The sequence below is a fragment of the Saccopteryx leptura genome, chromosome 3 (assembly GCF_036850995.1).
Source record: "Saccopteryx leptura isolate mSacLep1 chromosome 3, mSacLep1_pri_phased_curated, whole genome shotgun sequence".
Classification (NCBI taxonomy): Eukaryota; Metazoa; Chordata; class Mammalia; order Chiroptera; family Emballonuridae; genus Saccopteryx; species Saccopteryx leptura.
The window spans coordinates 225341954-225463849 of NC_089505.1; the positions used below are offsets into that span (position 1 = coordinate 225341954).

Below are 121896 nucleotides of genomic sequence, written 5' to 3' on the forward strand. Positions count from 1 at the left end.
GGACGATGGAGTGCAAAAGTACTCACAAAATAGTTCGCTACAATGAACAGGGTAGGGACCCTTTTCATTACTCAAAGGTAACCACCATTGAAAAAACCACCACAGAAGCACATGAGATAAAAAAGATAGCAACAGAGGAAAGATGTATGGAATACAACCAAATAAAAACAAAAGATAGAAAAACGAAAGAGAAGGATCAAACAAGACACAAAACTAACAGAAAGCAAGATATAAAATGGCAATAGGGAACTCACAAGTATCAATAATTACACTAAATGTAAACGGATTAAACTCACCAGTAAAAAGGCACAGAGTAGCAGAATGGATTAAAAAAGAAAATCCAACTGTATGCTGCCTACAGGAAACTCATCTAAGTAACAAGGATAAAAACAAATTCAAAGTGAAAGGCTGGAAAACAATACTCCAAGCAAATAACATCCAAAAAAAAGCAGGTGTAGCAATTCTCATATCTGACATTGCTGACTACAAGACAGCAAAAGTACTCAGAGACAAAAATGGCCATTTCATAATGGCTAAGGGGACACTGAATCAAGAAGATATAACAATTCTTAATATATATGCACCAAACCAAGGAGCACCAAAATATATAAGACAGCTACTTATTGATCTTAAAACAAAAACTGACAAAAACACAATCATACTTGGAGACCTCAATACACCGCTGACAGCTCTAGATTGGTCATCCAAACAGAGAATCAACAAAGACATAGTGGCCTTAAACAAAACACTAGAGCACCTGGATATGATAGACATCTACAGGACATTTCATCCCAAAGTGACTGAGTATACATTTTTCTTCAGTGTACATGGATCATTCTCAAGAATTGACCATATGTTGGGCCACAAAAACAACATCAGCAAATTCAGAAAAATTGAAGTTGTACCAAGCATATTTTCTGATCATAAAGCCTTGAAACTAGAATTCAACTGCAAAAAAGAGGAAAAAAATCCCACAAAAATGTGGAAACTAAACAACATACTTTTAAAAAATGAATGGGTCAAAGAAGAAATAAGTGCAGAGATCAAAAGATATATACAGACTAATGAAAATGACAATACGACATATCAGAATCTATGGGATGCAGCAAAAGCAGTGATAAGAGGGAAGTTCATATCACTTAAGGCATATATGAACAAACAAGAGAGAGCCCAAGTGAACCACTTAACTTCCCACCTTAAGGAACTAGAAAGAGAAGAACAAAGACAACCCAAAACCAGCCAAAGAAAGGAGATAATAAAAATCAGAGCAGAAATAAATGAATTAGAGAACAAAAAACTATAGAAAAAATTAATAGAACAAGGAGCTGGTTCTTTGAAAAGATCAACAAAATTGACAAACCCTTGGCAAGACTTACCAAGGAAAAAAGAGAAAAACTCATATAAACAAAATCCAAAATGAAAGAGGAGAAATCACCACGGACACCGTAGATATACAAAGAATTATTGTAGAATACTATGAAAAACTTTATGCCACTAAATTCAACAACCTAGAAGAAATGGATAAATTCCTAGAAAAATACAACCTTCCTAGACTGAGTCAAGAAGAAGCAGAAAGCCTAAACAGACCTATCAGTAGAGAAGAAATAGAAAAAAACATTAAAAACCTCCCCAAAAATAAAAGTCCAGGCCCTGACGGCTATACCAGCGAATTTTATCAAACATTCAAAGAAGACTTGGTTCCTATTCTACTCAAAGTCTTCCAAAAAAATTGAAGAAGAAGCAATACTTCCAAACACATTTTATGAGGCCAACATAACCCTCATACCAAAACCAGGCAAGGATGGCACAAAAAAAGAAAACTACAGACCAATATCTCTAATGAATACAGATGCTAAAATACTAAACAAAATACTAGCAAATCGAATACAACAACATATTAAAAAAATAATACATCATGATCAAGTGGGATTCATCCCAGAATCTCAAGGATGGTTCAACATACGTAAAACGGTTAACGTAATACACCATATTAACAAAACAAAGAACAAAAACCACATGATCTTATCAATAGACGCAGAAAAGGCTTTCGATAAAATACAACACAGTTTTACGTTTAAGACTCTCAACAAAATGGGTATAGAAGGAAAATATCTCAACATGATAAAGGCCATATATGATAAACCATCAGCTAACATCATATTAAATGGCACTAAACTGAAGGCTTTCCCCCTTAAATCAGGAACAAGACAGGGTTGTCCACTCTCTCCACTCTTATTTAATGTGTTACTAGAGGTTCTAGCCAGAGCAATCAGACAAGACAAAGAAATAAAAGGCATCCATATCGGAAAAGAAGAAGTAAAGGTATCACTTTTTGCAGATGATATGATCCTATACATCGAAAACCCCAAAGAATCCACAAAAAGACTACTAGAAACAATAAGCCAATACAGTAAGGTCGCAGGATACAAAATTAACATACAGAAGTCAATAGCCTTTCTATATGCCAACAATGAAACAATTGAGAATGAACTCAAAAGAATAATCCCCTTCACGATTGCAACAAAAAAAATAAAATACTTAGGAATAAACATAACAAAGAATGTAAAGGACTTATAAAATGAAAACTATAAACCATTGTTAAGGGAAATCGAAAAAGATATAATAAGATGGAAGAATATACCTTGTTCTTGGCTAGGAAGAATAAATATAATCAAGATGGCTCTATTACCCAAAGCAATATACAAATGCAATTCCCATCAAAATTCCAATGACATTTTTTAAAGAAATAGAGCAAAAAATCATCAGATTTATATGGAACTATAAAAAACCCCGAATAGCCAAAGCAATCCTAAAGAAAAAGAATGAAGCTGGGGGCATTACAATACCTGACTTCAAACTATATTATAGGGCCACGACAATCAAAACAGCATGGTATTGGCAGAAAAATAGACACTCAGACCAATGGAACAGAATAGAAAGACCAGAAATAAAACCACATATATATAGTCCAATAATATTTGATAAAGGGGCCAACAACACACAATGGAGAAAAGAAATCCTCTTCAATAAATGGTGCTGGGAAAACTGGAAAGCCACATGCAAAAGAATGAAACTGGACTACAGTCTCTCCCCCTGTACAAAAATTAACTCAAAATGGATCAAAGATCTAAACATAAGACCTGAAACAATTAAGTACATAGAAGAAGACATAGGTACTCAACTCATGGACCTGGGTTTTAAAGAGCATTTTATGAATTTGACTCCACAGGCAAGAGAAGTGAAGGCAAAAATTAATGAATGGGACTACATCAGACTAAGAAGTTTTTGCTCAGCAAGAGAAACTGATAACAAAATAAACAGAAAGCCAACTAAATGGGAAATGATATTTTCAAACAACAGCTCAGATAAGGGCCTAATATCCAAAATATACAAAGAACTCATAAAACTCAACAACAAACAAACAAACAATCCAATAAAAAAATGGGAAGAGGATATGAATAGACACTTCTCCCAGGAAGAAATACAAATGGCCAACAGATATATGAAAAGATGCTCATCTTCTTTAGCTATTAGAGAAATGCAAATCAAAACGGCAATGAGATACCACCTCACACCTGTTCGATTAGCTGTCATTAGCAAGACAGGTAATAGCAAATGTTGGAGAGGCTGTGGAGAAAAAGGAACCCTCATACACTGTTGGTGGGAATGTAAAGTAGTACAACCATTATGGAAGAAAGTATGGTGGTTCCTCAAAAAACTGAAAATAGAACTACCTTATGACCCAGCAATCCCTCTACTGGGTATATACCCACAAAACTCAGAAACATTGATACGTAAAGACACATGCAGCCCCATGTTTATTGCAGCATTGTTCACAGTGGCCAGGACATGGAAACAACCAAAAAGCCCATCAATAGATGACTGGGTAAAGAAGATGTGGCACATATACACTATGGAATACTACTCAGCCATAAGAAATGATGACATCGGAACATTTACAGCAAAATGGTGGGATCTTGATAACATGATACGAAGCGAAATAAGTAAATCAGAAAAAACCAGGAACTGTATTATTCCATATGTAGGTGGGACATAATAGTGAAACTAAGAGACATTGATAAGAGTTTGGTGGTTACGGGGGGAGGGGGGAATGGGAGAGGGAAAGGGGGTGGGGAGGGGCACAAAGAAAACAAGATAGAAGGTGACAGAGGACAATCTGACTTTGGGTGGTGGGTATGCAACATAATTGAACGACAAGATAACCTGGACTTGTTATCTTTGAATATATGTATCCTGATTTATTGATGTCACTCCATTAAAAAAATAAAATTATTAAAAAAAAAAAAAAGAAGAGGAAGGTATAGCTCAGGTCTCCCCGAAACTTGAGTTACTGCTCCTCCCCTTTACTTCCTCCTTTCTGAATAGCCTTTCATGCTGATTGGAGCTGGGAGCTTCATGGAGGTGGGTCAACTAACTCCACGCTAGGCTTATGCTGGACAGATGAAGGGAGTGACCCCCTAGCTATGGCCACATCAGTACTGGAGAATGACTCAGCTCAGGGATTCTTCTCCCTGTCTCCATTTGTGTCCCCATGCCTCGATCTCCCCACTTTCTTCATGTAAGACCAGTCCTCTCAGCCCTCCACACCACTGGAGCCCCAGGCAAGTGGCTGTGAGTGATATTTTCTGCACTGGCCCTTAAAGGCTGCAACTTTTTCACCAGCCATTTTCCACAGACAGAAATCCCACTCTTCTCCCCACTCAATGCTGTCAGGCTGTCTCCTCTAGTCTCTTGGTTTCTAGGCTGGGGCTCCAGTCCTGGGAATGAGGACCCCTGCCTCTCAGGGTCTCTCTCCTCACTATGAGAAACCTTCTGGACCCTCATCCTCCCCTCGCTCCTGGGATTGGGGGAGTCCCCACCACATCCCCGCACTTCCTACCAGGCTTGATGTGGTTTCTTCTGTGCTCCTTGGTTTTTGAGCCCTGTTCTTTTAGTCCAAGTTGGTTTTTCAAAATGATTGTTCTTAAATTAATTTGTAATCCAGTTTGGTCCTGAGAAGTGACAGTCTGTGTGTCTGCCTACTCTGCTGTCATCTTTGAATCTCAGGGCTTAAGTTTTTATTAACATTCCTGCGCCACTTTCAGCTCGAGGCTTGCCTAGTACATGTACACCTCCATGTTGTTCTTCTCCAGGTTCTTGCCTCTCCCATAGCTTGTCACTTTTGACTCAGTATCTGGAGAGGAGAAGGTGGTGGCATTCATTGTCTCCCTCATTCAGCCTCAATTATAAGCAGGCCCACTGTCCTGGGTCTAGAGGCTGGGCCTTTCTCAGTGATCCTGCTCATGAATTCAGAATGATTTTATATATTTTTTTCAGGGTAGAGGCCTGTATTATGGCCCTTTCTCTACTTGCAGTGGTCTTGAACAATGCCCGAGGAGTGACAGGGTTGCTTTCCTTCTCTCAGTGACTTTGGGCTTCTGTTCCATAACGAGACAATGTAGGCAGGGCTTCATGCCTTTGTCACAGTGGTGGCTGCCTTCCTCCCCACTATAAGGGAGTCATCCCAATCTCCTGTCCTGTCCCAGATCCTTCTCATGACCCAGGGGAGGCCCTAGAGAAAGTCCGAGAACAGGCATGGATTATTCTTGGTTCATGGGTCTCATGGGTCCTATATACTCATGCTAGTGTATACTTGGCCATTAGCAATTTGTTAAGAATTTTAGCTAAAGTTTTCTTATCAGATTTTCTGGTAGCCCATCTTTCTCCTATGCTCTGTCCTAAACAATCCAGTGCTGTGTCCCTGACTCTACTTGGAAGTGGCCATCTTTTCTTAGATTTCAGGCTAGTTAAATGCCCTCCAACCTCCACTCTCTAATGAATTCAAAAAAAGTTACGATTTTGTGAATTATCTGACTTTCTTGTTGTTATAGTGGGAGCAAAACTCTTTCCAGCCTTCTATGTCCTAAGTGGAGGCTGGAAATAGGAAGTATTTGAATGCCTAAAAGAACACCTGTCCTGGGCCTTGACCCAGGCTTACATGGGTGTTATTCTACCTGTGAGAAGCATTCCTACTCCTTAACTTCTGCCAGATTTTCCCATGTCTGGCTTCTACTATCTGTTAGACCCAAACTTAAATTTCACCTCCTCAGAAGAAAGAAACACCCTCTATATCTAAACTAAATCACACTCAGTTTTCTCTGGTCTAATGCCTTGCATTTATCACAATTTGTAGTTACATATTTGTCTGTTTTTTCCCTTGCATTTCATATTTGTCTGGCTCTTTCATTAGAATGTAATCTCCATGAAGTCACAGACAGACTGGTGGGCTAGTGCATGGAGGTGCTGAGGGCATAAAGGGAGAATTTTCATTGCACAACACAACTAGTGAAAAGCATTGGAAAAATGTGCATATTTTAGCTATAAGTTCTAGAGTTTCTTGAATATAAAGAAGGTTGAGAGAAAAGCTTAGGCCTGGCCACTACAGAGCAGTGTCCCTCCCTCAAGCAGCCACAACCTACAGCCTCCTGCTGATCCTGCAGTGCCAGCTGAGGCTGAGCCAGTTCCCATGTCCCAGTCTCCAGGCCATCTAAGTGCAAGTAAATCTGACAGTGAAGCCAAGTGTACACCTTTGTTCGGCCTCTGCTCAGGCTGCTGGTCAGACCCATGGACAGTTTTCATAAAGCAAAATGAATAAGACACAATTGAAAAAGAAGCAGAATTTGAGGTAAAGAGAGAGTTTTTAAAAATTAATTGCAGCCCTGACTGGATAGCTCAGTTGGTTAGAGCATTGTCCTGATGCACCAAGGTTGTGGGTTTGATCCCCAGTCAAGGCACATGCAAGAATGAATCAGTGAATGCTTAAATAGATGGAACAGCTAATCAATGTTCCTCTCTCTCCCCTTCCTCTCTCTTTGAAAATCAATCAATAAAATTGACTACATTCTTAAAACATTTTATTGTGCTTCTCCTTTAAAAATGAGTGGGTACTGCCTGACCAGGTGGTGGCACAGTGGATAGAGCATTGGACTCGGATGCAGAGGACCCAGGTTCGAGACCCCACGGTCACCAGATTGAGTGCAGGCTCATCTGGTTTGAGCAAGGCTCACCAGCTTGAGCCCAAAGTCACTGGCATGAGCAAGAGGTCACTCGGTCTGCTGTAGCCCCCCAGTCAAGGCACATATGAGAAATCAATCAATGAACAACTAAGGAGCCACAACAAAGAATTGATGTTTCTTATCTCTCTCCCTTCCTGTCTGTCTGTCCCTATCTGTCCCTCTCTCTGACTCTGTCTCTGTCACACAAAAAAATAAATAAAAAATAAGTAAAAATGAGTGGGTACCAACCCAGAGGACCTCTCCAAACACTATTCCTTGAGCTCCCTGAAATTAGGGCCAGAACATCAGAATACCAGCCCAGCCATTCAGAGGAATCCCCCGAGAGCTCGGGTCAGCAGACATTGGGAAAGCATGCATGGTATCACCCATGACTTAACTAGCTCTCTCTTCCCCAGGGTTTGAGGCAGCTGTCCTCAGATCCGGAGGAACTGGAAGTTGCTGCCTTCTGCACACAGTGGAGAAGGGATCTGCTCCAGCACCGACTTCAGGTAGCCATGAACCTGGACTGCGATGAGCTGGGCCTGCGGAAAACAAGCACGAAAATGCCTCCGACACTTGCGGCCCTGGTTCAGGAAGCATTATAAAAGTTGAGAAAGTCTCCAAGTCAAGCTGTCTGTTGATGTGGGCGCTGGCCTTGAGACTCTGGTCACCCATAGGGATCAGCTTGTGGAGACACAAGGTGACAGGTGTGTTAGGTGGGTGCTCGTTGCAGTTAATTTTCTATCTAATCTATCTGCATCCATGTTGGCTCAGTTTTGTTCATGTCACTCTTTTCCTTTCACTCTGGGGCGATGCGTTGCCACATGTCCAGTGTCTGCCTTCCTAGAAGAGGATGACTGACACCAGCTTCTAGAATATCTAACGAGATAGCTCCTCAATAAATCCTGAGATGTGTATGAGAAGTGCACACCCTTTGGGACATCTGGTGGATAGGAGCCAAGGCCTCAGAGTAAACACTGACAGGTCTGCCGTGGTGAGCTCTGGGCACCACAAACCCCAGATGCTTAATGGAATGTAGGCCACTCCTTACAAGGGTCTATGGGGCTGCGGAGTTAGCTCACATTTCAGATGTAGAAAGGAGTGGTTTTTATACCTTGATGGCATTGCAGAAGGGGTAGGGAACACTGTAGCTTTTTTGCTGGTCCTGGGCTGACCGCTTGTTGATACCCATTATTCCAATCATTGACGACAACACCTGCTGGCCTCTCGTGTTATGTCTATACGTGGGTACACTGTAGCCCATTTGTGGTTGTACTCCCTGGGAACACCTACCAAGAAACCTCCCTCACTGACTTTGTTTCTCCTTAATTCTTAATGGCTCAGGACCACTGAGGGTCCTTCCCTGATTTCTGCTGCATGGTCACTTCATTTTGCCAGAAGGCACCCATGCCATGGAGGAACTGAGAATGCCCTGGAGAATCAGGATGTTGAAAAAATACACTCATGTGAGCTCAGCTGCTGCACAGCAGTGATGGGGCCTCTGTACTAGTCTCTACCCTGAATCTGAGATGGGGAACAAGAGCTTGCACTACCCATGACTCCAAGAAGACAATCTGGTCACACAGCTGATTGATTCACTATCAGGATTCTCAGGGATGACAGGAAAGAGTCCTTTACCTTACTCCATCCGTCAGCCCTGTCCTCTTCTGCTTGGCTGTCCTTTACGTAAAACTCCAGTAATGATATATTGAAGGGAGGATAAGGAAATTTAGACAATCATTTCAAATGAGATTATGGTAGGTCCACACTGGATTCAGGCAGATGGCAGAGGAACTGTGGAACCGGAAAGCACTGGGCCATTCCCATTTATTAGATTCTCTCAACGACGGGGCAAGCAAACAGGCAGGAGGAAAAGCACTTCTTATGGCAGTGGCCAAGCCATCCGCCAAAGGGCCCCTTGCAGTGACAGGCAAGCAATCTGAGCTGAGGGAAAGCACCTGTAGCCTTACATAGACTATACACATGTGGCTCTGCCATGTGCTCATGCACTAATCATGCAAAGTGTAAGCAAGCAAGCCTAATGCAGCTGTTTTTACACTATCCCTTGTAACAAACTCTAATATCTCTTTCTCTTCTACTGTCCCCATTGGATGGATGTTGCCAGCAGTTAAGGCAATAGTTTGTAAACTCAGAAAGAAAAAAGAGAAAGTCCATTATAATCTTTAAAATAACACACCTTCTAATGACTATATCTGATGCTACTTTGGGGCCAGAGATGTAGAGAGGCCTCACTCACTTTTGGGAAAGTGCTCCTAAGACTAGGTAAGGACACTTAGGGACTCTTGCAAGACCTGCTGGGTTGCATGCCTGTAAGACCAATGGAAACACTTGCTCGTCTTCAGGCATAGCTGATACATCCTCTACTGGAACTGCACTTTGCTCTATAAGAACATGTTAGTCTTGTCACTTCCTTGGGTGCCATCCCCAGGACAGCAGTGCCCAGATCTCACTACTCTGACTCCAACTTCAGCAGCTGACTTACTGTTTTGAAAATCCCAGGAAAAGAACTATCAGCATTTTTTTTCTTACTCATTAGGTGTTCTGCGCACTCAATGTCATTAGAAGATAACTGCATGTTTGTGAGCTTTTCCAAGTTGAAAGTAATTTATTCAGTCAAATATTTATTGAGCATTTTATTGATTGAGTTTCCAAGGATTTATTGTAGTGAAAAAAAGTAGCCTGCATGGAAATGTCACTGTGTTTAATGATGTCTGGTGCTGGGCTGTATTTATTTGATAGAATTAATCTGGCTAGCCGGTCCCTTACCTTAGCTTAAAGTAAAATGGTAAGTTCTTGTGTAAACTTTGAGTTCTCTATCTTTTCTAACCTTGATTACCAAACAGGTGTGTTTAAGATGTCTTGTCTGAAGTCCCTTTCAACAGTACAAAAAACAAAACAAAAACCATGATTTTAATTCTTATTCACATAAAATTAAAGTTTGTTTTTTTTTTTCTGCTTGGAAATAACGTCTTGAGTGACCAGAAAGTTTGCTGTAGGTAACACTCTTTGGAAAGCCTGTGAACCTGTGCACTCACCTGAAATGGATCCTAATTGGCCTCCTAGGAAAGGTAGTGTGTCCCCTTCTCAAGTAGTAAGTTGGCCAAGGAGCTACTTACCATCCACTCCACTAAACACAGAATGTGATTCTGAAGCCCAGGAAAGGAGCCTGGTCATTCCCAGTTCTCATTTTGTGAAACACGAGAACACCATTGCTTGGGAAGTTGTTTGGCAAAATGAAACCAAGTCTGAACTAAGTAACAATCAATATAAACACCTACCAAAAGGCATCTGCAGACAATGGAATAAGGTCTTGAGAATTGGAACCCAAGTAGGGGGTCACCAATTTAAGTGGCTGTGGCATTCCTTAGCTGAGTACTGGAAAGCAGGGCATTGTTGTGAAGACCATGAGTTTCAGCCCAGGCAGCTGTGTGATCCTAGCACTGACAGCTGGGTGACCTCAGACAAGCAATACTCTCTACACTGTTTGCTCATCTTTGCGAAGGGGATGAGGGCCTGCTTTCTTGGAGGATAGGTGCGCCCTGAATGCATACTTGCTGATGAATTGTGAAATGATACATGCCAGTCCTCAGCACACTTCCACCACCCAACTAGCATGTGTGGAGGATGAAGTCAAGGGGCAGAACCACCTCCAGTGGTTCTGAATAGCAGAGGGTTAGAGAATAGCATGGTTAGATTTGAATGATTAAGTAACACTATGTTCACCATACTTTTCTTTTGTTCCTTAGAATTTCTAAAATGTGTCCTGTGTACTTGGGTCATGTGATATTCACCACAAAGCAGTGTGATCTCATTCACTTTGCAGTAAGTCACTGAAAAAACAGTCCATCTTATTCATCTGTATAACTCAACACCTGTAGCGTATGCTCCATGCTCAAAAGCCATATTTGAAATAAATGATAAGGCCCTAGCCGGTTGGCTCAGTGGATTGAGCATCAGCGCAGCATGCAAAGTCCTGGGTTGGATCCCTGGTTAGGACACACATGAACAACCATCTGCTTCTCTGCTTCTCTCCTCCCCTTTCCCTCTTTTCTCTCTTTTCCCCTCCCGCAGCCAGTGGCTCACTTGGTTCAAGCGCAGGCCCTGGGTTCTGATGATAGCTGTTGGTCCAGTGCATCAGACTCAGGCACTAAAAATAGCTTGGTACTCCAGCCTCCGCCTCAGACAGGGGTTGTTGGGTGGATCCCAGTTGGGGCTCATGCAGAAGTCTATCTCACTATCTCCCCTCCTCTCATTTAAAAAATAAAAATAAAATAAAAAAGAAGTTATGAGTCCTTGTGCTGGGATGAAGCAATGCTCAGCAATGTCCTGCCAGGTCCACTGCCACACTGCACAGGGGAGACTGTGCTGGCTCTCAGGGATGAAGTGTCCACACTCAGAGCTGCTGGACAATTAAATCAAGTCACTGACTAGACTCCCTCATTCAAGACTAAACATCCAAGAAGAGAAGCCAGAAAACATTTTCTAATGAGGCCTCCTGACCTTTGAGGGAAGCATGAGTCACCTCATTGTTGCTCCTGATCCCGGGGGAAGAATGGCTGGGCTCTCTTATAGCCTTTCCTACGATGAGATCCTAGTTTATTTTGGAGTTCCAGCTCTGCTCTAAAAGCAGCACATTTGCCAGCAACCTCTCAGGTTCAGATCCTCTAATCAAAAATTAATTAAGGCTCATGTGAGAGCTGCTCTCCAGAACAAAGGCAGTGTCGGGAAGTGGGGCTTTAAATGCTATTAGTCTGTCTGTGGGGTACGCACGGCACAGCTCTGGGGGTACGCGTGGCACAGCTCTGGGGGTACAAGGCATAGCTCTGGGGAGTATGTGCGGCACAGCTCTGGGGGGTATGAGGCACAGCTCTGGGGGGGTACGCACGGCACAGCTCTGGGGGGTAAGGGTGCACTGAAGGACAGGGTCATGCCACCTTCTTCTTTCAGGAAGGCCAAGAGGGGCTTCCATTTAAAAGCTTGTATATGAGTACATGACTCTTCTACATTCTGTCTTTAAATAATGAATATTTATTAAGGCAAATCAATGCACTGCCAGACAGATATTATTAGAAACATTTTATTTAAAGTCAGGCAATAGAAAGGTGTCACAGAAAAAAAATTACAGAAACTTGCAACAACAGAACATAACCTGGGAAAAGTTATTAGTAAAGGAGAAGAAAGAATAGATTTTCCTGATGTTACCATGTGATTTGTTCCTCCTTAAGCAGAATAATTTATCAATTCAGCAAAATAGACCCATTGCTGGTATTTTTTGAACAGAGAGAAGATTAAAAAATTAATCTAATAAATTGGTATTTACTAAAACCTGCCAAAGAGAAAGAATCAGGGTGACATTTCCCCAACATCTGACACACAACTCAGGGAACTGAAATAACAACACGAGGAAATTTTTAAAAATCCAACTTCATTCTGACTAGGTTTAACTTGGATTTCAGCCCATAATGGTGCTTGTAGATCTGACAGAAAACAGGCCATCATAAGTCTGGACACAGCTCCCGCCTACACACACACACACACACACACTGCATCTAGGGACACAAGTGCCACCAGTACCCTTGTCACATGCAGGCATAGAAACCCTAGACCTAAAACAAAGTGACCTGGGCCCTGGCACCATGGCTTGATGCTGAGCCCTTTCTAATCATGGTGGGGAGCAGTGGGTTTAGGGCAAAGAGTGAAGGTATTTTAAAACTTTGGCAAGTTAAGTATACAAACAACTATTTCTTGATTGTCAGTTTTATAAGGAAATAGCATTCTACCTCTTGAAAAGATATTCTCCTATCTTATTTGACTTCCCTCTCAAACATCTAGAGACAAACTCCTGTAATACAGAGGGACTAAAACCTCTTACCTGTAATAATGGCTAGGTTATTATTTCTCTATTTAAAAAGCATATACAATGTACAGCCTATCACTGACAACTAACCCTCAGCTATTGCTTGTAATGGAGGCTTGGGAAACAGCATGACTAATCTTTTTAAAAAGTTGGGTCTTTATTTATTTAATTCCTTTATAATAAACGATGTATCAGAGCCCTGACAAAATACTGGCTGATACACTCAGTCATCAAGTCCAATGGAGACTGTAGCCAAGAAATCAAGAGAAGGCTGAGACTAGGAAGGGCAGCAATGGAAGAAAGGAAAGCTCAGCAAGAGCAAAGATGTGTCATTAGAGACCAAGGCTGAGACCATCCACTCCCTTGTATTCCCAATCATTATGTACAGATACCAAAGCTGGACAGGGAAGAAGGATGATAGAAAACAATTGATTCATCTGAACCACAGTGTTGGAGAACTGCTTCACAGATATCCGACCACCAGAAAGACGAACAAGTGGGTCATAGAGCAAATCAAGCCTGAAACATCGCTGGAGGCAAAAATGAGAAAATTGAAACTGTCCTACTTCAGGCACATTGTGAGAAGGCAGGGTTCTTTGGAAAAGACAATAATTCTGGGGAAAACATAAAGCAGCAGGAAAAGAAGAAGACCAAATATGAGATGGATTGGCTCCATAAAAAAAGCCACAGGTGTGAGTCTACAGGAGCTGAGTGGGGCTACTGAGGACGCAACACTATGGACATCACTTGTTCATGATGTCACCAGGAGTTGGAGACAACTCAATACTCACAGAGTAGTGAGCCCAGAAGTATGGGGCCCGATAATTCACAGAGCTGACTTTTTTCTAATATGCTAATTAGCTGTATATTAACAAAATAAATTCTAAATAAAACAACAGGTTCAAGGATGAACAAAAGTATGATATAAAATACTATTCCAAGCACTCACAATCATATTTGAAGAAACTGAGTTCCATTGTGCCCACAATGATTTTGCCAGCTGTAGCAAGTGATTTTTCTGTTCCCAAGGAATTAGGGGTGTTTAGGGACCAGACATGAGACCCATGACTTGAAAGGGTAAATTCCTGTTCATGGTGTTAGAAGAAAAAAAATGTCTTAGTTCTTGGAAACCCACTAGATTAGGCATATCTTCATAATTTTGGTTGATATTTTGAGGAGAAACAAAAGGGAAAATTAGGAAATATATTTAAAATAAAAACATTAAGATTCTGGTTATGCAATCCCTTCTGGTTACAGAAGGGATTCCTTCGTACCTCTATAGGAATAAATTATTGATATGATCAAACCTCCACCATTAAGTAGTCAAGTTATCTTGTAGGTCTGGAGGACTCTTAAGAGTTGTGAATTACTGTAGAAACATTTAACTCCTAAGTAAAGCTGCCACAGCCTTACCTTCACATTGTTCAGTAGACAGAGAAGAAGGGAGAAGGCAGGTGCCCTGTGTCTCCTGGAAGAGGTATAAGTTATGAACTGCACTTTCTAATGCAATCACAGAATGGCTTTGCCATGTCTGCACGAATAGTTGACAGCACCTGTGAAACCTAAGCCTGGGTGGATGCTGGGAAGCCATGAGGAAGCAGTTAACAAAGCCCCCACTGTGTGCCCAGAACTAGGCTTGCTGCTGCAGTGAAACAGAAAAGTAAGGAGACACATATGGGTCCTGCCTTCAAAAGCGAAAGACACAGTTTAAAATGTGCTTTTTCTTTAAAAATTAGAGTCTAAATATTATGATGATGTTAACTTAATGTCCTTTCTTAGGCCCATATCCTTACCAAAAAAGGCAGTAATTTGGGCTTTGTTACTCTAATGGGAGGGGAGTGATTATGTGTATGAAAGTTACAAAACAGTTTTATATTTACAAATACTTTAAAATAATTCATTCATTCCTTAAATCTAATCTGTGAGCAGTCAAAATTATCCCCATTTCATTGAAAAGGAACTAGATATGAGATAAAATGCCTATAAATCATATCAGAACAAAAATATGAATTCATGGACTTTAAACTTCCAGCCCTCATAAGTTCTCCTATCCTCCCTCTTTCCCTTCTAATTAAATCAGCAAAGTGGCTAATATGAATGCTCACAGAGGATTTATTTACTAACCAATCATTCTCCCAGTCTTAAAATAAGTAGAACTAAGGAAACAACTACCATTTGAAGTCCTATGAAAGTCAAAAGACAAACAGAAACCTAACCCAACATCATTTCAAATGTAGGCTGCTTTGGTTGCAGCCTAACTCTGGGGTTTTGCATGTACGGCTGGTCACAGAGTGGTCCTACAGAAACAGAGTTTGCAATCACTCTAACATTTGGTTCACTGTCAAGGTTCAGAATGAGGTCCTAACTGGGAAAGCTCCAGAGACAGGAGTTTGGAGCAAAAACTAAAAAAGACGTGAGAAAACATTTGTTCTATCTAAATTATGATCATCTAGGTATTGGAAATCTACATCCTCACATATCCTCCTCTATTCCACATCAAAGTGAACAGGGATAAAACTTCTGTCACAAACCAGTATGAATGGTTATGTCACATCTCAACCAATAAATCTATACAGACTCTTTTAAAACATAAGTTACTTTTGTAATGTATAAATGTTTGGCTTCTAAGAACAGGGACATAGCATACTTTTTGGTGTAGTATAGTGTAAATCAAATTACATGGATTCTAAAAACACCAATTCACCTTAAAGAGGAAATTATTCATTGGGGAAAATAATTCTTATTAAATTCTGGTGAGAAAACAGGAAAAAAAGGATATGAAAATAATCCAGGTTGACAGAATATAACAGAATATCCCCTAAGCTAATGTTATCACAATTAAAAAAGCATCACAAATTGAAATCATTAAACATAAATAAGACATTTTCATATAAAATACATTGTTAAATTTGAAAGTAAGTCCAAATTTTCTTATTAAAATAGCTTTAAGGACCCTAGCTGATGTAATAGGGACTCAAGGATACTGAGTGAATGAACACTATAATTTGCATTAATGAATTATAATATATATTTAGGTTCCCACAGAAATATCTACCATCACTTCTCAGGGGTAGCTGTTTTCACCCAAAGACTGATTTCTTATACTTTCATTATCTTTTATGATGAAATGCTCTTTTTCAAGTTACTTCCTGGAACTGTTACCAGCAAACTGTCATAATCCTACAGTTCAAGACATGAACATTAGTGTAATACTTGTTTTCCATTATAAATAATAAATGTATAAAACAAATAAGGCTGCCTCATTTTATACTGCAATAAATACACAAGAACAAATATAAATTATTTTTCATAATGCAATTTCTAATCAATTTAGGATATTTCCAAACTATGAGGACATGGAATATTTCCTCAGTTACAGAACACTAGTCATGTGAGATCTGAAAAATCCTTTATTGGTAGCCACACAGCTGACCACAGCATCTCTGTGTTTTCTTGCTATTGAAAAAAAAAAAAGGAACCTGGACATTATCAATGCAATAACTACTACAGACTCTCACTAGATCTTTTAGAATTTTGTAAAAATTGCCAAGGTCATGATGAACACAAGTACTGTGGCTACATCATTTTAAAAAGTAATATAAATTATGCTGCTAAAGACAAAAACCATTGAAACACATAAACATTACAATGTGACAAAGTAACTGATAATTATTTAATATGAAAAATTAAATTTAAAAAGTTATATTAGAGAACTTGGGAATTTTTCACTTTAGCAAAACAATCTATTTATATATCTCTAACTTCTATGATACAGTAAAATACTTTTAAAAGATATGACATTCAAATGCTTCATTTACACAATATTGCCCACACTAACAAGTGATACCCTTAAACATAAACTGCCTTACTAATTGTGATTAAAAAATGTTTTACTTCATTTTACATTTTTGTTTGCAGTCAGCATTACATATTAATCAGTTATGTGTTGACAAATAGAGAGAATCCTAGTCAAAATACTGTTTCCCAAAAGTAATGTACATCATATTGCTTGAAACGAACAACCATATAAAAGTGTAATCATTTATCCAAACATTGATTATGAAAGACAACTGGCATATATTCAGGCAGAGTGTTGAATTCATGATGGTTTATTTACAATAAAAGTATTTTTACTGAAGCTAACATGATATATATGTTTCTATGTCAATTGCTACAGTCTCTTAAATTTATAAAAAATATTATATAAAATACCACAGGCTTTAGAGGATATAACTTCATGTGGTTCTGACACTAGCAGCTGAAAAGTGTTTATAATTTAAAAATAAATAAACTATAGAGGTAAACCAGGTACAAAACAGCAGAGTACTGCAATGGTCACAAGACTGAAAAGAACTGCTTAATTATACAGCGGCTAGCAAAATGGTGAAGCAGTTGGATCAAAAGTTTTAAAAACATCTTTCAGAGATTTGTCATCTGTTTCTCCACTGGGGTCATCATCTGGGGTGGGGCTCAGCTGTCCCAGCTGCCTTGACTGTCGTGGATCACTGTACTGGGGTCTAATTAAGCCCGTTAACGCCTGAACAGGAAGGCTGTGCACTGCAGGGCCCTGCGCTGCACAGGAGCTCCTGAGAACATCTGCCTGTGGGTCGGCTGGCCCGTCAACAGTGACTTCCACATCTGGAGTGGTTTTCTGTGGCAGGATTGCTTCTCCAGGGGAAGGCTCATTTTTGTCACTACTTTTTAAACCACCACCTTTTTTCTGGTTCTCTGACTTATCTGTTGCTAGCTCTGGTGTAGATGATGAACCATGCTCTCTAGGGTCATACAAACTGATACCACTGAGGACTGAACTGGGAGTCCCCAGTGAAACACTGGCTGAAGATGAGAGTTTCGGGGCATATGGAGGCAAAGCCCCAGGCCCAGAGTTGCTGGTTACTGCTACCGAGGGCTGCGGTGCTCCAGGGCTTGACCTGGCTAAGTGAGGGGGTCCCTTTGATGCACGTGACTCCTTTGTACCTGCTTGCTGAGGCGCTGTACTGTGCAGTCTGTGAAGTCTAGGATCACTTTTTTTTTGCAGCCTGGGGTCCCCTAATTTACTTGCTGAACTGTGCAAGTCCCCAAATTGTTCCAGATTGCCTTCTCTGTTTGTTGTGTTAATTTTCACTTTGGCTGCTAATTTTGAATCGATGGGCACTGTGCTTTGATGGAGATCACTCTTCTCATTCCACAACCTGCTGAGCCTCTGGTCAGCTATGAGGGGCGGCAGAGGTAAGCTGATTGAAGATACAGGGTCGGGTTTCGGTAAAGGGACTGGAAGTAAGTCTTCCGGAGCCCACACAATGTGTTTTGCAAAGTTGGGCTTGGTGAGTATAATATCCATTTTAATATGACTGAACTGTCTCAACTGCGACCTCGGGTCCTGGAGCACTGCCCCAGGGGGCGAGTCCAGAGGGATTAAGGAAGCCTTCTCTCTCAATTCTCTTTCCGTGTCCTCCTCCTCCTCTTCTCCTCTCTTGTGTCTGACATTAGCACTGGCATGTGCATGTAAATCACACTTGGCTGCACCAGCAGAGCCCATGTGCCCACTTCCATGCCCCCTTAGTTTCCTGGGGTCCCACACAAGTCTGAGACCCTGCGCAGTTGCCTCACAAGATTTTCTAATGTCTTGCCTTGGGATGATCCGAAGTCGAGGGTCAACAACCTGGGTTCCTTTACTCTTTTCTTTAGCAAGTCTTGGATCAGTAGTAGTGCCCAGTTCCAAGGAACATTGTTGCTGATTCCTTAAAGTTTCAGTCTGTTTCTGTAATGTTTTCAGTATTGACTTGACACTGCTCCCTTCTTCCTCTTCACTACTGGAATACCAGTTAACAGTATCATCTAAATACAGACAAAAAATTATAAAAAATGAAACATTCAGATTTGGCCTTAATTAAGATAAAAAAAGCACATGTTATTTCTAAAATAAGTGTAGTCTAACTTCAAGACAATGTATCATAGAAATGCAGGGTTTCAACACTGGAACAAGATAGGATGTAGTATGACAATGATCAAATCAGTTACTCTAACTCGTCCAGGAGACAGAGCTGTGACATTAGAACATGCTCTATGTCCTTCCAGCCAGAGAAAGTCAGGGCCTTTCATTCCAATTGGCCAGAGGGAACTCAGAGTGTATGTGGTATAGCAGAGTTTGGAGAGAAGGGAAAATACCCTGGGAAAGGAATACAGTGGTCCCTCGTCTACTGCGGGGGTTAGGTTTTGCGATAGGCGAAAATCCATGAAGTAGTGACTTTATATTTATTTTATTATTTATATATATTTTAAGGCTTTATAAACCCTCCCCACACTCTTATAAACCTTTCCCACACTATTATTAACCTTTACCACACTTATTTTGCTTATTTTACCACAAAAATAATTAAAATAATAAATATTATATAAAAATATGTAATATATCACAAAATCCCGCAATATAGCAAAAAATCCACGATACAAAATTAGATACATACTAACAGTTTGTATCTCTTTAATTCAATCAATCCTTAAGCTCTAAATTTATCAAGACAGCAAGAGATAGATATAAATTATATATTTGGAAAGAAAAAACCCATTAATAATAACAATTAAGAAAGCAATGGGAACTGAGGGGTGAGGTGGAGACATTTAACTTATATTTTACTAGATTTTAGATGTTTGACCCATATGTTACTATATTAGTTATTCAAGCATTAAATTAAAAATAACAAACAAAATGAACACCCGAAAGTTTATATACTTGACTTTTATGAGACCATTCTGGGCCTAACTCCTAAAGTCTGTTTATCCCTCAGGTGTCAGACACAACATTAAGAAGCTCAACTCCCGGCCCTGGCCGGTTGGCTCAGCGGTAGAGCATCGGCCTAGCGTGTGGAGGACCTGGGTTCGATTCCCGGCCAGGGCACACAGGAGAAGCGCCCATTTGCTTCTCCACACCTCCGCCGCGCTTTCCTCTCTGTCTCTCTCTTCCCCTCCCGCAGCCAAGGCTCCATTGGAGCAAAGATGGCCCGGGTGCTGGGGATGGCTCTGTGGCCTCTGCCTCAGGCACTAGAGTGGCTCTGGTCGCAACATGGCAACGCCCAGGATGGGCAGAGCATCGCCCCCTGGTGGGCAGAGCGTCGCCCCATGGTGGGCGTGCTGGGTGGATCCCGGTCGGGCGCATGCGGGAGTCTGTCTGACTGTCTCTCCCTATTTCCAGCTTCAGAAAAATGAAAAAAAAAAAAAAAAGAAGCTCAACTCCCAGAGGCCCACTGTCTAGTTAAATAGAAGGTATGATAGGGTGACTTCCTTCCTCTCCATTAAAATACACACAGGCTGACTCTGAGTTGGTCACACACACACACACACTCTCTCTAGAATATCCCAGATCAATAAACCATTATAATAAATATTCTCATTTTACCCCCTTGTACTGCTTTACTAATGTGATTCTATTACATGGAACACTAGTGTTATACAAGCAGTGCCCATAAAACAAGCTTTGGTATTTAGGGTAGAGATGTAGTTGAATAGAGAACACACAATGGTAAAGATTTTACTGATATCTCAGGATCTGGGAAAATGACTTCTAAACACTATCTCTCTTTCTTTCTTCAAGCTGACCTCTAGGAAGCCTAGAGTGGGGCTTGCAATTCACTTTAAGTATTTCTGTAAAGTAACTTCACTCCTCATAGAATTTGTTACCTGACCCAAATAGGTAACAATTTCATATCAATATATTTTATAGACAGTCAAATCCCTTTTGGAATGAGAATGAATATAGAACAGAAGGAAAGTGGAACAGCAAAGGCCAACAGAAAGCAGATATTAGATAGGAAATTATAGTTAACAGCGTTTTATCAAAGGAAAGATAAGATTTACAAAAGCATTAACATTTATAAAAATAAACACACAAGAAACCCCCAAGCTGGCCAAGACTTCTCCTGTATACAAAAAACAAAAACAACCCTCATAAAACATCACCAATTATATAATATTATAGTATAAAATTTTATATCACATAGAAAAGTCTTGATTTTATTTTTACGAAAACATAAAGCTCTGTAAGATTTTATAGAAAGCTTACCATTAAATAGTTGTTTCTTAAAAATAAGTTTTGGCATTTAAAGGAATAAACATAAATTGTATAGGAAATTAAGTTATCAGGAAGCCCTTATTTCCCTGTGATGTTAAATAAGTGAAGAGTTAATGCTACCTTATTTGAAAAGATAACAAATAATGTTTATATAATAGCTTATAGCCACCTAGTAGTATACAGTTTTACATAGTTAGTCATAAGTTTTATGTTTAAGAATGGCCAAATATCAATTTTGTAATTCATAAGAACAGTATATAGTCTATGCCCATAAAAATTTCTCTAGTAACTGAATCATTTTAAACTTGGTCTGGAAGTTAAAATTCCTGAACTGGAAGGTGTCCCATTCCTTTTCTATTTCTTTTCTTCCAAAGCAGAAAGTCTTAATAGCAAATATGTTCATTTAGGCCTCACATTTAATTTCAGATCTAATCATTGATTCAAGTCAAACCCTCTGAATTAATTGCTAATACACCCATGGCACCAGAAACCTGACAATCCCCAAGAGAGGAGCTACAAAGTAAACTGGAAATAGGACAGACAGTTCAGAGGAATTCATTTTTCAAACTTGAACCTATTCAAGATTGTTTCAGGAACTGAGTGATCCAAATAGGTGAGATGCTAGTGAAACACCTGACGTACCTTCTTCCTTGCTGGGTGCCCTGTGAGGATGGGTGCTGCTTGGTTCTTCATCTTCATGGTATTTCTGAGTAAGTCTGACAAAAAGAGCTCTCTGCACCGCAGGGAGGAGTCCTGGTGCGGGCAGGGGGTCTTGGCCCTTCACATTGCTGTTGCCATCACCCCCACTCCCACAGTTAGGTGAGTCCTGAACAATGGGAGGCTGATGCTGAGCAAAGTCACTAGGCCACATCCCATCTACACACATAGAAAGAGACAGACATTGATTCAGCCCAAAACTCCACTACAGAGTGCCACTGAGTTATAAGACATTGACACTCTAATAGTAATCACATTTGATTAGTAAATTATGTGGTTGTAAATATTTTAAAAAGTTATCTAAAGTTCTATTGTTAAAAATGTTTGGTTAAATTTAAAACATATTATAAGGTCTCAATTTCATTACATTTTATTTAGCTTTATTTAAAACATACTTTCTTATGCTTCAATAAAAAATAAGACTTTAAATATTTAAAATTAGAAATGAGTTATTCTGAAAGGTATACTTACCACTAGAGTTATTGGATGGCTGAAAATTAGGTACAGCATGCTGTGAATAGTAATTATCATAAAACTCAGCTGGGTTTTGTAGGGACTCATAACTGGTGCTGAGCTGCATTTCTCCAGAACCTTGCAGGTGTGATGATCCTGGAGAACAATGATTCTCTCTGGATCCTTTCATCATGTGTTCTGGAAATCCTGGGCAATGGTAGGTACCACTCATACCTTGTGCTGACAAAGGTGCATCTGGTTGAACAAGTACTCCAGCTTGGCTGTGAGAACCTACAACTCCATGTGGACCAGGTGGCAAAGGTGGGCTCTGTGGCACTGGTACACCAGGAGGTCCTGCACATGGATGATGTCCAGGGGAGCCTGGGTGCATCACAGGACTACTATGTCCCTGAGACATATTAGGTCCAGAACCTGGACTGGACCCAGAACTATAGATATGCTGAGGATGCGGGCTGCCTTCCTGAAATTGTGGTCCTGGTGGTGAGGTACTGCTATAAAATGCTGGTGGCCTATAGACAGAAAGAATAATATTTACTAGTTCAAAGAAAAGAGGCGAACAAGAATGCACATTTCTAAATGGATATTAGTTACATGGAATACTCTTGTTTCTAAGAAGCCATTTATTCCATATTATCTATTAACTAAAAGCACCAACATGTGCACTTGCCTTCATTTTAGCCCAGTTTTCTTAATTGCTGTTTATTAATGGCTGTTCTAAAAATTACCCATAATTGATATTTTGAAAAATACAGAAAGTACAAGGATAAATAAGAACCACCCCAATCCCACCACCCAGAGATAAATGTTTTGACAGGTTCTCTTCTAGTCCTCATTACTGTGGGGAGAAGGTTTCGAAGCTGAGTAAGGGTTCTGTGAAAAAGCCAATGGGAGGCAGTAGAGGGCAGGGACATGAGGAGGAGGTGCACACCAGACAACTGCCATCTCTGCCTGAGCTTACTTGCATGACTAACACAGATACAAGTTAGTCTCTTAATAAGAATTTCTAAGGGGAAAATGCTGCCATTTTTGAAAATTTTAACTTACTTCTTCCCAATCTTATGTGCTAAATCCACAGTAGGTTTTACAACTATTTCAAAAAGAGATGGAATTTTCTTGAAGTCATCAGAAAGATCTGTCTGAAAATCATCTTCAGGATCAGAAAAGGGAAAGTGCTCTGGTGGGGTTGGCAGGAGCCCCACCCCAGGAGGTGGTTTGGGAAGAGGGGTTATGCCACGCTTCCTAAGTTCTTCTAACTCTCTTTCATCCTCATTTGTGGATTCCTCTTCAGCATTCAACACCTATAATAATTGGCAAAGATTATCACATTAAAACAAACTTTCTTCCTCACATTTAAAACTGTGAAGACTTTAGTAGATTAGTTCTATTAATAGAAAAATATTAAGTTGCAATGGGTCATAGCTAACTCATTAAAAAATTTTTTAAAACTATTGATTGATTTTAAAGGAACAGGAAGGGAAGGGGTGGGGGGAGAGAGAGAGAGAGATATCAAGTTGTTGTTCAACTTATTTATGAATTCATTGATTTATTCTTGTTATGTGCCCTGACCGGGGATCAAATATGCAAGCCTGGCTTATTGGAACCATGCTCTAATTAGAACATTGAGCTACCAGGCCAGGGCCAGCTAACTCATTTTTGATAAAGAGAATGAGGTTCAAACAGGTAAAGGATATTTCTCGAAGTATATTAGCTTTTTTTTTTTTAATACAGGGACAAAGATAGAGTCAGAGAGAGGGATAGATAGGGACAGACAGACAGGAACAGAGAGAGATGAGAAGCATCAATCATCAGTTTTTTGTTTTGACACCTTAGTTGTTCATTGATTGCTTTCTCATATGTGCTTTGACCGCGGGTCTTCAGCAGATCGAGTAACCCCTTGCTCGAGCCAGCGACCTTGGGTCCAAGCTGGTGAGCATTTTGCTCAAGCCAGATGAGCCCACGCTCAAGCTGGCGACCTCAGGGTCTCGAACCTGGGTCCTCTGCATCCCAGTCCAATGCTCTATCCACTGCGCCACCACCTGGTCAGGCTCAAACTATATTAGCTTTTTAGTGACAGAACAAGGATAAGAATAAAAGAGTCCTAATTCCTAGTCTAATACTTCTGTTTTTATAACACACTGAATTAATGAAACATGAAATAACAAATCCTTGACTTCTCAACAGTTTTTTTATAAAATATGATTCAAGTCAAATGAATTTGTAAAGAGACCTTACAAATAACCAAGATACAAAAATATTACTCACTTTGTCCAAAAGTTTCTTCGTTTCTTTAGTCAAATCATCATGTGAAAATTTACACTTGTCTCCTTGGTAACATTTTGCTCCACTATGATAGAACTTGCATGGAAATTCATGTAAATAAAAATGTTAAGGAATAGACCAAATAAAATCAAACTCTAATATTTTAAACCAAAAAATGTAACTGCTGAATCAATAAGACTCTCTAATTATATATTAAATTTTCTATAATCACATCAGATAATTTATTCTGATATTAAATGTTAGTTATGCAGCAAAACATTAAAAAAATTTAAATCTCTTACTCTATTAAAACTATAAAACAATTTTGTTTTTTGGTGACAGAGAGAGAGAGAGGGACAGATAGGGACAGAGAGACAGGAAGGAGAAGAGAAGCATCAATTCTTCGTTGTGGCTCCTTAGTCTCCCTTAGTTGTTCATTGATTGCTTTCTCATATGTGCCTTGATGGGGGGGGGGGCTCCAGCAGAGCGAGTGACCCCTTGCTCAAGCCAGTGACCTTGGACTTCAAGTGACCTTTAGGCTCAAGCCAGCGACCATGGGGTCATGTCTATGATCCCACACTCAAGCCAGCAACCACACACTCAAGCTGGTGGGTCTTCCACATCCCAGTGCAATGCTCTATTCACTGTGCTACCGCCTGGTCAGGCTACAAAACATTTTTTTTCTTTTTTTTTAAATTATTTATTATTATTTTTTTTTTGCATTTTTCCAAAGCGGGAAACGGGAAGGCAGTCAGACAGACTCCCGCATGCGCCCGACCGGGATCCACCCGGCACACCCACCGGGGGCGATGCTCTGCCCCTCTGGGGTGTCGCTCTGTTGCATCCAGAGCCATCCTAGCACCTGAGGCAGAGGCCACAGAGCCATCCTCAATGCCTGGGCCAACTTTGCTCCAATGGAGCCTTGGCTGTGGGAGGGGAAGAGAGACAGAGAGGAAGGAGAGGGGGAGGGGTGGAGAAGCAGATGGGCGCCTCTCCTGTGTGCCCTGGCCAGGAATCAAACCTGGGACTCCTTCACGCCAGGCTGATGCTCTACTACTGAGCCAACCGGCCAGGGCAAAACATTTTTTTAAGAAAAATATTTAACAGTTATGTTTAATGGTTATGTAAGCCCTGTTACTTTCCACAAAAAATAAAATTTTAGATCAACAATTTTTTGTAGCAAGAACTTATATCTCTGAAGAATAGGGGCTTGATATGTCATGTTAAAGTCAAACAACCCAACAACGAGAGCTACAGGCTAGTGTGACCTAAAAGCTAGTCTCATTTAAGGTTTGGAGACAAATTTTTAAAAAAATATGTTAAACCTACAAGTATGGTGAAAAATACACCATTTTTAGATGGTGTATGTTCAGAGAGAATTCCTGGATGGTTTCAGGAAAATTATTACTGCAGTCATCACACTGAAAAGGTCAAAAGAGGAAAATTACACAGCTATCCTAGCAAGTACAAATGGCAACTGGTAAAATTCAAAATCCTCTTTTGATTTAAAAAACTCATAGTTAAATAAGAATATACTTAACTTGATTTAAAAAAAACTGTTAAAATTATAGCCACAAACTAAAGCAAAAGGACATCATTAAAATGTGTACTATGTCTGCTACAATATTTACTATTTAACATTATTCTGAACATGTAGCCAATACAATTAAAAAAGGAGGTAAAATTATTATTCACAGATGGCACGACTGTGGGAAAAAATGTAAAGATAAACTGAAAGCTTTCAGAAACAGTTTAATAAGGTATCTGGTTTCTACAGAAATATGTCAAATCTGAAGAAATTGTTCTTATTTCTTGAAAAAGACAAATTTACTATAACATTTTCGTCAAGAAAGGAGGATTGTTCTGCAGCCAAGTCAAATTCAGCCCCTGCTCCCCCCATAGCAGGGGCTGGCCCAGATGGCTGCTACAGCAAGCTCCACCACTCATGGGCTCTGGGTTCCTGCCCTGGGACCCGGGGATAAGTTTAGCTGTGGACATGGGAAAAGAAAAAAAAATAGAAAGGAGGATTGTTTGCCCTACTAAATATTAAATATACTTTTAAAGAGGGGAATGGTCAACTAGCACCGTGTAGCATAGTTGTATAGAAGCTGAACTGTGCACATAGGAAAATGTAGGAACTGGTAGAGGTGCCATTTTAAATCACTGAATATGACACAATGAGTTAACCAATTCGGAAATAATTAGGTCCTTACTGAACATCATATATTAAAATAGAATCTATATGAAGTAAAGATATAAATGTTAAGTAAAAATACAACCTTCACAATCATAGCTCAATCACATTTTTATAAAAATTAGTGTAAATGTATGCATCCACTTACAAACGTTAGCATAGAAAATAATCTGAAAGACTTTATTCCACATTGTTAGCATAATTATTCCTAAAGAGTGAGACTACTTAGAGTTTTTTAAGTTAGCTTGAAAATGATCAAACATATACCAAAGTAGAGAGAATAATACAAGCAGCACTCCCATGCTGGCCATGTAACTTCAACAATTTCATCATCTGGCAATTTTGTGAGATCTATACTCTCCTCACAACTCTCCCTCAAAAACCACTGGTGTGAATACATTACACTGGTGTGAAAAGCATATTCCAAATACATTTAATCTGTGAATATCACTATGTTTATTTCAAACACATAAGGAATACTTTCCTTATCATTGATATGAAAAATTAATGCATTAATTTCATCTGCTAACCTGTAAATACATAAATTATTCACTGTTACAACAAAAGGTCTTTTTATAATTGCTTTGTTGAGATCAGGATCTACAAATTGCATCTAGTTAACATACATCTCAAATCCCTCTATTGATCTCTAGAGGTTCCCCTCTCCTTTGATTTTTATATCATGTTAATTTTAATATTTGTCATAGGTGTTTGAAGAAATACTCCCTACTCTATCACATCAAGAGACATCTAGCCTGACCAGGTGGTGGCGCAGTGGATAGAGCATCAGACTAGAATGCAGAGGACCTGGGTTCGAGACCCCAGGTCGCCAGCTTGAGTGCGGGCTCATCTGGATTGAGGAAAAGCCCACCATCTTGAACCCAAGGTCACTGGCTCCAGCAAGGGGTTACTCAGTCTGCTGAAGGCCCGCGGTCAAGGCACATATGAGAAAGCAATCAATGAACAACTAAGGTGTTGCAATGAGCAATGAAAAACTAATGATTGATGCTTCTCATCTCTCTCCATTCCTGTCTGTCTGTCCCTGTCTATCCCTCTCTCTGACTCACTCTCTGTCTCTGTAAAAAATAAATAATAATAAAAAAGAGACATCTAATGTCTAGTTGTTTCTGCTAAGACTAATCAGTTGGTGCAGCTGTTGTCAGCCCAATTCATCAATTATAAAGTTTCTCATCAACTTTTCACCTAATAATTTTAACAGCCATAAGTAATTATTGCTGAAATCCATTAATTCATCAGAATTTGCAAAATGGTAGGACTGCTACTTCAGAGAGTGAACTCGTGTGTAATTTTGCCAATACTACCCAACTCCCCTCTGCAAGGGTGCATCACTCTTCATTCCCACCAGCAAGGTCTGAGTGTGGCCATTTTTTTCACAGCCTTCTTTGCTAACAAACTTTACTGTCTTTTTTTTTTTTTTTTTTGCAAATCTGATGGCTGTACAGTATGGTATCTTGGGCATAAATTAAGTTACATTTCTCTTATTAGAAGCAGGATTAAGCATCTTTTCATATGTTTCGGGCCGTGGCATTTCTATGAATTATCTTTATCTCTTGCCCTATTTTTCTTCTCAATTTTTAGAAAGTTTTATGTCAAGCTGTTACCTTTTTGTAAGTGATATAAGTTGCAAACAACTTTTCCCATTTTGTTATTTGCCTTTTACTTTGTGTAGGTCATATTTTTGTTATGCAAATTTACAAATTTTTATACAGTCAAATTTTCAGTCTTTTTCTTTATTGCTTCTGGATTTTAAGTCATATCTCTCTTCTAGATTATAAAGGAATCCATTCAAAAAGCCCTCTGGTATTTGTATGATTTTATCTTTACATTTAGATCTGTAAAAACAGAGATTTTTTACTTTCTTGTTTTACATTAATTTTGAACTACACAAGACTATTTTAAAATTTATCTGGAAAAATAAAAGTGAGATTTTACCAAATATCAAGTGTGCAGGCGAGATGGCAACAATCACAGCAAAGCAGCACAGGTATGAAGACAAACAGACCATGGTGCCAAACAGAAACTCTAGAACAAAAACATATATATAATATTTCATCATGATAAAGATGGAGTTTCATATCAGGGTCAGGGGAAGGCTCCATTAGTCATCAGTGGTAGTGAAAAACCAGCTAGATATTTTTTGGGGTGGTTAACATAGAAGAATAGACTATATCTATTTTAGAATTGTGTGTGTGTGTGTGTGTGTGTGTGTGTGTGTGTGTGTGTGTGTATTTTAGGACTATAAACATATAGTGAAATACCAATTTGGGTGGCGGCAGGAGTACAATTTAGATATACAGATTTCCAAAGGAAGAAGTGGGGAAGAATATACAGTGATAATTGGGGGTAAGATTTTTATTATTTTTTTATTTTTTAGTGAGAGGAGGAAAGGCAGAGACAAACTCCTGCATTCTCCCTAACTGGGTTTCACCCAGCAAGCCTACCAGGGGGTAATGCTCTGCCCATCAGGGGCCCTTGCTCCTTTGCAACTGGGGCCATGTTTTAGCGCCTGAGGCAAAGGCCTAGGAGCCATCCTCAGCGGTGGGGCCAACTTGCTCTAATCGAGCCATGGCTGCAGGAGGGGAGGAAAAGAGAGAGAGAGAGAGAGAGAAGGGAGAGGGGAGAGATGTGGAGAAGCAGATGGGTACTTCTCCTGTGTCCCCTGACCAGGAATCGAACTCAGGACATTCACATGCCGGGCCGACCTTCTACCACTGAGCCAACTAGACAGGGCCTGAGGGTAAGATTTGATGAGACTTTTGATTTTATAATATTCAACAATAATCTATTACTTATGAACCTAAGTGAAAAATAATTATCATAAAACAAATTATTTTTCCAACTACTCTTTCAGGAAGCACATGCTATTGAAATATCTCTAAACTGAGCATGTTAAACACAAAGTACATTTACTTCACAGATTTTCCCCAAAAGAATGTTATTTATTTCATTTTCCTAAAGAATAAAACTCTGTGCCCTCTTAAAGTACAAAGGCTGCCAAGCCTTATTCTGTCATGTGCTGTTTTTTAAATTTAGACCAAACTAGGCTTTGTAGGTTGTACTTGTGATCTTTAAAACCCTCAATTATGCTTTCAAACCTTAGTATTTTGGTTAATGTATTTTCAGTAAAGGATATTATGCATGTAAATGCAGTTCTCCCCTTTAGTACAATATCCTTGTAAATAAAACTTGCATATCTCTTTCCTCTTCTCCAACTCTGCATCATGATCAAATTTACATTGATCTCCCTGTTCACAAAAGAAAAGAAAGGAGAAAACAAAGAGGGAAAAAAGAAACATTGAAATGAATTTCTTCATGGCATTTATTTCATTGTAGAATTATGGATATATCTTCAGTCTTTAAATAATGAGCTAATAATAAGTCAAGAACAATTCCTTAGTGTTTTGCTCAAGATGGTAGGTGTGGCTATGTGGAAAGGCAGCACAGTGCCTGGCCTCACAGGCCTCTTCCCACTTACCACATCTAGTTGAGTTACTGCAGGGACTTATTTAACTCTCTGGAATAGCCATGTTTACAGTGAGTCAGTAATGGTAACTACTTCCTGGGATTGCTGTGAAGTTTAATACATGTAATATAAGTAATCCATTTTGAACAGTACTTGAAACAGAGTCAGCATAGTGTTTATTAAATAAAATCTAATTTCAACAAATTATAGTATTGTCCTAAAATATAATTAAATGAATTCTGATATATTTCCATCAAGATACATTTTGAAGAATCAGTTCTATTACAACTAAATGACAAATGAAAAAACTAACTACTTCCCAAGAAGGCTTAATTTGAAAGCGTATTTTGGAAGTAAAATGACTTATCACCCTCATGAACTTACCTTAATACATCTCCCTTCCAGAAAGTATTTACAGATTTGTTTTCCTTTGTGTTCCACTGTGTGCTGATTAATAAATTCCTGAGTCATTATCTTCCATTTTTTCCCTGGTTTATTATACTGCAAGAAAAAAAAATTATTTAAGGCAACATATAAAATATTAACTAGGTATTAAAATGTCCAGCAATTGGATCTGGAAAGCCATACAAACTATTAAAAGTGGTCAAGAAGAGACATTCTGAGGCTATTAGTTTGCAAAGAATCCTATTTTATTTTAATGAGGATGTATAAATACATTTTTTTAAAAAAATTATGAAAAGCTTAAAAATGAACAATAATTCCCAGTTTAGGCAAAGGAACAATAAAATATGCACTCTCACAGTGTCAATAGGTATGTTATAAAAGACTTAAAATATCCATATGGTTTGACACAGAATTTGTACTTTATAGAATTATTCCAAAGGACTTATTGGGGAGACTCGCAAATATTTATTCATAACAATAACTACTATGGAATTACTTAAATAGTAAAAAACAAAAAGCTACAAACATCCTATACATACAAAACCGATCCCAATTTTATAATAATAAAGATAAAAGAACAAAGAATATACCTCCTTTTTTAACAGTATGTGTCTTTAGATGAATCTCTAAAAACGTATGGACTTTCTGGATGTGTGGGTATTTTGTACTTTCTTTAGAAAAATAAAACTCAGTAAGGATATATTACCTTTAATTTATAAATTTTTTAAAAATGAAGGGAAAAATGTATATGATGGAAAATCTCGCAGCCTTTCTTGTTTTCCTTGGTTCTCAGCCCCTCAGCCTGAGATGACTGAGACAACTGAGGCACAATGGCATGGTGCTTGGCCATGCTAAGGACTGTCCTTCGTGAGGCCACAAAATAGCACTGTTCTCCAGCACCCAGCATGCAGTGCCTGGAGCACTATAGAAGCACAGTGACTATTTGCTCTTCTGATTTGATTCCAGTTTTCCCTTCTCTCTCAATTTACTAGAAGACAGAGAACAATGTTGCACAACCTACTGAACATAGAAATTGCCTTACAGCAAACACTTGGGATAACAGATGGCTAGACTTAGATCTGATCCTCAGTGCTCACAACTTAAGTAGGTATTTTACAATAAGAATTCCTTTTAAAAGCACAGTTAATCCTAGAGAATCTTTTAAAAAATATAAGTATACCTAAATTGCCCCAGGAAAGCACAACAAAATCGCTTATACATACTCTTATAGGATTGTTTTAAATATCTTAAATCTATGTAAATCTGACTTACAAGCATTTTCTCTATCTAGGCTCACATAGAAAAGCAGATATAAATGACCAGCTCACATACACTGTCTGTACCAAGAATTGTGGCCGTAATAAAATAGCCAAAGAGAGTTCACTATGCAAAGTCAGTGAGCCAACTTGAGCTGTGTAACTCTGAAATGAAACAGTAAAAATATCTGGTGATTATCACCAAAAAATCCCCTGAAAAATGCACCAAGTACACCTACGTTTTATTAATAACTTACTCTTTGTTGGTCTATATTACTTTCTAATGATATGTCTCAGTGTTTTGTTTTTTGTGTGTGTGACAGAGATAGAGAGACAGACGGAGAGAGGGATAGATAGGGACAGACAGACAGGAAGGGAGAGAGATGAGAAGCATCAATTCTTCGTTGCGGCACCTTAGTTGTTCATTGGCTGCTTTCTCATATGTGCCTTGACTAGGGAGGCTACAGAAGAGCAAGTGACCCCTTGCTCAAGCCAGCAACCTTGGGCTCAAGCTAGGGACCTTTGGGCTCAAGCCAGTGACCATGGGGTCATGTCTATGATCCCACACTCACGCCAGCAACCCTGCAATCAAGCTGGTAAGCGCATGCTCAAGCCAGCAACCTTGGCATTTCGAACCTGGGTCCTCTGCATCCCAGTTCAATGCTCTATCCACTGCGCCACCACCTGGTCAGGCTTCAGTGTTTTAATATAGGATTATGGTTTGTTGGTTTTTTTCACAGCTTAGTTCTACTTAAATGAGTAGAAAGTATCTCAGTATCCATAACTATGAAACCTAACTATAATAAAGGCATTCTAGAAAATATAAGCAACTTTAACAAAATTTTAGGACAAAATTGAGTGCCTAGAAGATGTGATCTTTGAAGTTTGAGCCTACAGAAGAACGACAAATGTCCTCTTATTATGTAAGAGCTGGAAGAACCACAGAAGTAATCTGGTTCGTCACCCTCATTGGACAAACATGAAAACTGCAGATTAAAGAAGTTACTGAGAGAACTTAGCAGAGTCAGGATAGAACTCTGTACTCTCACACACATCTTAAGAAAACACATATCAAGAAAGAAAGAGAGAAGTGGAAGGTGGAGGGAAAGAGGAAAACCCAAACCACTACTGGGTCATTTTGCTTTATTTACTCTAGAGGATGTATTATGTTGGCACAAGAAACAAGAACATAAACGATTTAAAATATGTACGTAAGGAGAAATGGAAGGATCTGCCAAGAAAAGAACACATATTTAAGAAAATTTAATGCCTACTCTAAAGACTAAAAAAACTTTAAGAATTTTATAGCCAACAAAATTAATTTCTTTAAAATCTGTTAAAAGTTTGCTTGTTCTGTGACTACCCTTGAATTTTCAGAGAAATTAGTGTAGATGTGCAGGTATCCCTGAATTTATCTGGCCTCTGGGGCTCTTCTGTTCCCTGAAGGCCAGGATGAAATGGATCTGTGCTGGCCACTCAGCATGCCCACTTGACCCTGGAAGGGCCTGAACATGAGCACTCTCCGCCAAGGTCACAAGAACTCTCTCATGACAACACATAATCTGACATAGTTGATGACCTGTTTTAATCTTGATAAATAAAAGATAGTCTAAATCAAATTAATGCAAAAGAAATAATTTTTTCTGATTTCCTATTACACAATAAAGAATCTTTTAGTTGCAGCCCAGACTTGTAAAAATGTTAGTGCTTGAAGGGGCCCTTAAGAGTTAATTGAATACCGAATGTGCTCTCGTTTTACTGATTAAGCAAACTGAAGTTCACAGACAGGAAGCAACTTGCCTGAAGTCATGCTTTCCTGGAAGTTTCAATGCATGTAAAAGAAAGTATTCATACTAATTTGGTCTAGGGAGAGCAAGACATTCTAGAAGTCTACTGGTATAGGAAGATGGGCAGGCAGGTTAGAATCACCCTGAAATCCTAGACTTATTTCAAGCTGCTATTCCATGGAATGTGAAACAGGCTTTTTTGTGCCTAACCTGCCCAGAGCTTTTAACATGTTAATGCTGACTGAGAAACCCTATGAGAAGAGTGTCGTGCTATGTTTCACAAATTCATCTGAGCCCGCAGTTCCTTTTTCAGGCCAAACCTAGTAACATTTTCCTGAACAGTATATTAAGGAGTACATATAAAGAAACCTTCACCCATTACCTTTAAGCCCAGAGATCAGCAAACCAAGCATTTATAAGTACAATATATTGCTATGCCCTTAATCTCAAACAAGCTTGCAGCTTTATAACCCATATTTGTTCTGTAAATTCAATCAGACTTCCCTGGAACTGTGGCAGAATACAGAATTGCTACACAATTAAAATGTATATGTTAGATTTCAATTCAATATATATTTATTTGATATCTACCATACACATGGTTCATAAATTCATATTTCCAACTATTTGTATCTCCTTTTGTTTTCTTTCAATGCTTTCAACTCTAGTAAATTAATCTACCACTCTCTCCTTTCTTGGCCCTGCCACATACTGAGCTATTACCATTCTATTGCCATTGCATCTGGGGAAGATGACTCCTAGGAAAGGAAAGAGAGAACACATTTCTGCTTTCAAACATACCTATATTATTCTGAAGTCACCTAAATTTATATCTCTATGTTAGAATCATGACTAAAAAGTAATTCTTTTTTTTTTAATTTATTTATATTCATTTGATCCTGAACTGGGAATGTTTCATTTACTAGAAGAGTAGCATTAAAATTATCATACTTTCTTTGTAGCCCAATAGGTTAAAAGATGGAGAGGCTACTCTCCTCATTATGTATAAACTCTCAGTACCTCTTGAAAGTCATCCATTCCTGAAAACATACTGGACCCTTTACTGACTCTTCCGCCACGGTCTTTGCATTTGATTTTCTTCGGCAAAACTCGTCCACGACATACATTAAAACTTTTAACTCTCTGTTCAATACCTATAGAAGTTAAAATGTACTTCAAATATTACAGAAAAACAGCATACTTTTCAATATATTAGTTTATAGAAAACAGCTTATTTTAATAGTCTACAATGTACAGTGCATCCTTCCCTCTAAAGTCAATTAAAAAAATTAATTCAATCTTTATATTTTACTTCATGGGTACGTCTTATTCTTTTATTTCCTTAAATATTTTTATTTATTGATTTTAGAGAGAGAAGAGGGAAACATCGATTTGTCATACTACTTATTTATGCATTCACTTGGTGATGCTTATATGTGCCCTGACCAGGTACTGAACCTACAACTTTGGCTTATGGAGATGATGCTCTAACCAACTACCTTCATAAAGGATGTTAACAACATAAGGAAGGCAAGAAACAAGGATGTACATGGCTAGAGAACTCAATTCAGTTTCACACTTTTCAAATTTTCTTAGAACAAGCAATTAATAAGGCTTTCTCTTTTTTAGAGATTTAAATATTATATTCATCTCTATGAAAGATTTTGTAGGTATCAGTGGTTAATTTATAGTGAATTGAGTTTCTATTGATAATTTTGAGTATATAACACATATATCTCCAAGTAAAATTTATACTGTACTTGTCTTTTACTTTTGAACCCCTTGTTATTTAAAAGTATCTAAAAAGATACTCAAATAGCAAAAATTATATAATAGGGTAGGAAGTTAAATGACAACATGACTTCTTATTTACTAATGACTTCTAATTTAAAAAATGACTTCTAATTGAACTAATACATCTTCTAACCATCTTAAATCTACAAGAAAAACTTAAATCAATAAATACATGGAAAAATGTTTTACCTCATTAAAATAAATTAAAATTTAAAAATAACATACCAGCCCTGACCAGGTGGTGGCACAGTGGATAGAGCATCAGCTTGGGACACTGAGGATCCAGGTTCAAAACCCTGAGGTTGCTGGCTTAAATGCAGGCTCATCCAGCTTGAGCATGAACTCACCAGCTTGAGCACAGGGTTGCTTGCTTTGAGTATGGGATCATAGACATGATTCCATGGTCACTGGCTTGAACCCAAAGGTCACTGGCTTAAAGCCCAAGGTTACTGGCTTGAGCCAGGTTTGCTGGCTTGAGCAAGGGGTCACTGCCTTGGCTGGAGCCCTCTGGTCAAGGCACATATGAGAAGCAAGCAATGAACAACTAAGGTGCCGCAACTATGAGGTGACGCTTCTCATCTCCCTTCCTTCCTGTCTGTCTCTCATGTGCTAAATAATAATAATAATAACAACAACAACAACATACCAGTATTCATTTCAAAGAATAGTGTGAGTAGGGACTAGAGAGTTTAGTATTTTCACACACTAGCAGTATGTTATAAAACTGGTACCTCACCTCTTTGGATATAAACTTGATATATGAATCAAAAATCTTCAAATGTGTGTCTATGTCTTTTGACTCAATTCTATATTTCAAAATTTATTCTTGAGAGAAACATTTCCCAACCCTGGCCAAGTAGTTCAGTTGGTTAGAACCTCATCCTGACATGCCAAGGCTACAGATTTGATCCCCAGTTGGGGCACATACAAGAATCAACTAATGAATTCATACATAAGTAGAACAATAAATCAATCTCTCTTTCTCTCTTTCTGCCTCTTTCTCTCTCTCCTCCTCTTGCTTTAAGAAATTAATTTTTAAAAAGAAAAAATGCTTACAAAAATGTTTTCTGAGATATATATAAATATGAATGACAGAAATTTTAAAAAACTGGGGGCAGCTTAAATCTCATATAATTACTATCAAATAAACCTATCAATTTGTTAGACAAATTATTGTATATCTATTTAACTGAATAGATACGCAGGCATTAAAATCTACTCATTAACACAAGAATGAGATATAATTTGAAGTTAAGGGAGAAAACACCAAATTACCACAGTATCAACAGTTTTTCCAAAAAAAAAAAATTGTCAGAAAAATTCTGCAAGTGTACACCAAAAATGTTAAAGTAATTATCTCTGGATGTAAGAATTCAAATTATTTTATCTTTGATCTTTACTGGGTTATCTTGTCTACACACAGAAAATGTTTTCTGCATTTGACCATACATTCCTGTCATAATCCAGGGGAAAATAAATGTCAAAAATAAGACGCAGCACTCAGTTCTTTTAACAGCACAAACAGATAAAGCCTGACAGAAAAACCCCAGTAGGAAGGGATGAGGAGGTCTCCACATTCTTGCTACTCTCATGTGGAGTTATCGTCACACTACTGTTTGACTCCAGGAATGGACATAATTACAGTAGCAGATGCACAGGCAAATTCCTTTCTCTTCAGCTCAGCAAAGCCTAGCTTCATTATTTTTCAAAGGAATTATGCTAGGAAATCAAAATTTAAAAAACATAGAAATATCCAAATTTACTTACAGCTGACTCCTTTTCTCAACAATAATAAAAGGATGGGCACACAGAGTTTGGGTGCCCACTATTTATCTTCAGCACCATCTTCCTCCAGTTTTCTTGGGCCAGATACACTGACTGGACATTTCTTAAGCTTGATTTGACCCTTACGTGACCCACAGTTTTTATGGCAATTTGCCCTGATCTCTCCAGGGATATGTCTCAACAGAGCAGATGAATAGGTGATGACCATAAATTTGTTTAGATTATGTTCTTATTTCCAATTTTAAAGGATATCCATAGTCCTAAGTACACTTGCATAGCAAAAACAATCACCATATTTTAAAGCCTAACAAAAGAATGGTTCCCAGAATTCTGTCCTTATAGGTCTAAAAACTATAAAGTAATATATATACTAAGAGCAACAGAGACAATGGGAAAAGGTAGATTATTTTTTTTAACAGTATACTGATAACATATAGAAGGGAAGAGAAAAACATAATAGGAAAACTATTTTATACTTTTATATACTTTTTAAATTCTAAGTTATGTTTTAAATTCAAATATTAAAATATTATACAGATTGAAATATTTGTAGATTCTTGACCTCAAGGCCTACAAAATAAATAAAAACAAATTCAGGAACCACAAGAATAAGCTGATATTGAGAAGAGGCTAAGCAATGAAGCTTTCATTCCACAGCTACCTTTTTAATAAGCTCTCATATTCAAAAAGATTGACAATTTCACTTACCTTGCTGGATTCCTTTCATTCTTGGTTTTTTCCCTGTTTCTTTAGAAAATGATGATCCTAAAGCAATACTGGAGGGTTCTTTAGCTTGTCTGTACTGTTTCAGATGACTGGCAAAATCCTCCTCTGTTTCTTGACTGTAGTTACCGAAGTTGTCATCACTGTAGTTACCAAAGTTGTCATCACTGTAGGTACTGTACTCACCATATTCTTTACTTTTAAATTTTTTGTTTTGTTGACTCTTCCTCGATGTCATGTAGCTTCCTGATATATGTCCATGCTAAGTGAAAATGGACAACACTATTAGGATTTTTCAGTGCAATACAGAAACTGACATCTTTCTCCCCCAGAAAGTTAGGAGAAAGGAGATAGTTATTAGTTCTGCTTCTTGGTTACTACTCATCTAGCATACTATTTAAAACTAAGTTCAGCCCTGGCTACACCACTCAGTTGGTTATAGCTTTTCCTAAAGCACAGAGGTTGCTATTTTGATCCCCAGTCAGGGCACATATTGGGAATAGATCAATGTTCCTGTCTCTCTCTCTCTCCTTTTCTCTCTCTAAAATCAACAAAAGAAACATTTAAAAAAGTAAAAATAAATAAGTAAAACTAAGTTAAAAAAATAAATCCTACTCAGATATTATCAAATTTCATAATGTTCAACAATCCTTGCTGGTATGTTTTAATCACTTTTTTGCTTTCCATGTCCCATGTCTCAACATTTGTACACACAGGATACTTCAAAAAAATATCCACACCATCATATGTGAATTCATTCCCTTTCCAAAATAATATAAAAGGTCTTTTTGAAAATAAGGAAAAGATAGTAAAATAGCTTGGGAGAAGGGTAGGAAATATATATATAATCTCCTAATATTGAAAAATTCTCTAATTACATGCTTAAGCATATTATATTTAATAAAAAGATGTATGTTTGGAAAATTTTATAAAAAGAAAATGTTTATATCTGAGGTCTATATACATAGTAAATAAATTGCTTAGTAGGAACTATTACAATATACATTAACTTGATTGCTTCTTTTACTAAAGCATATGAAAACAAAGAACACACTTTAGTCCTCGAAGTTTATTTAATGATAGTATCCAAGCCTATCTCTATCCACTGAAACATTTTAATTAGTTCTAGCAAATCTTCTGTCAATTTTTTATAAGAAAGCAAGAAAAAGATTGCATATAATTACACTTGAGAATCCACAAAAACCCAGACCATCATTCATCTTCAGCTTAGTACATTTAAAATGTGATATGTAAATACTGCCCTGGTGGAACACCATCATGGGGCCATGTGTTTTTAATAAAATGCAGAGCAATATTAAGATCTTTTTAGTAATTATAAAATAAAGAAAAATATGTAACTAATGCAATCAAGAAAACAATTAGCTCATCAGTTTTAAATTTTGAAGATACTCTATTAGATTTTCACTTGTTTTAATTACTACTTCTAAAGTTTATAAACTGTTCTCAGTCTAGCACTTCAGAAATTTAGAAGTGGAATCAAAATTATAGTCAAAAGGCAGTGTTTCTGATATTTTCTAAAAAACCAATTAAATAAAACAAAAAATAATTGCTTAAATTAAGTTAAAGATTAATTAGTTTAATGTTGCCTATACTTCCTTTTATAAAAATATAATTAATTAATGCTTTGATAATATATTCCAATGCTTTAAGACTAAAAATTACTTTTATTGGGTGAGTATGAATTTTTCCCTAAAGATCTGATATTTGTGCCTGAACAGGTGGTGGCACAGTGAATAGAGCGTCAGACTGGGATGTGGAAGGACCCAGGTTCGAGATCCCGAGGTTGCCAGCTTGAGTGCGGGCTCATCTGGCTTGAGCTCAAAAAAGCTCACCAGCTTGGACCCAAGGTCGCTGGCTCGAGCAAGGGGTTACTCGGTCTGCTGAAGGCCCACGGTCAAGGCACATATGAAAAAGCAATCGATGAACAACTAAGGAGTCCCAACAAAAAACTGATGATTGATGCTTCTCATCTCTCTCCATTTCTGTCTGTCTGTCCCTATCTATCCCTCTCTCTGACTCTCTATCTGTCCCTGTAAAAATAAATAAATAAATAAAAATTAAAAAAATTAAAAAAAAAGATCTGATGTTTGTCACAAAAGCTTTTATTAATTCAATTCTGATTTTTCATAATCTTCATATTCCTAGTTTTAAAATAGAATCTTCAGCTCTCAATTTATCCCTTCCCTAGTTTTTCCAATTGCAAATATTTCTAAGAGCTCCATAATCATGCAAACATCCTGTCTCAGGGCTCCTTGCACACAGGAATTCTAATGTGGTTTCCTGAGGGTCAGAATGCCGTCCAAGCTGGCTATAGTGTAGCCCCATTAGTGCTATAGGAAAATATCTCCTTATGCTGCACACATTCATCACCTGAATGAACAAAACACACTCACCAGCAAGGATCTAGCAAGTGTTTTTTAAAGCCCTCCTGAAAAAAAAAATAGAAATGACAAAGACTATAAATTCTACCACAGGATATAGTTTCTTCTACCACTGTGCTGACTGATTGTTAGGCCATTTACACTGCCAGAATGTTCTTTTCTGCCAAACAGGAACTGGCCTATGGCAATCTCTGTGAACATGAAGTAAGGGACCAGGAGGCCTTGGACAAAGATAAGGAAAAGGGAAGATATATTAAATCCTCCAATGTTAATACTATATTCTATTTTTGGCCTGTGAATTTATAGACATATAATAGATACCTGTTTTATAAGAAAAAGGGATTTTTAGGATGTACTTAGGGAATTTTCTAATCTTAGCAGGTCAACTACATATAAAGCATATGTGGATGAAATAAATGGTACTGAACTTTCTCTTTTCCTAATGGCAGACTAGGCAATTAATTTAGAGCAATTAATTTTTCTCCTAAAAAACATAGAAATGATAGACCATATATTTTTTTCAAGTCCATTGTAGCCATCAGAGAGCTAACAGTTAGTGTATGGGTTGTTATCCATGGAGCAGATGACAGACCCAAGTGAGCAGCATTTGCAGCTATTATTGCTCTGAGAGCATCAGCCTATCATGAAATACCAGCTGAAAGGTCCAACAGCATTTCTGATTATTCTTTTGATCCATGGAAACAAAAGGGAGTCCAGAGTCTGGAAAAAGCAGAAGTCTTACCACGTCCCCCCCCATCCTCTAATTTTAGGAGAATCTCAAAATGTGATTCAGAGGCTGCATGCAGTCCAACCTTAATTCATTAAGTGGCCCAAAAAACTCTCAAATCCTGACACTGGAATAAAGTTTGTACAGGCCACTAGGAAGTAACAGGAACAAGTGAAAAGCCTCTCTGGAGGAAATGAACATCATCCTAAGGCCTGAAAAGATCCCTATAAAATGCATCGTATCAGCACACACTACAAAACAAAAGAAATAACAACCCAGGCATATGAGACATGATCTCATGAAAGAAAACCACAAAAGCAACAGGTTGTAGAAATATAGACTCCAGATATTTGAATTTATATGACATATATATTAAAATATCTGTGCTTGTTAACATTCAACTAAAAGACATGAGAATTTCAGCAGGGAACTAGAAACTATAAAAATTATTTTGAAGATCTGAAAAGGAATCAAATAAATTTCTGGACTGGAAAATACAAAAACTGAAATGAGTAACCTAACAGATGGGCTTAAAGGTAAATTAGATCCTCTGAAGAGAAGAGGAGAGAAGAGAGATGAAGGACAAAGCAACGTACGTGCAGTGAAATGTTAAGCACTGGAAATACCTGGGTGAAAGACACACAGGAGTGCCATGCTGGCAGCTATCCTAAAAGCCTTTATGACAAAATAAAAGTTATTAAAATAGAGTGAAACAATTTTCTAATAAATAAAAGCTGAGAGAATTTATTGACAGCAAACCTGCACTATAAGAAATGCTAATACAAGACTAAAGTGAAGTACTTCAGGTTAAAAGAAAATGATACCAGACTGACACTCAGAAGAGCAATGGAAATGAAATGTGGGTACCTATAAACAATCATCCTTTTTCTTAATTTCCTTAACTGAATTCTTGAAACAAAAATAATTACAGCCTTGGCCTGTTGGCTCACCCGTAGAGCATTGGCCAGCCGTGTGGAAGTCTCGGGTTCAATTCCCAGTCAGGGCACACAGGAGAAGCACCCATCTGCTTCTCCACCCTCCTCCTCTCCTTCCTCTCTGCCTCTCTCATCCCCTCCCACAGCCAAGGCTCCATTGGAGCAAAGTTGGCCCAGGCGCTGAGGACAGCTTCGTGTCCTCCACCTCAGGCGCTAGAATGGCTCCAGCCACAACAGAGTGGCTCCCAGATGGGCAGATTATCGCCCCTGGTGGGCATGCTGGGTGGATTCCAGTCGGGTGCATGTGGAAATCTGTCTGACTGCCTCCCACTTCTAACTTTGGAAAAATACTAAATAAATAAATAAATAAAATAATTACACTGTAACTGTAGGAATATACAGTAGTCAATATAATGACAATAACTATACAGTTTAAGAAAATATGAATCACTTAAAGTAAATATACTCTTGTTTTTACATACAGTCTGCTCCTGTCCTTTACAGTGGTCCCAGAGAAGGCTGTGTCCTTATTACAGTACTTCTGCCACTGTTTTAAATATTCTGTATCTCCTCTTTTGAGATTACTTTTAGTGACAGCTTATGAATCAAGAGCTTATAAATCTCATTACCTGATATTTTCTGAAATAGCAATGCCCATCCAGAGCATTTTTCATTCATTAGAAGAGTCTCCAAATGACTTTAGACTATTTGTAAAAAATAAATCCAACTGCAAACGGTGATATTTAGGTACCATATCAGTGTTTGCTGAATTAGGACTAATTTAAAAATTTTGTCAGTAGTAAAAATAATTCTAATGAACAATTGTTTACATGTTCTGAGAAATGGCAGTACCATTCACTCCAAAATCACTAGACACATTAAGTATATACGTATACATATACAAATATGTATTCTAATACATATGTACTTAACTAGATAAAATTATTAACAAGGGTATAATTCTTTTCAAAGTTTAAAAGAAGAAAATTTTATTAAAACCTGTTTATTCAATGGTCATGGAGCAACCTCAACTAAAAAGACAGCAGTAGAGAAATTGAAGACAACAGAAAGAACTCTTAATAGACATAGTAATGTACTTTCTACGCTCACAAGAGATTGGAAAACCGAATTAGGTGAAAAAATACAGCACTTTCAAGCAAGCACAGACATATTGGCAGAAACTAAACCTAAAAAGTCTGGGGTTTTTCAAATAGGAGCACAATGACCTGAACACTCCCCAGTGCTCCTGAGAGTATCCTGATCTTTCTAGTACAAACTAATTTTTAAACCGAAGACTTTGTTCATACAGCAACATACTTAAGAAAGATACATTTATCGTGTTGTTTTAAAATGTTTTGTTTAAAACACTTCAAATAATTTTTGCTTTCAAGAGATAGATGTCACAAAACTCTGTTTAAGTCCTAACTCCCAGTACCTCACAATATGACTGTATTTGGAGATCAGGCCCTTAAAGTGTGATTAAGTTAAAATGAAGCTGTTAGGGTAGGCCCTGATCCAGTATGGCTGATGCCCTTATCAGAGGAAATTCGGACCTGCAGAGAGATACCAGGGGTGCATGGTGCACAGAGGGATGGCCACTGTAGCAAGAAGGTGGCCATCTCCAAGCCAAGGAGAAAGGCCTAAACAGTTCCTTCCCTTAACCTCAGAGGAAATGACCCGCTGGCACCTTGATCTTGAACTTCCAGCCTCCAGACTGTGAGAAAATAAATTTCTGTTGTTTAATCTACTCAGGCTATATTATTATCTTAAGGCAGCCGAAGCACACTAATACATGATGTATGATATTTTAAAGCATATATCTTATAGTCTGACCAGGCAGTGATGCAGTGGATACAGCATCAGACTGGGAGGCAGAGGACCCAGGTTCGAAATCCCAAGGTCGCAGGCATGAGCATGAGCTCACCAGCTTGAATGCGGGGTTGCTCCCTTGAGCGTGGGATCATAGACATAACCCCATGGTCACTGGCTTGAGCCTAAAGGTCGCTGACTTGAGCAAGGGGTCACTCACTCTGCTGGAGCCCCCTAGTCAAGGCACATATGAGAAAGCAATCAATGAATAACTAAGGTTCCACAACGAAGAATTGATGCTTCTTATCTCTCTCCCTTTCTGCCTGTGCCTGTCCCTCTCGCAAAAAAAAAAAAAAAGCATAAATATCAAGAAGCAAAGAATAAACTTCAAAGTTTAATTTTTTCCACTTTTAAAAAAGCAATAGCTCAACACCATTGAAATGCATACCATTTCATACCCATTAGGAAGGCTATTATAAAAAAAGTATGACAAAAATGTGTAGAAATCAGAACACCTCAAGCACTGTTGGTGGGAATGTAAAATGATACTGCCTTTGTGGGAAACAGTATGGTGGTTCCTCAAAAGGTTAAGCATAGAATTACCAGGTCATCTATAAATTCCACTCCTCTGAATATAAACCCATGTTCATAGCACCATTATTCAGAACAGCTAGAGGTGGAAGCAACCCAAGAATAGTGGACAAACAAAATGTGGTACATACAACGGAATATTATTCAGCCTTAAAAAGGAAATTCTGACATATGCTACATTACAATGTGGATGAACTTTGAAGAAATTATAAGTATGATAAGCCAGATATTAAAAGGACAAATGATTCCACCTACATGAGGTACCCAGAGTGGGCAAATTCATAGAGACAGAGAGAACAGTGGTTCTCAGGGGTCGGGGGAAGGGAAATGAGGTTTTACTGCTTAATGAGAACAAAGCTTCTGTTTGAGATGATGAAACATTTCTGAAAGTATATAGTGGTGATGGTTGCACAACACTATGAATATACATAATGCCAGTGAACTGCATATTTAAAAATGGCTAAAATGGTAAATTTTATGTTATGTATATTTGTTACAATAAAAAAGGCAATACCTGAGAAAATGGAATGTCATAATCCCTGTAAAAACCAGTTCTTTTTTTGTGGGAACTTTCTGCATGTTCAACATCTGAATCAAGGCTGTAGTCTGAACTGTCATCACTAGATGGAGAATTATGCTAAAAGAAGAAAAACAACAAATATTTTACATTTGCATTATTTGAATATTTAACCAGTAACTAGATAAGCTTACTTTAGCCAGAGGGGCTAACCAATAGATACATTATCCTAGTAAGTTCTGAAGTGTTAATTGAAAATTTCTTGCTCCAAAGGCCACTACCACTCCAATTTATCCATAATTTTCTGAGGAAAAGTGTATCTTCCCCTCATCTCTGAGACTTCAAGGCAGCATTTTTCCTCCTAATCCCTTTGGTCCAAGGATTTCAAACAGGAAATACTAAACCTCTATGCTCTAAAGCAGGGGTCGGGAACCTTTAATGCCACCTATTTTAAAATGTAATTCCGTGAGAGCCATACAATATGTTTAACACTAAATACAAGTAAATGTGTGCATTTTATGTAAGACCAACACTTTTAAAGTACAGTAAGTCTCTGAATTCTTTTTAATAATGTTGTTATGCCAATGATGTTCTAACCAATGATGAATAAAGTACTTCTTACCATTAATGCGACTTCTGGTGCTGCATGGTTTTGCTGATGGCTTTTGTAGTCTGGTTGATACGTGGTGAGGTTAAGCTTCATGCAGGCGTTGAGACTTCCATCCGTTAAATGTGATTTGTAGGTTGGTCTTAATGTTCTTTAGATGTGAGAAAGACTGCTCACATGAATACATAGAGCCAAACGTTATCAGTACAGCAATACTCACATGTTGCAGTGTGTGGTATGTGATAGGAAGTGCTTTCCAAGTTTTGACAATCAGTTGGTCCGTGGGTTGAAGTTTTTTCATTTCTCCCCACTTGTGTTTGCTCGCCAACTCTGTTTGCTGTCGTGCAAGTCTTTCCAAATCTTCATTCAGTGACTTGAACTTATTCATTCACATGTCTGAAGCCTTCAGGTCAGCAGCTTGTAGCTCAAAATCTCTGATGGAGACACCGGGTATGTAACTCAGGTCAGCACTGTCACTGCACACTTGTATGGATGGGTGATGAACTTAAAAAGACGAGTGGCCTGACCAGGTGATGGCACAGTGGATAGAGCGTCGGACTGGGATGCGGAAGGACCCAGGTTCGAGACCCCGAGGTCGCCAGCTTGAGCGCGGGCTCATCGGGCTTGAGCAAAGAGCTCACCAGCTTGGATCCAAGGTCGCTGGTTCCAGCAGGGGGTTACTCGGTCTGCTGAAGGCCCACGGTCAAGGCACATGTGAGAAAGCAATCAATGAACAACTAAGAAGTAGCAATGTGCAACGAGAAACTGACGATTGATGCTTCTCATCTCTCTCCATTCCTGTCTGTCTGTCCCTGTCTATCTCTGCCTCTGTAAAAAAAAAAAAAAGACAAGTGTGCTCACGAAATTCTCCAAAGCGCGCTTTGAATGACTGCAGGAGATTAGATGTGAAGCCCGCTAGCTGCTGGAGATCAAGATGTTGAGCAGGGTCACTTGCTGTGCATGCATCTTTAAACTCTCCCAGTTTTTCAAAGTGTAGTAAACGACCTGTTTCAATGTTGGCGATGAAGAGTTCCAGCTTGTTTTCAAATGCAAACACTGCTTGTTGAAGGGATAAGACTGTATTTCCAACGCCTGCATTTTCACATTGAGCTGGTTTAAATGTTCAGTCATGTCCATGAGATAGCAGAACTTCAGGGGCCACTCAGTGTTAGCTAACTCAGGATGCTCGATGTTTTTCATTTCAAGAAAAGTCCGGATTTCGCTCAGACAAGCCATTTCGCACCTCCCTCTTGACAACCAACGCACATTGCTGTGCAGAAGCAGACCAGGATAATTACTGCCAACTTCATCCAGCAGTGTTTTAAACTGGCGATCACTTAAAGCTCGGTCAACAATAAAGTTGACCACCCAAATGACCAGCGACATCACCTCACCAAGCTGCTCGCCACACATCTGAGCACAAAGCGCCTCCTGATATAAGATGCAGTGAAAACTTAGGATGGGTCTCTTTTCATGTTCACTAATCCTCTGTTTTTCCCCACCATGCATGGAGCACCATCAGTACACAACAAAATAAGTTTATCCATCGGTAGATTTTTTTCTTTAGCGAACTCCATAAAAGACTTGACTAAATCCTCCCCTCTTGTTGTCTCTTTCATAGACAAAACAGCAAGACTTTCCTCATGTAGTGTGTCACCAACAGCATACCTTGCAATCACGCTGAACTGGGATAAATGGCTTACATTTGTTGACTCATCCAAAGCAAGAGAAAAGAATGGTGCTGCATTTATGTCCTTCACTTGTGTTGCCTCAATTTGATTTGCCATCATGATAGTACGATCGTGAACAGTTCTTGTCAATAGAGGCATGTCTTTTATTCGTTTGATTATCTTGTCTTTATCCGAAAAGTCGTCAGAAAGTTCATTGGCAACATCAAGCATGAATGTTTGGCATACTCCCCATCTGTGAATGGCTTTCCGTTTTTCACAATTGCTAAAGCACCAGCAAAGCTAGCCGAATTCCAGTCAACTTGTTGGGTCCAAACACGGAGTTGCTGCTGACTAGCTTGCACTCTGCACAGTAGCTCTTGACATGCTTTCTTCCTGCTGTCCCCCATTGGATATTTCAATGCAAATGTAGTATGGCATGTGTTGAAGTGCCGCTTTATATTTGACTGTTTCATTGATGCAATTTTATCATTGCATATTAGACACACTGCAGAACCTGCTCTCTCCACAAAGATGAATTCCTCTGTCCATTCCTGCTGAAAAGTATAATACTCCTCACCTTTTTTTCTTTTAGCCATCTTCTTCGTCAAAAGGGTTTCTGCAATTAGCTAGCTGACTACTTGATTAAAAGGAGGGAAGTTTACTTCCTGACCTCACAACGACCCATATACATTACACATTATCTAATAAAAATTTGGTATTGTCCCGGAGGACAGCTGTGATTGGCTCCAGCCACCCACAACCATGAACATGAGCGATAGGAAATGAATGGATTGTAATACATGAGAATATTTTATATTTTTAATGTTATTTTTTTATTAAAGATTTGTCTGCGAGCCAGATGCAGCCATCAAAAGAGCCACATCTGGCTCACAAGCCATAGGTTCCCGACCTCTGCTCTAAAGAGATCTTAGGTGTAATTTAATCTTAAAGGAAATAAAGGTTTCTCATCACCAAAAAGGGTCCCTAGAACGTGGGTAAAGTATGAATTAGTTTATTTTTACCTAAAATGGCTTACATTATTTTCTGACATAAAATGTTATCAAAATTTTTTATATAAATCTGGTTTCTTTTTTAATAAGGGATTTGATATTTTTTCCTAGATGACCAAGTGACATTCTCCCAAGTTCTTTTTATGCTGTGTGATCATAATTTGTATTGTTTTCTTAAAAAATTTTTTATCACTTTGAAATATTAGGTTAAAGTTTTTATGTGTTTTATGAACATTCTTTTCTGGAAGACTGTTGTTCTCTCTGTTTTTCTCCTTTTATAATATAACTTGTATGGAAATATAATCATGGCCCTATCCTGTTGCTCAGATGTAAAAAAAAAAAAAAAAGAATGGGCCAGAAAGCTTTCCTAGCTCCTTCTGTTGTTAGCATGAAGCATTACAAAATATAGCTGTGTGTTTTCTAATATACGCCTCCCCTATTTCTTTCCTTGGCCCTGTGTGCTTGTCCTCTCAGTTTAGATTCTACTCCTAGCAGTTACCTCCTCAGTGTGGGACTCTGTCCTAGGAAAGAGATTGGGTTGGTGAGTATTAGGAGTTCATCAGGCCCAGACCATTCCAGCATATCCAATTTATGTAGTGTTCTTACACTCACATGTGAAATGGGACTACGAAGCCCCACTCAGCTTCTGCTGCTGTTCCCAGTCTGGCCCACAGGGTTTCCATGTTCTCTGGGGACTCTGCCATTTGAAGTTTTCTGGAAGTTCCTTGACCTTCCCTCTGCTTTATTACATAGTAGTTTGTGGTTATCTTATCCATTTGTATTTTTGACATTTGTGGAGATAATCTGTTGCTTCATTTATATGTAGATGTTGCCAAAGAGTTTTTGGGCTTGCTATCTTAACTGCTTTGTTTTATGGGGGAAATTCCAGGAGTTTCAAAAAACGAACCCATCCCAAGTTCTCTGTCACTTTAGGTTTCTCTTCTTCTCCGCCCCAATTCCATTATCTATTCAGCACTGTTTTCTTATTAGCATTTGTTTTGCATTGGTTTATTGCCTCTCTCCTTCCATTTTTAATGTAATTTCTGTAAGAACAGAGACCTCTTTACTTATTATTATAACCCCCAGCACACGGCACAGAGATTTCCTCAGAAAGCACATGATATGTGTCAATAAATGGATGGGCGGCCCTGGCCAGTTGGCTCAGTGGTAGAGCGTCCGCCTGGCGTGCAGAAATCCAGGGTTCAATTCCCGGCCAGGGCACACAGGAGAAGCGCCCATCTGCTTCTCCACCTCTCCCCTTCTCCTTCCTCTCTGTCTCTCTCTTCCCCTCCCGCAGCAAGGCTCCATTGGAACAAAGATGGCCTGGGCGCTGGGGATGGCTCCTTGGCCTCTGCCCCAGGCGCTAGAGTGGCTCTGGTCGCAACAGAGTGACGCCCCGGAGGGGCAGAGCATTGCCCCCTGGTGGGCAGAGCGTCGCCCCCTAGTGGGCGTGCCGGGTGGATCCCGGTCGGGCGCATGCGGGAGTCTGTCTGACTGTCTCTCCCCGTTTCCAGCTTCAGAAAAATACAAAAAAAAAAAAAAAAATTAATGGATGGGCAATGCCAGTGCTGTTAATATACATCTGCAGAGAATGAAACTTTCTTTCGTTAAGCTTCAGCATCCTACAAACTTCCATCAACTAAAACAATTTACCAAGTATATTTTAATTTGCATCAGAGCTATCTTGATTCTTTTAAATCTTTAAGATAATTCATATAATATTCATGTTCAAAATGCATTAATTAAATAAGTAGAAATATAAACTCCATGTTTTCTAAGAAAATAGGCAATAATTTATGCTTTCTAATTTTCAGTATTTTACATTTCATAAAAATTTACCACAAAATAAAAAGTAGATTCTAACAAACCTTATGTTTCTCACGTTTTCTCCTTTTGGATTTTTTTTTCTCTCTTTCTTTCTTGTGTTTCTTTCTTGATTTTCTGTAGGCTTTCTCATTTTTCTGCTTCTCATCTTCTTTTGATTCCTGTTCTTGTATTTCTTCAAATCCTGCATCATCTATTTCACCATCTTCTAATTCACCATCTTCTCTGTAGAAGAGATTGACCATTTCAATTTTCAAATGTTAATTCTAAAACAAATTTTCAGAAACATTTCCAAAAAAAAAAAAAAAGCAAGTACTAAGAATTTAAATTACATGAACTTGGATCAGGGTTGGCAAACTTTTTCTATAAATGGCCAGATAGTAAATATTTTAAATTTGCAGGCCAATGTGTTTTGTTTTTTTATAGCCCTTCAAAAATATAAGAACCAGTCTTAGCAGCCAAAGTTTGTCAACCTCTGATTTATTTTTTTGTTTTTTTTGTTCTTGCTATTTTTCTTTGTCAACCTCTGATTTAGATTAAGATTACTGACTCTCACAAAATAAATGCATGATGCAGTACCATCCCAACATATTGCAATAGTTACCATCCACTAAAATATCTTTTAAAAATGTGAAACTAAAACACCTTAGGAATAAAACACTCTAACTACAGGAAGGGATTTTTAACTTAGGGACTTATAGACAGTTATAATAGTTTTAAAATAAAAGCAATCTATATTAATTCTTACCATCAAAGTAAACTTCAACAAGCAAATTTCAATAGGTAGACAAATAACAAAACCTTAGCCACAAAAGCAGAACAGTAAATTCCTCAACTTAAATCTATAGAAAATATTCATAGTAAAACCATAAATCTCATTCTACTTTCTAAATACCAGTAATCTTTGCTATTACAAAGGCTGAATCCTAGAAATAAACTTTTATATTGATTGACATTCCCATAGTTATAGAAATCAAAATGTTCATTAATAGTATTTTATATGCAAATTAACCAACTGGTCTTCATGGGAAGATACATATATAAAATAATTTTAACATTTAATCTGCTTCCATACAGTTTGAAAAAAATGCAACTACAAATAGTAGATGGTAGTTTTTCCAGAAAGGTAGATGTCTTTGTGTAACTGAAAGCAAATGAGAATCACCCAAATTATGCTGGCAGAATTTAAGATACTTTCAAATTACTAGAAATGTGTGATTTCTAAAATACAAAACTAATCGTATCACTCTCCTGCTAAAAATCTTTAGTGATGTCACAATGTCTCACATCTGCCTCAAAATAATCCACTGGGGATAGAGGAGGTGGCCTCAATAAGACCGGCCATGTGCTGTGATTGCTGGACGGTGGGATGTGTTTATGAGGGTTCATTCTACTCTTCTCTTTTTACAGGTCAAGTTTTCCATGATAAAAAGGCAGTATCAATGACCTGAGGAGCTTGTCAGAACTCCTCAATACTACCAAAAGGCTCTTTATCATCGAGTCCCCCTGCTTACCCAGCTACTCTCAATTTCTTCACTTTCCAAGCCTGAAACATAACTGAAACTATAAAGCAAAAACTAAATACTGCTATATACAATATGAATGAATCTTATGACATAATTATAAACAGAAGAAGCCAGGCACAAAAGACTCATTTGATGCTGTTCATATGCACCAGGAATCTTTGTTTACATAAGTGAAAATAGTGATGACTTCCTGGAAGATTGTAACCAACAAATATCAGGTAGATACTAAGGAGTCTTCTGGGTGTTGAGATATTCTGTGTATTATCTATGTGGTGATTACTATCTACACATATACATTTTTATATCTTAAAAACAGTAATTCATATTCAGCATTTTAAATAGTCATTTAAATACATAATACACTCAAGCTGAAATTGCTTCATACAATTTAAGTCCTCCTACTTTGTATAAATTCTTTCACTGTGAAATATGGGGCATTTATATTTTTATTAGACATAAAACACTGAAAGTTTTTAGTTTTCTTCCCTCTCCCTTAGCCTATTTATTATTTCTGCATTCATACAATAACAAATTTAAACTTGTGATTTTATGCCTGGTTACAAAAAAGAAAATAAAGAATAATGACCCATATGTCTATGAACTGCTTCTGAACGTTTTTTAAAAAATCAGCTTTGAACACATATGGAAAGGATGTGCGGCGTAATAGAAAGAAGAGACTTAATGGGAGGTAAGCTGGATTCTAATACTAGCTCTGTCACCAGAATAAAAAAGCTTTATTAATTGACACCTACAGATGTATCAGACACTAATCTCTGTGGAAAAAAAAATGAAAGACTTAACATAAGTAGTCAAGGGTGCTTGCATGCATTCTCTAGAGTTTAAATTAGCTCAACACTATCACAAAAGCTGTTTTTATTTTTTACTAAACCCAAGGTAATTTTAAATATTTAATCAAAAAGTTCCTAGGTTAATTACATATGGATGACTTTTTATTAATGTAAGTGATTATGTCCTTTTTAGTCATATTTATGTTTACAGACATGTAAATAATTGTCCAGTTAATAAAAGTATTTTCAAAAGAATTTATCTCTTAGGCAAATCCATAGACCGAATGGAGATTAGGAACTGCCAGGTAGAGCAGAGGGAGGAATGGGGAATGACTGCCAAAGGGATGCGTTTCTATTTTGAGTGATAAAAATGTTCTAAAAATAGACAGTGGTAATGGTTGTGCAACTCTGTGAGTATCTTAAAAACCAATTAATTGAATGCTTAATTTAAATGGGTGAATTTTGTCTGAATAAAGCTATCATTTTTAAAAATAATAAAATAAAGAAGGTTGTATCTCTTGATTTAAATATCTATATTGGAAACAACTGAAGAAAATTATAACATTCTATAGTATAAACTAAAGACTGAAATTGGTCAGTATACTCTGTATTGATACATTCCCATTTTGATATCATTACTCACTAAATCCTCATAAGCTGATATGCTTTGGCATACAAGCCTACTTTTCTCCATTCTGGTTTGGTTGACTAGTAAAATAAATTAACTTGAACCACTCAGTGTTACCTCCACAGACAGTTTCTGCTTCTTCTTCATGCTGCCCAAAGGCTCCTGTTGCAAACTACAAACCAGATGTTGAATCTTTAACAGCCTCAATGAAAGACAATACCAGTACTCCTGATGGATGACACTACAAAGACACTACTCATGAACACAAGCTTCTTGGGATAAACTGCTATGATTACAAAAACATTTTTCAGAATGTACTGACTGTGTGAGGATATCCAGGATCTCTTCACAGTCCAGGAGCAGATAATATAGAGATGGCTTATTCTGAGACCAATGGACACACATTTCCTATGTGTTGGACTATGGCTCTACCACTTTTGTCTTCAAGCCTTGTCCTGATCTACTCTGTCATCGGTTCTTTCTGTGTAGGGGAGAGCTTCTCTGCACCAGCACCCTGCAACCTTTATGTCTCCACATCAGCTACACAGGCAGACCCAACCATAGATGACCTGAGCCCTGGCAGAGCACCCTGTGCCCCCAGAGTATGGAAAGATAGGTAGTCCTGGTGGTGCTGCCACAAGACTTTCTCACCCCCCTCTCTGCCCTATGGGAGGCTGCAGGGAGGCAGGTTCTCATCCATCTGGCCCACTCCTTACGCTACACCTCAGGCTAAAAAAAAAAATGCTTAGCTACAATACAAACTGTCCTTTGTGTTACTTATGACCATCTGGCTGCTTGGGTTTCAGAGTTCTGTTAGATGAGGGACATGAAGATCTTGCACTTGTCTATGTAAGTAATGAACTGGCTGAATCTGTAAGCAGGCTTCAAAGAAAGTTGCTTGGGTCTAGGCTTCATCTGCACCTGCCCTGATCTTTCCCTTAACCAATATAGCTTACATGTGACATCGTCTTGATTAAATCGTGACTCAACTCTCTACCTAAGACCTCCCCAAAACTAGGTACTTATCCTGAAGGCAAGTACTGGCTGATCATACTGAGGTCATGACAGAGCTACCTGACATGAGCCTCTGTGATTTTCTGTTTATCCCCAACTGGCCTTGCACATTTACATCCTAGATGGCTTATTATATTTGTTTCAGAAAAAAAAGTTTCTTTACAAACCACCAATGGTAAAATTTGGGTATCTACAATCTTCAAAGTGCTTTTGTATTTACCTTTTATCCAAAACATTTTGACACCTAGATGGTATCTGGTTGGCTGAAACTCAGTTTATGCCTTTTTGACAGTCTACAGTCATGGAGATTTTTACTTGGTTTGTTTTACTCCTCAAGCCAATATTGGAATTTGTCAAAGCCTCAAGCCAAATACAAATTCCTTCAGGAATGGGACCTGGTATAAGTAAAACCTTTTTGTTTTTACAACTATATATGGCTCTTATTGTCTTCATTTCTTGAATCAACATACTTACTCATATTTGCCCCATCAAAACCTAACTGGCATATACAAATAACAGTTATGGGTTAACATGTAATAATTAGACAATTATAGGTATTTCCTTCCCATGTCCTTCAGGAGGCCATGCTTCTCTAGGAGTATCTAAAGAGACAGTGATCTTCTGGAGAAGAAACTGTTACTCACTTTATGCTAGAATCCTAAAGGTCTATTTTCTTTTTTTGTATTTTTCTGAAGTGAGAAGCGGGAAGGCAGAGAGACAGACTCCCGCATGCGCCCAACAGAGATCCATCGGGCATGCCCACCAGGGGGCGATGCTCTGCCCATCCAGGGTGTTGCTCTGTTGCAGCCAGAGCCATTCTAGCACCTGAGGCAGAGGTCATGGAGCCACCCTCAGCGATCAGGCCAACTTTGCTCCAAAGGAGCCTCAGCTGGGGGAGAGGAAGAGAGAAAGTAGAGGGGGAAGGGTGGAGAAGCAGATGGGCACTTCTCCTGTGTGCCCTGGCTGGGAGTCAAACCGGGAACATCCATATGCTGGGCCGATGCTCTACCACTGAGCTAGCTGGCTAAGGTCATGAAGGTCTATTTTCAATTATGGGAGTCACATAACTTAGAATTTCAATTTATCAAAAATTGACTATAAAATGCTAGCAGTACAACAAACTAAAGTCATTGATCCAACTGGTGGTAGGTAACAGCATAGCCCTAGATTTCTTGCTGGCAGCTAAGAGAAATCTCTGAAACAATTCTAACCACACTTGCTGCTGCCCACGGAGTAATGAATGCCACAGGGAAAGCTGACCAGTCTATACTCAAAGAAAAGAAATCTTGGCCATCAAAAGTAGACTCAGAAAGTCTTAAGATCTGATCTCCTGGTCAGAAAAGGGAACTCTTTAGTTATCACTCTAAAATCCTTCCAGTATTTCCTTATAATAGTCATGGCTGCTCTTACTTGTCCTCTAATGCCTGGTCTCCAGAGCCAGATATGCTACTGCATAGCTGTCATTTCGTCAGCTGGCACAAAATTTTATTTTGCAACAGAATGAAAACAAAGGGACTGTGATAGTCAAGCCAAATATCAAGCAAGATCTTTGATGAGAACTCCCACAGAAATGTGAACATGTAACTGCTGCTCTATGTGAGTAGGACTAAGGGGGGACAGTTAAAATAGAACTCTGAGGCTCTGGCCGGTTGGCTCAGTGGTAGAGCATCGGCCTGGCATGCAGAAGTCCCGGGTTCGATTCCCGGCCAGGGCACACGGGAGAGGCGCCCATCTGCTTCTCCACCCCTCCCCCTCTCCTTCTTCTCTGTCTCTCTCTTCCCCTCCCGCAGCCAAGGCTCCACTGGAGCAAAAAGATGGCCCGGGAGCTGGGGATGGCTCCTTGGCCTCTGCCCCAGGCGCTAGAGTGGCTCTGGTCCCGACAGAGCGATGCCCCGGAGGGGCAGAGCATCGCCCAGGGGCGTGCCGGGTGGATCCTGGTCGGGCGCATGCGGGAGTCTGTCTGACTGTCTCTCCCCGTTTCCAGCTTCAGAAAAATACAAAAAAAAAATAAAATAAAATAGAACTCTGCCCTGTTCCCAGCATGTGCACACAAAGGTGCTAATTGTAGATCCCTGAGCTTAGCAGACAATTCTCATATACCTCCTCAGATATCTCTATATAGCAATGCCTGTGCTTTTGTTACATAAACAGAAAAAAAATCAAGAGAATTTTTATTTCCTCCTAACATGTAATATACTTTTCATTTTCCTCTTATCCTCTCCACTTTTTAGCATTGAGAGACACAATGAACTCATTTTTTACCCAGCAGGATGATTAACTTAAAAATAAAACTCTGGTGGAGTTTTATCATCCCTTTAAAGCTATTTATAAAGCTATAGAAAATATAAATAAAGCACAGTTAAAATTCGAAAGAGTAAGATGGTCCTGGCCAGTTGGCTCAGCAGTACAGCACCAGCCCAGTGTGTGGAAGTTCTGGGATCGATTTCCAGTCAGGGCACACAGAAGTGACCATCTGCTTCTCCACCCTTCTCCCCTTCTCTCTCTTCTCTTCCCACAGCCATGGCTCCAGTGGTTTGAGCAACTTGGCCCCATGTGCTGAGGATGGCTCCATAGCCTCACCTCAGGTGTTGAAATAGCTCAGTTGCCAAGCAACGAAGCAGCGGCCCCAGATGGGCAGAGAGCATCACCCTGTAGGCTTGCTGGGTAAATCCCAGTCAGGGAACATGTGAGAGTCTGTCTCTCTGCCTCCTTATCTCTCACTTAATAAAAAAATAAAATAAAATAATAAAGATTAAGATGACGCTAAAATTAGTTTTCAAAGGGACACTGCAGACATCCCTAATTTTCAGATGTGAGCTGCAAACTTGGCTCTGAGCCAAGGAACAAGAATTAAGTGTAAGACAAAGTGCTTCCAGGATAAAAACAGACCACTTGTTCAAGAGAAGTACAATTTTTCTGGGAGTGAGATCAGATAGTTGTCCTTTGAGTCCTTATGAAGACACTACTATCTGATACAATGGGCACTATCATTAATAGTGTCCCTAGAGCCAATTCAATAGCTTATCACTTAATGCATACCTCAGTGTAAACCAAAGACATGCTGCCACAGTTCAATTGAGAAAAAACAATTAAATGAAGAAACAAGGTATTATTCAAATAAACAAGTGCCCATGTTCTGATATAATCCAGAGATGAATCTAGAGCAGTAATTCTAAAAAACTTTATGTACATAAGAATTTTCTGCCTTCCCTCCCCCCCAAATAGCAATTCATTCAGATAGCAAATATTTATTCACCACTTTCTCAGTGGGAATACAATAGGAAAAAAGAAAGAGACATAGTTTTCTCTAAGTTTTCCATCTAGTGGTAGGGGAGATAGACAGACATCAAAGAATTACAAAAATAAAATAACCATACAAGTGTACAAGAAAGATAAAACAGTGTTATGAGCATACAAAGTAGAGGAAAGTCTGAAGGCTTTCCCTGAGGAGGTCATGAATGAACTGAGATGAGGAGTTCGCCTGAGAGATGAAGAATTAGAGTGGGACCTCTGGCAAACAGAAAATAGGATGAGCAAAATTTGTGTATAGAACTGAGATAGAAACCAAGACAAGGCCAGTATCACTGGATCATAAAGGAAAGGGGGGGGAGGAAGATTCAAAATTATGCTGGAGTGGCACTAGAGCATGCAGTTTTGAGCATCCTCAGAGAAATGAAAAAGCAGGAAAGGAGGTGATGTAATTAGGCTTCCATTCTGACTGAGAGTGAAAAACAAATCTAGAAGGAACAGAACAGGTATAGGGAACCAGTTGGGACACACTACAAAAATCCAGATGAGAGCCCAAAGGAAAAGGCATAGACATGGAGATTCTGACACTTAGACACATCCACTCAGATACACCCACTATCACTGATGGGAACTCTTTTTTCCCCAACAGTGTTGAGGTATAAAAATTAGTTAAAAACAACTAATAAAATAAATAGGATATGATCCGTAAAGGTAATCCTCCATGAATATTACTAACATTCCCATGATTTATACCTTTAAAATCTTACTTCATTATTACTGCTGAGGCCATTCCTTTTAATAGGGTCAAGATTTTCCTTAAAAATAGTACGAATATAAATGAATAATGAATTAATTTTCTGTAACATAGCAGTAAATAATCATAATCATTTCAGCCTCAAATTTTTCAATGTGAATATGTATACATATACCTGTACATATGAATATACAAGTAATATATTAATGAAACATCTAAATTCAAGCAAAGTAACCTCCTGGTGGACTTACCAGTATAAATTTTGTGCAGAGTATACCATTAAGTTATAAAAGGCCTTTAAACAAAGAAAAGAGTCCTTGGAGAAAGATTTACACTTTTATTTAAACACATTCAGAAAATAAAAAAGATTAAAAACAAATGAACTATACATACAGTCAACAAAACCTTGAAAATGGGCAAACCCATGGGCCCTGGCTGGCTTGCTCAGTGGTAGAGCATCGGCCTGGCGTGCAGAGGTCCCAGGTTCGATTCCGGCCAGGGCACACAGGAGAAGCGCCCATCTGCTTCTCCACCCCTCCCCCTCTCCTTCCTCTCTGTCTCTCTCTTCCCCTCCTGCAGCCTAGGCTCCATTGGAGCAAAGATGGCCCGGGCGCTGGGGATGGCTCCTTGGCCTCTGCCCCAGGTGCTAGAGTGGCTCTGGTCGTAAAGGGGCAGAGCATTGCCCCCTGGTGGGCAGAGCATCCGCCCCTGGTGGGCGTGCCGGGTAGATCCCGGTCGGGCACATGCGGGAGTCTGTCTGACTGTCTTTCCCCGTTTCCAGCTTCAGAAAAATACAAAAAAAAAAGGAATAAAAGCTTTTGATTAATAATCATAAAAAAAAAAAAAAAAGAAAGAAAATGGGCAAACCCAAAAGAACAAGAAGAATGAAAATGATAACTATAAGGACAGAAATCAACAAAATAAAAAAAACAAAAGAAAATGTAGATAAAATTCCAGGCTACTTTTTAGAGGCATAATCATCCACCACTCACTGTCATACCTCAGTAGTCCTACAGTCATTCTAATATAGATAACAATAGAAAATGTAAATAATTCCACTTCTGTTATGCCTTTAAAAGAGGACAAGTTAACTATGCTGTTTTCCCCCACAAAGGCCAAATACTGCCTGGAACAGAACCTTTAAAACCTTTGGGGACATCAGAGGATTATAGATATGTGACTTTAACAAATAATTTAAAAACAATGCTTAACAATATTTATCTACATTTTTATTATCTAATTCTTTCATTATTTGTCTATCTTTGATTCCAACTGTATTCATAATAGAATTATAGTCTGAAGCAAAATAATATCAATTCAAATTTGCAGTAAGAATGTAAAAACTGCCCTGGTCGGTTGGCTCAGTGGTAGAGCGTCGGCCTGGCATGCAGAAGTCCCGGGTTCGATTCCCGGCCAGGGCACACAGGAGAAGCGTCTATCTGCTTCTCCACCCCTCCCCCTCTCCTTCCTCTCTGTCTCTCTCTTCCTCTCCCACAGCCGAGGCTCCAATGGAGCAAAGATGGCCCGGGCGCTGGGGATGGCTCCTTGGCCTCTGTCCCAGGCGCTAGAGTGGCTCTGGTCGCGGCAGAGCAACGCCCCAAGGGGCAGAGCATCACCCCCTGGTGGGCAGAGCTTCGCCCCTGGTGGGCGTGCCGGGTGGATCCCGGTCAGGCGCATGCGGGAGTCTGACTGTCTCTCCCCGTTTCCAGCTTCAGAAAAATACAACAACAAAAAAAGAATGTAAAAACTAGTGTGATGATAATTAACAATTATTAAGCACTTACTATGTTGCCAGGCATGTTGGATCAGTTCATTTCATCATCATGTGAACTCTATGAAATACTATTATTATCCCCATTAACCAGGTGAAGAAAGGAGACAAAGAGCTTAATTAACTGCTAGCAGATGGCAAAGCTATAACCCAAACACCAGGTACTCTGATTCCCAGGTCCATCATTTTAACCATGTTGCTGTAATAGCTACACACGTCTGTTCTTGGGAAGAATCTGGCAAATAGCCAAATCATCTTATAGCAGCTGATGTAAAGATTACTTAAGAATCTCATCAACTGATAGAACACGGGGGTGTTTATCATAAAGTTCTCTTTTTAAAAAATTGACTGGCCCTGACCAATTGGCTCAGTGGCACAGTGTCAGCCCAGTGTGTGGATGTCCCGGGTTTGATTCCTGGCCAGGGCACACAGGAGAAGCACCCAACTACTTCTGCACCCTTCCCTCTCTTCTCTTTATCTCTCTTTTCCCCTCCAGCAGACAAGGCTCCACTGGAGCATAGTGCGTTGAGGATGGCTCCATGGCCTCTGCCTCAGGCACTAGAATGGCTCCAGTTGTAACGGAGGAACTCCCCAGATGGGCATAGCATCGCCCCCTAGTGGGCGAGCCAGGTAGATCCCCGTCAGGCGCATGCAGGAGTCTGTCTCTCTGCTTCTCACTTCAGAAAAATACAAAAAAAAATTTGATTCTAGAAAGAGGAAGGGGGGAAAAAGGGAGAGAGGGAGGCAGGGAAGGAGAGAGAGAGAGAGAAAAAGAAATACCAACTTGTTCCACTCATTTATGCATGCACTGGTTGATTCTTGTATGTGCCCTGACCTGGGATCAAACCTCCAACCTTGGCTTATAGGGATGATGCTATAACCAACTGAGCAACCCAGCCACGGCCTTGACAGTATTTTTTGAAATGCTCAAAGAAAATCAGTCAAAAATATGTTTTAGTCAAAATTTTTATTGTACAGATATATTTTAAAAGAGGTAAAAAGATTTAAATCATGCAGAGATGAAAAATAGGTCTTCCTATTTCATTTCAGGATCTCAAACAATTTGATAAAGAGTGGTGCAGGGAAGGTAACAACCTATTGGGTGAAAGCCTACATATCAAAGTCAGAAAAGGGAAAGAGAATGCTGGAAGAAGTGAAAATTGTTATTATTAAGATTTGCCATTTAATTAAAACAAAAAGGAGCTAAGCACCAATATTCAGATTACAGAGTGAATATTAATAAGGCTGCCAGAACAGCAACTTCCACCTAAAGTTAAAGAAAACTCAAAATAAAAAAAGAAACAAACAAAAAACCCTCAAAAAAAAACCCACAAAAAAACAACCCTGTTATTTAATGAGGACTCAGGGTTCTGGCAAAGTGAAGTCACCTGACACTGGAAGTTAAAGGAGGAGTGTTAAACAAGAACAATAACCAACAACAGATTTATTAAAAAGACTAATTAATGCTTTAAATTTATGGCATGTTAAAACTGAATACTATGCCTGACCAGGTAGTGGCGTAATGGATAGAGTGTCAGACTGGGACGCAGAGGAACCAGGTTCAAAACCCTGAGGTTGCTGGCTTAAGCGCAGGCTCATCCCGCTTGAAGCATGGTCACTGGCTTGAGTGTAGGATCATAGACATGATGCCATGGTTGCTAGCCCACGTTGACTTGAAGACCAAGCTTGCTGGCTTGAGCAAGGGGTCACTCGGTCTACTGTAGCTCCCAGTAAAGGCACACATGAGAGAGCAATCAATGAACAGCTAAGGTGCCACAATGAAGAACTGATGCTTCTGCATCTCTCTCCCTTCCTGTCTGTCTGTCCCTATCTGTCCCTTTCTATGACTCTATCAAAAATAAAACAAAACAAAAAACTAAAAACAAAACTGAATACTTAAGAAACATCATTCATAGTAGGGTAGAACAGAAGCTCTAGAGCTGGTAAGATCTGGGTTCAAGTCCTGCTTCCCTGTCTTATACTACCCTATATAAACTTGAACAAATTATCTCACAACCAATACCCGGTTTCTCATCGACAAAATGGGATTAATCCTTTTGAGTAGTACGAACGTTCATGTATGTCTTCGTGCCTCCTGACCATCCAGATAACAAAAATTTTTATTTTAAAAATGTGTAAGGCAACATTAAAAAAAGGCAAATGTATGTTCTTGTTTTCATAAATTGGTTATCAAACAAACATGATTTAAGTTAATAAAACTGGAACTGAAACTAATTTCATTTTTTGAAAAAAAGTCTGAGGTCGCCGGTTCAAAACCCTGGGCTTGCCTGGTCAAGGCACATATGGGAGTTGATGCTTCCAGCTCCTCCCCCCCTCTCTGTCTCTCTCTCCCTCTCTCTTTCTCTGTCTCTCTCTCTCTCCTCTCTAAAAATGAATAAAATAAAAAAATTCAAAAAAAAAGTCACTCGCTAACTTTCATGTTAGCAAGCATGAAAAAAACTCTAGTGAGCATGAAAGAAACTCACTACTCAAAGGGTTAATTAATTCACCATTGCCGAGTTAAGGAATAAGTGAGATCAAGTTAGGTAATCACTCAGCACTGTACCTAGCAGATAGCCTTCAACTAAAGTTTCCTTTCCTCTTGTGATTTACTTGAAACAGATGCATTTGAATAAAATGGGTATGTAAGACTACAAGTACTTTCATTGAAATTGGGGAAAGTTAAAAATTCAAGAGACCTATTTTCCTTCAGAGAATAAATAACAATGAAAAACTATACAAAATAAGGAAAAGCAAAAAGGAAGCTAACACGCACCAAGTTTGAAGTCTTTTCATGAGGGCATTTCTACTATCATTAAGCAACACTTAACAGTGGGTGAAAACTGTATTTCCAAAGTCTCCTGACTGCAACAACAAAACACCATATGGAATGTAACATCTTGAGTTCAGAGTAACTATGGTGACAACAGATTTATGATGACCCAAAAGTAACTTAGAAAAGGATAAACCAATAACTAGTAAGATTGAAAGCACACCATGTATTTTATTTACAGAGTTCCTTTGAAAATATTGACAATAAACTCATTTCTCATAAAATGTTATTAATTCTCCACTCCCATTCAATGCCAGACAGAAGAGATTGCTGTATATTAGGCAACTTGTGACAAAAATAAATAAAAAATAAAAATATATCCTAGCCTAACTGTTGGTGGAGCAGTGGATAAAGCTTCAACCTGTGATGCTGAGGTTCCAGGTTTGAAACGCTGAGGGTAGGCTTGAGTGTGGGCTCATATGGCATAAGCAAAGGCTCACCACCTTGAGCATGGGTCGCCAGCTTGAGTGTGAGATCATCGGCATGATCCCATGGTCACTGATCCCAAAGGTCACTGGCTTGAACCCAAGGTCACTGGCTTGAGCAAGGGAATCATTGGCTCAGACTGAGGCCCCCCCCCTCAAGGCACGTATGAGAAGCAATCAGTGAACAACTACTGACACAACTACAAGTTCCTGCTTCTCATCTCTCTCCCTTCCTCTCTCTCTCTAAAATACATATATATGTATATGTATTTAAATTTGCATAGATAGTTGATATGAAGGAAAAGAATTCCATTTGTCAAGCATCCTTTATGCCATAAGCAGAGACAGACTATTACATAACTCAAAACAAAACTGTGAACACACTTGCCATAGATTTTTTTTTTTTGAAACTACATTTTAGAAATTCTTCTCTTTATATTTCGTATACTGTCTGAGATACCTCACTAAGCTAAAATTCACTTGCTTTCATTCCCTTTCAATTTATCCTCTTGATTTAGGCTCTTCAGTATAGACAGGAGAAGCTAGAAAGTCTACAGAAACATTTAGAATTTGAAAGCCAGAAAGCAATCTTCTAGGTATCACAATGTCAAAGAAAAGTTGAAAAAGTCTTGTTGGAACAATCTACACTATGCCTAGTGCAAGTGCTTCTGACCCAGTATCTACAAAGGACACTTGGTCTGTATGTATCCAACTTCCTAAATTAACTGGTTAACTATAACATGAGATACTGGGACTTTAGAATTTGGGGAGTGTGATGGGATTATTATTTTTAAAAGATGTTCCAAAATTAGGCTTTGGCTTAAGTATACAGCTAAAGAATATTTCTCCATTATGTCCTGGCTGGCTTCAAGTCACTTTTGGTGCCCCTGAGTGTGACAATGTAAGAAATTGCATGACCATTATTAGTTCAATATTATACAATCAGTGTAACAAGGTTATATATGAAAAAGCCATGCCCTTTGTATTTACTGTATTTGCACATTCATTTTATAAGTTAAGAAGGTGTTTTAAGTACAACTTAGAATGAGAATCTGCATATGTGCTTTTATACATACATCTTATCGGTTAGATGAAGTATAAATGTACATTAATGCAAGAGAAAGATGCTGCAATTGATGACTATAAGAGCTACTTTATAAAGAATACAAACTTAAAATTATCAACTAATAAAAAAACAGAGTACTGTAGACTTCAGGAAAAATATATCCTTGAGCTGATAAATGATTAAAAATTTAAATGAAATATACAAAGCTGAATAATATAAATTTTGTCATAATCCTAACTTTGTTCAATTATTTAGCATACTGGTATTTATAACATTCAACAAAGTAACTTCTAAAGACAATGTTTAATTTTTAATTATTTAATTCCATAAATCTTTCAAGAAAAATTTTATTTGGGAATTCGTATCTTTTGTATATAAATTAAAAACAGTAAGTTAACTTTAACTTTGTTACCTCAAAATTTCATAAGGAGAAACGCTCCAAAGTTAGTGCAACATATTCAACCATTCTTACTAAAGATGCTTTAAAAACATAAAAAAATATTAGTGAATTAAAGTTCCAACTATCTTATTCTACAATCTTAGTTGAAAGTGGCCCTTCATTCAGTATCAATCACGTGCACTACAGTAATCACAGGAGTAACTTAGAAACAGACAGTGCTGAAAACTGTTACTGTACTGTCATGTCCTATTTTTAAATTAGAACACTAAAATGTCTAATAATAATAATAATTTGAAGAATATTTAAGATTTATTCACATATTCCAGAAGTTTAATATGTGATGAGAATATTGGCTTTCAGCTCCAGCTTTGGTCAAATACTGGTTTTCACACTTGGACACTTGGCATTCAAAAAACTGTATATTTGCTGCAATATATTTATATAGCCAAAAGATGTAGGTATTTCTTATTTAAATGCATTATTCACTTTCATTTGCTTACCCAAACTATAATTTTTAAACAGACTCCTATGTTCTCCACAGGCATACAAATCAACTCACCACTTCCTTTATGAGCTAAAGAGTAAAGGTTATAAAGAACTCAACCCTACACATGTACCAGTGACCTAACATTTTATTGTCAACTTCCAGTAAGCAAGGAAAATATAAGCAAAAGAAGTATCAGTTCTTCTGATCTCTATGCATTTTTAATGAATTCCCTTAACAGACTGACACTTGTGTTTTTTATAGCTAAAAATTTGCAGATGTAAGTCAGTTAAACTTAACTTATTCCATATTCTCTTAAAATACGTGAAAAATTAATATTCTTTATAAATTCCATTTTTAATGTTTTAGGTTGAGAATAAGCCTGTCATATAATATGAATTTATAATGAACTAGGATGAAATTGACTATGATTAAGTAATACTTCAAAAAAACAAAACAAAAACAAAGAAAACCTTCTTAAGTGTCCAAAACCCAACCCAGCATCTGATACCAGATTTACCATCAGTATGAGGCAATGGAAGCAATGGAGAGTACTGAAACCAAATGCCACAGTTTTCATTCAGCTGTTTAGTTACCTTGGACAAGTTATTTACCCTCTGAATCTGTTTTCCTAAACTATAAAATTAAGATATTAATATCTATTCTGTCTTATGGACCAAATAAATTAATGTATATGAATTATGAACAGCAATATATATCAAGTATTGAATATCATGAGAGCTAAACCTAGGTTCTTTATTTTTCTACCACTTTTATAAAAGATTGTTAGTGATTTTCAAATGGTTTTTATGTATAACTTTAATGATAATTAACTTAGGACTCTCTCTAAAAATTTCTTGGAATTTGCTTTGGTCATTTATTTGCCACTCAAGAATGTGGCTATGATTTATGAAAGTTTAAGTATTAAAACAGTTTATTTAAAGTAGTAAGCACATTATAAACAAAGCAAAGCATGTGCACGCACACACATATAATTTTACAATAGAGAAAGGCTGCTCTTTCCCAAGAGTAATAATCATGTTTTGAAGTTGCTTGTGCTAATGTCATCCTAATGCATGAGTTGGTACATGGCATCAGTGGTAAGTAGTAACTTCCAGGTCCCAAACATCTCAATAAAGATATTGGAAATAAGAATGCCCTCAGTAATTTCAACCATAAAACCAAAACAAGATGAACCAGAACAGAAATTAGGAAGTCAGATACACAGGACCAAATAAAAGATAACTAAATTTAAGATAATAAACAGCCCTAGGCAGGTAGCTCAGTTGGTTAGAGTATCAACTGGGTAAGCCAAGATTGTGGGTTCAGTCTCTGGTCAGGGCACATACAGGAATCAACCAATGAACGCATAAGTAAGTGGAACAAATCGATATTTTCTTTTCTCTTTTTCTACCTTCCTCTCTAACAAATTAATAATTTTTTTTTAAAAAAACGGTATTAACGTGCAATAAAAAGCAATGTATCCATCAGAAAGGAGGGGTGGTTAGCAATGGAAATGATGAAAAAGTTAACATGGAGACACAAATGTGGCCAGTGCCCATGGAAGCACTGCCCAGGAGAGATGATACCTTGTAATGCAGATGGATGCAAGAATCTACTTGGCAGATATATTATGGAGATGGAAATATCACTTTATCAGAGCCTGATACCATTTAAAATTATAGTCATTTACTCAATTACCTTATTCTAATCCCATGCTCTTGTTTACTAGGCAACTTTTAATAATTTGGTTTTCCAAATATCATTCTACATGAGAATATCCAAACATCTAATCCTCATTTTACATGACCAAATTGGCATTCTGATTATCTATATATATTCTGATGCACACACATTAGCATTCTGATTATCTATATATATTCTGATACACATACACACTCTCTCTCAATGGGGGATGTCTACCCTCCAATGAAAGTTTGAGCTCTAAAGTCAGATAATTTTCAGATTATTTCAGTTCCTTTTGATTTAATCTATGACCTTAGAAAATTTATCAATTTCTTAGTGTCTCCTTCCTAATTTGCAAAGATGGGAAATACTTCCTAGGGTTGTTATGAAGATAAGTGAAATAATTCATGTACAGTATTTAGAACCTGTCATATAGTAAACACCAGATAAATGTTAGCCAGTTATTATTTTTGAGCATAAATTAAAATCTCCAAGTCTTCTGCTCTGAGAATGATCAGTTTCTAAGTCTGGAAAACTAAAGTAGGGCTGCTGTGTTATACAATTCTAGGGGGCATCTATGAACAAAAGACTATGGCTGGCAGCCTTAAAGTCAAAACTTGACCTGGTGAATTCAGTCACCATCTCTGTGAGGTTTTTGCTAGCCAGACTGCCAGTTTGCCCAGGTGGAAACGTAACTTCACTGTGTAACAAGGGGTCACAAACTCAAATTCTTAAGTGGTTAGGCAAGCCACCTATTAACTGAAGCAGAACTTGTGGAGAAAGTATGAGTGACAGTACTGAGGTTGGAGAACACAAGTTAAGTCTGATGGCATTCAAACAAAACAGGCAATCCACAATGTGGGCAGATTTTAGGCCTGAAGTCCACCTGTTTGCAAATTCTGCTGCATTCTCTCATAAAAGGTTTTAAATGTCCTAATTTAGTATACTCTTACTTTCCTTTACTTACTTTGTGATCAGCCCTTTCTTAAACTTCCTCTTTTTTGCTCATTTCAACTAACATGTCTGCTGAAAACTCCTAGATCTTTATTTCCAGTTCTATCAACTTTAATATATCACAAATTTTGACTTTTGTCTGCTTTCTTATTGCCAATGTTGTTGACCAGGAGTTCTTACCCAATTTTTAGACTTTTACAGTAGCTTTGACTTAATCCTTTCTTTCATGCTCAACCTGCACACAGCAGCAAATTCTACTAGTGCCACCTCAAACCATATTCAAAATCCAACCATTCTCACCTCCCTGGCCTAAACTCTGATAACCTGTCACTCAGATTACTGCAGTAGCTTTCTTGTTACCACTCTTACTACAGCATAACCCCTCCTCTGTTCAAACCCTCCAGTGGCTTCCATCCCATTCAGTAAAATCCAAGTTCCTCACAATGGTTTACAAAGCCTTCACAATTGCTCTGTTGCCCATCTAACTTCATCTCTTACTGCACTCCCCCTTTTGTTCTTTTCTTAACTACTTTGCTCCCTTGTTTTTCCTTAAATGACACAAGGCTCATTGCTGGCTCCAGGGTTTTTCCATCTTCTGTTCCAGTTATCTGGAATGCTCTTCCTCCATATATACTGGCCTAGATTGCTCCCTTGTTTCAGAGCTTTGCTCAAATGTTACTTTTTCAGTAAGTGCTTCCCTAAACACCATCTTTAAAATAGAAATAGCCTCCCACACCCACAGGATGCCCCATCTCCCTTTCTACTTTATAATCATCTAACACATTTGTTTTACACGTTTATTATCTCTCTCCAAAGAAAATGTAAGCTCCATTAGGTAAAGGATTATTTTCTTTACTGTTATCTTCCTTGAGCCCAGACAATACATATTAAATTGGTGCTTGATAGTTAATAAAAGTGACTGTGAAAGCTTTTTAAACTTACCTTCACCTACTGATCTCTTTCAGTAGTCCACTTTGTCCTAGCCCCCAGAATATCACACCCAAAAATGTATCTGATCATTCTCCCGCTTAAAAAACTTTGAAGAGACCTTTACATCCTTCAGGGGCTGACCCTTAATTCATTTAAGTCTTTTCCTCATTGCCCAAACTATGTTGTACATGCTCTATATACTAATACTTTTACCATTCTTGAATCTATTATGTATTCATTTCTTCCATGTATACCTGCCTCTGTTTAGCCAAAAAAAAATTTTTTTTTGAGAGGCAGACAGACAGAAAGGGAGAGAGATGAGAAGCATCAACTCACAGTTGTGGCACCTTCGATGTCCATTGACTGCTTTCTCATATGTGCCTTGACCAGGCAGATCCAGCCAAGCCATTGAGCAAATGACCCCTTGCTCAAACCAGCGCCCTTTGGGCTCAAGCCAGCAACTATGATGTCTTATGTATGATCCGTTGTTCAAGCCACAACCTTACACTCAAGTTGGATTAGCCTGTACTCAAGCTGGCGACCTTGGGGTTTCAAACTTGGGTCCTCAGAATCCCAGGCCAACACTCTATCCACTGAGCCACCACCTGGTAGACTGCTTAGCCAAAACTCCTTTTCTCCCTCCAGACCTGGCTACTCCACGATGTTTCCCTGCCATGACCATTTGTGCCACCACTGCTCTCAGTTCACAACTCCATTATATGTGGTGCCATCGATGTGCATTTACCAATTTGTTTCTCCTACTGGATGAGGTCCTGGAGAGCAAGTTCAGTGATGTTGTAGTCAAGATTTATTTCCCCAGGGCTTAACTATACTTGGCACATAAATGTCTGCTTAATAAAAAATTAATGGCAAAAATTTAAAAGTGAATCAAATAATTTGTTTACAAGGGGCTAAAAGAATAAAAATGTCTTCCTGAGACAAAGTGCTTTCCAACATCAAATCTGAACATGATGTCTAATTTGTTTCTTCTTCTAGAGAAAAACTCATCTGATAGATTTATTTTTTTATTTTTATTTTTTTTGTTTTTCTGCACCTTTCCGAAGCTGGAGACAGGGAGAGACAGTCAGACAGACTCCCGCATGCGCCTGACCGGGATCCACCCGGCATGCCCACCAGGGGCGATGCTCTGCCCACCAGGGGGCGATGCTCTGCCCATCCTGGGGGTCGCCATGTTGCGACCAGAGCCACTCTAGCGCCTAAGGCAGAGGCCACAGAGCCATCCCCAGCGCCCGGGCCATCTTTGCTCCAATGGAGCCTTGGCTGCGGGAGGGGAAGAGAGAGACAGAGGAAGGCGCGGCGGAGGGGTGGAGAAGCAAATGGGCACTTCTCCTGTGTGCCTCATCTGATAGATTTAATAACAGTCAAATCAGCAGACTTAGGAATAAAAAATAAATTGATAATAATTTCAGTTTTGTAAGAGGAAAGAAAATTTTGGAGACTGGCTGCACAATATGGATGTACTTAATACCAGTGACTGTACACTTGAAAATGGTTAAGATGGTAAATTTTATGTTATATATATTTTTACCACAATTAAGAATAAAATTAATTAATGGCCTAGTAAGGAAAGTCATTTACTTCAGTAAACATACTATTTACAAACTAGATATTGTATAGAGTAGTGGTTTTCAACCTTTTACACTTGGCAGACTGGTAAAAATAGACTTATTTCAGGGATCCCTAAAGTATAAATCACCATGAGCATAAGCAAATTTGACTAAGATCATTGGGTCTATAGTCTTCATACATCAGGGTTGTTAACTCTTTTGGACTGGCACAAAATTTCTGGCAGCCAGTCCTTGGACTAGCAGTTGAAAATGCTGTAGAGCATCACTGGTGCAGAGCATCAAATAAACTGTTGATGTAAGGAACTACATCTGCAATTTAATTAAAATTACTGACTAATTAAAGTGGGGAGATTAGAAATAATCTGGTTCAACTACCTGATTTCACAAATAAGAAAAATAATTATGGAAAAAAGAAGAACATTAACCAAGTGAAAGGAAAAACTAGGATCAGAACCCAGGTTTTATTCAGAATGCAAGTCTCTCTTAAAATATCAGCACATTACAATCCCAAACCATTCAAAGTGAAGCCAAGCACTTACTGCATTACTTCCCTGTGAAAACTTAATGGAAAGTGAAATAACACTTCAGGTAGGAGTTTGCATACGTGGGTTCTTATCTAGGTTCTATCAGTGAGAGCTCAAACAAAAATGACCATTGTAATGCTAACTCCCTCATGGGATTAATGTGAGAATCAAATGAAAGCCCTAATACAAATGGAAAGTAATCCTCTCCTCCACCCTCCTTCCTCCAGATTCTCTAAGTCCCTCAGCAAGGTTTCCATCAATCTGTGGGGAAGATGGAGATGGGGGAGAGATATAAACCCCTATTATTTTATGTGGCGTTCTCTTGTTCTTGTTTTCCTTTTTTATTTATTTTTTATTTATTCATTTTTAGAGAGGAGAGAGGGCGAGAGGGTGAGAGAGAGAGAGAGAGAGAGAGAGAAGGGGGGAGGAGCTGGAAGCATCAACTCCCATATGTGCCTTGACCAGGCAAGCCCAGGGTTTCGAACCGGCGACCTCAGCATTTCCAGTTTGAAGCTTTATCCACTGCGCCACCACAGGTCAGGCCTTGTTCTTGTTTTCAATGAGGAAGAAAAGCAGAAGAGGAAAAGAAGGTAGAAAGGTTGTACACAATAGGCAATAACCTCCTCCCAAAAGAAAGGATTATCCATACCTATCAATAGACTCTAAGAATCATAAATTCTTTATACTATTCATGTTAAAACTGTTTTCCGCAGTGAGGGCCCTGTAAAACTTTCTATCTTTAGCATATTTCAGGAAATACACAATAGTTACTTGGATGTATATTTATTGTTCCTAGTCTACTGCATGTGTCCAAAGCAAGGCCTAAGTATTTGGCCTGTAAGAGTTGTTTGTGAATTGTCTTAATTGGGTCAATATTCCACTGTAAAATAAAGCTAGGTGGCTGGAGTTGTGCCTAAAGGAACTGGATGGATGGAAAGAACTGAATAAAAAATGAAACAAGAATTTCTAAAGACCTAGGCAGAAGGCTTTTACTAATGTTCTATGTATCAATACATTTATTTGTAAAAATACAATGATTTTGCTCCAGGCATTAAAATATTTAGAGGAGAAAGTACACCAAATGGGTAGATTTTTAAAAAGCTAACTCACTTGACAAATCTTGTGCAAAGATTTGTTTGTAATATAAAAAATGTGCAAGAAAACATTTTTTTTTAAAAAAACTGTACATTACGTATTTCCATTTCCATTTAGAATCTCGTTTGCATGTAAACTATGAGTAATATTTTAATCTATATAATCAAAGCAGTTATAAAAATCATAGATGTTTTATCCTGCACTCACAATATACTTTTATTTTTAAGAGTATCAGAAGAATATCCTAGACAATGCCTACCTCCAAATATCAGAATTCATATAGCTTCATCACGTAATTTACAGAAACTTCTGTTACATATAAAATTACTATAGAAGCAATATCTGCGGATTCCACAGATTAGATCAACTTTTTCCTAAATTTCTTTTCTTTTTTTTTTTTAATTTTTTAATTTTTTTTTTAATTTATTCCTTTTTAGAGAGGAGAGAGAGAGAGTCAGAGAGGGAGAGAGAAGAGAGAGAGAAGGGGGAGGAGCTGGAAGCATCAACTCCCATATGTGCCTTGACCAGGCAAGCCCAGGGTTTCAAACCGGTGACCTCAGCATTTCCAGGTCAACGCTTTATCCACTGTGCCACCACAGGTCAGGCCCTAAATTTCTTAAGAATCATATGGGGAGCCTATTAAAAATACAGATTACCACAATTCTCCCCTAAAGACTCTGATTCAGTTTCTCTATGCCGGACAAAAGTTTTGATTCCTCAAGTCTAGAAAACACTGATCTAGTATAATTCTCAATTAGCAAGTATTAGAATACCTTGAGCTTTTAAAAACTTTAAAACCCAGGCTGAGGTTCAGACATGGAGATGACATCAACAACTTTTAAAATGCTCCCCAGATGGGTGAGAATCAGATCTTGCAGAACTTAAAAAATTCCTGTAGAACCTTCTTATCAATAAAGAAACTATGCTTGCTCAAGTTCACAAAGCTAAATGGTACCAAAGCTGTAGCTAGAACCATTTCTTCTGACTCCTAGTTCACTTTGTTTTCTGATGTAGCTGTTTTGGTTTTCATGTAGGTTGACAAAAAAAAAAGTGTGAAAAAGATAAACCATTTCTTATTGCTTTAAAATAATACTGCCAACTTAACAACTGAATATGATGGAGCTAACCTTTTTGCTCCATAAACCAGAAAATATTTTCTTAGTCCTAATATAAAACTATAAAGACTACTTACTTAATCTTTAGTTCCTTCTAAGTTGTTAAGATCTTACAAAGAATTCTGTAAAATTTCTTTTTGAACTTGATTCAGTGTTTTATAATTTCAAATTATTTTTAAAGTCTGTCGTCACAGTTCCATACTAACAAAATTACTGTGACACTTGACCCTGGCAACATGGTTTCTTAACTACATAGAACAGATTTCCTTTCACACACATACAAAATGAATTTTAGTCCCCATCAGCAAAGCCTCATCATTAGTTTGTCAGATATGAAGATGGGAAACTTCTCAAGATGTTACTTAATCCACTCCAAGAATTTCCTCATTTTAGTAACAATGTAAAAAATAAAAAATCATGGAAAATATGTCAAGTGCAAGCTAAGCTTGTGTATTCATATTTTTAAGTGTTTACATTTAATGCTTTCTGAAAATCTACTTTTATTATTACAGTACCAAAGTTGTCAAAATATCATATTTATCCCTCTCAAGTTTGCCAGATGTAAAGATATTTCAAGTTTCTGTAATTTCTGCTTCTGGGTTGTTGTTTTTTTAAGTGTTTGGAATGCTTTAATAAAAGCAGACCACATTACTTCACAGGCAGAACTTCAACAATTTGTATATAATTGTACAATGTATACTTTTGATTACCTTTTATCCCAAAGGAGTGATTGCTAGGTTCAAATATTCTATGTAAGAATCAGATGCAATGGACCTTGTAATCACATACAGTGGATTTAAAGTAACTTTAAAGAAGGAAAGCTCTCTTTTCCTTAATCATTAAGATATCAATGCACCGGCATTTGCTGCTTATAAAAGGGAATGCATTCTGAGAAATGCGTGGTTAGGCAATTTCATCCGTGCACTTACACAAACCTAGATGGTGCAGCCTACTACTGTAATTGTACTGCTATACTTGCACAGGACTGGCACAGAGTGGGCCTACTTGCAGAAGCATCACCACAGCACGTGAATAATGCCTTGTGCTAAGATGTTAGAACAGCTAAACGTCACTGGGCGATAGGAAATTTTCAGGTCTGTTCCTGTGTAATCCTATAGGACCTCCATGGTTTTTCTGGTCCATTGTTGATCCAAACGTCCTTTCCCCCACTTACCACTCTTAAGTTAAAAAACTAAAACTTCCGTATGCTGTTTACGCTATTTAAACTCTGTAAATGCCCCAAACCATTAAATGGAACCAAGAGTAAAGGTACAGCAAAATTAAAAAATCAGAATCTCAGGTAAATGTTCAAGTGACATATAGTATTTAGAACACTGGGCTAAATGGGCTAATCCATGGAGTTTCCACTAAGTGCTACACCAAGGTTGGCAAAAGCCTAAGTATTTGTGTTAACATTTTAAACTTGAAACTTGCCATTTCAAATAGATGACCTTCCGGGTTGCTTAAATATTTCCTAAGAAAAGAAAGCAAAGGAAAAAAAAAACCCAAACATGTTTATTTTTCGGAGTGTGCTAGGGAACCAGTCAAATACAACACCTGTTATTACCAAGTCGCGGCGGGCCCTGTCTGGCCCTGTCGCAGCCCCAGCCCGGGGCGAGGGTCGCACGTGCGGCGGGCGGGGCGGGAGGCCGGAAGGACCCGCGCGGCGGGCAGGACGGGAGGGGGCCAGCCTCCCGCGGCCGCCAGCCCGCCTCCCAGGGCGCCGTCCAGCGCAGCGGCCCGGAGACGCCTCGGTCATGCAGGGCCCGCCCGCCCCCGCCCAGCCCTCTCCTCCGACACACAGACAGACAAGGTTCCGACCTGCCGCGCCCTGCGTGTTCACAGTCTGTCATGTTTGGTCAGGAGCGGGGCGGGGCTGCGGGCCGGTCTGCGGGGCACGGGACCCCAGCCGCCCGCCGTGACGAGGCGGTAAAAACTCACGGTTACTAGTGAGCGACACAGACACAGACTTTCCAGTCTGTTAACAACCACGCCAGAGAGATGGGCTCTCTGCAAACACGGGGCGCGGCCGCAGCCGGCGCCTCCGCGCTAGTCTCTATTCGCCGCCGGCGGCCGAGGCTCGGGAGTGGGCGGACGGGCGCGCCGGGACGCGCGGATTTGGACAGTGGCCGTGGCGGTGACTGCTCCTCACCGACATGGCGGCCCCGGGACGGCGTTCGACAAGATGGCGTCGCGCACCAACCCGGGACTAGCGGCGCAATATCCCTCCGCGAGCCCCGCCGTGCCACGCCCACCGACCCGAGAGCGTCGGCCATTGGAGGGTACGGCCGTCAATAACCTGTAGGGGTGGGTCACCTGGCCGCGGAGCGGCAGAGGCGTCTCAGGGTGGGCAGGCGATCTTCGTTGTGTCTGGTGTCTCAGTGCAGTTTGCGGGACTCTGCACGCGGAAGGGTAGGGAGGCTTCTAACAAACGTAATGTGAAGCTGTCCCGGTGTGGAGCTGTCTAGGGTGATAAAGATGGCGCACTGTTCACTCGTGGGTTTTATTTTATTTTTTAACTTTTGTTGCTTAAATGATGGAGAAATGTACAGTACTTTCTCCTTAAAGGCTGTAGCAAGCCTCTTTGTGTAATATTGAATGCTCAGAATCATGTTTTGTTGACACTAACTTGGTTTTAGTTCTGAAGGGAGTACCTTAGTTTTTAGTAAAGGGATGGACTTGATGGTTGGTCCTCCCAAATACGACTTCCTTTGTCTTTGCTTATTGTGAAGGAAAAGGGTCAGACAAGCTCAGGGAGCCACATGGTAGGCCTGGCAGGCTGGGTGACCAAGAGTAATGACCCAGGATGGTCTGACCACAAATTGCTAACTGGGCAGGTCATGGCAAGTAGTCAAGTTCCGGGTCTGTTAGCTTCCTTAGCAATTTCACTCTTTGTCTTAAGTCCTGCCCGTTGTTCTTTTTTTTTTTTTTTTTTTTTTAATTTTTATTATTTTTTACAGAGACAGTGAGTCAGAGGCATAGACAGGGACAGATAGGAACGGAGAGAGATGAGAAGCATCAGTCATTAGTTTTTCATTGCGCGTTGCAGCACCTTAGTTCATTGATTGCCTTCTCAAACGTGCCTTGACTGTGGGCCTTCAGCAGACCGAGTAACCCCTTGCTGGAGCCAGCAATCTTGGGTTCAAGCTGGTGGGCTTTTGCTCAAACCAGATGAGCCCACGCTCAAGCTGGCGACCTCAGGGTCTAGAACCTGGGTCCTCTGCATCCCAGTCTGATGCTGTATCCACTGTGCCACTGCCTGGTCAGGCCTGCCCATTGTTCTTATGCATGTGGAATAACAGACTTGAAAGATCTGGGTAATTTTCCAACCTCTCCAGTGCAGTGGTGGGATTCAAATAATTTAAGAACCGGTTCTCTGCCCTAATGACCATTTTAAGTATAAAAAAAGGCATATCACAAGGTAGTTTATTTCATGTACTTATACTTAAATAAGAACAATAAAAGAGGTACACAAAACTAGATAATGTTGAGTTTTAAAATATTAATGAAAAAATATTAAATAATACCCGATAAAAAGCAATAAAACTCTTATTTAAGATATTTCCATATTACTTCTTGATTGATGTCTTCACTTGCAATTTTTTTCACCTATGGACGAAATGAACGTCACTATGGGTGTTGTAAGGTACCAAAAAGCTGAAAGTTGATATTGATATTCTGGGAGGAAAGATCAGGCTTTCCTATCAGGCTTTCCTGTCCCATCCCTCCTTTAGGGCAATGGTCCCCAACCCCTGGACTGCGGACGGGTACCGGTCTGCAGAGAAAGAATAAATAACTTACATTATTTTCATTTTATTTATATTTAAGTCTGAATGATGTTTTATTTTTTAAAAAACGACCAGATTCTCTCTGTTACATCCATCTAAGACTCACTCTTGACGCTTGTCTTGTAAGTTCGACAATTATATTTAAAAATACCACAGTTTTTACGCCGGTCACATAATTTTATTTTGTGCATTTATCCGTCCCACCCTAAAGGCCGGTCCGTGAAAATATTTTCTGACATTAAACCAGTCCCTGGCCCAAAAAAGGTTAGGGACCTCTGCTTTAGGGAGAGGAGGGAGAAGAATGTAGAAGTTTCTGGCTTGCAAGAACAATAGGTCATTCAGTTTTAAATCTAAAATAAAGATTAACCGAGAAACTTCTTCTCTTTCAATAGGAGGCAGAATTTACATACCACCTTGCATTGACTGTAGTTCCTCCCCCTTCCTGGAAGCTTGAGGGTAAAATACCTCTAGGCTAGTAAAGGAACATGAACCCTGAAAGATTTGTAAACATCTTTGTGTTACCTTAAAAGTCTTAATGTTTCTGTGTATCCCCTAACAATTGTTGCCAGTTTGTACCATGACGTCATGCTCTCCCCAGTCTATGTGTGACCAAGGGCATATAAGCAGCCCCTGAACTATTTTTGGGCTTGCAGATGCCCTGTGTCAGCCATATGCGGCCGGCATATTAATAAATCTCCTCCTCTAATAAAACCCTTCAAAATTCATCTGGACTGGGTGTCTGTAAAGCCAGTATCCACGGCCACCATCACAGCCGCCTGGCCCATGCAGGTTCACATTGGATTCAGACAGTCGGTAAAGAAACAACGGAGCCGAAAACTGATGGGCCATCATCTTTAATCCTAGCTTGCACCCGGCGGGCAGGTAAAAACACACACTGGACTCCAAAACCCACTCATTCAGTGCTCACAAAGCCACAGACTTATCAGAGTTTCCTAGAATCAAAGGTTTCTAGCTCACCAGACTTTTTTTTTTTCTTTCTTTCTTTTTTTTTTTTTTTCAGAGAGAGAGAGAGAGAGGGATAGACAGGGACAGACAGAGAGGAACGGAGAGAGATGAGAAGCATCAATCATTAGTTTTTCATTGCACGTTGCAACACCTTAGTTGTTCATTGATTGCTTTCTCATATGTGCCTTGACCACGAGCCTTCAGCAGACCAAGTAACCCCTTGCTGGAGCCAGCAACTTTGGGTTCAAGCTGGTGGGCTTTTTGCTCAAACCAGATGAGCCCGCGCTCAATCTGGCGACCTCGGGGTCTCGAACCTGGGTCCTCTGCATCCCAGTCCAATGCTCTATCCTCTGCGCCACCGTCTGGTCAGGCTCACCAGATTTATTGACCTCTGTTTCCCATCTTCTTCCTTCTCCCTGCACAAACTCTGCCCAAACTGGCTTCTCACTCAACACTCCGCCATCTTGGCTGCTTCTCCTGGCCTCTTTCACGTGGCCTTTCTCTGCTTTCTGCTCTCTAATGGTAATCTCAAGAACCAAGAGTGCAAGCTCCTGTTCTGCCCCCATTTTATAGTGTAGAAATCAAAACCTTTAATCCAATATACAAAATAGGGAAGTCTCTAATACAGGGGTCCCCAAACTACGGCCCACGGGCCACATGCGGCCCCCTGAGGCCATTTATCCGCCCCCCCCCCCTGCACACCCGGAAGGGGCACCTCTTTCATTGGTGGTCAGTGAGAGGAGCATAGGTCCCATTGAAATACTGGTCAGTTTGTTGATTTAAATTTACTTGTTCTCTATTTTAAATATTGTATTCGTTCCCATTTTGTTTTTTTACTTTAAAATAAGATATGTGTAGTGTGCATAGGGATTTGTTCATAGTATATGTGTAGTGTGCATAGGGATTTGTTCATAGTATTTTTATAGTCCGGCCCTCCAGTGGTCTGAGGGACAGTGAACTGGCCCCCTGTGTAAAAAGTTTGGGGACCCCTGCTCTAATACAAAGTCACTTATCTGAGGCATAATGGGATTGTACCACCCCACATCAAAAAGGGTGGGAAAGGCTTAGTCCTAAAACCAAGCTCCAGGCTACAAGGATCCTGCCTGCCCAGAGCCCACCCCCAACACACATTAACATCACCTGGGCAATGGCTTCCACGTGGGCAGCGCCAGCTTTAACAAAGTGAGCATAATATAGTGATATTTTATCTGCCCAACAGTGTCTCTACGTGAACCTGATGAAATGAGGAACAGTGCCTTTTAGAATCTGGGGTGCGGTACTTTATAACATGGGCACTTAGAATACGTTGTTGTGCAGACGAACATTAAGAGTAAGGAATGTAAATTTGTGAATTGGGCAGCTGCCCCCTCAGAGAGAACCCTGATTACAAGTGCCATTTTTACAACTGGTTTGCGGAAAACAAAAAATTTGTGTTGGTTCTGCCAAACTGGTACAAACCCTCCACTGCTTCAAAGCAGATCATGAAATTTCTCATTGTTATCTTGTTACCTGCTTATTTACTGTAAATGGTAAATGTTAATTATCCCATGCCCACCAAGTAAAAGGAGTTATCTATTTTGCCTTTTACCCAATTCTAATGATTTCGATGCTTTGCTTTCCCCCATTCCCCTAATCTACCACCACCAGTGGATTTCATGCACCTTCCTTATCTTACCTTTGAGTCTAATGCATGAAGGGACTGGAAAACTGCCATTCTCCAGAGCCCATTTACACTCCTAGCTTCATCTCTTGCTGTGGAAATGACATCAATGCTGAGCTGAAATATGCCCTTTTCAAGACTTCCCAACCACAGGTTGTCTTCTCTTACGTGAAACCTCTTAGTTCTTGGTACTTAAAAATGAACTTTATGCCCAAGAGGTGTGTTTAATCCCGTTAGGTAACAACACTCAACAGATCACATAAACTACCCACATCTGTTTCCTCAACTAGAAAATATGGAATAGCACCTGCAGTAGTATCCTGGGCTCTTGTGGGCATTAGGTGGGCTGAATATGAAATATGCCTGGTGTTCAGCTAGCGCTCAAATCAGTGTTAGTTGCTGCCAGCACTTCTTAGAAACATTGGATTTCCGATCCAAAGCCGAATGCTAAGGATCAAGCCTAAAAGCTAAAGTAAGTATTTGAGATAACAGGCTGCAAACAGCACCAAGAAGCATAAATTCATGCGGTATCCGCGCGGAGGCGCGGGGAAATGGGAAAGCGCGTGCGCAGTGGGGAGACAAGCGTGTGCGCAGAGGGGTCAAGCGACGCATGCGCAGGCGGCCTGCGTGGCTCCGGGTTCCTCCCTTTTCAGCTCCCTGGTTGGCCGTTGTCCTTAGGCAGCTGGGGAGCTCTGGACTCGAGGATGGACTTTGAGAATCTTTTCTCCAAACCCCCCAACCCGGCCCTAGGCAGGAAACCGGCCACGGACTCCGACGCCACAGACTCCGATGACAGGTGATGCCCCGTGTTTTCTTGCTCTGAGAGCCGGGGCCCCAGCGGGTTCCGCCCCCCTGGCACCTTTAGGAAGCCGCCGGCTGCGTTGGGGCTGCAGGTCGCTGGGGGCGATGGTGCGGTTGGGCACGCGGTTAGACGCCGGAGGTGCGGGGTCTGGGCAGGGCCAGGGGTCGCAGGGATGCTCCCATTTCTCAAGAGCCGTCTTTGTCCCTAAAGAACATGCGAGCTCCTGGAATACAGAGGTCATCTGTCATTTCTCACTGACACGTGCTAGGCACTTTTCTGTAAAAACTGCGAATCCATGAGTTCACCAGGAGATGAAGGATAGGGAGTGAATAGTCTGCTTTTAGACTGCTAATTAGCATCAAAAGACCCTAAAAACCATCAGAAAGCAGCAAACATCATTTGGGTATATTTCCTTTAGGTTGAAAAGGGAACTGAGGCCGCTGGCCGAAGGGCACTAATTTATTCATCTCATTCTTGGAGACCTGAATAATGTATATAGTTTATTTACATTCAGATATTCATTAACTCTTCTCCCTGTGACTTTGAAATGCTAAAAACTCATCTTTCTTCTAAACCTGCGTATTTGCCCCAGTTTCCCTATTCCTTTATTTCTCTCATCCTTGATAAATCTTGTTCTGGTTGACTTATCTCAGTATTACTCAAGGCTGTTCATTTCTCTCTGTCTCACATCCCTTAAATGGAACTATTGCTTTAATTCAGACTACCATCAAGAGCTTCGCTATAGTGCTTTACACAAAATGTCATTTAATTTTTACAACCTTTAAGAGAAGATATCCTCATTTTTGTAGATGAGAAAGTTGGTGCACAGAGATAATAACTTGCCAAGATACACAGTGTAAGTGACAAAACTAGGATTAAATTACTTAGTCTTAACCCTAGGATCCATGATGTATTCTCCATGCTTCTGAGGCATGACTAAAATAAGACTTGTAAAGCTTAAAAAGAGACAAAGATACTAATTACTTGCATATCATCTACAAAGAAAAAGAAGTGGAATCGATTAAACTATTAAAATACTTAAGAGAAATCAGTATGGTGAATCACTACAGAAGAGACAGCAACATGTAAAAAAACAATAATAGCCAATAGTTTGAAAATTTTACTGAACTACTTTTATGTTGTTCTTTTATGACACTTGGATTTTGCCAAAATGTCAGGGAAGAATGTTATTGCATGATGGTTATGGTGAACATCTGTGAACTGTTATTTTTATCCTCTGTCTATCTCTCTCTTAAAAATTCTAGTATCTCTAGTATGCAGATATTTTACCTACTATTTGTTGTCTTTTGACTTTGCCTATGATGTTATTTTCAATGCATTCAAGTTTTTGTTTGTTTTAAGTGCAGTCATATGAGTCAATCTTATATGGTTTCTGGAACTTTTTTCCTAGTAATTTTATTATGGAACTACTCACTTATTGAGCACCTGTATATTAGAGACTTAGGCCCTGGGGGTATAGCAATAAATTAAAGAGATTTTAAAAATCTCATACTCTGACAATATGTAAATAAACAACAGGTCCTTAAGTAATGTCATTTCATTCAGCATCATTTTGTTTTAACCTTGATGGGATGCATTGGAACCTAACTCCTTGTGTTTATCAGTTAGCCTGTAGTAAAATTGGTTTTTTTATACACTTCACCGCAGTTCCAAGAATCTATGGATGATGTTAAGTGAGGACGTACAGTATGGTAAGTTAGGTGATAATCAATGCCATAGAGAAAATAAAAGAAGGGCGGTTGAATAAGAAGGGAGGATGGGATAGTGGGGAGGATGTAGATATTTTAAAGACAGTAATTAAACAAAGTCTTACTAATACCATTGGAAAGTAATATTTAAGTAGGTACCTGAAGGAGGTGAGGGAGCTTTGATATGTAGCAGGAAAGTGTTCCATATAAAGGTCCTGAGGTGCAGTAACCTTAATGTCATTGGGTGGTAGGAGCAAAGTAGCCAGAATGACAACTGGAATAGAGTAAGAGTAGTCAGACTTGAGTGGTGTTGGGTAGGGTGGGAGAAGATGGATCATGTAGGGATTTGTAGGTGTTGTAATAAAGACTGGCTTCTACCCTGAATAAGGTGAGAAACCATTGGAAGGTTTTCAGCAGAGAGTGACAGTTTAGCTGGGTCATTCTGTTTGTGTTGAAAGTAGAATGTGGGGAGGAAAGAGTAGCTTTCATCATAGTATAAATATTAGTGGCAAGAAGTGGTCAAGTATGGATAAATTTTGAAGATAAACTGGATGTCCTCATGGATTGGATGGGGAATATGAGAAGAGTCAAGGTCAACTGCAGGGGTTTTGGTCAATATCATTAGAAGATTGGAGTTGCAGTTTAAGATTAGATCAAAGTTCAATTTTAGATAGATTAAGGTTATGTCTAGTAGATACCAGGTGGATATGGTGAATAGAGAGTTGGCTCTGTCTGCCTGGGGTCCAATCTGACCTCCATTTACTAGGTCTGTGACAAGTTACATAAACTTTCCGTAATTCTGTTTTCTTGTGTGTAAAACAGGGTTTTAAACAGTAGTATGTATGTCATAGGGTTGAGATATATGTAATGTGTATGGTACAGTACTTGGCACAGAGTAATCATAATGCAAGTGTTAGCTGTTGCTGTAACTGCTGTGCTCCCCATGATTTATTACTGAAAACCAGAACAATGAAGATCCACAGTATTTGGTCTATTAGCTCTTGCAATGTAGCTTATTTAGAAGGCCCAAAACTTGGTACCTTATCTGATGGGTATAACTCTGAAGCTCTGACTGGAGACAGATTAGTGGTAAATTGTTGGAATGGATGGAACTGTGAAACCTGAACTCCTCCTGTAACTTGGAAAGAAGCACAAAGCCATTATTCACATTCTTATATTTTGTTTTGAGTAGATGCACATTGTTTGGTCCTTGCCGTTATCTGGCGTGTAGCACATATCTTTACCTTTAAGTAGTCACTATTTTCTGAAACAAGATGTGTTCAATGCCCCCATACTTAGAGCATCAACCGTTATTTAGGTTTACCTATAAATTTCATTGGCTTCTTTGCTCACCAGTTTTTTGCATTTCCCTTTTTTATATTTTTTTGGATTCACTTTTAGTTTTGCTGGAATATCCTCAGGTAATTGTCTCAGACAGTGTGTGCATGTTCAGTTTCTCAGTGTGGAAAGAACTTCTCTTTTTCATCTTCCCACTTGAATATAAGTCTGGGGCTCTCCTGACCTGGGAAGATCCATGCATTCTACCCAAAAGACTCTTCTCCCTTCATCCCTCTTTGTTTGCTAACTCTTTTTTTTTTTTTTTTATGAGACAGAGAGTCAGAGAGAGGTATAGATAGGGACAGACAGGAACAGAGAGAGATGAGAAGCATCAATTATTAGTTTTTCGTTGCAACACCTTAGTTGTTCATTGATTGCTTTCTCATATGTGCCTTGACCGTGGGGCTACAGCAGACCGAGTAACCCCTTGCTCAAGCCAGCGACCTTGGGTCCAAGCTGGTGAGCTTTGCTCAAACCAGATGAGCCCATGCTCAAGCTGGCGACCTCGGAGTCTTGAACCTGGGTCCTCGGCATCCCAGTCCGACGCTCTATCCACTGCACCACTGCCTGGTCAGGCTGTTTGCTAACTCTCGCATGTCTTCTAGGTTCAGAAAACCTCTGTCCCCCAAATCGAGATTGTGTTCTTCATATAAATACCTGTACTTATCATACCATGTTAAAGTTGCTTTCCTTCTTTCTCCCAAACAGAAAGTTCTCAGAAGGCAGGGACAAGATCTGTTTTGTCCATTATTATATCCTAGGATTTAAAGCCCTTAGCCTGGTATATGGTAGATACTCAGTATTTGTTGAGTGAATGGAATGATGAATAAATGGGTATATTACAAAGATGCTACTACTTGAGCATCAAGGTTATATAATCTAAAATTTCAGCTTTACTTTCTACTCATAAACATGTTGCCATTTGCTGCTCATCATAATTTGTACAATATTTCTCTAGAGTATTTGGAGTAGAGTTTTAATTAGGAATTACTTTGAGGACAAATTGAAGATAAGCCAAAGCTGTGGGTTTTAATGCTGTGGTATGGACCCTTTTCAGGTTTAAAAAATCCTCTTGTGTTATTTGATATTTTTGCTACAGAATCGATGATGAAATAGATGATACAGAAGTTGAAGAAACACAAGAAGAGAAAATAAAATGGGAAGTAAAACTGGAATGTGAGCATATTCCCAAAAAAGTAAGATTAAGTTGGCATGTTGGGAAAACAGATAGGCATGGTACAAGGAATTTTTTAGGGATCCTGTTTGTCTCAATTAAATTAGCATTAGAGACCAAGTTACTTATATCAGACCTGGTTATGCTTTTTAAAAAGTTATTTAAGGACTTTGTCATTTAACACCAACCATTTTTTAATACATTGCTTTTATTTTTGTTTTTCCTACTTTTGAAATAGGTTGTGAAGTGTTTCAAAAACCTCTTTTCAAATTAGATAAAAATTTTAAGGGTCTTGATTTGCTAACTTGGCTAACCTTAGTGACTTACCATATTCCCCATGTATAAGATGCACCATTTTTTCAAAAAATTTGGGGTCTAAAAACTGGGTGCGTCTTAAACAGTGGTAGTAGATTTTTTTACTTGCATTTCCCACTTTTTCACACTTGTTACTGGTATATTATGGTAGGTTATGTTTTGCCACGTTCTGCCCAGAAATGGCTCAGAAAAGATTTTCATACAGTGCTGAGTTCAAGTTTAAAGTGATCCAGTTTGCAAAAGTGAATGGAAATCGTGCTGCTAAACATAAGTTTGGACCTCTTCCAACTGAGAAATCAATTCGAGACTGGCTACGGGAAGAAGAAACCCTACTAAAAGCACCATGTCAAAAGAAGTCCATGAGAGGCAAGTCAGCAAAATGGCCTTATTTAGAGAGGGAATTGAAGATACGGATTGAAGAGCAAAGGGCAATTGGAATTCTTCCTGTGTCCTCAAAGATGGTTCAGCATGAAGCAAGAAGAATTGCTGATGAAAAAAAAGTTACTGATTTCAAAGGAGGACACAATTGGTGCTTCAGGTTCATGAAACAGAATGGATTAAGCATGTGTACACGCACCAGACTTGCCCAAAAGATGCCTGAAAGCTGTGAGCAGAAGGTCCTTGAATTTCATCGTTTTGTCATTTGATGTCAGAAGATGCATTAGTTTGAGTTGGGATGGATTGCAAATATGGACGAAGTCCCCCTTCAATTTGATGTCCCAAGTAACAGAACTATTGATAAGAAGGGAGTGAAAACTGTAACTGTGAAGATAAGCGGACATGAAAAGAGCCATTATACAGTTGTTCTAGCTTGTGCCTACAGAACCAAGCTGCCTCCTTTGCTGATTTTCAAATGCAAAACAATTTCAAAAGACATTCCTCGAGGAGTGATTGTCCACATTCATGACAAGAGTTGGATGGATCAGAATGGGATGAAAGTCTGGTTTGAGAAAGTTTGGAGAAGGAGACCAGGTGGGCTCTTACACAGACCTGCCCTGTTGGTATTTGGTCAGTTCAGGACATACATAACAAAAAACACAAAGAAGATTGCTGCAGAGCAAAAAACAAAACTTGCCATCATACCTAGAGGCTTAATATTCCAGCTCCAATCACTTGATGTCAGTATTAACAAACCCTTCAAAGTTGCCATGAGAGAGGAATGGAACCAATGGATGAAGTCTTCTGGGAACAATTTGACACCAGCAGGAAGAGTGAAGAAACCAACTATAAGAGAAGTTTGTACCTGGGTGAAAAGATCCTGGGATAATATCAAGATTGAGACCATTGTCAAGTCATTTAAGAAGTGTGGCATTTCAAATGCCATAGATGGAACTGAGGATGAGTCAATATATAAAGACGGTGATGAGGAGTTGTATGAATTTTATGATAAATAAAACTTGAGTTCAGTAACTATGTAATACTTTTTTTTAATTCAAATTTTGGGCCCCCAAATTAAGGTGTGTCTTACACGTGGGGAAATACCGTAAAGCTTAAAGCATGTATTAGTTTGCTAGGACTGCTATAACAAAATACCACAAACTGGGTAACTTAAGAAGTAGAAATTTATGGTCTCATGGTTCTGGAGCCTAGAAGTCTGAGATCAAGGTGTTGGCAGGGTTGGTTCCTTCTGAGGGCTGTGTAAGGAAATCTGTTTCAGGCCTTTCTCATAAGTTCTGATGGTTTGCTAGCATCTTTGGTGTTCCCTGGCTTGGCTTCCAGAAGCATCACCTTGATCTTTACCTACATGTTTGAATAGTGTTCTTCCTGTGTACATGTCTGTGTCTGAATTTCCCCTTTTCATAAAGATATTGGTCTTATAAGATTAGAGCCCACCCTAATACCTTATTATACCTTATTAAGTTAGTTACACATACAATGGCTCTGTTTCCAAACAAAGTCACATTCTAAGATACTGAAGTTAGGACTTCAACTTGAGAGTTGGGGAGGACATTCTTTTTTTAATTATTTTTATTTATTTTATTTTATTTTTTTACAGAGACAGAGAGAGAGTCAGAGTGGGGGATAGACAGGGACAGACAGACAGGAACGGAGAGATGAGAAGCATCAATCATTAGTTTTTCGTTGCGCATTGCGACACCCTAGTTGTTCATTGATTGCTTTCTCATATGTGCCTTGACCATAGGCCTTCAGCAGACCGAGTAACCCCTTGCTTGAGCCAGCGACCTTGGGTCCAAGCTGGTGAATTTTCGCTCAAATCAGATGAGCCCACGCTCAAGCTGGCGACCTTGGGGTCTCGAACCTGGGTCTTCTGCATCCCAGTCTGATGCTCTATTCACTGCGCCACCACCTGGTCAGGCTAGGGAGGACATTCTTAACCCATAACAAAGCCAGTTTCTGCTCCTCTCTTGCCTCTTTTTCTGTTCTTTTTATTTTTAATTATGAATTTTAACACACTACAAAAGAATGGGTTTTAACTGGCAGCGAGACTAACGACACAAATAGGCTTTACTATGATACTCTTCTTAGCTTTGCGAAAGTATATAAGACAGAAAATACAGCAGGTACAGCATCGTCAGCTCCTCAGGAAGCCTCTCAGCTACCCAAGTATATGACATCTTTTGCCCTTTGGGGCATGTTTGGCTGCTATGGATGAGAGCCAAAATCGACAGGGAAAAACCACAAATTATTTCTACTATTTTAGTCATTTGGGCCCCAGTCCTGCATGCCCATTTAAAGTCCCCTAATCCAGTGGTCCCCAACCTTTTTTGGGCCACAGACTGGTTTAATGTCAGAAAATATTTTCATGGACCGGCCTTTAGGGTGGGATGGATAAATGTATCACGTGACCGAGACAAGCGTCAAAAGTAAGTCTTAGACGGATGTAACAGAGGGAATCTGGTCTTTTTTTTTTTTTTTTTTTTTTTTTTTTTTTTTTCTGAAGCTGGAAACAGGGAGAGACAGTCAGACAGACTCCTGCAGGCGCCCGACCGGGATCCACCCGGCACGCCCACCAGGGGGCGATGCTCTGCCCATCCTGAGCGTCGCCATGTTGCGACCAGAGCCACTCTAGCGCCTGAGGCAGAGGCCACAGAGCCATCCCCAGCGCCCGGGCCATCTTTGCTCCAATGGAGCCTTGGCTGCGGGAGGGGAAGAGAGAGACAGAGAGGAAGGCGCGGCGGAGGGGTGGAGATGCAAATGGGCGCTTCTCCTGTGTGCCCTGGCCGGGAATCGAACCCAGGTCCTCCGCACGCTAGGCCGATGCTCTACCGCTGAGCCAACCGGCCAGGGCCAAATCTGGACATTTTTAAAAAATAAAACATCGTTCAGACTTAAATATAAGTAAAACGGAAATAATATAAGTTATTTATTCTTTCTCTGCGGACGAGTACCAAATGGCCCACGGACCGATACTGGTCTGTGGCCCAGGGGTTGGGGACCACTGCCCTAATCCATATATAACCCCATACAGGAGATAGGGAAGTAAAACCTTCTAGGATTATCTAAGAAACAATACTATAAGAAGATGGACTCCTTGATTATTCCTAAGGAGGTTTGCTTTAGCCCAGGCCCTTTACTCACAAGCATGTAGAATGTGAATGTATCACAGCTAATTGAAAAGAGAACACCCAGATCAGCACATTGGAAGTCAAGAAGAATCATTACCATCAGAGCCTCTGGTACTTCCCTTCTCATCCATACCCTTTGTTTCTTCCTAGAGATAAGTACAGTTCAACTTGTGTATTAATCACTTCCTTGTTCTTTAGTTTTACAAAGGCTATCATCCATAAGAATAGTTTTTTCTTGCCCATTTTTGCACTTTATAGAAATAGAATAGTGCTGTGCATGTTCTTTTTCTTAACGTTATATTTGTAAGATTCATAGATTGGATGGTGTATATTTGTTTGTTTATATTCCATTATTTGAACATAGTAGATTCTATTGTTGGTAGACTTTTGGTCTGATTACCATTTTTGGAGGTTATGGGCAACTGCTACATTCCCACTTGTATCCTGCTACACGTGTGCAGTGTCCCCCTTACCCACAATTTTGCTTTCTTTGGCTTCAGTTAGCCCCCGTCAGTTATGGCCTGAAAATATTAAATGGAAAATTCCAGAAAGAATTCATAAGTTTAAAATTGCACACTGTTCTAAGTAGAGTGATGAACTCTTATGCCATCCCGCTCCATTCCATCTGGGATGTGAAGTGTCCGTTTGTCCAGCCTGTGCACACTGTAGACACATCCTGCCCGTTGATCACTTGGTAGCCATTTTGGTTATCAGACCAATTGTTGTGATATCACAGTGCTTGTGTTCAAGTGATGCTTATTTTACTTAATAATGGCCCCAAAGTGCAAATGTAGTGATGCTGGCAATTCAGACATGCCAAAGAGAAACTGAAAGGTGCTTCCTCAGTGAAAAGGTGTGAATACAGTACAATAAACTATTTTGAGAGAAAGAGATCACATTCACATAACTTTTTTTTTTTTTTGTATTTTTCTGAAGCTGGAAACGGGGATAGACAGTCAGACAGACTCCCGCATGCGCCTGACCAGGATTCACCCGGCACGCCCACCAGGGGGCGACGCTCTGCCCACCAGGGGGCGATGCTCTTCCCCTCCGGGGCATTGCTCTGTCGCAACCAGAGCCACTCCAGCGCCTGGGGCAGAGGCCAAGGAGCCATCCCCAGCGCCCGGGCCACCTTTGCTCCAATGGAGCCTCGCTGCGGGAGGGGAAGAGAGAGACAGAGAGGAAGGAGGGGGAGAGGTGGAGAAGCAGATGGGCGCTTTTCCTGTGTGCCCTGGCCGGGAATCGAACCCGGGACTTCTGCACGCCAGGCCGACGCTCTACTACTGAGCCAACCGGCCAGGGCCCACATAACTTTTATTATAGCAAGTATGTTAGAATTGTTCTATTTTATTAATTATTGTCATTCATCTTTTACTGTGCCTGGTTTACAACTTAAACTCTATTGCTTGACCAGGTAGTGGTGCAGTGGATAGAGCATCGGACTGGGATGCAGAGGTCCCAGGTTCAAATTACTGAGTCACCGACTTGAGCACAGACTTACCAGCTTGAGCACACAGAGTGGCTTGCTTGAATGTGGGATCATAGACATGACCCATAGACATGCTGGCTTGAGCCCAAAGGTCACTGGCTTGAAGCCCAAGGTCGCTGACTTGAGCCTGGGGTCACTCGCTCTGCTGGAGAGCCCCCCCCCCCGCCCCCATCAAGGCACATATGAGAAAGCAGTCAATGAACAACTAAGGTGCTGCAACGAAGAATTGATGCTTCTCATCTTTCTCCCTTTCTATCTGTTTGTCTGTCCCTATGTGTCCTCTCTCTGTCTCTGTCATACACACACACAAAAAACACTTTATTATTAGCTATGTGTTTATAGGAAAAAACTATATAGTGTGTGTGTGTGTGTGTGTGTGTGTGTGTATATATATATATAAGATTTGATACCATTGCAGTTTCAGGCATCCAGTGGGGGTCTTGGAACAGCTAAGTGGGGACAACTATTCTGCATTTACCTAGGAGTGGAACTTCTTATGCTTCATGTCCCATCATTGGAATGGTAGTGATGGAGTTATTTATATCATACTGCTCAAGGTCATCGCCGAGGTCTGATTTTTCACCCATCTGCCTCCTGAGGGGGTATGCACAGTCACTGCTTCAGATACTGGCATGCTGGAAGCTTGTCAAAAAGTGATGTGAATTTTTGAAAAATTTTTGAAAAACTGAATTTCAAAAATTTCAACCTCCAGCATAAATGGATTAAGCATCTTTAGCTTTACCATAATGGCCGACGCTCTACTGCTGAGCCAACCGGCCAGGGCTTTTTTTTTTTTTTTTTTTTAGAGAGGAGAGAGAGACAGGGAGGGAGGGAGAGAGGAGAGAGAGAGAGAGAGAGAAGGGGGGGAGGAGTTGGAAGCATCAACTCCCATATGTGCCTTGGCCAGGCAAGCCCAGGGTTTTGAACCGGCGACCTCAGCATTTCCAGGTCGACGCTTTATCCACTGCGCCACCACAGGTCAGGCAACCAGGGATTCTTGTATGTGGCACAACCTTGGTGTATTGAGATGATGCTCTAATCAACAGAGCTACCCAGCCAGGGCCTCTCAACAGTGTTTTATAATACCTTGGCAGATGTCTTCCATCTCATACCCCTTTTCTTAGATTTATTGCTAGGTGTTTGGTGAGGCTATTGCCAATCACATCTTTTTTTTATGTTGGTTTCTCATTTGGCTGGCATATATAGTAATGCATGGGATTAAACTCTTTAGTTCCTATTAATCTTTCTGGAAATATCATGAATTTATCCTAATAAATCAAATCAAACTTAAGGTTATTGCTCTATTTTCTTCTATCCAGTGTTGCTAATGTGAAGTGTTGCCAATCTGATTCTAGTTCCATTGTAAGTATCCTGCTCTCTCTAGAAACTTGTAGGTTCTTCTCTTTATTTTTTGGTGTTCCTAAAGATTGTGAATTTTTTTCATTTAATATGCTTAGTAGTTGGCGAGACTATTCACTCATACCCTTTATATATGAGGCATATCTTGTCTTGCATTTATTGTCTTTTATATTCTAAGAAATTTCCTCTAGTTCTCTTTATCTTTATTTCATAAATCATAATTTAACTTTTCAATATTTATTTATTGTTCTGTTTTGTTGCTGCCTTCTAGCATTTTAAAAAATATAATACCATCTTGAATAGTTTTGTGTATTTATTTTTTATTCTTAAGTCCTTTTTTCCCTTGAATTATATTTGAGTATTCTGGATCAGTTTTCTCCTTTTTCTGTCTTATTTTCTGCATTAGGAGTCAGTAAACATTTTATGTTAAAGACAAAACAGCAAGTATTTTAGGCTTTGCAGGCCAAGAGCAAAATTGATGCTATAACATAGGTAGGTACCAATATAATGATAAAGATAAAACAAATTTCCACAACTTTTTTATCGACATAAGTCAACATAATAATAATAATTGAGTTTTTGTAATACAGATTCATTAGTGAGAAAATGAGATTCTTCTTTTTGGAATAATTTTTTGCTTAATTGGAATTTGGAGTTAGTGCTCCTATCAAACTTGATTGCAAAGATTTTTCTGTTAATACTGATCTGTAATTAGATTCTGTACCTTTCCATCTTTGAAGATGTCTTTTCACCACAGATAGGTGCTGCCAGTCTACAGCATGGTTTTCACTGGGCATTTTTATTGCTTGGGTGGCATTTGTAGAACTTTATTAGATGCTTTTCTTCAAGTTTGTCTTTTAGCATGGTGTTACATTGAAGGTTAATCACGCTGTTTTAAGGTTAGCTGATAACTTTTCAGCTGCACAGTTAAATGGATTTTGAAATGCAATTTTTCTTTTCATTTGCATTTAAAAGTTTGAAAAACACTGACAGGAGAAAGTAGTTTGAGCCTGGAAAACATACCTGCTGCAAATTAGTGTGGATGCCCTGGCCGGGTAGCTCAATTGGAGTGTCATCCAAACATGCCAAAGTTGGGGTTTGATCCCCAGTCAGGGCACAAACAAGAAATCAACCAATGAATGAATAAAGTGAAACAGCAAATCTATGTTTCTTTCTCTCTCTCTCTCTCTCTCTCTCCCCCCCTCCATTCTTCTCCCCTCCCACTTTCCCTTCCTTTCTCTCTCAGTAAAAAAAAAATTGTGTAGAGATAGACATCTTGCTTCTTGTTTTATCTTTAGAGCCCACTGATACTGAGCAGTATCAATAATATCTTGTCAACTCATCAAGAGCCAAGGAAAGCCACTTGATAGCATTTGTCTTATTTTTTTATTTGTTTGTGGAAGTTTCTCCTAGTTTCCTCATGTTTGTAAGCAGCTGTTCTTTCCAAAAGGCCGGTTATCTTTAATAACTTTGTTTTCTCTGGCCACTTTCTCAACCACTGTAATCAAACAGGATTTCATTAATGCACCCTCAGCTTTTTTTGATGGCCAACAAGTGACCCATTTGGAAACTTACTTTGATTATAATCTCATTTTTGCATTTTATCTTTGTGAAGAAAGAATTCTTGTGATATTTTTGTTACAAATTTTTGAATTTTTCTAACTATTGAGTTGGGACTATTGTGATGAATTTTTGATACTTTAATGTTGGCATATATGGTGGGTGTTTTTTTAATTTTTTTTTTTCTTTACAGGGACAGAGAGAGAAAGTCAGAGAGAGGGATAGATAGGGACAGACAGACAGGAACGGAGAGAGATGAGAAGCATCAATTATCAGTTTTTCGTTGCGACACCTTACCTTAGTTGTTCATTGATTGCTTTCTCATATGTGCCTTGACCGCGGGCCTTCAGCAGACCGAGTAACCCCTTGCTTGAGCCAGCGACCTTGGGTCTAAGCTGGTGAGCATTTTTTTAATTTTGCTCAAGCCAGATGAGCCCGCGCTCAAGCTGGCAACCTCAGGATCTCGAACCTGGGTCCTTGGCATCCTAGTCCAACGCTCTATCCACTGCGCCACCACCTGGTTAGGCATATATGGTGTTCTTTAAGCATTGAAGTATTGTTACATAACCACCACAATGTTTTGCCATCTAATTGAACAATAAAGTATAGGGGTCATTGGGTTACGATACAGTTCTCTTCCTATGACAATGATGTAACCCGAATTTTGATGTAAGTTGAAACACACCCTAGCCTAAGTCACTTACCTATTCCAACACAGTTGTAAAATCATAATCTAGAACAGGGGTCTCAAACTCGTGGCCCGCGGGCCGCATGCGGCCCGCCAAACAATTTTGTGCGGCCCACAGACTAATCCACAAAGTTCAAAATATTTTGGATAAAATTAAGTAAGCCTAGGGGCCTACTTGTATTTTTCATTTCTCTAGCATCCTAGCTAGATATTAGCTTAGTTAACAGCAGTTGTGATGCAAACTACAGTTTCTGGTCGTTTTGTGACACTGAAAAGTGTTGCGTAACAGTTGCCTTTTGTAGACCTAGTGCGGCCCGCCGCCGAAAGGCTGTGATCTTGCTCTGCGGCCCACATGCTGAGTTGAGTTTGAGACCCCTGATCTAGAACATAAAAACACAACTAAGCCACAGAAAAAGGAAAGTATATAAATATACTGTACTGTACACTATACTGTAGTAACAGGAAAAAATGTCAAAAAATGAGTGTGAAAAAAATTCTTACCTTTATCCCTGTGGTTGGCTTGCACACTGGAAGAGACATTGCAAGGTGGGAGAGAGTGACCTATAGGAAAGAGGAAGCTGGAGAGGCAATAGAACCTGCAGAAGAAGGTGCTGGAGATACTAGGTTATAGGGACTGATCCCTAGGATACGTGTTACTGCATATTCTTCCGCTTCAGATAACCAAACTAGTTCGTCCAAGTAGTCCATAAGTACAATGCTAACAACATAAGCCAAAACACTCACATCTCAATTTTTAAAGTTTTTATGGGAGTTACCATCATAAATGTGAAATGTCTTGTGTTGAGACTGCCATAAACCCAAGGACTTCCTGTAATCCACACTTCACTTTGCCTTAAATACATGTCATTCAAAGTTCACTTTTCATGTTTTGACATGATGGGTATGAACTGGTGATGAAAAATATATCATGGCTTGGCAGAATGCTATCAAGTTATAACTGTCACTGAAATTGACAGTGCACTGAGGTGCTCCCAAATGCCAGAATTGGAGAATTGATTCTGGGGTCATACTACCCACATAAGGAGTCTTGGCTTTTTTTTTTTTTTTTTTTTTTTTTTTCCTGCCTCAGGTTTATTTGTACAAACAGAACAGGACACCAGCTCCACACAGACAGCAGCCCAGAGGTCACACCAGTCCTTCTGTCCTCACATAAGCAGCCAGAGACCTCTACTGCAGAGCCTTTGTGGGGGCCTGGGCACCTTTGGGAGCCGGAGCCTGGGCACCTTTGGGAGCCAGCGCCTGGGCACCTTTGGGACCCGGAACTTGAGCTCCTTTGGAAGTTGGAGCCAGAGCTGCAGCCTGAGCAGCAGCCTGAGCCGCAGGCTGGAGCTTGGTCTGAGCCTTGGTCTGAGCCTTGGCCTTTGGCCGGGAGAGCCTGAGACCCTTGGTGATGCAGGCACGAGCACGTTTCCCGAACTTGGGGTGAGCAATGTAGGCGAGTTGGCTGAGCTTGCGACTACCGCCCTTGGGGATCTTGCGCTTGACCTCCTTGGGCTTGACAAGGGCCTTGATGGCCTCAGCACGTGCAGTCATGGCCTTGGCATTATTGGCCTGCATCTTCTTCAGGCCTTTCTTATTGTGCTTCTTGGCAAAGCGCATGTTCCGCAGGAACTTAGGGTCTACCCCTTTAAGAGATTCGTATCTTTATGACCAGGGTTTCTTGATGCCATTTCCGTGCCATTTTCAGGACTGGTTGTGCGTGGTGTGGTTCTTGGACTTGGCCATATATCTACCAAAGCCGGCAGCTGCCGAAACGCCTGCAACCGGAAGAGCGAGTCTTGGCTTTTATTAGACATTTTATTCTATTTCTTTGGAGAACAGTCCTTTCTTTTTATGCCCAGAGTAAGCTTCTTTCTTTTTTTTTTCTTTTTTCTCTTAAGTGAGAAGAGGGGAGATAGACTCCTGCATGTAGCCTGACCGGATCCAGCCAGCAACCTCCCCCCACACCCCCGTCTGGGGCTGATTTTTGAATCAACTGAGCTATCCTCAGTGCCTGAGGTTGATGCTGGGACCAGCTGAGTTATCCTCAGCACCCAGGGCTGACACTCAAACCAGTTGAGCCACTGGCTGCAAGAGGGGGAGAGAGAGAAGGGGTAGATGGAGGAGAAGAGAAGCCAGTGGTCGTTTCTCATGTGTGCCCTGACCAGGAATCGAACCCAGGTTGTCTGCACTACAGGCTGATGCTCTATCCACTGAATAAACTTGCCAGGGCCAGTAAACTTCTCTTTGATTGTGTTCTGGTGAGAGGTGGGCAGAGGGAACTTGTCATAATAGCTTTGTCTGGGGTTTTTTTGTAGAATTTTAATTCATCCTCAGTTATAGTCTTATTTCTCACATTCAGCCTAAGCCCAGCCTCCAGTTTAGAACTTGCTTTTTGTTGCCCTGGCTTGTTGGTTCAGTGGTAGAGAATTGGCCTGGCATGTGGATGTCCCACGTTTGATTCTCAGTGAGGGCACACAGTAGAAGCAACCATCTGCTTCTCCACTCTTCCCTCCTCCCTTCTCTGTCTCTCTCTTCTCTTCCCACAGCCATGGCTCAGTTGGAGCATGTTGGTCCTGGGCACTGAGGATGGCTCCATGGCCTTGCTTCAGGCACTAAAGTAGCTTGGTTTCCGAGCAATGGCGCAGTGGCCCCAGATGGGCAGAGCAGTGCCCCATAGAGGGCTTGCCGGCTAGATCCTGGTTGGGGTGCATGCGGGTATGTGTCTCTCTGCCCCCCCCCCTCCAATTCTTACTTAAGAAAAAAAAAAAGAACTTGCTTTTTGTTTATCAAAAATCTGCCAAAAACTTGTTGTGTTCTTCTCAGTTACTGATGAGTGTACTTCATGGCCTCTCCTCTACCCTACCCTACTGTGGAAATATGATTTTTTACATTTCTGTACTTTATTTAGTGGAACCAACCATACTACTTCAATAAACCATCCTGAATCAAAAGCAGGAAATTTTTGTACTTGAATCTGCTTTATTTAGACTCCTTTACAAAAGAGAAAAAAGTTGTCATATCATGTTTGTAACTTTCTAAATTATATAGAGACCAGCAAACATCAAAGCAGTGAGTTTATAGCTAGTTGTGTGCAGTATTTAAGCAATCATTTGTATTGCCATCTGAAAAGAATCATGTCAACTAGTAATACTTATCTCTATTGTCTAATAAAACAACGTAGTTGATGATTGTCCTGGTTTTATTTATGGTGCTGATTCATCTCATCTTTTTCTTCATTGCAAATAAATTAGGCATGTTATTACTTGCAATAAAAGGGGTCGGATTCTGTACTGTAGACCTGAATGTTTTGTGCAAGGGAGCACTTAGTCACTCATTTGGATTGGAATATTTTGATTCAGATACACTGAGTGGAATTTTATCTCCCTGTGTGTTTGATTATGCTGAACTTTGTGCGAGCTGTGACATACTGAATGACTTTGGTTCTCTCTGTGCTCACTTAAGATAAAATGAAAATTAGTGAGCACAGAGCCACGGTAAACACAATCATCATCACAGAAGTCAGCCAACTTTTTCATAAAGGACCAGGTAGCGCATCTTTTCCACTTCATGAGCCATATTGTCCCTGTCACAATTAAGCAGCCATAGATAGTAGGTGATAAATGAATGGATGTCACTGTGTTTGAGCAAAAACTTTATTTATAAAAACAGGAGGCCAGGCAAGTGTTTGCCAACTCCTGACTAGAAATTCTGTTTAATGTTTTTTTTATATGGCATTTGTTGGGAAAGGTGCTCTTTCTTGGGGACATGAAGACAAGGAACTTGGTGGCCTTAAGACTGGTGGATTGGTTGGTAGTCTTTAGTTTGGTGTAATGAAGACAAAGTGAGCATTGAAGCTTTTGTCAGGTTAGGAAACTTTCTCAGTTTGAATTCTTCAGGGAAGAACAGATTCATTTTCTAGGCTTCAGTTGGAAGACCTTTAAATTGGGCTACCTCTAATAGATTATAATAGTGATTCTTCTGTTTTGTTTGTTTTGAGTTCTTTGCCTCCATCGGTTATGAGAAAATAGATAAGAGACCAGACCTAGAAGTGTTCTCTGGAGCAGATCTTTGGCCAATTTAATAATAGCTGTCATCTCTTCCTGACATCAAAATAGGAGCCCTTGGACACTTGGATTCTTTTAAAAAAATTTTTTTTTTTTAAATACAGAGACAGAGCGAGAGTCAGAGAGAGGGACAGACAGACAGGAACGCAGAGAGATAAGAAGCATCACTCATCAGTTTTTCGTTGTGACACTTCAGTTGCTCATTGATTGCTTTCTCATATGTGCCCTGACCATGGGCCTTCAGCAGACAGAGTGACCCCTCACTCAAGCCAGTGACCTTGGGTCCAAGCTGGTGAGCTTTTGCTCACACCAGATGAGCCCGCGCTCATCTGGGGTCTCGAACCTGAGTCCATCACATCCCAGTCCTATGCTTCTGTCCACTGCGCCACTGCCTGGTCAGGCAACACTTGAGTTCTTTTAAGTGAACTTTTTAATTGAAATGTACATAATGATTATAATTACAGAGCTGGGTACACCTGTGTAACCAATACTTGGAAACTTTAAGTTGTCTGCTGTGATTACCCCAAGCTCTCCAGGGTTAGCCGCCAGCCCTGGGCTTGGACACCTATGTTTGTAGCTGTCATCTCAGAACAGCTCCAACAGCAGTTAGAAAAGGATTTCTGAAAGTAAAGTTAACCTGATTAAAGAGAACCAGGCAGTTCTCTTCCTTGTCATCATGGCTGCCACCTTCTCTGCCACCAGTGCTCTAAATTATGGGAAAAAGAATAGGCGTTAGTAGTAGCTATGATATATCTTAGTGTAGTGGATTTAAAAAAATTTTTATTGATTGATTTTACAGAGAGGAGAGGGATGACAAGAAGTATCAGCTCATAGTTGCTTCACTTTAGTTGTTCATTGCTTGCTTGTTGCTTGCACGTGCCTTAATTAGACAAGCTTAGGGTTTCGAACAGCCATCCTCAGCATTCCAGGTCAACACTCTATCCACTATGTCACCGTAGGCCAGGTTAGTGTAGTGGATTTTTAATTGGGCCATTACCATTTACTTTTTTGAAGTCATGAGTTACTGAATTAAACTATTTAAAAGTGTAGTCAATGCAAAGGGAGAAATAAAATGTGAACTATACTACTGTAATTTCTTTATATCAAATAGTTAACATTTGAGGGCTTACTCTTTTAATTCAGCAAACTACATAGAGTGTACAAATTCAGAATCTTCCCTCAAAGATTTGGATGACTATGTCAAGCTGGTTTTTTTTTTTGGGGGGGGGTGTTGTTTTTAATTCTGGAAAATTTCAAATACATAACAGTGGAAAGAATAGTATATGATATCTCATGTGCCTATCACCCAACCTCAGCAATGGTCCATTTATGGCCAGTCTTTTTATCTTCTTTATAACCATATTGTTTGGAATCATGCTAGGTTTTTTAAATTGAAAGTTTTAATTTTTACTTAGTTTAGGCACTTTGGAAACTCTTCAACATCACCGAAGACTTTGCTACATAGAAAATCAAGAAGTAAGGACTATGATGTATACAGTGATAATGATATCGGCAATCAGGACTCAGAAGATAGTTTTGCTAAGGAGCTTCAACAGTATATTAAAGCCAAAGAAATGGCAAATGCTGCTCGATCCTCACCATTTCCTGAAGAATCCATGAAGAAAGAAGAAGCGAAGTGTACACAGAAAGGTAAAGGTCAAACTATTTTGTCATTTAAAGTCTATCTAGAAGAGCAGTCACAGTTGTCCATGGATGAGGGTGGGGGTTCTCCTGAATTTTATGATATAAAGACCTGTACACCATATATAAGCCTGCATGACCCATGCCAAGACCTGGTCACTCAGGGTGCAATGCTGAGTTTGTGGGAGGAGCTGAGAGTTCAAGAGGGTTATCAAAGGCCATGACTACTTTGAAAGGGAGAATGTGAAATCCCGGCCTCTGCATGAAAAGGACAGGATGTGCCCGTTTGTATTGCTGTCATCTGAAGACAGTTGACTTAATGTCAGGGACGGTAGTGTGTCAGACTAAACTCAGACATCTCTCTTAGATTACTAAAGTGAAATATAATCATAGATAAGGAGGACAGATGAGAATTATAAATGAAAAAATTTTTAAGGCTTATATTTGTTTTTTTAATTTTTAAAAAATTTTCTCGCCTGACCTGTGGTGGCGCAGTGGATAAGGCGTTGACCTGGAAATGCTGAGGTCGCCGGTTTGAAACCCTGGGCTTGCCTGGTCAAGGCACATATGGGAGTTGATGCTTCCAACTCCTCCCCCCCTTCTCTCTCTCTGTCTCTCCTCTCTCTCTCTCTCTCTCTCTCTCTCTCTCTCTCTCCCTCTCCTCTCTAAAATGAATAAATAAAAAATAAAAATAAAAAAAATAATAAAATTTTCTGTTACAGTTGACATACAATTTTATCTTAGTTTCAGTTGTACAGCACAGTGGTTAGACATTTGCATAACTTACAAAGTGAATTATATAAATAAGTCTAGTACCCATCTGATACCATACATAGTTATTACCATATCATTGTATAAATGAAATTCTTAATCCTCTCATTTTACTGCCTTCCCCTCTTAAATGTTTTTCTGTTTATAATGGGTCATAGATAAATTTAATCTGTATAAAATGTTTTCAGTGACAGATCCAATAGTAATATATGCAGTCAGTTTAAACAGTTGAAGTTTTACTCTGAAGGTCTGTTGCAGTTCCTAATTAGATTCATCATACTCTGAACATTTAAGAAGGATCTGGCTTGTGGCTAGCAAGACTGATTTCAGTAATTATCTTGCCTTTTTCTGACAGTACTGTTTGTGTTTTCACAGAGAATGAGTTGGGATCCAGAATGTATTGATTTTCTCTTTGATCTCTTAGTCCCACAGCATCTAGGAAGACAGACTAGCATCATGCCCATTTTATTCGTTGAGCAGGACTTCTGTATTATTATAGAGTATACTTTTTTAGAGTAAACTGTTGTTTTATGTCATCATTAAAATTAACTTTCTGTTTTTAGCTGTTAAACAAAAAAATAAAAACCTTAAAGCTGCCCACAAGAATGGTAAACCGAAGAAAATGAAGCGGAAATGGCCTGGCACTGCGGACAAGGGTTCAAGTGCATCATTGAGGGACAGTGGCTCCCAGGGACAGGTACAAGGATGACTTCTGTCTTACTCTCAGTGACAAGCCACAAAGTGAGGGTTATCAATAGTGAAACCTCCAACTGCAGTTGGCTCCATCCACATCCTCTCTCATGCAGGAACTGCTAGCACTTACTTTCAGCCTTAGTGTTGCACCTGCTGCCTCAAATACAATACATGCTTGTGAGCCCCTTGCTTTTTGAGTTGTGCTGTCAAGCGTCTATGGAAAAACAGACTGATGGGGAGAAGATGCAGTGAACACTAGCACATTTCAAAGGCCACAGAGTCTTACAAGGTTTCAGCTGTTGCAGTCCCTGGTCTACTGGTTCTTGACTCCCTCTGGAAATTAAAAATGATTTTCTGAGCATTGGTCTTTGCAACCATCCTCTACCCTCCTCATAATTTGATTTTGTTTATAGAAGCTCCTTCTTCCTTGTTCTGCACGTGTAATCAGGGTGGACAATAAGTGACTCCTCTTGACTTTGCTTTTCTGAGGGCTTCTAGACTGGGTGGCAACCACTTTTATTATTTTTGGCCATAGGGGATAAGTGGTAAAATACTAGAAATACCAAAATAGTATGGATTGAGACACATGTAATATCTTGCCCTGCCTCCATATTTTACAAATGAGGAATCTGAGGCCCCAGGATTCTGGTGACTGCCAGGGTCACACAGGGCCAGGCTAGCGCTGGGACTTTGTGCTTGACCCCCCAGATGAGTATTCCCGTATATTTGGTTTACATTGACTTAAAAAGTTATTCAGGCCTAACCTGTGGTGGTGCAGTGGATAAAGCATCGACCTGGAAATGCTGAAGTTGCTGGTTCGAAACCCTGGGCTTGCCTGGCCAAGGCACATATGGGAGTTGATGCTTCCAGCTCCTCCCCCCTTCTCTCTCTCTGTCTCTCTCTCCTCTCTCTTTCTCCTCTCTAAAATGAATAAATACAATTTTTTAAAAATTAAAAAAAAAAGTTATTCAAAGCTGATAGCTTTTCTACATGAGAATCAAATTCTAAACATATGTTATAATTTAATAACATAACCAAGTAAAACCAAAGATTTTAGCTGACACATTTATGAAACAGATTTGATAGTGCTAAGTGGAAATTGGACATTATTGTGAGACAGACATATAAATGTCCAGCTAGCTCCCTTTGCACATCCGGTATTTCAAATTATTCAGCAATGTGGTATGCAGAAGCTAGAAGCTGTATTACAGGTTTACACTCTTAACTGTGGTGTATGCTTCCAAAGAGCTAAAATGTATTATGAAATTCCCCTTTTGTTTTTATACCTTTATCATCATCTTTGAGGGTATATTTCTAGTTACATTTGTTCATTTGAGCTGGTTAATAGAGGCCCCTCACACCCAGAGGGCATCTCATTGAAATGAAACATTACACTGCTTCCAGTTCACCTTATGACTTGCAGTTTTTGTCTCCATTGTTCTAAAGAGCCTTATTCTTACCCTTCGCTTTTTATCACAAGTAGTAGCACTTTTTTTTTCATTATTTAATTCATTTTTTAAAGTAAGGACAGAATATAATAAAATAATCAAATTTTATAAATACTAATGTTCAGTGATGGAATGCTGTTGAAACTGACAAAATATTTTTCAACTGGTGTTTAAAAGGACAAATCTTATACATGAAGGTCAATTTAGAGGAGTCACTTATTTTTTTAAGATTTATTTATTAATTTTAGAGAGAGGAGAGAGAGAGAGGAAAAGGGTGGACAGGAACATCACGTACTAGTTGCTTCTCATATGTGCCTTGATTGCGTAAGCCCGGAGTTTCGAACCAATGACCTTAGTGTTCCAGGTTGATGCTTTATCCCCTGTGCTACCACAGGTCAGGCAGAAGAGTAGCTTCTTAATGTTTTATAGATGATTTAAAATAATTTTGTGCAATGTAATAAAATATTTAATTTTCTGTTTCTCACATTTAGTTTTTTTGTTTTTGTTTCCAGGATGGTAAACCTAAGGAGAAGCAGCAGCATGTGCGAATGAGTCAGGGGTTCATCAACCAACACACAGTGGAACACAAGGGGAAACAAGTTTGTAAATATTTCCTAGAAAGGAAATGTATTAAGGTATGAAAAATGTGTAAGCAAAGATATACTAAAATGTAAGGTATAGTAAAAACACTAAAACCAACTCCTTTTTCCATTAAATATTCTAAAAACATACCTGTTTCCTCCTAGAAACAGTTCACTTAGAAAATTTTACTGAAACACTGTTTTATATTTCAGAAAGATTTTTTTTTTTTGCAAGAGAGAGAGAGGACAGACAGACAGGAAGGGAGAGAGATTAGAAGCATCAACTCATTGTTGCAGGACCTAAATTGTTCACTGATTGCTTTCTCATACGTGACTTGACAGAGGGGCTCCAACTGAGCCAATGACCCCTTGCTCAAGCCAGCGACCTTGGGCTGAAGGCAGGGACATTGGGTTTCAAGCCAGCGACCATGGGGTCATGTCTATGATTCCATGCTCAAGCCAGCAACCCTGCACTCAAGCTGGTTGGCCCGCGCTCAAGCAGGATGAGCCTACACTCAAGCCAGCAACCCAGGGTTTCAAACCTGGGGTCACAGCATTTTAGGCTGACTCTCTATCCACTGCGTCATCACCTGGTCAAGCAAGAAAGATAATATTTTAAAAATGTATTATAAATGTTTAGTACTTAAAATTTTAAGTAGATGAATGTGATGTGATCATAACTCATTAACAATTAGAGTATATAGCTACTAAGACTTTGGTATTTTTCTGAAGTTGTTTGTTTATCTAAAGTTTAGTAGAAATTTTAATTACTTAACTGAGAAATAATGACTTTTTCTTTTTGTATGTGTGACAGAGACAGAGAGAGGTTGGAACAGACAGGGACAGACAGATAGGAAGGGAGAGAGATGAGAAGCATCAGTTCTTTGTTGCATCACCTTCGATGTTCTTGATTGCTTTCTCATATGTTCCTTGACCCGGGGGGCTGTGGCAGAGCCAGTGAACCCTTGCTCAAGCCTTCGACCTTCGGCTCAAGTCAGTGACCTTGGGCTTCAAGCCAGCAACCTTTGGGCTCAAGCCAGTGACCATGGGGTCATGTCTATGATCCCACACTCAAGGAAGCAATCCTGTGCTCAATCTGGTGAACCCATGCTTAAGCCAGATGAGTCCACCCTTAAGCTGGCGACCTCGGGGTTTCAAACCTGGATCCTCTGTGTCCCAGTCCGACGTCTATCCACTGTGCCACCACCTGGTCAGGCTGACTTTTTCTTGTTGCTTCTTTTGGCTCAGGGAGACGAGTGTAAATTTGATCACGATGCAGAGATAGAGAAGAAAAAGGAAATGTGTAAGTTCTATGTACAAGGATATTGTACCAGAGGTGAAAACTGTCTGTATTTGCATAATATCCTTTCTCACAAGATATAACTTGACTCCTCATGAGTACTTATATGAACATAGGTTTTATTCCCTTTTTAGGAAAAGAGGGATTCCTTAGAAATTTTCTCAGTTGAAGTATAGCAGTCATGAGACTGTTCAAGTCCCAGAAATTTCTGGTATGACATTTACTCATTGAATGTACATTCATGTAAACTCCTTCATAAGAAGAGGCAGGGATAGCATAATTTGGGAATGCTTGTTTGCTGTATTTTCTGTACTCTGTAGAGGTTAGCTGTCCCTTATTTGAAGAATAACCCTCACATTACTGCACATGGTACGAACATGTTGTAAAAACATGGAACATGAATATGTTCCTTTGGTCACTTTCAGTCATTCAGGTTTTTTTTTAATTTTTATTTTTTTATTAATTTTAATGGATTGACATTGATAAATCAGGGTACATATGTTCAGAGAAAACATCTCCAGATTATTTTGACATTTGATTATGTTGCATACCCTTCATCCAGTCATTCAGTTTTAAGAAATTTTAAATTCTCACTTGAGAATCTTTTCCTAGGAAACAACGTTGACATTGTATAAATTGATCCTATTACACAAAGGATCCAAATTTGTAAAGACGTATCATTGTCATTAACTTTAATTCCTCTATCCCAAAACAATTTTTAAAAATTATCATACGTCTCAAGGTATTTAAAATATTGTACACATCTCTTTCTTATATCAGTGAGATGTGTTTGTATCAGAGAATGGATATGAAGGCAGAAAGTATCCTGTGATAGCCAATAAACTTGATTTATATAATCATCCTAAAAGTAGATTTTTTTCATGTAATCTAATTAGTAACTTATTGTCTTAAATGGGAATTCAGTGTTTCTACTAGTTAGAAAAGCCTTTAGGTAGGAAAAAGTCATTAAATGAATGTTATTTTAGTTGGGTTAAGGTTGTTCTTTTCCTTAACATTTGGGATACATGAATATCCTTGTAAGTTCTACCATACAGGAACAAAATGTTATCAGGGAGAGCACTGCAAGTTTTCACATGCTCCTCTGACTGCTGAAACGCAGGAACTGCTGGCTAAGGTAAGTATAGTTTTAGTCATCTTTTGTTGTTGTTTTTTAAAGAAAATGCTTGACCTGAGGGTTAGAATTTGAAAAGCTACTGGTCTTGAAGAAAATGCCTCATAGGTTAGCATATGGCATATATTAGGACTGATAATCTAAGCATTTACTTCAGTTTAAAATATTATTATTCATTTTTATATTTTTCCTTGTAGCTTAAAGGAAAATTAACATTTGTTTTGTTCTCAAAACCTTGAAGGCAGTTAGAAATGTTAATAGCTAAACTGAAAAAGGGAAACAGCAAATAGTAGAAAGGTATTCCTGTTACACTTGTGGAAGGATAATTAAGGCTCATTGGTTGACAGACATTTTTTTTTTAATTAAGTGATAGGAGAGGAGGCAAAGAGACAGACTCCCATGTGCACCTCAATGGGGATTTGCCTGGCAAGCCCCCTACTGGGCGATGTTCTGCCCATCTGGGGCTGCTGCTCCGTTGCTTGGCAACTGAGCTATTTTAGTGCCTGAGGTGAGGCCATGGAGCCATCCTCAGCACTCGGGGCCAACTTGCTCAAACCAATTGAGCCATAGCTGCAGGAAAGGAAGAGCGTGAGAGAAAGAGAAAGGGGGGAGGGGTGGTGAACCTGTTGGTCACTTCTCCTCTGTGCCCTGACTGGGAATTGAACTCGAGACTTCCACGCATTGGGCTGACACTGTACCAACTGAGCCAACTGGCCAGAGTTGGTTGATAGACATTTTAGAGTTATATCACAGAATACTCAGTTATTTCAAAGTGCTTTCTTCAAATATTCTTTCAGTCTATGAGAAAGGATGATTAAAAAATAAGTCATTTATATTCTATCATTTCCCACATTAACTGAAACAAGTTTCTCCAAAATAAAATTGAGATATAAGTGAAAATAAAATATTATTTTAAAACCAAGCCATACCATCTTGTGGCAGAAGTTTTTTTGAGTACATGCAAAAATTAGAAAGTCAAAGTGCTTATTTCTAGATATTTTTAGATTTATAAAATTTGAAAGGCTACTCTAGAATCAGAAGTCATACCAAGTATTTGGTTTGTTTCTTCAGTTTCTCTTACAGTCAATATTATTAGATGATTACTAGGTCGATGGATATTATGTGAAAATTACAAGAGTATGATGATATATGTAATAATGCATAAAAATGATTATGCGACTTTTTTTCTTATTAGGTTTTGGATACAGAAAAGAAGTCATCATGAAAATAAAATACGTTAAAAGAAGGTAAAATTAGGATTTAGCACATTTCCTTTTTCTGAAACATTTCTAGAACTTGGCATGGAAACATGGCTTTTTCTGTTTGTTTTTTTTCAAATAGAAGTCATTCTCTCTCTCTCCTCCCCTTGCTAAAAAAATTATAAAATATTTGGTACACATGCATATATATATTGTGGGTCTCGATAGACCTGCTTCCTCCTCTTCATTTGTCACTATCTTTATGTTTTTATTCTCCTCCTCTGTTTCTTTGTAAATTTACCAAAGGTACATGATGCACTAAATAGTATTTTTTGTTGTGTTTGTATTTGGATTTTATATAAATGGTATTATACTCTGTATTAATTAGTGACTTTCTATTTTCACTCAACATTACCCTGCTAAGATTCATGTAGATGCATGCAGCTGTCATTCATTCATTTTTACTCCTACATAGCATTTCAATCATAGTTTATTCACTTATTCTACCATTAATGAACACTGAGGTTATTTTCAATTTTTTAAATACAAACTGTTACTACAAATAATCATTTTCATGTCTTCTGATATAAATGTGTGTGTTATCCTGGTATATACCAAGGGGTAGAATTGTTGCATCATCTTAACAGTTAAGATGATACCAATCTTCTGCAAAGTAGCCATAACTGTTTATACTTCCACTAATTGTGTACAAGAACTGTTAATCCATTTGCCAATATGTTTTATTAAGACTTTGTTTTACCAATTTAGTTGGTGTAAAAATGGTGTCTCATAGCTTTATTTTCATGAAGTTCAACATCCTTTCTTATGCTTATTAGCTTTGGAGTGTCACCTTTGGTGAAATGCCTATTGATGTCTTCCATAAATGTTTCTATTGGGCTGATTGTCTTCTATAAATTGGTTTTATTCCTGATAGAATCTTTTGTGAGGTATGTGTGGCAGTTCTTTCATTTTGTGGGCTGTCTTTTCACTTTTTGAGGTGTCTCAATGAGCAGAATTGCTTATTTTGGCAATCATTTTTTTTATGGTAGGTTTTGTGTTTTGTGTCTTATTTAAGAAATCTTTCCTATCGTGAGGCTATAAAAATACTTTAATTTTTTTTAAGTTTTACTTATTCATTTATATTTTAATCCCTTGGAAATTTTATTAGTTAACATTTGCCGTAATAACAGTGTTTAACAACCAACTACGAACTCTCCATACCATGTAAAAATAAAAAGTTTCTTTTTCTTGCATCTGCAGGTTGGCTGGGTTGGCTCTACTTTATACAGCAGTTTGAATAGGATGGTTCTGCCCTACATTTGTTCTCCTGGAACCAGTGGGCTATCTAGGCATATTCTTTTTGTAGCAACTCAAGAGGACCGTTTTGCATCACATTAACTTAGAATCCATTTGCCAAAGTTAGTCAAATAGCCAAGCCCAAATGTCAAGGAATAGGAAGTACACCTTTTGTACTTTCCATGTAGGAGGAACTGCTAGATTACATGAAAAATAGTGTGGCTATGGCTATAGGATGAAAGGAACAATTACAACTAGTCATTTCTTTTACTTAATGGTAAGGCTGAATAATATTCCATTGTATGTATATATAGCACATTTTACTCATTCATCTGTCAGCAGTCAGTTGAGTTGCTTTCACATTTTAACTATTGTGAATAATGCTGTTACAGACATGGGTATACAAATATCTTTTTGAAATCCTATTTTTAATTCTGAATATATACCTAGAAGTAGAATTGCTAGATCATATGGTAGTTCTAATTTTTTTCTGTGCAGGGGGGGGGAGACAGAGAGAGGGACAGATAGGGACAGACAGACAGGAAAGGAGAGAGATGAGAAACATCAATTCTTGGGCTTAAGCCAGCGACCATGGGTCATTCCTTAGTTGTTCATTGCTTGATTTCTCATATGTGCCTTGACTGAGGGGCTACAGCAGACCGAGTGACCCCTTGCTCAAGCCAGTGACCTTAGGCGCAAGCTGGTGAGCCTTGCTCAAACCAGATGAGCCTGCGCTTAAGCTGGTGACCTCGGGGTCTTGAACCTGGGTCCTCCACATCCTAGTCCGATGCTCTATCCACTGTGCCACAGCCTGGTCAGGCAGGTAGTTCTAATTTTAATTTTTTTGAGGAACCATCGTACTGTGTTCTCCAGCATCAATGCTAATTTTCATTCCCACCAACAGTACACAGAGCTCCAGTATATCCATGTCCTCATCAAAACTTATTTTCTGTTGTTGATTTTTTGTGGGGTTGTGGGTGTGTATGTATGTGTGTTATTTCATAGTTGTGATTTGCATTTCCCTAATCATAGTGATATTATTTTTCATGAGCTTATTGGCTATTTGCATATCTTCTTTAGAGAAATGTCTATTGAAGTCCTTTGCCAATTTTTGAATTGGGTTAATTAAATTTTTTTACTCTTTAAGTTTTAGGAGTTCTCTTTCTATTCTGGATATTAGTCACTTTTGATTTATATGATTTACAAATATTTTCTCCCATTTTTTTTTAAGTAGGAGTAGAGGAGATAGACTCCTACATGTGCCTCAACTGGAATCCACCCAGCAACTCCCAGTTGAGGCCAGTACCCTAATCAGTTGAACTATCCTAAGTACCCAGGGCAATGCTCAGAAGCTGTGAGAGGAGAGGAGAAAGAAAAGTGCGAGAGGGAGGGGAAGAGAAGCAGATGGTTGCTTCTCCTGTGTTCCCTGAATGGGAATCAAACTTGAAACATCCATACACTGGGCTGGTGGTCTGTCCACTGAGCCTATCGGTCAGGGCCTTTTTCCCGTTCTTTGGGTTAACTTTTCACTGTGTTTTGATTGTGTCCTTTGATACATAAGATTAAAATTTTTTTATGAAGTCTGATTTGATTATTTTTACTCTCTGTGCCTTTAGTGTCATATTCAAGAAGTCACTGCCAAATCCAATGTTGTGAAGCTTTTATCTTATGTTTTCTTGGAAGAGTTTTATAGCTCTCTTATGTTTGGGTCTTTGATCCATTTTGTGTTAATTTTGTGTATAATGTTATTTAAGGGTTCAACTTCATTCTTTTCCATGTAGATATCCAGTTTTTCAGCACCATTTGTTGAAGACATTGTCCTTTCCCATGTTAGATGATCTTAGCACCTTATTGGAAATCATTGGGCCAAATATATGACGGTTTATTTCTGGACTTTTTATTTTATTCCATTAGTCTTTGTTTTGTGTTTTTTTAACTTTGTTCTGGCACATTAGGGCCCTTGAGATTTCATAGGACTTTTAGGATGGATTTCTCTCTTTCTACAAATCATGTCATTTTGATTTTGATAGGGATTATATTGACTCTGTAGGTCGCGGTGTATGGTATTGATATCTTAGCAATATTAGGTCTTCTAATTCATGAACATGGGCTATCTTTCCATTTGTTCGTGTCTTCGTTAATTTTCATCAGCAGTGTTTCATAATTTTCACTGTAGAGTCTTTTACCTTGGTTAAGCTAATTCCTAAGTGTTTCAATTCCTTTGAGATAAATAAATGGAATTGTTTTCTTAAGTTCCTTTACAGATTGCTTATTGTTAGTGTATAGAAATGCAACAGATTTTTGTTGACTATATCCTACTGCTTTGCTGAGTTCGTTTATTCTAACAGTTTTTTGTGGGATCATTTAAGTTTTCTACATATGAGATCATTTGATGTATGTTTCCTTAACATGATATATAATATGTTATACTTAGTGGGAAAGTCAGCGTCATACTTATGGGCAAACAGTAGAGGCATTTACACTAGAAGAGTCCAGTGGGACTGAGTTTCTGAAAGTTGAAGCAAGTTCATCTCATTGGGCGCAGGTTTTGTTTAGAAATGCCCTTGAGGAAGCAGTAAAGCGTATTCATGGTTTTAAACCTTAGTTCTTGAGTGCTTGTCCTCAGTATTATGTCTAGCAAAATGGGAAGATGTGTCAAGTATTTCTACACACTAAGGAGTATTCTAAGGAAGAGCACTTGTGTTATTATCTGAGTTCAAGCTGAATTGGCTGCATTTTTTATGAATATTCTTTACTTGACAGAGCAACTGTGGGCCAACTGGTGTCTTCTGATGTGGAAATTTGGCAGGCAGTTTTCTACCAGTGACTGCAGTGACCCTGTCACTTCAAAGAAAACACCTGAAAATATTTGTTTTCACTGATAAATTTCTGGCTTTTGAGCGAAAAGGGTAATTTCAGACATTTCATCTGCCTCTGTGAGCTTGAAAACTTTCCTGTACTTAAAAGATATATATATATTTTTTGTATTTTCTGAAGTTGGAAACGGGGAGACAGTCAGAAAGACTCCTGCATGCGCCCGACCAGGATCCACCTGGCATGCCACCAGGGGGCGATGCTCTGCCCATCTGGGGCATTGCTCTGTTGCAACCAGAGCCATTCTAGCGCCTGAGGCAGAGGCCACAGAGCCATCCTCAGTGACCGGGCCAACTTTGCTCCAATGGAGCCTTGGCTGTGGGAGGGGAAGAGAGAGACAGAGAGGAAGGAGAGGGGGAGGGGTGGAGAAGCAGATGGGTGCTTCTCCTGTGTGCCCTGGCCGGGAATCGAACCCGGGACTCCTGCACGCCAGGCCAACGCTCTACCACTGGGCCAACCGGCCGGGGCTTAAAAGATATTTTTGATGAGGATGGTTGGTGACATTAAAAAATGTGAATTTTTAAATACCGTATAATAGAACATTGAAAGATTTACATAAATTAATAAGCTAACATTTTTCAAATAATGCATGACATTACAAAATTATGCATGGGTAAAACATCCATACAACCTGCAGTATAAACTAATGGATTTTCATGTAACAGTGCAGAAAGTTCCTTGATGTGTATTCATTTTCTGCATTGCAACTGGAAATTTGTTTCCATTTACTTTATTTTTATTTTAAGAAAAAGCACTTTATTTTTAATTTTTTTCTAGTACTTTTATTATTTTTAAATTTATTGTGGTGAACTCGGGTAATAAAATTATATAGGTTTCAGGTGTATAATTCAGTAATAAATCATCTATACATTGCATTGTGTGTTTAATACCCAAAGTCAAATCTCCTATCATATATTTGACCCCTGCATTTGTTTTTTAATATTCATTTCCCCATCACATTATGTTTAGCTTTTCTGGGTATGTTTTAGTTCTATTTCTTTTTTTCTTTTTTAAATTTATTTATTGTGCTTACATAGATTCAAGTGTCCCACTGATATATCTCCCTCCCCCATCCACCCCGGTGTTCCCCTTGATACCCCCTTTGCCCCCTCCCCCCTACACCCTCCCCCCCTTCTCTCCAGGATTTGCTGTTCTCTCTATAATTTATGTTATGTATATAAAATCTCACTAATTTCTTTCCCTTCTCTGCATCCTCTCATCCCCTTTCCCTTTGACCACTTTTCCTCTAGTCCCTTTGATCTTGACTCTACCTCTATTCCCTTCCTCAGTTCACATTTTTCATTAGATTCCTCATATGAGTGAGGTCATATGGTATTTTTCTTTCTCTGCCTGGATTATTTCATTTTGCATAATAGTCTCCATGTCCATCCATGTTATCACAAAAGGTAAGATTTCTTTCTTTTTCATGGCCACGTAGTATATTCCATTGTGTATATGTACCACAGCTTTTTAATCCACTCGTCCACTGATGTACACTTGGGCTGTTTCCAAATCGTGGCTATTGTAAACAATGCAGCCATAAACATGGGGGGTGCATTTCTTCTTTTGAATCAGTGATTTGGTGTGCTTAGGATATATTCCTAAAAGTGGATAGCTGGGTCAAAAAGCAGTTTCATTATTAACTTTTTGAGAAATCTCCATACTGTTTTCCACAGTGGCTGCACCAGTCTGCATTCCCACCAGCAGTGCAGGAGGGTTCCCTTTTCTCCACATCCTCGCCAGCATTTATTATGTGTTGTTTTGGTAACGAATGCTATTCTGACAGGTGTGAGGTAGTATCTCATTGTGGTTTTAATTTGCATTTCTCTAATGATTATTGATGTTAAACATTTTTTCATATGCCTATTGGCCATCTGTATGTCCTCTTTGGACAAGTGTCTATTCAGTTCTTTTGCCAATTTTTTGATTGGATTGTTTACCTTCCTGGTGTTGAGTTTTACAAATTCTTTATAAATTTTGGTTATTAACACCTTATCAGACATATTGTCGAATATGTTCTCCCATTATGCGACTTGTCTTTTTATTTTGTTCATATTGTCTTTAGCTGTGCAAAAGATTTTTAGTTTGATATAGTCCCATTTGTTCATCCTGTACTTTATTTCACTTGCCCATGGAGATAAATCAGGAAATCTATTGCTGCAAGAGATGTGAGAGAGCTTACTGCCTATGTTTTCTTCCAAGATGATTATGGTTTCACGACTTACATTTAAGTCTTTTATCCATTTTGAGTTTATTTTTGTGAATGCTGTAAGTTAGTGATCTAGTTTCATTTTTTTGCAAGTACCTGTCCAATGTTCCCAACACCTCCTTTGTCAAACATCAATTGTCCATAAAGGTGTTGGTTTATTTCTGGGTTCTCTGTTCTGTTTCATTGATCTGTATGGCCTGTTCTTATGCCAGTACCAACCTGTTTTAAATACAATGGCCTTGTAGTATAGCTTGATATCAGGAAGTGTGATACCACCCACTTTATTCCTCTTTTTCAAGATTGCTGAGGCTATTTGTGTTCTTTTTAGGTTCATATAAATTTTTGGAATATTTATTCTATATCTTTGAAGTATGTCATTGGTATTTTAATACAAAATTGCATTGAATTTATAGATTGCTTTGGGTGATAGAGACATTTTAATGATGTTTATTCTTCCTATCCATGAACATAGTATATGCTTCCACTTGTTCGTATCTTCCTTGATTTCTTTTATCAATGTTTTATAATTTTCCGAGTACAAATCTTTTACCTCCTTGGTTAAATTTACTCCTATGTACTTTATTTTTTTGTTGTTGCAATAGTGAATGGGATTGTTTCCTTAATTTCTCTTTCGGACAGTTCATTATTGGTGTATAAAAATGCCTCTGATTTCTGAGTATTGATTTTATATCCTGCCACCTTGCTGAATTCATTTATCAGGTGCAGTAGTTTTTTGACTGGGACTTCAGGGTTTTCTATGTACAGTATCAGGACATCAGCTAATAATGATAGTTTTACTTTTTTTTTTCTAATTTGGATGCCTTTTATTTCTTCTTCTTGTCTGATTACTGTGGCTAGGACTTCCAGAACTATGTTGAATAAGAGTGATGAAAGGGGGCACCCCTGCCTTGTTCCTGCTCTTAAGGGAATTGCTTTTAATTTTTGCCCATTGAGTATGATGTTGGCTGTGGGTTTGTCATAGATGGCCTTTATCATGTTGAGGTATGTTCCTTGTATTCCCACTTTGCTGAGAGTTTTGATCATAATTGGGTGCTGGATTTTATCAAATGCTTTTTCTGCATCTATTGATATTATCATGTTATTTTTCTTCTTCTTTTTGTTTATGTGATGAATCACATTGATTGATTTGCGAATATTGTACCAGCCTTGCTTCCCAAGAATAAATCCCACTTGATCATGATGTATGATTTTTTTCAGGTATTGCTGGATCCGGTTTGCTAATATTTTGTTGAGAATTTTAGCATCTAACTTAATCAGGTATATTGGCCTATAGTTTTCTTTCTTTGTAGTGTCTTTGCCTGGTTTTGGAAAGAGGATTATGCTCGCCTCATAAAACGACCTTGGAAGTCTTCCTTCCTCTTGAATTTTTTGAAATAGCTTAAGAAAGATAAGAGTTAGTTCTTTGAATATTGTAAGATTTTCCTGTGAAGCCATCTGGTCCAGGATTTTTGTTTGCTGGGAGTTTTTTGATAACTGTTTCAATCTCATTTGTTGTAATCATTCTGTTTAGGTTTTCTGATTCTTCCAGATTGATTTTTGAAAGATTATGTTTCAAGGAATTTGTCCATTTTACCTAGATTGTCTAATTTATTGGCATACAGTTCTTCATAGTATTTTTTTACAATCCTTTATATTTCTGCTGTGTCAATTGTTACTTCTCCACTCTTATTTCTAATTAATTTATTTGAGTCCTCTTTTTTTTGGTAAGTCTGGTTAAAGGTTCATAAATTTTGTTTTCCTTTTTAAAGAACCAGCTCTTGGTTTTATTGATCTTCTGTATTGTTTTTTTAGCCTCTAGGTCATTTATTTCTGCTCTGATCTTTATTATTTCCTCCCATCTATTTCCTCTGGGCTTTACTTGCTGTTCTTTTTCTAGTTCTTTTAGATGCAGGGTTAAGTTGTTAATTTGAGCTTTTTCTGGATTCTTAAGGTGTGCCTGTAATGCTATGAACTTCCTTCTCAGGACTGCTTTTGCTCTGTCCCATAGATTTTGAGTTGTTGTATGCTCATTATCATTCGTTTCTAGGAAATTTTTTATTTCTTTTTTTATCTCATTGTTAACCCATTCATTATTTAATAACATGCTATTTAGTCTCCAAGTGTTTCAATGTTTTTTAGTTTTTCTATTTTAGTTGATTTCTAGTTTCATGGCATTGTGATCAGAGAAGATGCTTGATATGATTTCAGTCTTCTTAAATTTATTGACACTTGTTTTGTGTCCTAACATGTGGTCTGTCCTAGAGAATGTACCATGAACACTTGACAAGAATGTGTATTCTGCTTTAGGGTGAAAGGTTCTGAAGATACCTATTAAATACAGTTGATCTAGTGTGTCCTTTAAGTCTGCTGTTTCTTTGTTAATTTTCTTTCTTGAGGATCTACCCATTGATGTTAGTGGGGAATTAAAATCCCCAACTATTATAGTGTTGCTGTTGATCTCGCCCTTTATGTTCATCAAAATGTGTTTTATATATTTAGGTGCTCCTATATTAGGTGCATAGATATTTATAATGGTTATATCTTCCTGTTGGATTGCTCCCTTTATCATTATGTAGTGACCTTCTTTATCCCTTACTATAGCCTTTGTTTTAAAGTCTATTTTGTCAGATAGAAGTATTGCTACCCCAGCTTTTTTTTCCTTTCCATTTGTGTGAAATATTTTTTCCATCCCTTCACTCTCAGTCTAAGTGTATCTTTTGTTCTGAGGTGAGCCTCTTGTAGTATATGAACAGGTCCTCTTTTCTTATCCATTAGCTACCCTATGTCTTTTGATTGGAACATTTACTCCATTAACTTTTAAGGTTATTGATATGTAGTTGTTTATTGCCATTTTATTCTTTATATCTACAATCCTCTTTTTCTAGATTTTTTTTTTCTTTGCTCTGTTTACAGCAGGCCCCTTTCCATTTCTTGCAGTATTGGTTTAGTTGTAATGAATTCCTTTAGTTTTTGTTTTGTTTGTTTTTTGTCTGGGAAGCTTTTTATTTCTCCTTCGATTTTAAATGATAACCTTGCTGGATAAAGAAGTCTTGGTTGTAGGCTCTTGTTTTGCATTACTTTGAATATTTCTTGCCATTCCCTTCTGGCCTCAAGTGTTTCTGTTGAAAAATCGGGTGACATCCTATGGGGGCTCCTCTGTATGTAATTGACTTCTTTTCTATTGCAGCTTTTAGTATTCTTTCTTTATCTCTTAACCTTGGTATTTTAATTATGATGTGTCTTGGTGTAGGCCTCCTTGGGTTCCTCTTTAATGGGTCTCTCTGCTTCTTGAACTTGCATGACTTTTTCCTTCATCCATTTAGGGAAGTTTTCAGCTATGATTTCCTCATTCAGGTTCTTCATATTGTCTTAGAGCTCTCTTAGGAGTTTCCTCAGACTTTTTGAGCCTCTTTTCTGTTTGCTGCTCTGCTTTCGTGTTTTTGTTTATCTTGTCCTCTAAATTACTGATTTGATCTTCTGCTTCATCCAACCTGCTGTTAATTCCTTCTAGTGTAGTTTTCATTTCTGATACTGTATTTGTCATTTCTGACTGATTCTTTTTATGATTTAATTATCATTTTTGATGCTTGCTCTCTCTTTATTTAGGTGCTCATTATATGTCCATCCATTGTTGCTTTAAGGTCCTTGAGCATCCTAACAATCATTATTTTAAACTCTGCAGCCGGTAATTTGGTTACTTCCATCTCATTCAGTTCTTTTTCTGTGGATTTCATTTGGATTGCATTTCTCTGTCTTCCCAGTTTTTCTGTGTATAGAGTCCTCCTTCGGGTGTGCTGTTTGAATAGCTAGCTGGGTCTAGGGTTTAAGTTGTCTGCCTCCAGCTATCAGTTGTGTTGGTTTTAGAACTTCTTGTGTTGGCATCATCTGTTGTTTGTAATCTGCTGTGGGCTACTTATCAACAGCTACTGCTTTTTTTGCTATTTATGTTGGTGATTTCTGTGCCCAGGTAGTGTGGGAAGGGTTAACCTGTCTGTGAGGATCAGCTTCCTCCTGCTTTGGGCTGTCAGTAGATCCATAAAGCTGCAAGCTCTGAAAGATTTGCCTCTGCTTTTCAGTTTTTCCACCTCCTCTTGCAACTGCCTCATCTTTCCAGAGTCTTCCTTTGAAAGACTATAGTGTGGACCCGACTGGCCTTACCTAACCAACTCCTGTACAGATTGCAAGCTTGTCGGGTTAGGGCTATGGTCAGCAAAATCATTAGTCAACAGAGCCAAATTTCAACAGTACAATGATTGAAATTTATTTTGAGAGCCAAATTTTTTTAACTTAAACTATATGGGTAGGTACATTCCTTATCGAGGTAGCACCCACACATGGTATTTTGTGGAAGAGCCACACTTAAGGGGCCAAAGAGCTGCATGTGGCTCGCAAGCCACAGTTTGCTGACCACTAGGTTAGGGCAGCTGAGGTTGGGAATACAACATTAGTGTGATCTCCTACTTCAGGGGTCTTGGGCAGTAGCTCAATATAGGGATTGTAGACCCTACTCCAGGGCCCAATCCTTTAGCCTCTGTTGGGAACTCGAATTTTATTTCTCCCCAACATGAGAGTTACAGAAAAGTATGAATTTCCTTGAATTTCTCTTACTGCTGGTTTTTTGCTGGGCCCAGCAGGGATCCAGGGGTTAGGATGGGTAGTGGGTGTGGCCTCTGAGAATCAGAGATGGGGTCTGCCTTCCAGCTCTCCCAGGTCGTGGTGCGTTCTCAGCAGTGTAGGGGGGAGGTGTAGCTCGGGTCTCACTGGAAACCTGAGTCACCAACCCACCCCCAGCTTCCTTGCCTTTCTGAAAGACCTTATTCCCTGGCTGGAGCTGGAGAGATTCTGGGGGTGTGGCAGCTGCTTTCCCCAGGCTGGTGTGGGACAAAGGGAGTGCCCCTCCCATGAAAATGTCCACCTCAATATTGGAGAATGACTCAGCACAGGTCTTCTAGTCACCATCACTGTGTCTTTCCCTGGGCCTCCAACTTTACACTTTCCTCACATAACTCCAGTCCTCTCAGCTCTCCCACTCCTGGAGCCCTGGGTAAGTGGATGTGAATGAGGTTTTCTGCACGGGCCCTTAAAAATGGAATCTGCGTCCAAGAGGTGTGTCTCTTTCTTGTGTACAGAAACTCGGCTCTTTTCACAGCTAAATACTGTCTAGTCACCTCTTCTAGGCTTCGGGGCTCAATCCTGGGGCTCTGGGCCCAGGGCTGAGGACCCACACTTCTCAGGGCAACCCCCACCCCCTCCTACCGTGAGAGTCCCTCCCAGGCTGCTGCTCACTCCAGGAGCAGGGCAGCCCTTTCCACATCTCCGCACTTCCTAGCAGACTTGGTGTGGCTTCTGTGCTTCTTGGTTATAGAGTCCTCTTCGTTTAGTCCACAGTTGGTTTTTCAAGATGTTTGTTCTTAAATTAACTTGTAATCCAATTTGGTCCTGGGAGATGGCAGTTGGAACGTCTGTCTACTCCATTGCCATCTTGGAATCCTAGTTTTATTTCTTATATGGAGCATATTGTTGTATTCTACTTGAGCCAAACCAAAAATTCATTTCTTCTTTTGATAAGTGAATCATTCCATCCACATTTACTTAAATGACTGAATGTTAGCTTTAGCTCTGTCATTTTTTATTTTAGTTACTGTGTATGTTATATATGGTTTCCCTGTCTATAATTTCTTTCTTTAATAATATTACTTTCTTTAATTCATTTTTAGTCTTTTCCACTTTAGTCCAATAACCCTTATTAAGTTTGCATTCAAATATATCTTATAGTCTTCATTTAAAATTTTTTAATTCTTATTTATTGATTTTTAGAGAGAGAGAAAGGTAGAGAGGTAGAGACAGAGAGAGAGAGAGAGAGAGAGAAAGACATCAGTTTGTTGTTCCACTTATTTATGCATTCACTGGTTGATTTGGGAATGTGCCCTGACTGGGGATCAAACCTGCAACCTTGGCATGTCGAGACAACGCTCTAACCAACTGAGCCAATGGGCCAGGGCTTAGTCTTTTTTTTTTTTTTAAGTGAAGAGGAGGGGAGATAGACTCCTGCATGTGCCCTGACCCTGATATACCCTGCAACCACCATCTGGGCCCCATGTTCAAACCAGTCGAGCCAATGGCTGCAGGAGGGGAAGAGAGAGAGAAGGGAAAGAGGGATGGGAGAGAAGCAGATGTTACTTCTCATATGTGCCCTGACCAGGAATTGAACCCAGGACGTCCATACGCCAGGCCGATGCTCTACCTACTGAGGTAACCGGCCAGGGCCTAGTCTTCTTTTTAAATAATTTTTTCTTGTGGTATTTCTGAGGTCAACTCTTGTTTCATTACTTCTGGGGGTTTTTGTACTGTTCTGTTCTGCTCTTAGTTCTTGAATTTCAATTCGAGTTGCTTTTTCAGATTCCTGAAAAGGGATAGTTAACCCAGTTTAGATTTTTGTGTTACAGTTTTCTACTGCTGCATGTTTTGGTGGGGAAGGGAGCAGCGTGGCTATGTTGATAATTTTCACCAGCTGAGATGTTTTTGTTTTGTTTTCTTCTGTAGCTTTGTATAAATGAAGAGTGTTTATGCCTGTATTCAGGACTGTTGAAGACTGGTGATTCGGAGTGGTTTACTAGGTTCCTTGTCTAAAGCACCTTCTTGCATCATTATGACAACATGCAACTTCTTTAATGGATGGCGCAGAGGGATAGAATCTAGTGTCAAAATGAAGGGGCTGGTCTTCCCTGAGCTGCTCGGCTGTTGGTATAGAAGAAGAGATCAACAGCAGAGCCACTGTAAATGTGGTAGGAAACTGCAGAAGTCTGTTCTAGGGTTGTTGTTGTATTTTTTTACAGGTATAAAATTTTTTTAATTTATTTATTTTTATTGAGCTTATTGGGATGACATTGGTTAATAAAATTGTATAGGTTTCAGGTACACATTTCTACACTACATCATCTGTACACTGTATTGTGTGTTCACCACCCCAAGTCAGGTCTCCTTCCATCAATATTTATCCCCCCTTTATCCTCTTCTACCTCCCCCCATGCCCCTCCTTCTGGTAGTCAACATACTATTGGGAAGTCTGTTCTGACTCAGCTAATTTTCTCAATAAAATAGGAAGTACAGTTAGGCCGAGTAGGGTGCGTAAAGGTGCAGGACTGAAAGAGGAAACTTGGGTTTCTATAGGAAGACCTGGAAGAATAGGAGATGGGTGTACAGTTAGAACTTTCCATGTCATTCAGTACTGTTCACTATTTTAATGGTTTCTTACTATTCTGTTTTATGACTTAAATTATGGTTCTGTGATTTTTTTAAACCAATTTCCTGTTGTTGGACATTTAAGTTGTTTTCAATTTCTTGCTATTAAAAATAAAAGTGGAACAATGTCTCTCGCTGTACCATTTCTAAACTTGGAGTTCTTAATTTTTTTGTTAAGATATAAAAATGGTTATCTTACTCATTGGTTCGTAAATCATAGATTATTCACTTATGTAAAAATATAAATTTTAGGGCCTGACCTGTGGTGGCGCAGTGGATAAAGCGTCGACCTGGAAATCCTAAGGTCGCCGGTTCGAAACCCTGGGCTTGCCTGGTCAAGGCACATATGGGAGTTGATGCTTCCAGCTCCTCCCTACCTTCTCTCTCTCTGTCTCTCTCTCTCTCTCTCTCTGTCTCTCTCTCTGTCTCTCCCTCTCCTCTCTAAAATAAATAAATAAAAATTAAAAAAAATAAAAATATAAATTTTAGGAGTGTGATGATGTCTCTAACATAATAGTCAAATACAGAATTTTCAAGCACAAATAATGAGATTCTAAATAGCACTTGTATATAGTGGTACTGATTACTGTTGGAAAAAATACTGTGATACTGAAACTATGATCATCATATTGTTTTATTCTGGGAAAAATAATAGCATCACAATCTTGCTGTATAGAGTATACCAAAATTAGTGATACTTCTTAATAAAGTCCTGTTTGAAAATATAAATCAAAGTGATTTGGTTGTAACCTAATCCTACTAAAACAGGAAAGAAAATGAAGATATGAACATATGTCCATGAAATGTCTTAAATTGTGTTAAGTCAAGTTAAAGGAGGACATGCTCTTAAATGTGCCCTGTGTACTGGAAGCAGCCATTTAGGCCATGGGTCTCTTAGAGCAGGATTATTACAGCACCTTCCAACTGACCTGCCTCCATTTCTCACTTTCTTTCCTCCAGTGCACTTTCTGTTCCTTAAAGCATATTTTCCAGTGTACTGGTTCAGCTGTGTCTCTACTGGCACAGGACCTGTTCGTCTGCCTGATTTTACATTCTCTATAGTCTGGCCTTCTCAGCCTGCTGAGCCTGAGTTCCTTTCCTCCTCTCTGCTGCCCTTGGTTTCCTCCTATAAACTAAACCTCACTGGCTCCTGCAGCGCCAAGAGAACATATAATGAAACCATAATTGTTTAAAGAATCTGGACCAGCCTGTCCAGGCAGTGGTGCAGTGGATAGAGTGTTGGACTGGGATGTGGAGCACCCAGCTTCGAGACCCCGAGGTCGCCGGCTTGAGTGCGGGCTCACCAGCTTGAGTGCAGAGTTGCTGGCTTGAGCCCAAGGTCAAGGCACATATGAGAAAGCAATCAATGAACAACTAAGGAGACTAATGAGCCACAATGAAGAATTGATACTTCTCATCTCTCTCCCTTCCTGCCTATCCGTCCCTCTTTCTATTTCTCTCTCTCTGTCTCTGACACACACACACACACACACACACACACACACACACACACACACACACAAGAATATGGACCAGAAGATATAAGTAAGAAAGCTATAATGGGAAAGGCTGTATGTGGATGTATATGCTGTGGCTGTGGCCAGTGTGGTTATCATGGCTATATTAAATTTATGTCTGATGTTTTGGAGCCAAAACAAAGAGGATGAAAAGGTCATCTATATATATTATTATCAGAAAGGTAGGATGCAAAACATCTAACAATAATTTTATAAAAACAATTCTTATGTAGGTCTTCATTATGGAAATAACTGAATGCAATCAACCAAATTCTTATTTCTAAGATTCTTTGTGACAGGTTTCATGTAACTCTGTGGTCAGTTACTAAAAGCCTTGTAACAGTAAGTTTGTAAGATAAGTATGTAGCCTTTTGGTGTTTCAACTTGATCCAGTTGTAGAACTTAAGTAATTCAGACCCAGAGATGTTAAGTGACTTGTCCCCAATCTCTATAGATTTCCTGATTTCCTATACAGTTGTCTCAGATCACTGACTAGTTTCTGATAAAGATTACAGTTCTGGATTTCTTCCAAGGTTGCTTGTAGAGATCAAAGTACTGTGATTTGGTGGTCCAGCCTGAATAATTGAGATCTTGTACTGCCAGTCAGATGCACCAGCACCACAGTAGGGGTTCAGTGAGATCAGGGTCTCTGAGGGTGAGCACCTGCTGAATGAAGGCTAGGAGCATATATACCAACTCCTTCTCAAACCCTATCACAGTTCTGTCATGGGGATTCTGATGGTAAAATC

At 39.1% G+C, this 121896-nt stretch overlaps 3 protein-coding genes and 1 non-coding gene across 7 annotated transcripts; 2 read left to right on the forward strand and 2 right to left on the reverse strand.

Annotated features, from left to right (window-relative positions):
- Positions 1-13940: 13940 nt before the first annotated feature.
- On the reverse strand, positions 13941-75002 carry ZC3H6 (zinc finger CCCH-type containing 6). 2 transcript variants are annotated; one of them, XM_066377733.1, is made up of 12 exons: positions 74955-75002; positions 50016-50196; positions 44858-44980; positions 37865-38141; positions 34598-34731; positions 30514-30630; positions 29798-29911; positions 24455-24562; positions 23237-23490; positions 22190-22701; positions 21644-21877; positions 13941-18771 (listed from the first exon to the last, which is right to left on the reverse strand). In XM_066377733.1, exons 4-12 carry the CDS (start codon positions 38115-38117, stop codon positions 17306-17308), a joined length of 3192 nt encoding a protein of 1063 aa, XP_066233830.1. In that variant the 5' UTR covers positions 38118-38141; positions 44858-44980; positions 50016-50196; positions 74955-75002; the 3' UTR covers positions 13941-17305. The 2 variants fall into 2 exon arrangements, with proteins under 2 accessions (XP_066233830.1, XP_066233829.1); XM_066377732.1 differs by lacking the exon at positions 74955-75002 and adding an exon at positions 74624-74762.
- LOC136401551 (small nucleolar RNA SNORA5) lies at positions 26316-26451 on the forward strand. The gene has a single exon (XR_010750578.1). It is a non-coding gene; the product is annotated as a small nucleolar RNA SNORA5 (small nucleolar RNA).
- Positions 74804-119760, forward strand: ZC3H8 (zinc finger CCCH-type containing 8). Of its 3 annotated transcripts, none has more exons than XM_066377734.1 (9): positions 74804-75084; positions 84165-84261; positions 98660-98894; positions 100220-100353; positions 102310-102432; positions 103627-103738; positions 104704-104813; positions 106006-106057; positions 118932-119760. In XM_066377734.1, exons 1-8 carry the CDS (start codon positions 74804-74806, stop codon positions 106033-106035), a joined length of 1122 nt encoding a protein of 373 aa, XP_066233831.1. In that variant the 3' UTR covers positions 106036-106057; positions 118932-119760. The 3 variants fall into 3 exon arrangements, with proteins under 3 accessions (XP_066233831.1, XP_066233833.1, XP_066233832.1); XM_066377735.1 differs by lacking the exon at positions 74804-75084 and adding an exon at positions 78669-80012; XM_066377736.1 differs by lacking the exons at positions 74804-75084; positions 84165-84261 and adding an exon at positions 78666-80012 and having other exon boundaries at positions 98665-98894.
- Positions 94241-94964, reverse strand: LOC136397838 (large ribosomal subunit protein eL29-like). Its single transcript, XM_066372331.1, has one exon. The coding sequence runs from the start codon at positions 94795-94797 to the stop codon at positions 94366-94368; it is 432 nt and encodes a 143-aa protein (XP_066228428.1). The 5' UTR covers positions 94798-94964; the 3' UTR covers positions 94241-94365.
- Positions 119761-121896: the final 2136 nt, after the last annotated feature.

Coding starts and splice junctions, on each gene's coding strand:
- ZC3H8 (XM_066377734.1), top strand. CDS start 74,804: ATGGGCTCTCTGCAAACACGGGGCGCGGCCGCAGCCGGCGCCTCCGCG. Junction 100,354..102,309: donor ACAGTGGCTCCCAGGGACAG/GTACAAGGATGA, acceptor TTTTGTTTCCAG/GATGGTAAACCTAAGGAGAA. Junction 103,739..104,703: donor AAACTGTCTGTATTTGCATA/ATATCCTTTCTC, acceptor CATTTGGGATAC/ATGAATATCCTTGTAAGTTC.
- LOC136397838 (XM_066372331.1), bottom strand. CDS start 94,797: ATGCGCTTTGCCAAGAAGCACAATAAGAAAGGCCTGAAGAAGATGCAG.
- ZC3H6 (XM_066377732.1), bottom strand. CDS start 74,655: ATGACAGACTGTGAACACGCAGGGCGCGGCAG. Junction 30,631..34,597: donor GAATGGATGACTTTCAAGAG/GTACTGAGAGTT, acceptor TTTTTCTTGCAG/TATAATAAACCAGGGAAAAA. Junction 22,702..23,236: donor GCACATAAGATTGGGAAGAA/GTAAGTTAAAAT, acceptor TTCTGTCTATAG/GCCACCAGCATTTTATAGCA.